Genomic DNA, 141,782 nt, shown 5'->3' on the forward strand with positions numbered 1-141,782 from the left:
AAGTTAGATGCTGTTTTGCATGCAAGGGGGAGAATTCTGTGGGTGTGTGTGTTTGTGTGTACAAGCCTATCTGTATGAACACATGATGAGTCCTACTCATTCCTTTAGCAAGCATGTAGAATTGTTTGTTTCCCTGAATTTCCAGAATTTAATCTTCAAGGCTCAACTCTCAGGCGGCTCTCATCAGGTTTGAATCCTGATGTGAATATGAATGCAGCTTCACTCTGCCACAGCAGTGTTCGCACATCGGCCTCCATCGCAATCTGAAACAAGATTATATTCTGCAGCTAGTGTAATCACAGGGTACACGAGTCAAGTAAACCAAAGTAATTGACAAATTCAAAACAGATGAAACGGCCTCTCCTGAAGACTTTACAGACTTTAATGACAAAACTTTCAATATTTAAGTAATTAAAGTCACAAGTACAGACTTTTCACTCAATATGAGTTTTCCACATCAGCATCACATCGTAGCAAATGTTGACTATGCAATATTTGAACGAAGAAACTACTTTTAATCAGTGAAATTAGCAGCATTGATTAGATCCATTTAGGAAAGATTTACATTGATTGCCAAAGCATCACCCTGTTGGTACTAGTTTGAAAAGGTGTAATGGGTAAACGGGGTGTGTTTTCTGAACTCCCCCACTTTCTTTGGTGACCTTTCCATCACACATGTGCACCTCATTGTGTCTCATTTGGCAATTATTTGCTAATTGTCCTGACTGGTTTTCCATTTTTCTCAAACCCAATGGACACTGCTTTGAATAATAGCAGATAATTATAATTGAAGAGTACAGACCCTGCTACATCTCATATTCTAATACTGTACCCCATCCCCTGCTGTGTGGTGACACACAAGTATGGTCTCTAGAGTTTAAGTAATTTTTTCAGAACTTTGATCAACTATCTCTTTACTGGGACAACTGGGAGTGCAGGGACAGAGTTTTTGAAAAGGCTGCAAAGGAATTATCCCACTTGGGGGCAGAGACACAAGTAAAGAGAAGACCATTAATTTCCTTTCTCCCTCTCTATTCTCCTCTCTTCCTTCATAGAAACAGGGGAGAGGGAGGAGGTAGAGAATATAGTCTAACCTTATGCAAGTGAGCTCAAGCCCCAACTTCTCCCTTTTCACTTTCACTGGCATTTCTTTAAAGATACTTTCTCAATTATCTCTTTTTTCTTCTGCTCTTCACTTGTGAAAATTAGGGAGAAAGGGGAGGTAGAGCATACAGTGCAACCCAGCAGGGGGGAGCCCCAGCCTAAATGGGCTTCTACTTCTCCCCTGCCCCCCTTCTAAGATCTCTCTACAGGCCGCTTCTCTGTTCTCTCTCTTTTCCTCTGCTTCCCCATGTCAAAATAGAGTAGGGAGAGGCAGAGCATACAGCCACATCTGCCGAAGGTGAACTCCAACCCTAACAGGCATATGACCATGGCTACTTCTTCCCTGACCCCCTGCTAAGCACTCTCTGCAGGACTTTTCTCTGTCCTATCACTTTTACTCTACTCCCCATGTCAAAATGGGGGATCAGGGGGAGGTAGAGCATACAGCCTAACCTGGCAGGAGGAGCTCTAGCCAAAACAGGTCTCTCACCCCACCTCTTCCTTCCCTATCCTCTGCCTTACATCCCTTTGTCCGTCTTCCAATACTCTTCAGTCATAAAAATAGGGGAGTATAGGGGGGAGGTAGAGGATACATCCAAATCAGCCAGAGTTGAGCTCAAGCCCAAGCAGGCTCCTCCTCCCCTGTCCTCTTTCTTTCATCCCTTTGTCTTTCCTCCCATACTCTCTTCCATTGTAAAAAATGGGGGTAGAGCATACGACCTAACCTTGCAGGTAGAGCTCTGGCCCAAACAGGCCTCTCACTCCAGCTCTTCCTTCCCTGTCCTCTTTCTTACATCCCTTTGTCTGTCTTGCCAAACTCTCTGCAGTGATACAAATGGGGGAACAGGGGGAGGTAGAGCATCCAGCCAAATCTGCTGAAGCTTACCTAGAGCCCAAACAGGCTCCTCACTCTTGCTCTGATTTCCCTGTCCTGCTTTCTTGTTCTTTGTTGAGTGTGGGTATGAGAAGGGATGTGAGCTAGTTGGTCCGGACACCAGACACAACTGCTGAGTCTTTCCAAAGGTGTCCTTGGCCTGACTTGACAAAACAGTGGTGAAGGGGTTGCCCACTTGAAAACTCCAGTGATTTACTGGCTTTTGCTGCCAATGTAGCCCCATCAATCTCCCTGTCTGGGTTGTGGTAGGCTATGTAACTTATCAGTAGAACGTAAATTGTGGTATGAGGGTGTATGTAAGTGGGATTCTTCTCTGAGTGCTTATACTTTTCATTAGAGCTCAAGCTACAAATCATAACAACACACCAAAGACCACACCAAAAAAATCATGTCTGGTCTATGACTGGATTTAAAATGTACTTAAATTAAGTCAAGGCGCCAATCAACTTCTTGGTTGGGCTACAGCCTTACCAAGTATTTTATTAACCCCACCTACGCACAACCACCATGAACATGACTGAACAGAATTAGCCAAGTTGTGCCATTTCGTTCACTTTTCCCTGACCTGGTCCAACAGCCCTCCACATACTCAAAGCATGAAGCAGTGACATGCAGTAATGCAGTGTCCACCATACACTGATCTGAGTTCAACAGCAGCTCTGTGCAGTAACCACATTGGTATTTATGGCATTGGTTTGTCCATCACTGTCCAGAGAACAGCTTCACTCTGTGTTAAAAGTTAGTACCTAACTGGTGTGAGCATGCCTTTTCAGCTTGCTAACAGCTACGGTTACTTTAACAGATAGCCGTAGTAGTAGTGAGTCGTTAGCCTTATAGTGTGGTAAATTGTAACTGTTGTGTTTGCGCCCATGGTTGGCCAACCACAACAACCAGTGGATTGTGCTCCTTTACATTCAAATGCTAATAGTGATTTAAACCTCACCAAAGATTGGATTAGTCCCATCATGGTTAAAAAAAAAAAAAAAGTACCCTGCCTCCACAACTAATTCCCCCCAAATTCTCACTTCCTCCCAGCTGCAAATGATTTGATGTATAATTATGTTACGTTTCATCACGCTCTATTAAAATGTCATCAGGTTTTAGTTTTGCATACATCAAAAGGCTCCTTTCACAGCCTGAGGACACAAAGCATGACTGTGTCCACAGGCTGAACACCGCACCTCATTACAAATAAACTGCAGAATTGATAGAATGCCACTTTAAATGACAACCTACACAATCGCCTCTCTCATTTAGAATCACTCATTAGGAGGTAGAATTTTCTCTGAAGGTTCATATTGTTATTCACATGAATTTAATAATGACTGTGTAATAGAAGGGGCAGTCTTTGTTTTGGGTGAGCCGTCATGACTTTGCAATGGCATGCTACAGGGGAACTCAAGAATGTTTTTTTGTTTGAAAGACCTGTCGTTTCTTACATGTTAAATATCATCCATGCACCTAAAAAAAAACTATGCATAATGAGAAAAGTCAGGTTTCATTTTTGCATAACAAGCTTCAAATAACTTATACAATGTGTTATTTTTGCATAATAACAGCATTATGTGGCTGTTTTTAATTAATGTGGGAAAAAAAGAGTAAAGTCCCTCACAGGGAGAGACTAAATCCTGATTACTTTGTTTAGTCTGTTTATTCATTAATAAACAATATTGGATTTCTATTCATTAACACAGGCTAATGAGAGCTCCCTGCTGTGTGTGTGCACTCATTTCTCTTTGTTTGTGTATGTGAGTAGGCAGGTGTGTGGTCCCAACATATGTGTGTTAGTTCATAGGCACAGGTGTTAGATGGAGTGTGTCTTACAGAACATATAAATACCCATGGGTTTGGATTCCCATATGACAGGCTGTTATGTAGGTGGTTTTATTTGTGTCTCCTTTCTTTAATTTGCTGTAAACACTCTCCTTAGAGATACTGCCCGAGCCTCGGATGCATTATTCATCCCAATCATAATTAAAGTCTAACTGATAAGGGACAGTGGAAATGTATATAGGAGTAAAAGCACATCCACTTGATGTTCCTCTCAGGTCGTGTTAACGTAAAATTAATTCAAATAAAGAACTACGGTGAATGTGTGGAGTAATTTTCCCTGCATCAAACAGTAATTAGTCCAAACAGCTGTGAGCACATCAACACACAAATTGAGCCGCCATTACTGATGACTCATTAGTTATTAATAATACACATTTTTGACACGTAAAGTGCCACGTACATAAATAAAGCTGGCCTGTGTGATTGTGGGGTGACTGGTTGACTGTTCCATCAGCAGAATTACAGTGTTGTCAGCTTTTTAATGTGTACGCCACATTTGAAATGACAGGCCCTTGCTAGCATGAGTGACATTGAGCCTGACAGGAGGCTGTTTTGCAGCGCTGAAATATGAGTCAGTTTTGTAACTTATGAGAGATGCAAAGAGTTGCTTTAAGTTCACCTTGTCTTATCTTACCATAGTTTAAATTACTTTATGAAAAATGCTCATGGAGGTAAACTTAATCTGTGTGCTTGGAGAGGAAGTTCACTGAACTATTATTTTTTCAACATTTTAGTCTTTGCTTCCTCGTCTGGTGCAACTTTTTGTCATTAAAACAGCTGCAGCACTTTTCTCCCCAACTGTTTTCACTTCTTTCACTTATCCCTCTTTTCCTCCTGACTCAGGAGTTTTACCTCTGGGCCCACACAGAGTAACTATTTGCGACGGACCGTATTTGTTTTTGGATGAGCTTGAATTGGATACTTTATAGGGCTGAGAGGTCCACGAGGTGTGCCTTGTGTATTAGCTTATAGTTCCCGTGTCATTTGTTTCCGCTGACAGGACCCAATGTCAGTGAATTACAGTTAATACACCCAAGCTGTGCTCTTATTTAAATAGCAGCTGCTAAGAAGGTTTTCAGTCTATTAAGCAAATTGTTCTTTTGACACTTGATACCTTCTGGCTGCAAAATTATTCAGCGTGGAGATAAAATAATGTCAAACGCAAAACCCAGGAGGGACCATTGCCACGGTGTGAAGACTCTTATAGACACAGAAGCTGTTCACAGAAGACTCTGCATTGGAACAGATTCCTTTTGATGATAATGAAGTGTACTCCTAAGTTCATGAGTTAAATATGACAAAGAGAGGACATTATATACACAAGGACTTTTATTTTGTTGTAGCTGATGTGGTTGACAGTTTATTAAAGTTTCACAGTTAAAATTATTGTGAGACAGAAAGTGCTGAACTTAATTAGAAACACTTCATTCAGGTTTCAGGTAGTTTCCTGATCTTTCTACCAAAGAGTATGGTGCCAGTCTGGTATCTTACAGCTGGTCCAGTTTGGTAATCATGGCAAATATTATTACAATCATACAAAAGCTTAGACTACTAACCAAGAGCCAGCTTGCTGTAATTCTTCGTACCTTCGTATAACCTAAGAAACTGTCCCCTAACAGGTCGCTGGTTCGACTCCTGGCCTCAAGCTTTTGCTGCATGTACTGCTTGTACAAACTAGGTCTACACTAGGGGTAGGAATAACCAGGGGGCTCTCCATATGATACACAAAACATGGCCCACAATGTTGATGTTGTCATAACACAGCAATACTGCAATAATCAATATATTGCACAATGATTAAGTGACGATACGTCATATCATACCTCCTTGATGGCAACTGATGTGTTGTGCCTTTCCTTGTCTGTTCTAAAAAAACATTACAGAAGCTCTCATTTGTCAACAGAGCTGTCAATCATCACATTCCATCCCAACTTTTCAACATCTGGTAACTCATTAAAACTGAATTTCTCCATAAAATGAACACTTGCACTTTTTTCGTTTGGTTTTTACTTTATTTTGAGATCATTCTTGGAGTTTTAGGCCTTTAACTGTAGAGACAGAACTGTGAATAGAGTGGGAAACTAGGGAGAGAGTGGGGAATGATATGAAGTCTGCAGGTCGGAGTACTAAAACCTTATGGAGCACATAATTTAACCTCTGAGCCAACCCCGAAGCCTAGCCAGAAAGCATGACGAAAATGTATTTGACGTATATTTTAACTTTCGAGTTTGACCCATGTTCCATCTGCTATAATTGAGGAGGCGGGCCCTATTCTGCAGACGGTCACTGGGGGAGCTCTAAAAGTTTTGACCTCACTCGGGGTAGCCGTTGTTCTATCCACAATTTTGTACAGCTTCTGTGGTGTGGACTCAAATCAACCATACACTATTTTGGACTCTTTACCATTATTGAAAAAAAGAATATCCCACATTAATATCACTTCAGACAAAGAATTAAATAAGTTTAAAAGATTTACTTAACATCAAAGCCGACTGAATCAACCACGAAATGCTATATGCCAACTAATTTAATTTACTATAAGGAATCATCTCATTAAATTCAAATATAAAAGCTAATGGAATCAGTGACTCTGTGATAACCACAAACTCTCCCTCTGCATAAGTTAAAGGCTCTCCATTCTCTCTGTACTATAAAGTGATTCACTCAGATCCCAAATGTTATACATTTTAGACTGGGCTTTTGCTTTTCTTTAATTATGCAACAATGTGGGGAGCTTCAATTATTCTATTTTATATAATCACAACACACAAGAGGACATGCATGTGTCCCTCAATTACAATATTTACTCCCCACAGATAAATAAATGTGGGCAATACAACTAATTACATGATCAAATACAGCACAGTATGCATTCCTCTAGCAGGGCTTCCTAATCTCCTGAATAATCTACAGTGAACATGATGTGTGACCGGTCAGTTTGTTTGTGCGCTCGAAGGGATGTGGACTGTGAGTGTGTTTATCCCTAAGGGAGGCAATGCGATGAGTCCCAAGAGAGGGAAAAAGGGGGAGCAGGCTGAAAAGAGAGAATGGATGTCAATGGAGGGAGAGAGAATAAGAAAAAACACTGACCCAGGAGAGAGGAAAAATTATAAAGGAAGCAAATAGAGAGAGGAAAAAATATGTACATCTGTCAAACCTGCCATACTTACAACTTACCCTATAGATACCGCACAATGTACATGCACACATCAATGACAATACCTGTTACCTTGATTCACCTCATCATGATGGAACGTCCTTAATCTCCTCTGGGAGGAAATGAAATTCAGACAATCTGACAGAGGAAAAAAGGAATTACTGCATGATTTGGCACAAAAGTGAATATATGACAGGTAGAGTAAGGAGATGATACAAGAGTCATTCCCAGAGGAAGTTCCTGGATGCATTTCACTGCTGATGGCTTGTCACTCCAAACCCTCCATCTGTTACCTACGAACCACTCAGGTGTTAAATACCAGTCTGGAATGAGTTAGATTTTGTTTGGATTGAGCGAGATTGACTTGTTTACCGCCTCTTATTAACCAACCTGCTGCCAGTTCTTCATTATGACTCAGACAGTGCTTTTCAAAAACTCTTCCAACCCTTCAAAAAAGGGCCCTCCTTTCAGTACCTGTGTCTGGGTGCTGTCCTCTATCATATTGTTTCGATTTGCAGTTTGAGTCGGGAGACTTTGGGTGCTTTCACACCTTGGTCATTCAGATCCTTTGCTCCAAAACAGAGTGTGCTTCCCTCATTGACCTTGACCCTGGTCATTTGGACTTACGTGAAGACAGAAATTGAACTCTGATGTGGCACTAAACAAGCAAGTCGGGGTTGCCTAGAAGAAGTGGTCTCCGCTCACCTCCAATTGAACCCTGGAGTGGTTCCATTGCAGATGGAATGCAATCAACCAAGTAACTGGAACAAATAGCTGCATGAGTCATCACACTCCAGGAGTAGGTGAAGTAGTTTAGCATAGAATTAGCAACATGCTCACTGTCTCCATCCAATTTAGCTTAAGCAGGACAGCTTGTGATATCACAGGACTCAACATCGACTGGTTCAACGATTGGTTTAGTTCAGAGGTTTTTGTCTGGCTAAAACTAGGGAATTTGTCCTTCTCATCAATGACACCTCCACTTGTATCAAGTCGGTTGTATACCTTCACATACTGCAGTAGGAGTTTCTTGGCCTTTGCGCAATACTGCCTAGCAGAGCACATACAGCCCCTCTCATTCATGTCCTGACTCAAGTTTGTAAACTTCTCTGAAACCTTTTTGAAATATTGCACATAAAGCTGTAAGCAAAAATGCAGCAGCATCATTTTATCATCTGAATAGGAACAAAGCACAGGTGTGAATGCACCCTCAGAATGAGGAGTGCTAAAGCCCACTTAGGGAGGTGTTTAATGATGATTGATGGAACAGATGAGCACAGGACCAAAGCCAATTGTCAATACAAAGTCCACCTCTTTTGAGCTTATGTAAGTTGCAAACATCCATGCTAGTTACTTGACATATGACAATAAAATACTAATGTTAACAAAGTAATCGACTGACTTCAGTTATGAATCTTACAAAGTGAGACTTAGCCAACAACTTTATTATGAAACTCAAACCATTATCTTTTTTTTTGTACCTTACAGAATAGTGTAGTGCCTAAACCTCACCAATCACTGAACATCTAAAAAATTAATCAAGTGACTAAAAAGAAGAAGAAGAAGAAGAAAGAAACGTACTTTGTTATGCCCAATGGGGGAAATTAAATTTTTTCACTCATGTTATTCTTTTTGGTCATGCTACACACACAGTTTTTTGGTATATACATATAATCATGCACACACATGCAGTGGACATGCACTTAGGGAGAGATGTCAGAGAGAGGATGCTGCCATCAACCAGCGCACCCCAAGCTGTTGGGGGTTTGGTGCCTTGCTCAAGGGCACTTTGGCAGTGCCCAGGCAAGTGAACCAGCACCTCTCCAGCCACCAGTCCACTTGCCAAATTTCGTCCAGAACCGGTGACCCTTCGGTTCCCAAGCCAAGTCCCTATGGACTGAGCTACTGCCGCCCCCCTAACACTGCTAAATGTCCAAAAGTTGTAAAAATGTCTAATATATCTAATTGTAACTTTGAGTTATTTTTCAAAGTCTAACTGTATGTTAGAAATTAATTGTTGCTGGAGTTCTGCACATTCAAAACTGGTAGCAAGAGCGTACATACAACACCAAATTTTAAAACCCCTGGCTTCTGAACAAGATACAACATTTGGTGAATTGGGAATAAGAAGGTGTTTGAATAGTAAAGTAAGCTTAAATGTATTCCTCTTTCTCATCCCAAAAATGACCAAAAAAACATTGTGCAATACTCTTTGGCTGTGTGAGATGTTATTTAAGATTCATATTGGCTGGCAGCATCTGGATAAGCACTTTGACCTTTGCTGTGGCCTCCAAAATCATCTGTCAGTAAAGGCATCTGCATCAGCGGTGCAATCCTGATGTAGAGAAAGCACTTTGGATCTGCCGGGGTTCACGTGTGAGCTAGTAAACTCCCTTTAAGGTATTTTTCATTGACAAGGTCCCTCCAATGTAGGGATAAATTGGATGGCAAACCCATCTGATCTCAATTTACCCATCTCTGGTAGCTGTCACATAAATCTGTGACATATTCATGGCGTGCAAAGGTTATGAGGCTTTGAAGACTGATTTTCTAGACTGGGGCGGGAACAATAGAACTCAGTTCATCCTAATAATGCTGCAGTTTTATATCACTGAAGGAATGTAAAATCATAAAACAAACAAATCACATGGAAAGAAAAAGGAACCCATTTTTAAATCATAGCATGGTGTAGAAATGTTGTCCCTGTGATGTATTATCAGTGAATATATTAGTGTCCTCCCAAATGTATGCTCTTGCATCATCCTGTGGTGTAAAAGGCCACAACAGACAAATATGGATGTTAAGTGCTTGCTCTGGATGAAAGAAAATGTTGAAAGAGATGTTTTTCCTTTGAATTTTTTGTGGGTGTTTAAAGCATTCAAACGCCCCCTTGTTGGCAGTTTACCTCCTGAGGCCATGGAGAAGCCTTTCTCATAACAGCTACAGCTGAATGGTGCACTGGGACCTTTCATCCAAATTTAAATACAGGTTATAGCAAATTGAACTGTGGTAATATGGTTCGAGTGAGTGAATGAGATTAATTTAGAGAGTCAATTGTCATATGAAAGTCAATCACCAGGTCCCAGACAGAACCCACGGTCCCCGCTGAATTCTTTCTTCACTCTCTCGTTTCTCTATAACAGGAGCACAGACTGACTGGAAGAATGAACAACAGGCAGAGAGCTAAAACTCCCCGAGGACCTGAGATGTCAGCCAGATAGAACCAAGATGGAGTAAGCCATTGTTCCTCACAACAGGCTCTACTTCATCAAGTCTTGATGCTCTTATTGCCCTCCGGGCCATTAGGCAGTTGAAAACAAAACGAGGTAGGACAAAGAGGAAGCCCTCACCTTGAGTTAATTTACCCTACACATCCAGTTAACAGGGGCAGGGTTCAGTTTCATGCTTTTATTTCTAGTAACAATCGCCCCCAAGGTCAGAACCATTTTTAAAGTAAAGGAGATCAAAGTATATCTTTTTGATACACCAAGCTGTATGTTTGAAAGATGTTCAGCATGACCTAGTGGTTGATGAAAGAAAAGCCCAATACATAAAATGCTCTATAATTTATACATTTCCTTGCAAAGCTTAGACAACCAATAGATAACCTGGTTGTAGCACAAGTGACTTGCAGCTACCAGAAGGTGCATAACAATCCATTGTGTTCAACATGGTTAAAGTTGTACAACTTCAACGTTTGCTTAGATTTAGGCACTGAAAAATACTTGCATGTTTTTTTTAGAGAAAGGATTTTAGTTTTAGTTAATCAGAATCAGAATCAGAAAGAACTTTAATCACAATGTATCTCAAGAATACAAAGAATTTGACTCTGGTATTTTTGTGTACTCCCTGTACAAACATAAATAGACAGAGGGTAAAAATCAAGTACTAATAAAAAATATATATATATATATATATATATATATATATATATATATATATATATATATATATATATATATATATATATATAAGTACAAAAGGCATGAGTGCAATAAAAGAAACAATAGACAAACATGATAACGTGCAGTAGTGCAAGGATGAAGGTGGCTCTGTCCATGGGGTAGTTGGTTTATGACACAAGTGTTAAGTGTTCATCAGTGTGACAGCCTGGGGGAAGAAACTGTTCCTATGTCTGGATGTTTTTGCGTACAGAGCTCTGTAAAGCCGACCGGAGGGGAGGAGTTTGAAAAGTGTGTGTCCAGGGTGTGAGGGGTCTGCAGAGATGTTACTGGATGGAGGGCAGGCTGACTCCAATGATCTTCTCTGCGGACCTGAATGTGCGCTGCAGTCTGTGCCTGTCACATTTGGAGGCAGAGGGAAACCAAACAGCGATGGAATTAAAATACCATGGCTTCTTCAGGAAAACTATGAGGAAGCGAAATCAATTCATGCAAGTTAAAATATAAATAAATCCCAAGGCTGTTATTTATTGGATTGAAAGTGGGTTTCATGTGTGGTCTCTTTAGCCTAGCTTAACAGAGCAACATGAACTGTTCGGGCTAAAGTGGAATCAACTTAATCTTGTGTCAACTTTTAACAAAATGAAAGAACACTTGTATGAAGAAAACTCGCCCTTGAAGCTAAAAATAGTATATGAGCCTTCAAACCTTTCCTATAGAAACTGATTCTCAAGTAATAGCTCTGTGCTTTTGTCACGCAGTGTTAGTCTACGATAATTTTCAATTAAAGATGTACTTTACATTCATGATGTGGTGACCTTTAATAAATCAATCCTAAACAACACAGAAAAGGAAACTACAATAACCACAATGATCACGGTTATGACTGACCTTGAGACTAACCGCACTGAACAGCTCTCTTCTTTATGTATCTGACCTACAAGAGGTGTTAAACATAGTGATGCACAACACTCACTGGATCTCACCTTGATCAGCTTCCATGTGTTATTCACCTCAGGCCACGTCCCTTAAAATACTGAGGAACACTGCGTGCTGTTGATCATAATTTATTTTAGCCAACTTGTATTCTCACTGACAACTAATCTGATATTATCTGAATTGTCCTCACTGTATCTTGAAAACAGGAAATAAACCCTGAGAGAAAGATAAGAGAGCGTGTGGGAGGCACAAACAGTGGAGCTGTTTCCACTGACGAATCCTTTGTACATGTTGATGGTGACCGTCTTTAATCATCTCAAGTCAAAGGAAATCCACAGGAAAAAACACATACATGGAAAGATGTAGCCTCAGGGAACATTTCACGGGTTTTTTAAAGTGGAAAAACACTGAGATGTTATTGATTGATGTCTGCTGTGCAATTACAAACTGAGAAAGTCATGGAGAAAGTCTTTCATTGAATTCCTCTGTTGTTGACATTCAGAATATTAAAATCCCCCATGTTACAGATTGGAGTAAAAGATGATCTGAAGGGAGATTAATTGGTTGCTGCCATTTTAAGAAAAAGTTGTCAAGAGGAGCTTCTGCGATATTAATTGGTGCAGTTGTGGTCCATTACATTTTCAGTTTCACATTGTCAGTCATTGTGTAAACTTGTGTTCCCATCACTGGGAATAACACTCCACTGATGGCATTTTCTACTATCCCCTTTATTGTGCTTACTGCAAGTGTGGTAAAAGTTGGATCACTCAATAAATCTGCGAACCTATTGAACTCTGTCAGACAGCTTGATTAACTTGATTAATAAGGCTTTCGTTTACTCTGATGATGAACAGTGACTCACTGCTAAAGCCTGTAGTTGTCACACAACCATTTAATGTGTGCAGAGATGCCTTTGTATAAGTGTTTTGACTGCTTTGCTTTAACAGTTCCAGGATAGGGGAGAAAATTGTGAAAAAAAAAGGGTTTATATTGTTTTAAAAAGTCATACCCTTTGACAGCGTACAAGCTAGACCAGAGCAAAGACTCTACAGCAGCTCTTGGGACGCCGTGCGAACAGAACTGCATTTTACACAAGGATCATTACACTTTTTTAATTCCATCCATCCATCCACCTTCTTCCGCTTATCTGGGTCCGGGTCGCAGGGGCAGCAGTCTCAGCAGGGCGGCCCAGACACTCCTCTCCCTGGCCACTTCCACCAGCTCCTCTGGGAGGATACCGAGGGAAATGGTGCCAACATATTCAAACATTTTCAACTCGCTAAAAGTTCCTCTGCTGCTTCATCACTCTGTCTGGTGTCTCCTTTGTCCACGCTGTCACTTCTATGTAATGTTTATGCAGCTTGGAAAAAGTAGCATTTGTAGCATTTTTTACAGCCAGATCAAAATTTTCAGCAAAACATGCACATGTTTTTGTACTTGCATGTAATAATATTGACTAATATCAATTGTACAACCTTTTACTAATCCCCCAAAAGCACTGTATCAGCTGGAAAACATCATGTGATTGATAGCAACTGGCATGTGCCCATAAACTGACCCGCTGTAAGGTCTCTCTATGAAGCAAAGAAACAGAACTGTTATTTGACACGTTTGTTATTACCTGGCTGTTCAGTACTTGATTCTGATTGGTCAAAACCACATAGCTATGGGGTTAATTCTCATCTGCAAAGTGATGCCAGGGACAACCTCATCCCACGTTTCAAGTCAAAGCAGTACAAAGACAGGAGTGTAGCACATTTCACCTCTGCCTGTTCACACTGTGGCAAAAATGTTTGTGTATGATAGCTGTTAGTTAGGGTCTTGTCTGGCCTTATGGGAATTTAAGTATAAGCTGCTCACTGTACATGTATTACCAAAATGTTTTGCCTCTTTTAGCCAGATGTTTTCGTAGGATTTCCAGCCTGTTGACACTGTGGCAAAAATCATTGGTTTCCATTAGTCTGAGTCTTGTCTCATCCTGTTCAGATTCAAGTTGACTTGATTTTAGTGGATTCTCAGTCATTGAAGAAGGTAAAAATAATCAACACAAACAGTAATTCTTCATCTACTATACTGACCAAGAAAACTTTGGCTCAGGGACCTGTACTATCAGTAGCTATTACATCTCAACCTCACTTAACATTTTGATATTTAAGTTTGCATATTTGCCATTTCTTTTGTAGTTTCATATCTAGTTAGCAATATTAAGCAAAAGTAGGACTACAAATGGAAGTTGAAATAGCTTGAAGCTCTTAAGATTAACCAACACATCAGATGGCGATGCTATTAGCAATAAAAGCAACTGTAACGGGTGTGAGGGTGAACCCAAAAGCAGCACACTGGAGCCCGGAGGAAACAGCAGGTAACAGTCTTTACTAACCAGGTCACACAATGTCTGTTGAGAAGCTGGTTTCGCTGTGTGGAGGATCAGGCTGGAAACAGAAGAGGAGCAGGCAAATCTCTTGGTCGGGGACAGAAGGCTGAGGTAGTTACCAGGGCAGAAACGAGGAAGGAAGGTCGGGGACAGGCAGGGTCGAAACCGGGAGATCAGTCCGAGGAAAAGTGCTGGAGAGTCTTGCATTTGCAGAGAGAACAATCTGGCACTGAGTGAGCGGAAACCGGAACTTAAATACTGGCAGAAGGTAATGAGAAACAGGTGATTTGTGATGGCTTAATGAGGAGAGTGTGGTTCAGGTAAACGAAAGGGAGTGGAAATGTAGTGGGCTGAGCAGGTGTGGCAGGTGATAACTGTGACAGCAATAGATTTTGCAGCTACAGAGAACTGCGTTCTTCAACTAGAGAGTGTTGGAAACAACTGCAATAGTTCTTTACCCTTTGTAGATTACTAGCACAGGAGGGGATATGATGGACATTTTGATGGCAAAAACATGGGTTTATCAGCTGTGGTAAAATGAGATATTAGGGGCATTGATATATACTTTTCACTTGACCTAGCCTAGTGAACTGCCTATTCCCTTTTTTGTCTTATGCCAAGTTACTCTAATCACCTCAGGTCTTAACTTTATATTTAACATACAAAATGAGAGAGTAATCTATTTTGTTGACAATAAATACAAAAATCCTAAAATGTTTACCTAGTCCTTGAAGACAAGATCACAAACATTATGATGATTGATCTGCCAATGATTCTGTTTTTAATCTCTTCTTTTATATTATTTTATCAGAACCCGTTTCATCTTTACAAGCCAACACTAAGTTAAAATATATGCACAGTTGCAATTGTAGTAGACACTTCTCTGAAGGGCACCCACTGCATTGCAAACTTAAATTATATCCCTTTTCTCTTGAATGTAAGTAATCAATTCGATAGGAATCTACTTGACCTTGGTTCAAACACAATGAGCTTTCTTCCCTTAGAAACAAAAAGGAGAAGAAAATGAGGCAGAGCGGAAGAGAAGAGGAGTAAGATCCCCTCTTCTTTCTAACAATAACCTTCAGGCTATGCTGAATGTATAATGTGTTGTAAGTTAATATATTCTGAAAAGAATTGTTCTTGGATAACTGCCTTTGCTCAAGTGAAAAGTGTGAGAAAAACGGAGTGTCGGGTGCCATGAGAATTAGCTTTTTTTTTTTACATGTTATCCACTGAAAATCTAAATTTAATTAAAGTGAACACATTTTTAAAAAAGAATAGTGGTACCACTCATTAACACTTTAGAGATAAATGTGATATTTCTACTTAATGAAATCTTAAGATATGATGTGTTCACACGCATTTATTTGGATCTGCCAACTTTACTTACAGACATCAGTGTATTAATATTCCTATCTGCTTCAAAGCGCCCCATTGGTAACTAAGGCCCACCTGTTTCAGGGATGAGGTTAGAGGAGACACTCACTCAGGATGGGAGTATTTATTTTGGCAGGGATGTGCAACAGAACAGACTGTGTTAATACTACATGTCAAAAATCATTCAAACGGTCATTCATCACTCTGTCCCTCACACCAGTGATTGGAAAGGACCTTTCAGTCTTATAAAGATTATACATGTGACAGATTTTATTGTTTGTCCATAGACAGTCTCGTTGAAAAAGTAAGATAGAATGATTCAATTAAAATGTTAAGTGCTTTTGTATTCTTTTATTTCCCTAACTCAGGAAGCAAATCTAACAGGAATATGGATGCGTAATGATTCAGGCTGGCCACACACTAGATGGTTTTAGGGCAGACTTAGGGCGGGCTTTGCCAACCCCCAATTATTGGTGGCTGGGGCTTGATTGAGGTTTGTCAAAACTGAATTTTTTTTGGTAGGTATGTGGTGTCAGCACAACTATTTTACTGCCCATGTCTGAGTCTCTAATTAATAGATAAGATAAGATAAGATACTCCTTTATTCGTCTCACAACGGGGAAATTCATGGAGTTACAGCAGCAAACAAGAAGGTGTACAGTACAAGAATATATATATATATATATATTAAAATAAATGTCAATCTGAGACGACAGCTTGGCCATGATTGTCCTGTCAGCCACCACCTCCACAGGGTCCAGGACTGAGCTGGCCTTCTTCACCATTTAGTTCAGTCTTGCTCTCCTTTATCCTCCCGCCCACAGCAGGTGAAATCCTTCCAATGTGGCGTTTGTGTCCAGTGTTAGCTCTGTTAGCATGATGCTACTCTGCCAGTATTCCCTCTGGTGCTGGGTTAGCTCATCCACCTTATCGTAGATAGAATATAAATATAATATAATGTAATATAATAATATATAATTCTAACCCCAACTTAGGGTTATAAATATCAAACATGCTTGAATCCCAGATTGGACTACACCCAATGGAATACTCACATAACCAATGAGAGGAGCAGACTGGGAAGCGCCACCAATCAGATGTTGTTTAGAGAATATTAAAAAAGACGATTAGCTTGTGGAATAATTCACCCATGTTACTTTTCTGATTCTCTGTTTTTTGCTGCAAAACAGAACATATACCCCAGCTGCTATGTCGATCATCCTCCATGTCTTGTCTTCTGAAGTCACGTTTGATCATGCAAGTTCCTATAAGATCTAATGTCTAGGGAATCACTGCTTTGAAATCGTTACCATATCTGTTGAGTCTGTGTTCTAGGGGCTAAAGGAATTGTCTAGTACAAGGGTTCCCAAACTTTTCAGCCCACGACCCCCAAAATATTGGTGCCAAAGTCTTGCGACACCCATTGTCCCTCAAAGTGATTTAATGTGGCTTCATTTAGCTGGTCTACAGAAAAAAATTGCCTACCTATATGATCATGTAGCTGTGTTTCCTGTGCCTTTATTAATTAACCTACTGCTACTGATGCTTTTGATAATTAACTGTTCACTAACTCTAAACTTAGGAGTCATCTGGCAAAAAGAAAGGCAGAAAACTCATTACGTTATCTATTTTTAAGGTTTTATTTCAAGTCTTGCTACTATTTTTGTCATTTTTTTTACTATAATGGGTAACATTCACTAATTTTAGATAATTAAAAAATACATATTCTGAAAGACATCTCACAACCTTCGTTAGTGTCTCGCGACCTGCCAAGGGGTCCCGACCCACACTTTGGGAACCCCTGGTCTAGTATGTCTTCAGAGGATTGTAATGTTAGAAACTGATGAGCACTGTTCTTATGTGTGGGATTCTCCAGGTTTTTAAGTATTGGTTAACATCTAACACTTGTCTGTGGCAAGGCTACTAGTGAAGCCTTTGTATGAGTGTAGGAGTGTTTTTGTAGAAGACTGAATGCAATAATAATAATGAAAAGAATCCAGAAAGTACCCTCCACAATGCAAGGCATCCAAAGAATTTCAATGTGACTTTCCCCTCTAATGAAAAAGCTACCAAGCACTGCACATTGCTTTTAGTCCATTAGAAAATAATAATTTTGTACATTTTTTTAGATTCAACCATAACATACAAAGCATTCCTTTTTATCGACATATTTGTTGTAGTATACCCTCCTTTTCCTCAACATATTGCTAACTAGCGACCACAACTGCCTCTCTAAGAAAACATTAGCCGTCCCCTGAGCACAGTCCCTCTGCCCTTGGCCTCTACAGTGGTGACACAGAAATGCTACACAATTTGCACGTTAATGAAAAGGTTGGCAAGTGTAATGTATGCAGGAAGGAAGTCCGCTACAGTGGCAATTTGTGCAAACATATCAGAGCTAATCAGGAGAAAGGGCCTGCAGAGCTGCAACAAAGAGAAGGAGAGGAGGGAACAGTCAAAGAGAACAAACTGATTTTCACTGATGAATCATTTCAACACGGACAGAAACGATCCATTTTGGTAAATTATAGTTCATATTTAACTCAAAATGATACAGTTAATATTTTCTAGAAGACTTCATCCCCATTTCAAGGTACAGCACTTACAAAACGGTGAAATTGAATTGTGATTTACTCTACAACCAAACAAAGCTAGAAAATTGGAGGGACATAAAACTGCACTGATAAATAAAACACCTTCCTCGCCAACAGCCGAGCCAGTCATTTAAAAAGGTCTGGGATTAATCTACAGTATGATGAGAACAGTCACAGTTCACAAACACACACCCTCATCTTTTGCCTGCCCACCTTGATGCAGTGGCTAAAGAAGTAGATGTCAGTTAACCCAAAGGGGACTCCTCTCTGTTCATTCCCCTCATGCCTGGTTAAACATGATGTATTCACCCTGTCATGTGTACCTGTCCCAAAGGAATCAATGGGCCATGGACTCGTAAATGTACAGTAACCACTGCAGGAGACGTCCCATATTTTATACATGAGTCTTACAAGGTGGCTGTAGGAGTGCCTCTTGTATTACAGTAAAAATGTTATATAAACATGCTTTAATGGCCATCCAAAGGTTTTGTGTAGTCATAAATTACCCGACAAAACTTAAGTGTACAGAGATAAAGGTCTATAAAGGTTCTCAGTCATCCAGGTCATGGTAATCTGAAGTGAAAAGGCAACTGGACTTGGTAGAAATTCATGAAGATGTTTCACTTCTTCTTCTTCTTCTTCTTCTTCTTCTTCTTCTTCTTCTTCTTCTTCTTCTTCTTCTTCTTCTTCTTCTTCTTCTTCTTCTTCTTCAAAGACTGGTGGACTGAGCCAGAAAACCTGAGCCTCTATGAGTCATTGGTGTGCTAATGGTAGTCGCATTATATTTTCTAGCTCCATCAACCAGTCTGTTTGGGGCTGAGGAAAGCCTTTTAAAGGAGAGGTGAAACGGCCAGTTGCCTTTTTGGACCAAGCTTCAGAATAGAGATAAATGCAAAGAGCACACCTACTGCTTTTGTTGATGTACTGTATGTTCAGCACTGCAAAGTTCAAAAGGGCTCAGTAAAGTGAAATAATAATAACCAGAGGTTGGGATGCTTGGGAAATGTAACCTCAGCCAGTCACGTTAATGCTTAAATTGCTCTGAAACTATTGTGCCAATCAGAGGGAAGCAAGGCAGCCACAGTGCAAGAAATGGAAATATATCAAATAAATGGAATGGAATGAAATAATTCCAACAAAATGCCAAACATTCTTGTGGTTGGCTGAAACGCAGTTAGTGTGCTTCAAATATCTGTGATTTACAAAAAATATTTCAGGAGAAAATGGTTGAAAAATGTCAAAGTAACAGCGTTTTAAGGAAGAATCCCAAGAACATACCAAAAGACTACTCCATACAGGTTTTAAGATATTTCAACTTTCTTTTTCATGTATGGAAGAAGCCAAGGAGGGATGGACAGTATTAAGTGATGAACATTGTATTACAGTAAGAATTTAAAACTACTTTCATTCCTGGGTATTAGGAATTGTGGCTGTCACTCAATTGGTTTTATGAAGCAAGATGTTACCATATTCTGACAAGTTGGTGGGGCTAGAAAAAGAGCAACAGGTTGGAAAATTCTGAGTTATCACAGGTGAAAGTTTGTATGGTGTATGCCTGGCTGATTTTGAGAACAATGTTTATGACATAATGACATACTATTTCTTTTGGTAGCTTACAAGAGTTGGTTATTCATCCGACACAATAAGCTATGGAATCTTACAACCATTCTGCTATGAACGCCGGTCTCCTTATCTTGAATGCGCGTTGTTTATTCTATGGGAAAAACCCAACAACAGTTGAAGGCTGATGCAAAAGCACAGGGTAACACTGAACAAACTAACAAGCAAGGTACAGTGAGCACAGACACATCTTATCTTTTTTGTGCTAATATTAGAATGAAAGATTACTTGAAATGCAAAAACACAGCACACTCTCCATCAGGTCTGTAAGTGCAGTTAACTGCACCACATGCAAAGCTAGTGGTCAAATATTTGCATTAAAAGCTTGTCCAACAGGTCCAGAAAAGACATGGACAGCAGAGTTGTGCAGGCAGCTTTAGTGGTGGTTGATTTCAGTTAAGTTAAGATAATATGACATACGTTTCTAAACTAGCTAAAACAGCATTTAGCAGACAGCTAGCAGCACCCATCTGCCATGGAGGTCACCGTGCCTCTATAACTGTAACTCCAACTTGATATAACTTAGGTAGGTGAGTGATATCAGCACTTAAGTTGAGGAGTGAGCTGGAGACCAACGTTGGTTTGGTCCCATAACACTTTTATTTCTGCTGTGAAACAGAGCATTTAACACACGGCTCTGTGGGGACCAGCCTTGCTTTTGGAGCCAGTTTTGAGTGGCCATACAAAGAGCCTCACTATTTGGCACTTGAGTGATCGTCTTGTTGTTTGGTTTGACCCAGCACTTCCAATACTTGGCTGTTGATTTACGAACCCATCTGTCCAGCAGCCTGCAGGTGGCTCCAGTGTTTAACTGGTATGATGGGAGTTTTCATTTATGACTAGCTATAGATGCCAGACATTATGAGAATCATATTAATTTACAGGGAAATACAGTGATTCATGACATACCTCAGGGCTTAAAGTATAAGTGTGTATTTTGCTCGGTAGTAATGAATGTACTCCTATAAAAGGCTCTACAAATTGGAAATTAGTGTTGCATTTCAGCCACATTGATTTGCATTGAATATTTCAAAGGTGTTCACTGAAAACACCAAGATAAAAAATATGCCACATTCAAAGTAATTCTGTGTTCAGTGACATGCTTAATATCCTAGAAGAGTGAGTTTGCTCTTTATACTGGTAGTCTAATGTCCCCAGGGAGACACTTACAGTAATTGCTTCATGACAAGAATGTATTATCATGTAGTGTGAGCATACCGTTGGAGTCTGTGTGTACACATGATTGAGTGTGCATATGTTGAATACAGGCTCATGTTTGTGTCACTCTGTAGATTGTGATGGGATCTCCGTGGAGTTCATTCAACCCCATCGCTGTGATTTTCTCTCTCATTCTGTCTCCATATCTGTGATCACCACGAGCCAGTGTTTTGTCTCAGCTCATGTTCCTGATAATGGCTAATGAGGAATCACAGTGACACGGTCTCCCTGCTCAGCCCTTAGAAACAATTCAATATGATAATCACAAAATTTGTCACGAAGCAAGGGGTGTCAGAGAGGAGCAGTGGACCTTACCTAGGATAATAAGAAAGCTTCCCCTGTGTCGATAAACCTGTCTGTTTGTGTTTGTGAAGCATGTGCATCTGGGTGAGCAGTAGCAGCACTGTAAAAAAAAAAAAAAAAACACCTGCATAGAAATGCTTGTCTAAATCAAGCAGCAGCCTCTGGGGTTGAAAAATAAAGCTAATATAGAAGTGCAAAAAAGTGCAGTTCCTTGACTGTCCACTTGAGGATGGCTCCATAAAACCAAAGAATCCCCATTAGGTTCCATGCTAAAATGGCCATTATACATAATTACATCTATCTAGCTCATTCCCTTTTCATACACACACAGGGTGTAAAATTAACTTTTTGACCTCATCTGCCATTGTGACCTCCAAAAATGTACTGGCCCAAAAATATTTATCTCTGGACAAATGAAAAAATCATGCCTTATTTGATTCAAAATAGTAACAGCCTCGTCAATTTTCCAGTTTTCTTTGAATCGTTGTATAGTGACATTACTCCATTTAGCTGTCTGTTACTCTTCTGAAACGTCTTCTGCCTCTTTGTTTATTCAAGCAAAGGGAATGAATAGAACTCCAGTAGCTGACGTCACGCCGTTCCTGACGTATCAAATCACAACACAAGTACAGCGTGCTGCGAGGGTCAAAATAGCCTGACATTCTGCAGAAATTATGGGCAAAAGTATGAAAACAAAACCTCACATGCAATACAAAATTTTCCATCGGCCACTGGCGGGTGTGTTTTTGTTTTACACGCCAAACACATTTTTTAACCCGCCATTGGCGCTTGGCGGGTGTTAATTTTACGCCCTGAATACACATCTGTTAAATTGTCATAAAGCCTAGGAGTTGCATATAGATATGCATAACTAAAGGCACTACTGAGTTGACTGGTGGTGTTCTGTAGTCTCGGCTGCTCTCAGCCATACAGACTCTGACATGAACAGTACAATAAAACGGACTACCTCAAAACTGGCACATTGTACATTTGCACATTCAATTGCACTATGACGTAAATAACTCAACCAGTCCATGCACAATATTTATATTTGTACTTATATTTTTATTATTATTATTATTTTATTATATTATTATTTATTATTCATGTCTTCTTTTAATTGTGTGTTCTTTGTAGCTTTATACGGGACCTGAGAAACAAAATTTCGTCCCATACCATGCGACAGCTTGTGTTGGTATGACAATAAAAAACCTTGAATCCCTTGAATCCTTGACTGACCGAGGGTCACAATGTAGCTGTTTGCAACTAGGCCAAAAGCCCGCCTCAGCTGAAAATTATTCTTTGTTTCTGTGTTCATCAATAGTTAGGTTGAGTCAGCAATTCAAATACAGTGACCTGAGCTTCAAAACCCCCCATCAGAAACCAATGATTGATGTTGCTTAGACTTTCTACCATCAATCATAGATCTCTTAATCTTTGTTTTAGAAGGAAACAGTTTCAAATCACTTTGGAACTACTTTTGAGATGTATGGTTTTCACGTGATAAATGAGGGCGTGAAAACCATGACCAAATATTTATCTGAAGTCTTAAACTAATCTAAAATTGCACACGGTAATAATGACAAACTGATAAAATTTCAGTCAGGACCAGTGAAGTGACAGAAATGTTTATTTACATTTGTCTGTATGGCTCTGTTCTGAGAGCTCCCTGCCCTTCAATGAGCCTACGTGGAATGTCAAAGCCTGAGGAGGGGTGACTAGACCCCCCCCTTTCTTTCATGTGCAGAAATGAAAAGCCAAGGCACGGAGAGCAGCAGCAGTAAACCCCCCCCAGTGCAGCACAGAGCAGGCATCAGTGACAATACATATGACACTGGCAAAATCAGACACAGTATAAAAAAATGAGCTGGGGGGAGCCAGGTTACCGCCTATTTGACATTTGCCAATTGGATGCGTAAAAGGAATAAGGTCGGCTGAGCTGTTAGCTGACAGGGCTGGGGTGAAAATCAGCTGATGACTGAGGGCTGAGCTTGACTCTGTGACCCGCCTGGCCTACTGCTATGCTCAATTAATGCCAAAATACTTAAAACTTGCAGTTGAGTACAGCTCCTGGGTTAATGTACTAAGTTAAACTCCATCACTTATAGGGACCTATTGGCAATCATTTTTTATCATCCTCTGAAAACAATAAGTAATGCACTTCTGGCAATGGACACCAACTTCTTAATAATTCCAGTGTAGCCAGAGGATAGCATTAAATCCAGTCATCTGTTTCTGTTGGTTGTTAGTTTAATAGCAGATATTACATTTCAAAGAGGAATCACTATGTCTTACCTAAGCTGTATGAAACCAAGAAACATATTGTGTTGTTATTTCTCTTTTTTATGCAGTGCTACTTGGACTACACAAACAGAAAGCAGATCACTTCCCATACTAAGAGAACACAGACACTGCGTACAGATTCTACATTTTAATGTTGAACTCATTAATGGAGGTCAATAGAAACCTGTAGTGATAAAGCCACACAGAATGAATTGTCTGTCGCTGTGTGAATGAGGTCCTTGGATTTCCTTTCTTCTCCACAGACTCATCACCTCTGAATAAGCCTTTTATCAGCTCCAACCCAGTCACAACATGTCAAAGCATGACTCAAGAGCTCAAATTAAATGCAACTCATACCTTGACAGAACACCACTTGCGTCTGAACAATCTCATTTTCCCCTCTTTCTCGTTATCAATCAGGTTATCATTCAAATTTGTTGGTAGCGAACACCTGGCCCCTTCATAAACAGCGGTGATTCAGGACCATTTGCTGCAAGGATTCAATTAAGCATGGTTTGCATGCCAGTGTTGGCTAGAGCAGGGCTGAGGCACAAGGGAGTTATGTAAGATCAAGTTTGACTGTGTCCAGATTGTGTCTGCCATTATCTGCCCAGAAATAAGACAAATACACAAGGGAGAAGGCTTTACTAAGTCCTTGGCAGTAGATATTGTGTGGTTCTCTGCAGAGGACAGTTTTGACATTTTGTTGAATATTCGACTTTGCTTTTTTTTTGCAGAGTTTATAGAGGAGACCAAAACCACTCTTAAACCTGCCGACAAGTTTTTTATTTGAGCTTAGCATAAAGATTAGAACCAGGAGATACTCGCCTGCATGACTCAGCTAGAAATTAAAAATCCACCTTCCAGAACTTTTAATCCAAAGTAAATTAAAACACTGTATCTCATACATTTAATCCATACCACAAGTGTAAAATTCATCACTCTGAGTTAGACAGGCAGTCAGCCGAGACTACGGGAGGCCAATGTGCCAAGAAACAGCCCATTTCATATTCTCTAAGAAAGTCCAAACTTGATATTATTACATTTAGAATTCTTAAAGATTATTTTAAATTGCCATTGAGTACGTGTTGGAGAAAGGGTGGCAGCTTCCCCTGGCTTAGAGTCTTTTTCTTAGCCAAGCAAGCTGGCACCCTGCAGGAAAACACAAAAAACATGTTTCTCAATCTGTCAAATTGTTCCTTCACATTTTGTTTGTGATAATTTCTCCTTAATTTGAAACTTCAGTGTTAACACAAGATGCTAATAGAATCTGTGAAGAATCTCGCCCCGGAATAGCATGGCTGCATGGTTTGCCTTAGCTCGATGACTCACTGATATCTCTTTGAAACTGAGCTTGCAGTGAACACAGGCAAGCTCCCACAGGTTTGGCAGATTGGTCCAAGCTGAAAGATCAGATAGCCATATGGTGGCCCTGATGCTATTTTGCTCTTTCTCTGTGTCTGTCCTCCGACACAGAGCAAACTGTTGGACGATGAATCAGGCTTCTCTGAGCAGTCAGTCACACTGACTATTCTCTTGATGAAAACACGCTGCTGACCAAAAGAAACCAGTTAGCATGGCTTAGACTGCAAAAGTCTCTGCAATGTGGAGTCATGGGGTTTACCATGGTTTATTGCTAAGCCTTATTTATACTGTTGAGATTTGAACTGCTCCTGCAAAAGCAAAAACAGTCCTACAGCTGATGAAAGAGGTGGAAAGTGAACAAAGTGTTCATTTTAACAACTTATCACTAAACCTAAATTCAACAAAGATTATTATGGAGGTAATAATGAAATTATCATGATAAATATCTAGTTATGACAGAAATATATTGTGTTCAGACTACATCATCAAACTAATTACCAAACACTTCTCCTTTTTGGCCATTATTTCATGTTGTATTTTATATTTGCTGCCTAACTGATCTATTTCTATTCCTGCATTCATTTTTGAAAACTGCAACTATGGACCACAAAGTAAGGAAGATAAATTACTACTTCTACGTCTTCAATTCCAATAAGTGCCTTGAATATTCACTCAGTTTATTCAAGCTCATATTGGTTGGAGCACTTTACTTTGGGAACTGTTGAGTGGGCTGTTTCAGTTCATCAGAACGTTGCTCATAAGCCTCACCACACTATGTTTAATAGTACAAGTTGGCCTCTGAACTGCAGGATCAGCTAAGAACATGACTGCTGATACATTCCCATCTTTAAACTGCTGACAAAGCTGGAAGGATCGACTTGTGCAACTTATACTACATTTTTTTGATGAGTGTAGATGAGAAAGTATCGGTTGGCATGACTAAACCGAAAGGTGTTTAGGTGTGATAGCAGGCATTGCAGAAGGTATGAGGGGTTGTATTGGGCTTAATTAACATATAGAATGCTACCGGTCTTGACTTGTACAAATCTTATTTACACTTTACAATGTAATCAAAACGTGACTTATACTTTTGTTGTGTCTACCATCGTTCCTTTCTCAAATGTTAAAAATATTGGTAAAACCCAAAGTTTTTAACCCTTAACTAGATCTTAAAAAGGGGTTTCTTTATTGAACCCCAGCTATTTAAACTTCTAAACCAGGGGTGTCAAGCATGCGGCCCATGGGCCAAAGCCGGCTCGCCAGAGGTTCCAATCCGGCCCACAGAATGACTTTGCAAAGTGAAAAAATTACAGAGAAGTCACAAACTGCAATTTTCCAATAAAAGTAACTACTATTTCAAATTTGTCCTCTGGGGGTCACATAAAATCATAGCGCTGACGGAGCGCACCTGAACAACACTTTTTTTCCAGGACTTTTTTTCTCAAAGTGAGAAAATAGATGACTTGCTGTTTGCATAATCCTATTGAAATTCATAAAGACCTTTTAGAGCACTATAGGATGATCCACTAACTCCTAACATTAGCACTACACCCCTGCATACAACACTGTCCAGCAAGCAAACTGTTCATGCTGGAGCTGGGGGGTCCAAAATAATCAGCTTGACCTCATTCATTATTATAACCTCTGTTCTTTTTCCTTTTTTTTAAGATATATTTTTGGACTTTTTGCCTTTATACCATAGGACAGCTGAAGAGAGACAGGGAATGTGGGGAGAGAGCGGGGGAAGACATGCAGGAAATGGTCGCGGCCAGGAATCGAACTGGCGACCCCTGTAGCCTCTATACCTGGGGCGCTTAGACCACTAGGCCGCTAGGTCACCAGTGCCCCTTTCTCTGTTCTTTTGCAGTAAGCATTTCACTCTGTGTCAGGTGAATGGGTAACCTGTGTTTGGTGTGTTCGCAGCAGGTTTGAGGGCTTAAAGAGTAAAATATTCAGCCCCACTATGAGACTCATCGTGGCAAAAAATATAAGAGCTGTTTTTGTAGAAAGAGAATTCATTAAATGTGAACATTTTCAGAATGTACTTGTACTTTTTTTGTGCTAAAACAAAGGGAAACCATTTTGAGTTTCCATTATTTATTGGTTATTATGTTGTGATTTTACAGTACCAGTCCATTCAGATCAACTTGGGCTGCATGTGGCCCCTGAACTGAAATGAGTTTGACACCCCTGTTCTAAACAATAGTTTTATGTCTTTTACGCATTGACTTCAAACATAAGCTTTATGGTTCATTCTTGAGCTCACAAACTGATGACAAAACAAGTTCAGCTAATGTTTCACATCCTCCACCTTATTCACAAGTGTGATATAAAGAAGTGCTCCTTCTTTGGCCTTTTTCTATTAGACATCACCTTTAAGACACAAATACACTGGAAGCCATAGACTGTATAAAACATGGGCCTAGTCTCAGTGACATAACCCATTAGTTTCTCATACTGAGTTCTGACACCCATCCATGGCGATTGCCATATTGGGGATGCTGACTCAAGCAAGAGGCAAAGTTGAGGCAGGTCTTTATTAGCTAAAAGCTAATACTGGCTAATAATGTGCTGCCTGACAGTCAGCTCAGCTACCCTTCTAATTATGCCTAATTATGCAAAACTTCTCACTTGCTAAAAGCTCAGGATACTTGAGAATTTGTCCATGTACCATGACCTTGACCTGTACAGCAACTATCAGTCCAGAAACATCCATCACTGTTTTCCCTCTCCCTCATGTTTTCTGCCCCATTAGACATCATTGTAATGATGATGGCATTTTCCCAGACCTCGCCATTACTTTAGTTTTAACACTGTTGTCATGAGCGACGGAAACAATGGACGATAGTACAAAACCCCAAAGCTGTAATGAACCATAATTATTCTTTCGCCCCCTTTCCTGCAATCAACAGCATAGTGTCAGCATTGGTCATCACTGAATACACCACTGGGGATTATTACATTGGGCTCTGCTATTGTAAATGACAAATGAAAGAGTGAGTCAATGTTGGAAGCCCCACATGTACCCAGATGGCCTTTTTGTAACTGTGTGCTTTTTCAGTGGCTGCAACTATAAACAATTTTATACCATCTGCTAAGTGATGGATTTGAGTCCATCTGTCTATTCATTCCTCTCTTGAAACTTTGGTCTGGTTTTGCATGAAGAGATAGAGTTGATAGTGGAGTCCGTGTTTATCTGGATTTAAATATGTACTGTATATAATTTGAATGTGGATGCAAATGTTAGCCTAGCTAGAACCCACATCCACTCCTTTATGTGGATATTTCACTCAGCTGTGGTAGGCCACGCTGTTCTCATTTATTATTTACACGATGCAGGAGTGGGGATATTCTCATATTGTACAATGTGCTGTAAACTCTTTGACTCTCTGCACTCATATGAGAACCGGGGGAAGGTTTATTTGAAGATGATCCTTGATGCATTCAGAAAAATACAAACATCCAAGCCTTGTAATTGCTCTGCCTTTTCCTATTTTAGCATTATAAATAATTTCCATAACTCCATGTGAGTCCAGATAGGCATTACAACATGTATTAATTGGATTTAACCAAGAAAGCCTCATTGATGTATAAAATGTGTCTTGCAAGTTCACACAAAGGTTTTCAGTCAAAAACATCATCAACCTGATGCATATTCCTCCAACTCCTTCAATCTGCTTTTAAACACATTTAAAGAGACCAACTCCTTCACACCCAAATTTTCATGCAACAAACTCTCAGCTCTATGAGCCGTGTACCTAAAACTCTAAAAACCCATTACAAGACCCACTCCAGGGACAGAAAGCAAAAAGTAAGTCTTGTGACTGGGCCACAGAACGAAGACTGTAACTTTGAGCATTTCTCATATTGATACAATTTCATAAATAAGAGTAAAGCAAGTAAAGAAATGCCTTATAAAAAGGGACGCACCAGTGTTTTAGTCTACTTGTGGGCAACGCAGACCATACAACTTGAGCATACAGTGAGTTTGGGCCTTGAGATTTTTAAGGTTCTAGTGTCATGTGTTTCTCTTGTTTGGTTTTGAATCCTTTGTGTGTTATTCAGTTGTAATCTCTCGTGTTGTATTGTCATTCTTTATTGTTGGGTTCTTGCACTCCTTGTTGTATTTTCCCCCAGTGTGTCAAGTCTACTATTACTTCCTAAGTTTTTCCCGCTTCTGTGATTGTGTGCCCCACCCTGATTAGTTTCACCTGCTGTGTCTCATATCACACCTGTGTTTGATTACCCTCTGTGTATTTAGTCTCTGTGTTTCCTCCCTACTGTGTCAGTTCGTTGAGTTGTTCTTGAGTGTTCCCAGAGCTTACTCTGGTGTCTTTTCCCAGTGTGCCTAGTGTGGATTCTCTTTTTGCCGTGTGTTGTTTTTCTCAGTTGGACTTCCTGGATTTTTTCATTGAGTTTTCAAGTATTGCCTTTTCAATCTTGTTTAATGAATGTATTCATTTTGTTTGCAATGCTGGTTCTCTACTTTTGTTTAAGTACAATCCGTGACATTTAAGTGTGTATTCAGAACATGCACTCTGTCAAAATGCAGATTTTGGCATATGACATCACATGGTTGTAAACCAAACAAAAATGGTCTTATTAAATGCAGCTAATCTGACTTTTCGCAGAGGTAATGGACATTCAAAAATGTTAATAAACATTGTGGCCATCCCGTTGTTGATTACTTAGTTTGCTTGTGTGGGTCATGTGGAGACAATCCATTAAAAATATTTGAATATTTTAAAAAAGCAGCTCAAAGTCATATTTTCTACAGGCATGAAGCTAAATAGGTAAAAACGTTTTGTTACTTGTGACATTATTATGGCTTTCGGATCTGGTAAAATGAGCCATAACTGAATCCTTATATGTAAATGTGGCATACAATTTTACAGCCTTTCCATACCTGAGCTTCACTGAAAAAAACAACATTGTACTTAGCTATTGATCCTTTATCGATCTGATATAGCACATCATAAATAAACTGCTCTACTCTTTCTGTCAGGCAGTTTGCGCTCTCAAGTGTATGGGCATGCAGTGCCAGGTACAGAAGTGCAGTCGCTGCTTGCATGGTTCAGTTTCACAGGACGATGGGGAGGATGGATCATGCATAACTGGCTGCTATAAATATTGTTCAGTTAAGCACTTGAAGCTTTGTGTATTTGCAACTCTGACATGTAATTTGAGGTTTAGCCTAGAAGGCTGTAGTCTAAGATGTTACCCTTTACCACCTGAAACTGAAAATCCTCAGTGTGCATCTTGACTCGCCTGTTCCACAAACCATCCAAGCAGTCCATTCACAGCACATGTCATGCAACCTTGCACTCACACATACATGTTACGGACTGGAGAACCAGAGAGATACGTGCAGTACATGTACACACAGACACTCATGCACAGGTGGCTGGCTAACAAGACAGTTTGACATGTGCGAGCAGGTTTTGCTGACCAGTAGGGGTTTATAACTGACGTTAGAAGAAATCCCACAGTCATTTAACTCCTGGCCCTGCTGTTTCCACACCAGCTCTCTGTAGACTGCTTAACAGAGGCTTGGCTGTCAGGTGGGAGAGAAAGAAACAGATAGAACAAGGGAGTGTCTGAGCAAAACTCTGCATATATCTGCAGAGGGTCAATGTGCATGTCCAGCGGTCAGCATTTACCAATGTACACTTGTATATATGTGAACAGTGCAGCATGTTGATTATCTTAGTATGGAGAAGGAGTGTGCGTCTAATGGGCTCAGTGGCTGAGTGTAAGAAAGAGCCTCAAGCATTTTAAATTCCTCATGAGACCCTCTTACATGTGTTTTTCCCATCTGTGTGTGTGTGTGTGTGTGTGTGTGTGTGTGTGTGTGTGTGTGTGTGTGTGTGTGTGCGCGTGTATTGGTGATCCTAGGCATGGGAAATTATGAGAAATTATGTCCAAAACTGAAAAAAATAAGAAACAAAATTGCCAAAATGTTAAGCAAATGGTTGTGCAGTGTGCAAATAGACTTCATCCATTTCTATTGATGTAATTGTTTTTTGAAAGTGTATATTAATGACACCAAAGTACAAATACCAGATATAAACATGCTGTAGTTCAAAATAATACTAATATATATTCATAGTCCCTAGGCAGGCAGGTAATAGAGCAGCCTCCTGAGGCTTATTTTCCTGTCTCTTCCCGACCTTGTTACATGAACATTGCATTTTAAAGTTACATTTTTGGGGCTTTTTGCCTTTATTCCATATAACAGCTGAAGAGAGACAGGAAATATGGGGAATAGAGAGCGGGGGAAGACATGCAGGAAATGGTCAACCAGTCGGGAATCGAACTGGCGACACCTGCGATGAGGACTGTAACCTCTGTATGGGGGGGCTTAGACCGCTAGGCCACCAGCACCCCGAACATTGCGTTTTAAAGTTACATTTTTGGGGCTTTTTGCCTTTATTACATAGAACAGCTGAAGAGAGACAGGAAATATGGGGAATAGAGAGTGGGGGAAGACGTGCAGGAAATGGTCGACCAGTCAGGAATCGAACTGGCGACACCTCTCTCTACAAGGACTGTAGCCTCTGTATGGGGGGGCTTAGACCGCTAGGCCACCAGCACGCCGAACATTGTGTTTTAAAGTCCCTTCAACTGGGGTTGTGGTTACTGTGTTCATGAGGAGAGCCCATTTTGGCCACTGTTATCAGAAATGGAGGAGCACATGTAATCCAGTTTTTATTAGATTTAGCCATTTTTTTATGTAGTTTAGAAATACTGTATATTGGGTGTTATTTGTTGGCTGGAAATGCTTCAGGTTGTAAAAGCTGTATGACAACAACCCTCCTTTGGTCATGCAGATGTAATGTTAACCTTGTATTTCCAGAAGTCTCATCTTTCTTATGGTAGCTTAAATTCGCTAAGTCATCTGTTCATGTGAATAGATAATAGTAAATGGTGTTTCCATTCGGTTACCACTTGAATGCCAAGCATGTCTTCACGACTCGACAAGTTCCATTTGAAGTCAGCAATCATAGCAGAGTTTACTTTGTATAAAGGAATGGCTGTTTGTAACTGGGTATTGGAACAACCAATCATTTGCAGTTTCTGTAGAACATGTAAAAGAGGAACTTCATCATTATTTTTAAATTTTATTCACCTATTTTTACATGTCTGCCAGCAAAATGTTTCAAAAAGTGATAAAAAAAAAACTCAACTGGAAAAGTTGTGTGATGCTAAAAAAAAATTAGTAAGACATATAATTCAAAATTGTATTGAACTAAAAAGCTTTATTTAACACATCCATGGAAACAGATTCCTACAGGCCTCCTTGTCAGATGAACATTAAACTGAACATCTCTACAGGTGGTAACATTTAGTGTTATAAATGACCTTGCAGCTTACTGAAAAGACTGCACTGGCTATTAGTCCAGCAATTTAATTTCAACAAAAATGTGCAAATAATCTGGAGATTTTATCAGCAACAGTACATTATATCATTAAAAGATTAGAAAGAGTATCTGAGGAAATCTCTGTAAGATAGGGACAAGGCCAGAAACCAATATTGGATAGCTGTGATCTTCATGCCGTATAAAAGACTGTACTGTGATGTAAGTTGCTGCATGGACTCAGGGACACTTTTAAAAACCACTGTTTGTTAAAACAGTTAATCACTGCAGTTAATATGTTAATAAACTGTGTAAAAACTGGATCCAGAAACACTGCCACCTTCTCAAGACCTGAGCTTATTTTAGATGGACAGAGGTGAAGTGGAAAACTGTCCTTCGGTCTGACGAGTCAAATTCTAAAACCCTGTTCAGACATAATGGATGCTGGGTCCTCCAGGCTGAAGAGGAGAGGGACCATCTGGCTTGTTATCAGCACACAGTTAAAAAGCCAGGATGCCTGATGGTATGGGGGTGCATTAGTGCACATGGCATGTGTAACCTGGACAGTTATGAAGGCGCAATCAGTGCTGACCAATTTAAACAGGTTCTGGAGGAACATACAGTAGTATTGAGTTTGTGGTACTTTAAATTAAATATGGGGTTTCATTCTTTTGCAATCATCACTTTGTGTTTCTATCTACATTTTACACATTGTCCCCACTTTTACAGTTAGGACCTGAGGTGTTAGTCAGCCCAAGGTTTCCCAGAGTAGGCCTTCCATCTAAAAGTGACATAAATCTAAGCTGAGAAACCCCAGTTGACTCGCACTTCATCAGCTGAACATCTTTTGTTCCTAGTCCGCAGAAACAGCACTGCAGACGGTAAACTTCAACGATTCCCCCATCAGTGTTCAACTTTTATAAGGTTTTCATCCTGAGCTAAAAGATACAGACAGGTCTCCTCCCCTTCCAAACAAACTGAACCAGGGAATAAATACAGAAACAAACAAAAGAAAGCAGAGTGGATGAAGCCATTTGTCACTGAAAATAAGTGTTTTCCTGACAGTAACTGGGGCTTTGGGGGAATGCAAGCGAAGGTCAAAGTTTTCATCCAGTCAATAAAGTCGAAATATGATCGTGAGAAAAGACAGTAGGTGTGTTGGAAATGTTTATATGTCAGGTCTGTGGGGAACTCTGTTAAACGTTCGTCCTGAAGTGAAAACATAATGAAGTTTTGTGTTGTGCTGACAGAAAAATCAAATCAAAAAGAAACTTCAAATTTGATTTGACTATAAAGTCCAGCGTTAAGTATTTGCTTTTTACCATGTTTCAGTGTTATCGTGTTGATTTTGTTGATGTCTCTTGTATGTTCATTAATCAAATAACCAGCGCTTAAAGCCACGTACCAGTCCTGCCCCATTGTTGAACTCTGAGTTGCATACATCTCATGTGTGCTTCTGCATCTGCTCGTCTTTTACGCCAGCTGCTTGAAGATTTTCCCGCCTACGTTTGTGTGACTGAGTCAAACGTCCTGTTGATAAAACCTGGCTGACTTGATTGCTCAGGCCATGCGCCAGTGTGTCTGGGTATGTTACACGGCACTTACACAGTTTTGTGCAGAAATAGCTAAAGGGACATGACTAAGTCTGACTGTGAGCGCGTGTGTTTGTGTTTCTGTGTGTGTGTGTGTAAATGGTCACAGAAAGATCACTTGGGGGTTGACAGGTTTTCCAGAAAAGAGCCAACCTCAGCTGTCTGAAAAGTCTAATTGATGCAACGCCAAGAAATCCACTGCACCATGCCAACTAAGTTATTCAGAGAAAAGTGGAAGGTGAAGGATGTGATGTGTTAGAATCATTGGCATTTAAGGTGGCGTTATTGCACATGAGGAAAGACATGAGGACAAAAAGAGAAATAGAAATGTAAGATGGAGAAATATAGGGGGATACAGCTCTATAGTGTACTAAGAGAAAAACAGAAACAGCTAAATTGATACAAGACAGAAAGCGCGAGAACAACAAACAATGAGAGACAAGGCGAAAAAGTAAACCAGACAAAGAGAAATGGAGACACAGAAAGAGACGATGTACTGAGAGAAACCACAAAAATGAAATCTTTCAGCAACCTCTCAGAGCAAACCACAGGAGGAGCAGCAGTGTTACAACCAGCAACTGGATACTTTAAAATTGGGTTTCATAGAAACACAACACCACAGATAAGGACAGATTAGCTTGAGAAATGCATGTCTTGCTCTTAATAAGATTTTGATATGCTTGTCTGCCTGTTGCTGTGAGGGCTTAGCAACGCTCCAAACATACATCTGCTATTGTCAGCCAGCTCTGTTGTACACTTCTCCTCACCTGTCTTTGTTATGCTGTAATGAGAAGCTTCATATCGCTTTGGCTCACACCGCAGCCTCAGTCGCTGTCATGGGATGTCTGTTTTGTCGTTTTTTCCGATGGGAAATTAAGGCGAACTGTGCTGGGATGGCGTGAAGGAATGTGTCTATATAAAAAAAGGGAATAAGGACTAAGACTAATGAGCATTGGAGAGGGGATGAAAACAATAAGAATGTTCTAGAGAGTGAAAGAGTACACTAAAAGGGGATAAACTGTGAGGAAAAGGAGGGAAATAAAAGCAACAGATTTTGTATACTGGCAAACCTGCTTTCTGTTTATCTTGAGTAAAAAAAATGAATTCATGTTTTAAACATTCTATAGATTTGCCAATCTGCTCAACCCTTTCTTCATATCCCTTTTTTCAGTTTGGTTTTGTATACATTCAATAATAATCTAAACTACCAACCACTACTCTTTGCATGGTTTCCAGCTTTCTATGTGTTATAGGGGATTAGTTGCACAAGTTTTTACATTGCATCTGTGCCATTGGCTACCATAATAATCTCTCTTTAAAACAAATAACTTTGGGGCGCTGTTGGCCTAGCAGTCCAAGCGCCCCACATACAGAAGCTACAGTCCTCGTCGCAGAGGTCTCCGGTTCAATTCCCGGCCGCGACCATTTCCTGCATGTCTTCCCCCGCTCTCTCCCCACATTTCCTGTCTCTCTTCAGCTGTCCTAAATAAATAAATAAAGCCCAAAAAATATAACTTAAAAAAAATAAGTTGTTTTTTTATAACTTCAATCTTTACAAGGATGTAGACTTCACTTTAAGAGGAAATTCTTGGACAAAAGTTATGCCTTTCTTAGAGTTTTCAGACTTGGAGCAACTTTTTGAACTAAATAGCCTTATGATTATGAATATGGCCGACAGAGTGGTCAAAGGTAAAAGACCAGTCATGAATAGCACGTATCATTCAACAAGCTTACATCTGATGCTGTCCTGGGGCAAAAATAATCCAAGGGGTAAATTGAGCTGGATTTCAACAAAATGGGATTTTATGTTACAAACAGGATCGGTTTGTAATCTTTATGGACAGGATCTCAAGGTGCAGCCGGAGGGAAGGAGGGTCTCCAGTTCGTAGAGCTTGGAATCTCATCTCTGCTTTTTGCAGACGATGTGGTTCTGTTGGCTTCCTCGAGCGGGGACCTCCAGCGGGCATTGGGGCGGTTTGCAGCTGAGTGCGAAGCGGCCGGGATGAGAGTTAGCACCTCCAAGTCTGAGGCCATGGTTCTCTGTCGGAAAACGGTGGATTGCTCTCTCTCGGTGGGGAGTGAGACTTTGCTCCAAGTGGGGGAGTTTAAGTATCTCGGGGTCTCGTTCGCGAGTGGGGGTAAAATGGAGCGTGAGATCCACAGGCGGATTGGTGCGGCGTCAGCAGTGATGCGGACGTTGTATCGGACCATTGTGGTGAAGAGGGAGCTGAGCCGGAAGGTAAAGCTTTCGATTTACCAGTCGGTCTACGTTCCAACCCTCACCTATGGTCATGAGCTGTGGGTCATGACCGAAAGGATAAGATCTCGGATACAAGCGGCTGAAATGAGTTTCCTGCGAAGGGTGTCTGGGCTCGGCCTTAGAGATAGGGTCAGGAGCTTGGACATCCGGAGGGAGCTCGGAGTAGAGCCGCTGCTCCTCCGCGTCGAAAGGAGTCAGCTGAGGTGGTTCGGGCATCTGATAAGGATGCCTCCCGGACGCCTCCCTTTAGAGGTGTTCCGGGAACGTCCAACTGGGAGAAGGCCCCAGGGTAGACCCAGAACGCGGTGGAGGGATTATATCTCCCGCCTGGTCTGGGAACGCCTCGGGATTCCCCAGGAGGAGCTGGAAAGCTTCGCCGGGGAGAGGGTTGTCTGGGTCAATTTGCTTGGACTGCTACCCCCGCGACCCGACCCCGGATAAGCGGAAGAAAATGGATGGATGGATGGATGGGATTTTATGTTTCCAGCCACATTCAATATTTTTTTCTTGTTTACTTATATAACAGTGATGATGCAGCCCTCTCCTTTTAGCCAAAGTAGTCAATTCAATCCAGACCATGAACGTTCTCCTTATAGGAGCAACTATGGAATAAAATTACACTGCAATCTCAACCTGTTTTTAAGTTAAATTGGAGGCTATATGAACTTTTTTTCTTTGAACTGTTGGATAGTTTAATCTTTATCAATACCAATGTAATGGTGAAGTAACAAATTAATTCAGCTGTAGGACTAAAAATGCGAAATTCTATTCAAATAGTTTTATGGAGAAAGCATAACATGTATGTATACCTCAATACAGCATTTGAATCAATGTACAACTTAAAACCTGTTAACATTTAAAAACAAATTTTGACCATGTTTTCTAGTGAGAAAAACAAGGAAACATAAACATGAACTCCCAAAACTTTCAAGAAGAGAGGTACCTCAAAGACTAAGAGGCTATGGAGCCTGATGCTGAGAAGGCCTTGGGGCATAAACACATTTTAGCACCATAAAAACAGCAAGAAATGAAATTTGTGTTAAAGCTGCAGGACTGTGTTTAATATTCTGACTTCTTACCTTCTGCAAAACATCATGTTAGAAAAAGAAAAATAAGCCCCTCTTAAGACATTGGCAGGTTTCGAATGCAGTTCATTTGACATTATTACACTAATCCAGATTGAGTTGGAGGGATTTGGTTTATAAGATTCAATCAATATATCCACCATTAACTACAGTTGAAGTTCACATTTTGTTGTAGTTTTTACAATAAAACTATGTATTGTCAGTTAGAGCAACTTATTTTTTAAGTTGTAATAAGCTTGCCACTAAATTTCTACTCTTTGGGAAACCTTTTTCTTAGTGTTTGCAGAAAAAGATGTCATGACACTGTGATGTATTATGGTTTGAAATGTGCCAAGTTAAAGACAAAAGACGCATGAATGATAGCCTACAATATCTGCGGCTGCTGTTGATAAATGTAAACTGAAATTGCCCAGAGTAAAAGAAAATAAGCCAATATAAGTAACCCCAAAGATCCAGTCATCCCACAGCAGAGATAAACAACTCATCCAAATTTGAGAGCACTCCAATTGGAATCTGCAATCCACACATACAAAAACACCAATGCTTGTAAGCGGCCCAATCAACTGCAGACTGTGGAAACAATCCTGAGTAGCATTATTTGTCTCTTGACTCAGCATTTCTTCACTTACAGAAAGGCAGGGAGATGAATGCTCTCAACAAAAGCCTGTTATTGATCCCATGCCTGCTGAATCTAATGCATAGAGTGGGCTGAGAAAGCCAATTTGCAGAACAAACAAAGATTTTCCAGTTAGGCTGTCGGAAAATATTACAATCACTGACTTGGAGAAAACAATCCAATATAACCACATTTCTTCTAGCAAATACTGATTCTGCTGTTTGAATCTGGAAAGTGTATGTACTCATGCACCTCAGAGCTAATCTTAGGTAATATGAGTTAACCTCAGTGTTATGGTGATCAATGTATAAACTGCTGAATAGCTTCACTCAATAGATCAATTCAGAGCTTGTAAAATAAAGCAACATTTTATCAGGACCCAGCCACATCAGGAAGTGACATGGCAGCTGAATTGCTAATGACAGAGATGTAATCAGGCTCAAAGAATTTTTTTCAAGGGCAAGATGAAAAGATCAATATTTTACTTATATCATACCATACAATTTAAGGCTAAGGTTTTGAGACTGTTAACGCTAGAGACCAGCTATTTGAGCTTTGTTCAAGTAAGGGCCTGTGTCCACCAGCAGCATGAAACAACCATATTTCCAGAATGCTTGTTCACTGCCCCTTACTCAGTGACTCTGTTTTAAAATGCTTCATGTATCATTCATACCTAGCAATTGTCCATTCAGTGTAAAGAAATTTTACAAAAAACAACCTAAAAACAATTGGTAGAGAGAATGTCGTAGTATTACCAGCAGCTCTAGACCATAGATTGTATGGACCAAGTATCCATGACGTCACCCATCTGTTCCTGAGAGCTGTTTTGAAGCCAGTCGGCGGCAGGAGCCATATTGGAAATGCTGAACGCCATCTACCTTCTGTCGAGCTAGTGGGACGTAAAGAGGCGGGCTTTGAGCCTCCTAGCCAACAGCTACAGTGTTCCCGCCTGTCAGTCAAGTCAGTCATGTCCTTAAATGGGCAAAACTCCTAATCTTAATATCTTCTGAACTGTCGCATTATAAAAAAAATTCAGCTGCCGCACAGAGTGTGCCAATAGAGAAATCCGCTATTCAGACCTAAGCCGTTTTTTGAACCAGGCTGTAAACATGTTTATTAATGCTGCAAAGATCATCTTTTTTGAATTGGTCTGTATGTGGTTTCCAGTGTTTCTGCAGCCAGCCTCAAGCGGACGCTCAATGAACTGCAGTTTATAACACTTCCATATGGGCTTCATATTTTGAGACTGGAGGTTGCCGCTTGCTCTAGACCTTAAAACTGTACCCCTAAAAACGAGTTTAGTTAGTTCCTCCACCATGTTTGTTGACAAAGGTGATAACCAAAGTCCTACCCTCTCTTGTTTTGATTGGTTGGTGATGGAAAAGTGACACTGATAATGAGCGTTGAAAATCCTGAAAACGTTGACAAGCTGATGACACCAAAAAAGTTGAAACACATTTGCGCTGGCCCTTGGATTCCAGAGCTAACTGTTCCTCCCCAAGGCATTGCAGGCCTAACTTAATGAAAACCCTGTGAAGGTACGTGCCCATTTGGAAACCCCAGTGGTGTACCGGCTGCTGCCAATCTATCCTTATCTATCTCAGGTTTTAGGGGATCCATGCGATAGGCTTCTTAGCCTATCAGTAGAGAATAGTTGTATGAGGACATGATGGGATGGGTTATTTCACTGAGTGCTTTTTTAAAAAATGTTATTAAGGCACAAGTACCTTTTGTTTATTTCAAATTAAAATATATGGGAAATAGGCGCTGCCAGTGCAACAAACAGCGCTTGGGGACACAGGCCCTAAATCTTCCTTTGAAGCTTACTATTTAACCTTTTCTTGTTTGTTTAGGTGTTTCCGGTCTATATGAGTATAAATAATATATGAAGATATGATAAACTTGAAGGCAGTAGATGCAGTTTTGGGGTAGCATTGGTTATCTCATATCAACCACCAAAGAAAACTTTCCCAAAATGTCTAACTTTTAATTTCACGGCACTGCGTGGTCATCTAGCCATTACCTAATTACAGATAAGCATTGGGAATTATCTGAGCCATCAAGTTAGATGGGAAAACAGCCATTCGGTCACTCAACAAGATGGAAAAAAAATCAAGACAGCCGAGTGAACATTCTGGTAGCCATCCAGTTTGCCAGTCAAATATTCATTTATTCAGTCAAATAGACAATGAGCCAGTCACACAGGCAGCCGCTCAATCACCCAGCCGCACAGTCTGTCAGCCATAAAGCCTCCTACATCAATTCTGGGGTCGTCCAGGCTCCACGTCAATCACCCAGCAAAAAATTCCCAGTCAGCCAGTCAGAAAAGTCACCCAAATAATTGGCAGACGTCTGTCAGCCAACCAAATCAGCTCTCCCGCCAACACTGCAACTTGTTGCCAAAGAAGCAACGCTAGTTCGGACACGAGGTTAGCAAGAGAAGAGGTGAGAAAACAGGGACACAATTAAGATAAACAGAGAGAGGAAGCTTGGAAGCATTCAGTTAGCAGATGATTCAGTTTCATTGCATTCATTGAATAAAGACTTTATTATGGGGAAATTACATGTGAATGAGTGGTTATGTGAAGGGGTGGAAGTGCAATTGGTGCACAAATGAAAAATCGCTATTACTATAAATGTCTCTTTAATACAAAACGAATAAGAAAAACAAGAGGTGGTCACTTGGAAACAAGAAAGCTAATAGAGTCATAAACACAATAGCTACATTTCATTTTAACAATGGGCTTGAATTAGCTGAAACGAGAGGCTATAATGGAGAGGGGCAGCATTAGATGACGCAAGAGAGCCTTTTTGTGTTTCATGACGCACAATACCTCATGATTATCCCACACCATGTCTGTGAACACATGCCAACACACACATCTGCACATGAACAACACAGCATACTGATCGTTACAATAAGATAAACTCACACACAACTGCACGCAAAACATTCTTCTAACAGCATACAACCTATGTAATATTAATCTGCTGCTCTGTGATGAGAGATGAGGCCTTTAAAATGGTTAGTTGAAAGCCTATTGTAATAGCAGTACCACCAGGGTAAGGCCTTTTGTCTTATGATTAAGTACACCATAACTGTGTTCTCTGTGTGTGTATGTTTGTGTGTAATGATGCAATTATGAAACTGAATGACTCATGAAAACGATTCAGCATTACAGTTTGATACGGCAGCCAGGGGACCGAGTATGGAGTTGAAATGGTATAGATTCAAAATTTGGACGAAATAACTACACACACAAAAAACCAGGCGATCATTTAACAACCCTCTGGGAGAAACACCAACGCACCTTTAACTAATTTGAAGAAAAAAATAAAGCCTACCTCACTTCCCTTTTTTGCATCACTTTCTTCCCTGGAGACATTTTTATGCAAGTATTCTGCATTATTGATTCAGAGCAGTCGTTCTGTGCCAGTTTTAGGGGCAGTGTGACAAAGACACAGTACAGCACAGCAAAAACAAGAGCAGAGGATTTAACAACAGAAGCCTGGGGATGCATCTTATTGCACACCAGAAATCAGTGTTTACACATGTTTTATTAAACCATGAACACCCTTTCACCTTTAACAAAGTAGCTTGAGCTGTCGAGCTTTAACCACTCTGGCCTTTACTTTTATTTACAGAAGGGAATGTTGAAAACAGAAAACATAGTGAATTATAGTGTTCCTCTGCTTGCAGTGCACTGCCCGCTGGTTACAGCAAGTAGTTGTTAGTTTGTTGGCAAAAGTTCAAAGTTAACACACCTGCACCACCAGGTAACTTGGGATATCATTGCTCTCCAGCTAGCATAGGAATTTTGGTCCATTGAGTCTCATTCTCCATCAGTAATCTCCAGTTCCCAAAGGTTTCCACAGTAAACAGCATGTCATTCACACTGTCATGATCACTCATTATTTAGTTTGATTGTATTTTCCTTTCTTTGAAGCCTGCAGACCCAAATAGCTGATCAGTGCGCTACAGGCGCACATCTGTAAATAGTGCAAAAACCAATGGGCACTCTGATGTCACAATAAAGTGCTGAAAAATTCCTCAGTAGAGTGTTCACTTACACTGAAATGAGTGCTTGGGTAGGAGTCTCTCTGAATTTGCTAAATTATGTGACAGACTTGGTCCCATCTACAGAAAACTGTAGCCTAGCTTGAGTGCTGGTTCTCCCTGCAGTTTCTCATTAAAGGGGTTGAGCTGACCAGCATCCATTGTGGCTAGTACACTTACTCCTGACATGTTACTCATACAACCCCACTTAAAAAAAAACTACAAATATCCCTTTAAGTTAGAAACAGTTTGTTCAATATATGTGTTCCTCATTTCATTGGCTTTTAGAACTCATAAAAATGCATCAATATTAATTTCCGTCTATTCCACATGCCACAGGGAAGATAATACATTGAACTGTACAGTTGCTTTATCTTTTTGAAACATAAAGTGTTTCTTGAGATCTGACACTGAAAACTATTCTTTTGCAACAAGATACTGCTGAGCTGAATACTTGAAGCTGATTCTACTAAGTGAATCAGAATGCTTAGAAAGACGTCTTGCTTCCAGCTGCTGTGCAGCTCTGCCAGCACAAACCTGGCAATCTTTGTGCGCAACACTGCTGACCTGCCTGACCTGCACCAATCTCAGCTTCAGGAGCCAAAGTCTTGTCAAAAACACAGCAAGGCATCCTGACCGTCAACTGACTTTTCCATCCTTTTTGATGCGTGAATGCATTTGTATGTGCTGGCTGAGTCTTTACTTTCCTGTGACGGGAGTTTTGAGGCAAACAGCCAGCTAAGTTTATTGTGCTGGCTTTAGGACACAAAGAATATTTGGTTCAAAAATACTGACAATTTCATCACTTCTATTATGTTAGTAATACAAAGCCTTGGCCATATTTTTTTACAGTCACCAACTCTCTGCAGAAAATTTTTCTAATCTTGATTCCTATTTTGAGAAACCAGCAGGCGTATTGATAAGAAAGCAAAGCTTTATTCGGGTCAAAAACAAAACCTTTTTTGCCCCCTGAAGAAACTCATTATTAGGAGTGTATTTTTTTCACTGCTTCACCTTAGTATAAGACAGCTCTGTCTTTTGACTCAATGTGTCTTGGTAAGGCAGCAGGTGCCACACAAAAAGTAAGGAGCTGTGGAAGGTTCAAGAGAGTTACTGCCAAACCTAAACCTCTGTATCCAATTTACATCAACTTCCTCTCTTTCAGTTCTACCCATGATTGAATCAAAGCATTGCTTTCAGAACATAAAGTCAACATAAAGTCAACATAAACATTTAATAAGTGCCCCATGATGGGGCTGATATAGTTTTGGCTTACATTAGAGGGGAAGCCATGATGAATTTGCACCAAGCCTCATATCTAGTGCGGTTGGGCATGGCCTTGAGGAACAGTTGCCGGAGGGAATTAAGAGAACAGGTTGGTTTAATTAGTGGCTGCAGGCTGCAACCCTAGAAGCATAGGAACCCCAGGCAGAGGAAGGTTGAGTGTGGAGGGAGAAAAAAATCATAGAATCTGGTTAAAAAAAAGAAGTAGGATACAGCTTAAGATGTCAATTGTGGAAGTGCACATGTTGCAACACTATGGCCGTAGATGGCTAAAAAAGACATGGGGTTGTTGGTGAGAGGCTGAGGACAGAAATAGCAATGGCCTTTTTTAATTTCACACCACTCAAATGGTGTAGAAAATGCTGCATCGTTGTTTTCATCGTTGCTATAGAAAAATCTGGTATCTATTTTGGGGACATGCTTGTTTATGTTTTTGAAATAGTAACATGGCATTACAAACATATTTCCAGTCATTTGTTCATTCATTATTCACTCAGAGAGCAATGTGTTTCAAGCACCACATATCCACTACAATAGTGCAGTTGCTAATGCTATTCCTTTTGGCTTATAATTAAGCTAACAACCTAACAACTATGTTCACACTGCAAGCTAAAGTGACCCAAATCCAATTTTCTTGGTCACGTGGCTTAGATCTAATTTTTTTATGACAGTTTTCATAGCCCAAGTCACATGGAATCTGATCTTTAGAAATCAGATTAGGGTCACCTTCATATGTGGTCCTAAATCAGATACAGGTTGGATCTTTTTACAATGTGACCTCAGGGAAAGCCCCCCCCCCCCCTCTTGTGCAATATTGGGCAGAGCTCATTTCAGGGCTGAGTCAAATGTTTGATTCTAGTCATGTAGTAACCAGCTGTCACACCAGAGCAGATGACTAAAGTCAGCTTGGAGAGGGTTCCCCTGGTGTCAGACTGTATGATCCTGATACCTCAGATGTATTGAAAATAGAAATAACAATAATGATTTAATTCCCTTTTTATAACAGAGTTGACAGAAACGCCAAATTCTTTTAAGCATAAAACAATAATGAAAAATGAACCTTGATGCCAATTCTGAAAGCATTTTCATTACATTGATATATAATATTGAGGGAAGGCTGACTATAAAGGCAGAACTGACACATGACGGGCGAATGATTCAACAGCAGTGGGTGGTGGACTAACGAGCAGGAGGTTGTAGAATCAAGTCCTGCACTGTGCTGAGGCGTTTTGTTTTGAGACTGACATGCATTGTTCACATATGGTAGTCACTTCATTTATGAAATATGACTTGGAAAAAAGCCATTAATATACATGTCAATGTGTGATTAACACAGGATTTCCAGATAAATCCTGTCAAAACATGAACGTTCAATCATTGTGTCCAAATGTATGGTTCACATGGTCAATGAAACTTTTTTTTTTTACATAGGTAATATGTTTTGTTCAAAGGCTTCTATGTTTAAAGCTGGATACTCAAATGCAGTATTAGCGGTTGTGAATGTGTTCCAGCCTCTGTCACTGGGGTGTGACAAAGCTTGAGTTGGGGCTTACTGTGAGCGAGGTCAAGCATTTGACTCAACCTATCATCATCATCTATTCATAGATTTCCTGGCTTCCACTGCACATCAAATTCACCATGAAACCAGGAACTGTTTTGACTTTGGTGGACACCTCATGCAGATTCTATGTCAAGAGCAGGACATAGTCTGGTGGCCCTTTTGACTTGCCGTGAGCAGACAGAGTGAACATTAAGAATAAGTCAATAGGCCTCTCGGCTGCTGTCTGCACAATATGACGCCATGGTTACCCTATGACAAAAGACAGCATTATACCAAGTGAGATGGAAAGGAAGGAAAGGAAAGGTGCAGCAGAAATAAATAATTATAAAGTGGGAGACCCTCCCACAAACGCAGTGAAACGCAACAAAACAAGTGACCTATTTAAGGGGTCAGTTTAATCTACACATACCTAGCATTGCTAGCTAAGTAGCTGTGCTAATAACAATAGCTGTTTTTGAAACTGCCTGCTAAATGCTACCTATGAATGTAGTGTGTAGTAGGACTGTTCTGTTGGATCTGTTTTGTTGTATGCTGAGTCAGACGTCCCCAGATTTCTAGTTTTGGAAAGCTGAAGTAAACAATGGTCAAGCTGATAGCGAAACTGCTTCTTTAGCATCCACTTAAGATTTACAAATTAAGTGGTTTATATGGAATTTAATAATTTTAACAGCACCTAAAAAAGAAGGAAAAAGAAGAAGTGGAACGTCAGTGCTGTACACAAGGGAAACTGGTTCGCTGCATACTCAGTTTTCCCAAATCAGAACAACATCTGGGTAGTTTTGGCATACTGCAGATTTTGCTCTTGTTCACATACTACATATTACACTACATACTGAATTTTGGCCAAATGAGTACGTACTACTAGTACAGTAGGCGGCTTCGAAGTGGCCTGTAGGCTAGAGTGAGCACGTCTCTGTGGAGGAATTAAATCATAGCAATAATGAGTGCAACAAGGTAATCATATAACACAGTGTGAAGGCAGTGTGTTTCAACCTATCAAAAATAGCAAAAGCTAATGAAACATAAAGACTATTTTAACTGAAGGTGAACTGTAGAAGTAAGAACACAGTTAGCTAACACAACCCACATAGCAAAGTTGGTCTGGCCCTATTCTGGCCCACCATACACTTAGACTCAGCCAACATACCACAAAGAATGACGACCCTTAAGTGGCCCAGATATAGTTTGCCAGAGACAGCCCACACATGGGCCAGCTTAACCACAAGCTCAACCTTAATTGTCCTAGATGCAACATGGACAGATCTGGGCCACATAAACCAAGCCACAATTGGGCCAGATGTGGCATGTCATCATATATACAATGCCATCATTGCCAGACCTGGCCCACATCCGGTTGACATACCACTTGCCATGCCAGCAGTCAGCCAGCAGTTCCGGCTTGACGCCAGATCTGGCCCAGACCTATCTGCTATGTGGGAATAAGTGGTTCATGTGGACATGGTGGCCTTGGATGGAGTCAAACTCCCAGCCTGAAATATTACCCTGTCCGCCCCTGGTGGCCGCTACTCTTACTTTCATAACCACTGGGCTGTGTGTGATGCCATGAATGTTTTTTTGTCCAGTTGAGGACTGTCACCAGTTCACATGGGAATCTGGTAGTGGATTAAGGATTGCATTTTGAAAGTAGTTTAAGAAGCTAACTGCAACATTCAAATACATCCCTCAACCTAAATACGTACACAATCCATTTTTGTATTCCTTTAATCAAATCACTGGATTTTTTCCAGATGCCAATGCAACACATACAAACGGGATTTAACAATTTTGTATTAAAACTCCCACTCTAAAGTGGTGGTTACTGGTTTAAAGGATTAAGAACCTTGTCAAAATATTCTGTTGTTAAGAGGTTAATCCTGTTGTTTTTTTTGCTCATATGATAAGTGTATATAACAGAGGAAAGAAGTCTTATTTAAAAACCCATAGTTTGCTATTAGAGTATAATCCAGAATCTCCTATAAAGCCTCTTTGCCAGGTTCTGGTGAATGTAAATCTGACAGAGAAAGAGATTCAGAGTGTCAGGGATGGGTATTGTACAAGAGCTAAAGTCATAAGTATGTGGGAGTGTGAAGAAGAGTAAAAAAAAGACAGAGAATTACCAGAAGCAACTCAGATAATGATATTAAGCTTTTCTTTCCTTCATCCTCAAGTTATTTCATTTCTACAGTCCTGATGTGTTGTTAGGGTCTCTGGCTCCTTGATAGCTGTGTCTACTTCACCCACAGGTCTAATTCTAACAGGCTTTCATTGAGCAATAACAGCATGTTCTTATCTGGACAGTGCAGACACTCACGTGGACATTATTGACACATACAAAAACAGACATTTCCCCATATTGCTTTCACATGTTCACAAACACATCAACAGCATAAATACATGAAGCTCCCACATGTTGACACACGTAAAGATAAGGCTCATGACACTCAAACATACACAACGACAGGATTAATCTGGATGTCCTATATTATTAAACAGTGTCATAATAAACTGCTCAACATTAGGAAAGTGTCACCAAGAGAGATAACTCTCAGCACTCAGAGTTGTCACTCATATTGCATTGTGGTGTGTTTACATAATTAAGTGAAGGACAGATACGGGGTGTGACCCTGCGTGGGTATTCATTAGCATAATTAATAAAAGATACCATTGATGCAAATTGCAGGCTTTGTTTAGCATCAGGCACAAAGTAAACAGAACTCACGGTGAGAAAGTGAAAGACATATTTGCCAAGAAGTCTAATTATTTATTTCACAGCTGTTTTCAGAGCTGAAGTTTGTCAGGTGTGTATATTTCACTCCATTATAACTTTATTTGTCAAGCCAAGAGTTACACAATCGCTTTCCAGGCAATTAAGATTGGCACAACAAATTAAAAACCTCTCTCCTTTACATAAAATAAATGAAATCTCCATTTTCTTTCTTGAAATGAATCAATTAAATGTATCCTGAACAAAATAGGATGTAGTTATAAGGTAAGAGGAAGTAGAATTATTATAAATGAATGATTCATGCAGCTTTAAAAATGTTTCAACAATTTTGCTGTTGCTTGAAATTTTACAAAGTGGGTGCACAACATCAATGTGACTCTGGACAATGCCACAGCGTTGAACGCAATGATGCCAATTTTTGAATTCATACTAATTATTCATGTGTTTTTGTTCATCCAAAATATTTCCTGCTGCTTTCTCTCATAGGATGACCCTGACTTCACGTTGTAGTTTCACAAGGCGGCTGGCAGGAAAAAGTATGCATAAAATCCGGGTAAAAATATCGGTTGGTTGCCTTCCAATGTTGTAGTACTCAAGTTCACTTAAGTCCTATTTTCAGGACTTGTGACTCAATTTGGACTCAAGCACTAATAACTCAGACTGGGACTGGGACTCAAGCATTGACTACATTGAGTTTTTAAAGAACCTCCAAATTGACAGACATTAATTATATGTATGAGCTCATGGTTGGATTACACTACTCCCTGTGTCCACCATTTGTGTTTTCTCATTTTAATGTGACTTTGTAAGTCAGTATTTCCACCATGGGTGAAATGGAAATGGACATTTGGACACGAGTCTAAAACCCAGCATGTTCATTGCCTGGTACTGCTTTTCAAAGGAAGCTGTAACTCTCCAGGAGCTCTTTGGAATACGCTGACTCCCTCTTCAGCATGACAGCTAACCTACCTGATGTTGCACAGCAGGTCCTGTCAGTGTGAGCCCAGTATAAGCTGGGCAACAGCTGCAGACTCAGATTGACTGACACATGTTCAGGCAAATCAGTACTGAACTTTGACCCACTGTGCATTGGGGACGTTTTTCTATTGGTTAGAACAGTAGCAGCCTTTGACAGTGACATTGACTTAGATACACACAGACAAATCAGTGCTGCAAGCACATTGTTTTGGTATTTCAGATGGTTAACACTGAGACAGAGATTGTTCATAACCAGGATGTATTAGTGTTTTATAGATATTTGTTGGGACTTAGGACATGGTGCTTGAGAAAGGGACAGTCAAACAGCCATGAAGCCTAAAGAGACCTTATGAATTGTGTGCTTTGTTTCATGAAAATCCAAGCAAGAGCATTGCAACATTTAGAATATAAAAAAAGCATTGAGGAGAAGATTGGAACAATCCCAAGATCTGTCCTGGTTCCACACAGACTAGTATGTGAGATGCTAAAGTTAGCCTCTTTAGATGATTGATAATGTTACCATTAGCTAGCTAACAGCAATGTTAGCTTCTAACATGACTCAACAGATAGGTCCAAGATATCTGGTTAGTTCATACAAACTGATTAATAGTGAATGGGTTGCAGGTATTTTTGAGTGTCACCTGCATTGATCCCAAACCAGTAGACCCGATGATTGCGACTCCCTATTAATAAAGCCATGGTGCACATTTACACACAAGGCATAGAGCTGTAACTTCATTGATAATTGGGATCTTTAAAAACACTGACAGAATGAGTCAGAATCTAATGTTAATAAATAAACTGACACAGTCATCCCAGGCTTATACAGTGATTAGTTTGCAGTGAGTCATACTTTGAAATCCTCATGTACTCGGGACTCGACTCAGACTTCACTTGGACTTCAACTCTCAGGACATGAAACCCGACTTGGACTCCAGGTTTGGTGACTCGACTACAGCTCTGTTGCATTCACCCTGAAAGTTTCACAAAGATTTCAGGTGCGTCAAGTTTTCAATTCACCACCTTACTATATTTAGTTGAAAAGTTACTGTACTACAGTCAGTCTCACTGGTAGCAAATGGGTGAAAGAATTACTTAAATTACTACAAGGGCCAAAAAAAGCACTTGTATTTTAAGTTTGGCAAGCATTTGAGTTAATGCGCTGTATGAGCTTGATGAGCACTCTCAATACACAAGCATATATCAGCTAATGAAACAGGCTGGCCGAGTGCTTTTAAATGTTGAGCAGAAGCTAGTTGAACGTGAGTATTTCATAGTAGCATCATTATTACCCACTTGACCTCAGGGTCGAGAGAGATACGTTTGTTTGAGTGTGAATGTGTGTGTGCATTTGTGTTTTTTTATGTGTGTATGACCTAATGAGAATGAGGCAGCTTTTTTTTTAATTGGACCTGAGGTTGTCAAGCATTGTCGAGGAACATTAGTATTTAGAAGGGGTTTACTGAGTTTTACACCATTGAATGGATTGATATGTCATTATGTATTGGACTTGTAGGATGCAAGGTATCATGAGTATTTTATGTGGATTGCAAACATTTTAAAAGCTTAAACTCTGAGCATGTGTGTGCTTACTATTTTCCCCTGTGTGCATGTTATTGAGAGTGCTGTACAAACTGTAGATAGATATGTGTGACTCTGTGTGTGTGTGTATGTGTGTAATTTGCCGCTTCCATGCTGTTTTCCGCTCCCCTCCGGTGGTCTCTTCTCAGCAGTGGGCTAGCCCCACTAGCGCAGAAGTGTCAATCAAAATCCAAGGCGCACACTAATGCTTCCAAACACACAGACACACACACACACACAGACACACACACACACACACACACACACACACACACACACACACACACACACACACACACACACACAAACACACGCACAGAAACTCATACACAGCACAAAAAGGCAGCAAATACAGCCAAGCTCATACATTGACACCCACTGACTTGGCCAAAAAGCAAAGGGGCAAACACACGCTGGCTTGTTCACACACCCTGACACATATCCAAATTTACCAAAGTGAGGAGATTTGAGTGAATTTCTGTCTGCTGCTGTGGTCGTGAAATGGGAGATAAACCTCAGTGAAATCATCCATTCAGCAGCAGCTTGACTTGGAAACATATTAAGGCTGTCAGCTAAACATGCTGGAGGTGTAAGCCGTAGGACATAAGCTCCTCTGACTTTATAGTTTGTTGACTGGAGGCAAGAAAGACTAGATTTACTTTTTAAAAAAAAGGCATTGGAATGTGCACTTGGGTTTAAATGTGGCATATCTGCACCTGAAACACTCATGAGGCTTACATCTGACCTGTTATGTTTTAACTGGTCTAGTCAATCCAGATATGATTGTTTTTTGCAGATAAGCTCTTATTTAATAAAATTAGAAAAGGCTTTCATTCACTTCAGTATCTTTCCTAAGCCGTCATGGGTTAAGTACATTCACAGTATCTGCTACAACCACAGCTAAACATTCAGTCTATCATCTGCATATCTATATTTACAACTACAATAGGGATCTGAATCAACATTCCCATTCAGAGTAACCCACTCACAGTGGCATACAATCCTTACATCCAACCAAGTGTGAGAGCCAAGCTGTGGGAGAGAATAACAGCATTATTACACTTCTCCATTTTGTGCTCAAATTTCTATGAAAATAATAGAGATGGAGAAAAGCAGCAGAGCTGTGCACACAAAGGGTGACATAATGTCACGCAGGAGGTTCAAACCATTTGATTTAACGAGAAACCTGTGGAGTTGAATCACATGTTAAAATGTGTTCCTATGGGGTGAAGGCTTAACGGAAGTGTCAATGGACTGTTGTGAATGATGACATCATCAAGGCTGAGGCTCCAGCTTGTGAGTGCTAGCTAAGTGGCAATTCTTCAAGGGAAACTCAAACAGAACACAACTACACAGGTTGTTAGAACCACCTGAATATTCTCACTGTGGCCGGTCAAAATGTTTGTGGTGAAAAAGACCTTTGAGTGACAGATTGACAGGCCAATATCTAATAACTGCATTATTGCACAAACACTTGACCACTACATGTCACACATGTTGGAAACACAGATTTATATGTAATAGAAGCAAGTTCCTTAATAGCAATGCAAATATAATAACAATAATAATAAAAATAATGATAGTAATAATATTATATAATATCATTAAGAAGAAAATTGATAATGCAAACATTTCATATAATAATAATAATACTGATACAGATCTAATAATGATTATAATAATAATAATAATAATAATAATAATAATAATAATAATAATAATAATAATAATAATAATATACCTTTCTTTATATAGCGCTTTTTATAACAAGTTACAAAGCACTTTACAAACAATTAAAAAGGCAGTAGGAAGCAATTAATAACCCATAATTACCCAACAAAAGTATTCAAACAATAAACCATAAAATCAATAAAAAGCAGGTCTAAAATAGAAAGTTTTCTAAAGTGACTCGAAAGACTACAGCGTGTTTGCTTTCCTGATCTCCTCCAGCAGGTCATTCCACAACTTAAGGTCCAGAACATGAAAGGTTCAATCACCTTTAGTTTTACAGTTTGAAAGAGGAATAGTTAGTAATGACACACTGGAGGAACTAAGGTTACATGAAGGCTCGTAGGGGTCAGGAGGTCAGTACTGTATTCTGGAGCTTTAAGAGTTAACAACATTTTAAAATTAATTCTAAAATGGGGAGCCAATGAAGTGATTTTCTATATAATTTTACCCCTGAACCACATGCGTTTCGACCGGTGGAACTAGGGTCTAAATTTAGTTCAGGGGTAGATAATCTCCCCACTTAAAAAAGCCCCTGCTAGGGGGAAGTACTTTTCAAAAAGCCCCGGGGCTGTTGGGGGGCAGGGCCTGCAATGCTGAACGTGTCTGATTAGTAGATTAACCGCAGTGTGTTTATTCGGCCTGCCGTCCGCAATAACATCACACACGTGTGATTCACTTGATTTCTCTTTCTTTATATTTGTTCTATCTTTATTGTATGTGTGTGTACTTTTCAAAAGAAGAAGCTGTGATTCACTTGATTTAGCAGCTTGTAACAGTAGTCTTCTCTCAGCCCACCGCGAATGTGTCTCTCCCAGTGTTATGGTTTTAAAAGTGACCCTGTAAACTGGAGACCTTCAGCTGAATGTAACAGTGTTTGTGGAGTTTACACAGTTGTTGAAACACAGAGGGAGATTTAAGATTCAATATTTTCATTAGATAGTATTTAATGATCGTCTAAAGACGTTTATGAGGGATTTATCCGGCTGAAAGCCGGCAGTTAACAGGGTCGCTGTTTAAACCAAAACACCGGCGATCTCTGCCACGGCTTTTTGAGTTAAAAAATGAGCCGTGTTGAAACATCTTTGCTACTCGTGCTTATCTCCTCTCAAGTGTTGATTCAGTGAATCCATCTGTGATGGAATATAGCACCATCTAAAACAGAGCAAGCTGAGTCTCTTCCATGCTAACAGGCTAACTGTTGTGATACCTGCCTGTCCGTCTTCTTCTGTGGTGTCATCTGTGATGAATGGCATTCGTCTTTGACTTACTGCCCTCTACTGGTCTGGTGGTGTAGTGCATCTACTTTTTATTTCCTCCATACGTTACTGGCCTGATTTGCACAATCTACCCGGAGCTTCAGCCCGCGGTCGAAAAGCAGACAACAATGGGGGGCACAGAACCTTTTAGTTCAGGATAAAGTAGTTTTGGGGTCTTTCAGCCCCCAGAACTCTTGGTCGAAATGTACCTTTTGAGTGTAAAAGTACCTCAAAGATCACCATCAACATATTGCTTTAAACTCATCCAACCGATGTAATCCTGGCGTCCTTTAACGCTTTCCTTGACAACAGATTTTGTTTATTAAGCAGTGGTTGTTTCCCACTCTTCCCCTTAAGTTCATAATGCTCAGAGAATACACTATTTGCTGCTCCTAGTACTCATAAAATGAATTTAAAAAAAAAATGTGAATACTAATGGAAACCAGCTAATTCGCTTTTTTATTAATACTGAAATTCATACAGTCCTGTTTTTTTAATCCCATTTTCCAATTCCCATCTTCAGACCATTTCATCTAACTGCTCTTTATCCCTGGTGAAAGACAATATAATTTCTGCTTTACATCGGAAACTGCCAGCATTAGTCCACTGATAAAATTCTTCCATGCCTCCAGAATTCAGCTGATTAAGCAGTGCCTTCTATAATTGCCACAGCTGAGAGAAAGATATGGGGGGATTCTTGAATTACAGCAATTTAAAAGCTCTCCATCGTTGAAAACTTAATTGAAGGAAATCCTGAAATCAGAGAGAAAAAATTGAGGTGCCTAGCAGAGCAGCTAAAGAACACTTTTGTACTATTGAAGTCACAGGTTCAAACACTGTAGCTAACAGCCTTGATTGCTTTAACTTCTCCACGTGTCTTTCTCACTTTTCACACTTCTAATCCCAAGTTTGAACTATTTATTAAGACGTCTTCTTTTATTTTTCACAACACTGGATTTACATGTCAGCATAGAAAAATGTCAGCAACAGATCACTGATAACGGCTTATTTTGAAGAGAGAAATGCGCAGTCATACTTTCAAGTTTGAAGTTTCTGAAGACTGTAAACATCAAACACATCACTTTGCCTATTACTCCAGGAAGATTCTTGTTTTTATGTTTTCTGCAGTGATGCTTTGCATATCTAACCTTCTCCCCCACTCGCTCTCACTTCTCTTTCTCGCTGTATCGTGTCAAATCAAATCAGACCCGGAACACCAAAACAAGTCCGCATTCCATTTACTTAATGAGTGATGCTGGTGGCCCAATTCCATATTAATAAAAATCATATGCTAATTACTGTTTTGAGTCAGCTAATTAAAAATAACTCTTCTAACAAGTGTTTACTTAGACAGTCTGAGTCCAAACAGGAGGCTCCAGAACATGTGCAGGTCAAAAATAGTCTATCCTCATTAGACAAAGATCTATCAAACTCTAATGGAGTGACTCTGGGATGTCAAAACACACACACACAGGGTGATGCTGCTTTATGTTCTGTGTTTGAAACTGTAATTTAGTTTATGTGTTTTTTTAATGTATTAATTAGCACACAAAGCTATCTTGGTTTTCATTATGTCTCTTTGTGGATTAGTGTCATTTTATCAACCACAAACACTTTAAGTTTGGCTAAATTACTTCAATCATCATTGTTCTTGTGGGTTTCCCAATAAAGCTTAAAAGCCTATCTTTTCTTTTCAGTATTTTGGTAAGTGCATGTGTGCCTATAAAGTCTACAAAATAACATTCATGGATAAAGTTTGTTTTCCTCATCCTTCAATGCCAACCTTTTTAAAATTAGCATTAATTAAAGACACTACAAACGCTTGGTTGAAGGTATAGTCAGGTGCACACCCATCAGCCATGACCTTATGACTACTGACAGGTGAAGTGAATGAAACTGATGATCTGTTTTACAATGGCACCTAACTGTCCCTCTGTCCACATGCCAAAGTGTCCTTGGGCAAGACACTAAACCCTGAACTGCCAAGGTGGCTGTGCCATCAGTGTGTGAATGGGATTAGTTAATGCTGATGGTCTCTTCACATAGCAGCCTCTTCTATTATGTGTGAATGTGATGTGAACAGGTGAATGTGACATGTAATGTAAAAGTACTTTGAGTGGAGAAAAGGCGCAAAGTTGGGCAGGTGGTCATAATATTATGGACGATCAGTGCATATTATGTAACTTTCCATTTGGGAGGAGGGAATATTACACCAACTGGATTGGGTCATGAGCTGCTTTGTTTAGTTTTGTATTTTCTTAGTGTTTCAGTGGCTACGTTTACAGGAGACTTTTAATTCAGAATAAAAATTAAATCCTATTAAAAAAGATTAAAAATGACCATGTAAACACCTATTCTGTTTTCTTCCGGTAGACATTAATACGTCCCTGTCCAATCAGAACCCTTCCCAACCCCCAGACCTTAAGCAGAATTGAATAAAGATGATTGGACGTGTTTTGCATGTAAACCTCAATTCTGAATTACTATTTCCATGTAAACACGAAGGAGAAAACTTTAATTCCAAATTATTTAATCATGAATAATTCACTCCGAATTTAAAAACATCATGTAACTGTGGCCAATCTTTCCCGTCTGTATTAGTAATTTGAGGTAACAAAAGGGGGCCGGGGGTTCTCCAAGGTGTGGAGAATAACACTTAATTCCTGCATCATGATGAATAATTGTGGGGGAAATTGAATTATGAAAAAATGAAAAACACAAAACTATTTATTTATTTATTATTGATTATACTACATAAATAACATAACATACCGTAATTAACTACAAGGACATCCAGAAGGCACTTTTTTGCATTTTATATATTTGAGGGGCATCCAGAAGGCACTTTTTTGCATTTTATATAATATGAGGGGGATCCCGAGGGCACATTTTTGCATTTTATATATTTGAGGGGCATCCAGAAGGCACTTTTTTGCATTTTATATATTTGAGGGGGATCCCGAGGGCACATTTTTGCATTTTATATATTTGAGGGGCATCCATAAGGCACTTTTTTGCATTTTATATATTTGAGGGGCATCCAGAGGGCACATTTTTGCATTTTATATATTTGAGGGGCATCCAGAGGGAACTTTTTTGGATTTTATATATTTGAGGGGCATCCATAAGGCACTTTTTTGCATTTTATATATTTGAGGGGCATCCAGAAGGCACTTTTTTGCATTTTATATATTTGAGGGGGATCCCGAGGGCACATTTTTGCATTTTATATATTTGAGGGGCATCCAGAAGGCACTTTTTTGCATTTTATATATTTGAGGGGCATCAAGAGGGCACATTTTTGCATTTTATATATTTGAGGGGGATCCAGAAGGCACTTTTTTGGATTTTATATATTTGAGGGGCATCAAGAGGGCACATTTTTGCATTTTATATATTTGAGGGGCATTCAGGGGGCACTTTTTTGGATTTTATATATTTGAGGGGCATCCAGATGGCACTTTTTTGCATTTTATATATTTGAGGGGCATCCAGAGGGCACATTTTTGCATTTTATAGATTTGAGGGGCATCCAGGGGGCACTTTTTTGGATTTTATATATTTGAGGGGCATCCAGAAGGCACTTTTTTTAATTTTATATATTTGAGGGGCATCCAGAGGGCACATTTTTGCATTTTTTAAATTTGAGGGGCATCAAGAGGGCACATTTTTTTAATTTTATATATTTGAAGGGCATCCAGAGGGCACTTTTTCATGCATTTTTCACTGAAAGAGCACCTAAGAAAGCAATTTTTGATGTTTTATCTACTACAGGGGCAGTGGTGAGTACACCACTGATGTCTAGTGTTGTATTTCTTGTGTGTATTTCCACTCATGTTTCTTGGCCTAGTCCATGGTGTTTCCTGTTTTCTTTTGTAGTTCTCTCTGTGTGTCTGGTTTAGTCTTACTTCCTGCCTTTGATTGCACCTCATTAGTTTCACCTGTGTCCTGTGTTCACACCTGTTGCTCGTTACCCAGAGTGTATTTAGTCTCTGTGTTTCCTCCCTTGTATAAGATCATTGTGTCATCTCCTGTTTGTGTTGTCTCTAGTGTTCTTGTGCTCTTTTTTTTTTTGTCTGTTGGACCTTTTAGGATTGCGTTTTCTTGGACAATTTAAGTGAGTTTTTGTTTGACCTTTTGACTTTGATCTTTTGATCATTAAATATTCAACTGTCTGCACGTGGGTCCCCTTCCCTTGTTTAATTACACACGAGTCAGATTGTGCAGAAGGATTGTTCATGTAGTAGAGTGCAGAATAGCCTGACATCAAAGTTATTCAATGAAATACTAGATCAGTATAAATACATATGACTTCACTCTATGTACTTTCTTTCTGTTTCGCTGCAATTACAGCCTCCTATATTTGTCTTTGAAAAAACATGAGAGTTTAAAGCTATATGAAGCTCATAGGAACGCAACTAGCCCTTTTGTAGGACTTTCCTGACCTTGCACTCACAAAAACACATCGCTCACTTTACAGGCCGGAAAAGGTTTAACAATGTTAACTGTGCACCAAATTCACAAATGAGAAATACTGAGGCCATTGTACTTTCATACATGCTAATGGTAATCTTCATTGTTTCCTTTAATTGCGGCATGAAGGCCAAAGTACACACAATAAACTGCATGTAATTATAGATGTGATTATGGAAATGAACACAGAATTACAATCATGCTCCGACTGTTTGCTGCATGCTTTGATCTGCCCTGAATATGTAGCTGTAACACTCGTATGTAAACCTACCTATTGTCCATTGTGTGTTTTTTCTCTTTTATGCAGAGTTTTGGAGGCATGCTTTTGTGTTTAGCTGAACCTTCAACCTTCAAACCCATTGTGAGTATGCATCCATCTGTTTGAATGTGCAGAAAGAGAGAGCGCTGCAGTTATATTTGCGGAACAAACATGATTTCCATAAAACTTGTGTGTGCTCGTGTTTAGTTTGTGCATAGATATGTGTTTTTTGTATGCTTGTGTGTGTGTGTATCAGTTGCTACTGCTGCTTACCGTGATATTAATAGCTTTACTGAGCCCCCCAAAAAAGCAAAGGCCACATAGGGAGAAATAAAAGCCTTCAGAGAACAATCATTATGAATCCAGTGATGAAAACACCACTGTGTGCCAATCCTTAGTTCACTTCTTTGCATTATTCATACACTGACAGCAAAACAAATATTAACATATCAAATATTAATATCAATTCCCGTGAGACATTCACACCACTCCAGAACTTAAAAGGGCAATTTAACGCCACATTTGAAACTCAAGTTGAAGGAATGTATTTATGTCAGTTCAGGAATGGTTTCATCTGGAAACAAACGAGTCATGATTTAACATAACATTACTTGGTGGTTTTGCCAATAGAGCATAAATTCACCTTGAACTTTTTGCTTTAAGAGTAACATATGGATTTTCGGATATTTTTCTAAAGCTTTGTCAGTCAACAATAATATCAAAGGTAGAAAATTAGCCATTATTCAAAGTGACATTTCCTGAGGCAGAAAATAAGTTTGATTTATTTCAAGCATACTTTGGGGATATTCTGGCATCTGCTGATTTATAGAAAGTGTTGTCGTCTGCATTAAATAATGTTTTCAGGAAGATAAGACTGCATAATTCTACATAAAACATCTATCCTGAGGAGTAAAGTCTGTTTAAGGATCAAATTTCACGATAAAATGGAACCCATACATCTCTTCTCTGCAATTTCCAAACACTGACTCATCAACTGACTGAGGCACAGGTCAGGTCTATTAACTCTCATTATATTCTGGTAAATCTGTAATTAGGCAACACACAATATATAAAACAAGCTATTCTGTAGCCAAAGGCAATCAGTGATGGCTGTTATGAAAGGCGTGCTGTCTTTTCTTCCATTGTATTTTTCTGGCTCCACAGTGATTATATTCTTGGTGTGCCAGTCTTTTGTTTCCTCAATGATCATCAGGAGAAATGAGGACAAAAAGAGGAGATGACCTTTTACACCATATTATTTGAAAAAGACAAAGGTTCCTACCACACTCTGAAGCATCTTTTTGTCTCTTGTTTCTACCTTTTTTCGTCTAATTTTTCACGAGTCTTACAAGTAAAAATCATCGGTATTGATCCATAGCTGCACTGACTTGCACCTGGCTGCAATCAAGGTATGACACATCTTACATTTTTACGCATTGGTGGTAGATGGCTTGATTGATTTTATCATTGTTTGGGTTGATGCGTCTTCCACAGTCAATTATGGTCCATTATGGAACCTAGAAGATAAGTACCAGTATATTCATATTCCTCAGAAGATCAATCTTATCCACTTGGGGACTTACTCGTGTACCACTTGTTAAACCATTCATTTAAAGAGACTCAAGGGTCATTATTTTCGATGTTTTCATGACCTGCCAAAATATTGACTGTCCTATTAGCCATAGCTGGACTTTGAGCTTGTGGCTAATTTCAGAAGTGACATCATGCAAACAAACTTAATGAAGATGACAAACATAATAAGTAATGTATATGTTGGGCATCATGTTTGAATTATTACTGAGACCATGTTAAGTCAATGTAAGATTACAGTGAGTGTCCCCACACCAATCCATCAGCTTTCCTCTGCTTATCTGGGATTGGGACGGGGATTCTGAGGTATACCTGGGCCAGATAGGATATAAAATCCCTCCAATGACCCCTCAGTCTACCATGGGGTCTCCTCCTAGTTGGACATACCCAGAAAACCTCTAAAGGGGGCATCTTAATCAAATGCCCAAACTTTCTTTCTGGCTTATTTTAATGTGAAGGAGTAGTGACTCTACTCTGAGCTAGGGCTGGGCGATAACTCGATAACGATAAGTATCATGATATATTTTTTCTCAATACCAATGTGACAAATGTATTTAAACCTGTCACTACACCCGCCAACTGGAAAAGGATGAGGCGCTAATGTGCCTTAGACACCTAGTTGCCACCTAATGTTAGACAGAAGAAGACACCATTGAACAGCCAATCATGTCGCAGGGTGAGAGTTAGGCGGGCCCAAAGATGTTTGGAGCGGAATGTAAACACAGCTGAAACTAGCAACAGAGACACTGCAGAAAGCGCAAAACCTACCAGCTCAACGCAGAGTTGTTAGTCTGACACATATCAGTTGAATGTCAGTGGAGCTCCTCCCTGATGTCTAAGCTCCTGACCTATCTCTAGCCATCTTTCAGAGGAAAGTCATACCGACTGCTTGTATCTGTGATCCCTTTCTCTGACTCTTAAAAAATGCATGACCAGCATATCCAAGCAAGGCAAAATGCTCCATGTCAGTTTGGGAAAAACTGTAATTACAAAGAGCATGTTACATAAAGTGACACTTGTGTTTGATCGTAGAACTCTGTGCAGTGCTAACAACATGAGTGAATATAATCCAGTTATATCACCTCTGGATGTGCAATACATTTTGTAGTGCTGCCAGGTGTAGAGAAAACCTGTTGAGTCTGCCTGTCAATCTGTCTCCTCTTCTTCTTTCCCAATCATCTGTTACTGTGTCTCTTCTCTGAGTCTATCACCCCACTCTTCTAAGTCCCTCGTTTCCTTGTCCCACTTGGTGCCTCAGCTACAGGGATCAAATCCTCGGGTTTAATTGTCTCCTACCCTTTGGACATTTCCGTGCTCCCAAACTGGCGGGGCGTCTCAGGGATTTTAGAAATCCTTTACCCTTATAAAACATTCATTCATAGGAGCGATGTTTAAGCTACTCTGTGACATCCTGTGGACATTTGCAATACAGCTCAGCTTAATACATTATTTAATCCCTTGGTTATGATAAGGATAGCATAGAGACGACTGACACAGAGTGGCAGAGGAGCAAAAAGGAACATGGAAGAAGTGGAAGGGCTCGACCAAACATGGTACTGGCCCGACCTTCGTTGATAGCATCGGTATAATGTTTGATCCTTGAGAGAAAGAAAGAGGGCAATATGGGTTGAGGATGGAGGTCAAGTGAGAGTGGGGGGAACTAGCGTTTGACATGAGTTTGGCCCCTCTTAGAGAGTAATTGGCTCAAGCATTTGCTGATATAAAGACATACAAGTAGGAGGGATGTGATGTCATTGAGAAAAACTGAATCATACTGAGCTGTAACTATTGAATGATAGGCAAAGTCTACAAATTGATATATAATAATTATAAAATATCTTATTGTCACATCATGACAAAAGGAACTACATTAAACCAACCTTTTCATTAATTTTAGGTCGATGTTGTCTCACTAAAAACCATGACTTTGTTGACACATTTACTGACGGGTAAATCATGGACATTTTGTGATCTGTCTTCCCGTGTTGCAGAATTGTGCAAATAAGAATTATTCTTTAACTTTACCTAACCTCTCATTAAATAGTGATGAACATATCAACACAGGTTGAAAATCCAGGCATTTTGTGCAAGACATTGTTTTAAACCTAATTCCCCTAAAGTTGGGATGCTGTGTAATGCGTTGATAAAAAGAGATTTTTATGGTTTGCACACATGAAGACCCTTTGTTTAATTGCAATTGATCAAAGACAACATAACTAATGTTAAAAATACCCTCATTAATAAATTAATAAATTAAACAAACAAACAAAGCCTGGAGCAACATCTCCCAACCAATTAGGTTAATTTACACCAGGTTACTTGAAGGTGTATAAAAAAGGCTTTCCAGAGAGGCTTAAGGCTGATTTATACTTCTGCGTCGCCCCTACGCAGCAGGGGCTGACGCGGACATGAGCCCCACATACTTCTGCGTCGATGTGTCTGTGTCGCGCAGCAATTCTCCTCCGAAACGCTTGAGGGCAGTGTGGTCTCTCTGATAGCTGGTCACCTGCTTCCGGTCCCGCTACGATCTCTGTTTACTTTTCCACATCGATTCAGAGCGTGTTAAGTTAATCTACAGCTGATACATGTTGCTGTTTATCATACAGACATGATTACATGAAGAATAGAGAGGAGGAGATGAAATACACGGCCGATGTGTGGCCGATGTCCGGGATCCCGGAAGTGCTGTGAATGCGGGAAAGACAAAGCCGTCGAGCGGACCAATCACAGAGCTTGCGGTCTGCGTCGGCTCTACGCGTAGTTACATTTTGGAGGAGGTGCACGTCAGCTACGTGCGTAGGCCTCGGCGTAGGTACGGGAGCTACGCGGACCTACGGCGTAGGCTACGCCGTCGATTCGACGCAGAAGTATAAATCAGCCTTTAGTCTCTCAGAAGTAAAGATGGGAAGAGGTTCACCATCCTGTGAGAGACTGTGTGAGCAAATAGTTCAGAATAATGTTCCTCAGTGTGACATTGTGATAAATTTGTGGATTTCATCATCTACAGTATGACTCGGTGTAAAGGGAGCCTGCTAAGTTGGATAGTGGTTTGGCACTTCATGAAAAACTGTGCAATCAATTCGTACAACAATTTAAGAATAATGTTTCTCATTGGAAAAATTGTAGAGAATTTTAAGATTTTGTACATTATGTCATTAGAAGATTCAGAGAATCGAGAAATGTTTGTGAAAAAAAAGGGACAAGTCCAGAAACCAATACTGGATGGCTGTGATCTTCAAGCTCTTAGGCGGCACTAAATTAAAAACAGACATGACTCTGTAGTGGAAATGACAACATGTTCTAAAAACCACTTCCTGAAACTACCACTGTCAGTAAACACACTTTGTCCCTGCATTCGCAAATGCAGGTTAAAACTGTACAGTGCAAAGAGGGAACCACAGATTGAGGTGAAATAGAAGACTGTCCTGTGCTTTGGTGAATCAAATTCTGACATTCTTTGTGGAAATCCTGGACGTTGTGTCCTTTGTTCTGAGGTGGAGAGGGACCACATCCAATGCCAATATCCATGAGGATATGGGGATGCATAAGTGCTACCTGTCTGTCATGTCTGAGAAGGCACCATAAATGCTTAACATTATATCTAGAATTGGAGCAACATATGCTTCCATCCAGACATTGCCTTTTTCAGGGAAGACCTTTTCTCATATTTCAGCAAGAAAATGCCAAACCACACTCTGTAGTATCACAACAGTATGGCTCTGTAGTAGAAGAGTCTGGATGCTGGAATGGCCTGGCAGCAGTCCAGACTTGTCACCCATTGAAAACACTTGGGGCATCATGAAACTAAATATATGACAAAAGAGACGCCCAGCTTTTTTGAAACATGTTACTGGCATTTTTTTTTTAATTACTTTTTTCATATATAGGGTTTACATGATTTGCAAACCATCAATTTCTGTTTTAATCAACAGTTCTATGCAGTGTCCTAACTTGGGGTTGTACTGTTATTCTAACAACTTCTAACAAAGACCTTCTTATAAATATGTGTGGCCCAGGCACAACAAACTGCATACATCTTGCATACATCTCTTTCTTTGTATTTGGGACAGGTACAAGTGATCACTACAGCATATCATTCATAACTAACAGGTCTTCATTAGCTGGAAAGATGCCATAATCAGCTGACCTATTTAGTCAATTAATGTAGTTTAATGATTGGCGATGTACTTTTAACTCTCACTGTAGCACAATCCCTTACTAAAAACCCAACTCCACCAGAGTTTGTCCCTATTTTTAAAAGTACAAATCAATGCCTGAGAGAGGGGTAGAGAGAAGGGTCAAACTCCGGTTTGTAAAGAAGGACAGAGAAAATGAAAGACATGGAGGATAGAGGAGAGCGGGCAGAAGGCACAGCGGCTAGAAAGCAGAGGGCAAAATAAAGCAGAGCGAGAAACTAAAGAGAGCTACATTCAGAGGGTAAAAATACAGAGAGAATAAGAAAGAAAGAAGTCCTGCGGTCCAAAGGAAACTTAATTGGATGTTTGGGCACAGCTAATAGGCTTCCACTTTTCTGGACTCTTCTTTTCTCTCTGTTCCCGGAAAAGTCACCACTACCAAGATGGTTTGTAATTTAGTTATGGAGGTCGGTGAAGTTGAGTTTCATGTCATAACAAGATGGCAAATTAACTTGGTCCCCAAGTCCTCTGATGGTACAGAGACCATTAATTTTGATTTATCTTCAGCTGGATATTTGCTATTATAAGTGTAGTTAAGATTGATCCTTAGTGTTAAAAAGCCAATACATTGCAACCCAGCTCTATTTGCAGTTATGCAAGCGTCGACTCAGCTACATCACTTGATATTTCACTGTGTCACCTCCTCAAGTGGGAATATCCACTGCTGTAGAGCTGGCTCATGATTTTGCAGCTCCTACAATGCTGGCTGGTGCATGAGTGCACACTGTAATACTCTTAATGAGGGCAACCAGACAATTGAAGAGACATTGGAAGAGAAACAAGTAGAGTGAGGGTGCAAGAAACTGGAGGGCAAAGAGAGATGAGGCGCAGAGAGGAACAAAGACGGCTGGGCGAGAGAGGGAGAAAGGCGAGGGGGCATGCGAGACAAAGCAAAGAATGAGGAAATGAGACAGCAAGGTGGCAAGAAGAATGACAAAGACTGAGGGAGAGAAACACGGCGGCAGACGAATGAACAAATGAGCAAGGACTGAGGAGGAGTGATGAGAGGAGAAGAGTTCTCCTCCAATACATACTGAAAAGAGGGAAACAAGGGATGCAAGGAGAAGATAAGAGGAAGTTGATTAGAGAGCCCCCTGCCAAAGAAAGCAGGGCCTGTATTTAGCATTCTCCTGGCACTGTGGAGGCTTATTTTCATGTCCTAGTTTGTCAGAATGAGAAGGAGCCAGAGGGTAACGGCAGAGGAGCACACACAGATAGTGGTGTTGTGTGATTGAGATGGAGGGAGCGAATAAATGCAAAACAGACTGAAGGGAAGAGGAGGAGAGAATAAGAGAGAGAGCTCTTCATCTAATTATCAAACCCTTAACATCGTTTCTCTGCCACACTCCGCACTTCAAGGGACAAAGTGTAAAATCACATTGTTCCACGCTGATGTTGACAATTACAAAAGAAGAGACACTTAAATAAGAGATATGGTTCTTATTTTTGCCTCAGTGGTATCTTATTTGTGATTACCACACTGAGAATGTTGAACCAGCGATAGAGAGAGGGGAATCACAGTGCACTGTGTGTGGTCATTAACCATGTTTTGATTACACTTGAAGACAGAGAGAGGGTTTTCAGCCTGAGGTTTACATTACCCACAAAGCAGACTTATTCCTCAGAACTACTAAGTGCTGTACTTTTTGGGGCCATTATCTGTTATTATCAGACATAAGTTCATGTTATTTGCTAACCCTTGATCTGCAACACTGTTAATTACTTCCATTGGTCAATGCCAGGGATGGGGACTCAAGTTTGAGACTTGCAGCCTTTTGCACCAGCTGTGTGTAAGTTCAAATGTAGCCTAGTTTGAACTCAATTTCTCATTTAGGATGGCGTTTACACTCTACTAACATTTTGTGGGTTGAACCTGCAGCTGAGATAGTTCCAACATGAGCCTAAGTTACAACTTAATTCTTACACTTAGCTCCTACGTGTAAAGTCCTCCGTAGAGTATATCGGCTGCCATGGAGCGTCATTTTGAAAGGTGGGATGATTTGGAGCTTCTCCCACCTATATTACGTCTGCAACGCGATATCTGCGAGAGATTACATCCTTTGCAAAATATGATGACCAAGATTTGCCCTCCTGAGTATTAACATATGTTGTGGTTGATAATTTGACCACTCTATTTCACTGTTATTATACACACTGTACATTAAGGCTTTAGGCTGTAGTTATCACCTTACTTTAGTTTGTTGGTCAGTTCCAAGAAGATTAGGCACAAAAGATAACACTGCATCAAAATTAGTGCTTTCCTCTGATTGGCTGCTGGAAGTGTAAACATTCATATCTGCGACAATGATGTGGTTAGTTTGGACGTTACGGTCTACTAGTTGAGATGAACCTTACGTCTATGTGGTGAAACCAAACAATGACACAACTTAAGTTACAAACTAACTAGTTTCAATGTGTGGTTTAGTGAGGACTTTACACCCTAACTTAGGACACAACTTACACACAGCTGGTGCAACAGGTTGTTGGACTCCAGTTGGACTTAAGTTGCACACTAATGTGACTTAAGACTCGACCTGTGTGGTCACTCAATTATATTCACCGACAATTTTTAATCTGTATTGCCATCTGCGATAAAGAAGTGACCATGTATGTTGCAAATAGCGCCTGCCTTGTAGGTGATCGGAGTACTCGCTTAGTATATATCCCTCCATCTAATGCAATGATTGAGGTCAATGTCTCATCTAAATGCAAACGTTCTCATTCTTCGCTCCTGCTGTTTTAGCAGTCTTGTGCAGCAGGTTGCTGAAGTTTTGGCTTGCTGTTAACAAGCCTTGTCCACCCATCTCCTGTTGTGTTAACGGAACAGTTAAAACCAGAGTTGTGGTATATGACTGTCCTGCTGAAGAGTATTTTCAAACCATCACACAATGACCGGCAGGAGATGGGTGACATGCTGCTACTACTACTGCTGCTGCTGTGTGCAGTAAAGGAGAGATTCAGGTGTCAGGGGCAAATTCAGGAGATAGCTGACATGCTGCTACTGCTGCTGCTGTGTGGCAAAAGAGGAGAGCTTCAGGTGTCAGGTGAAAATTCAGGAGATAGCTAGGGGTGCACCCCGCCCCAAAATTTGACCAGACACCCCAGAATCCTGAACTATGATTATGCTTATTAGACGTATCATTGGTGAGACTTGTGTTATAATCAACTATCTTGGTTATTGGCTGTTTCAAATTGTAGCTTTCTTTATAATTCAGTCTAGAACATTTTCTGATAGTTCCTTGAATCATGACTTCAAACAAACATCTTCATTTTGAGTCCATAAAGATCTCAGCTTAAAAAAAATCTAACTTGTATGAGTTTTTTTCTTAAGTTACTTTTGAAACTAAAAAGTTTACACACAGGAATTTAACATACTGTATGTATGTAACTATAATGTTGGTGGTTAACATACAAATCATTGGTAGAGAGAGAAATGAAAAATAAATGCTGGTCATTTGTGTCTGCACACACACTTCATGCCTATGCTGCAAAAGTCAGTACCCTGGTTTGTGTATGGAGAGTAGAACAACATAACAGAGTTAGAGCATGAACTGAACTAAAATTAATATGTGAAATAATTTAAAATAAAAGTGTTAATATATGTTTAAGAGATGCAGCTGTTGTTATTTATTGAAACCATTGGAGAGCTCTGGAAGTTGTTGCTGCCTTCAAAGACTTGAGACATGACTTGGACTTGCAAAAGTGACTTGTGCCCACTTCTTATTGTCCAAACCAATAACTGCCCATGGATAACAAACCAATAACTGCCCATGGATAACAGTTACACCATGAAGCTTCCTAATGTCACAGAGAAGTTTCAGATAGACATATATATAGCTCAATATGATGCCTACAGTATGGGGATAGTTGAAAAGACTCATAGTCACTTGAAAAAAGTGTAAGATAAGAAAGAAAGGTACTTTATTGATCCCCAGGGGGGAAATTCAATTTGTTCCACTCATGCTATTTTGGACATGCTACACATACAGTTTTTTTTTTTGGTATATACATAAAAATGCACACACATGCAGTGAACATGCTTAGGGAGAGATGTCAGAGTGAGGATACTGTCGTCAACCGGCGTACCCCGAGCAGTTGGGAGTTCAGTGCCTTGCTCAAGGGCACCTCGGCAGTGCCCAGGCAAGCAAACCAGCACCTCTCCAGCCACCAGTCCACTTGCCAAATTTCGTCCATACTGGGACTCGACCCGGCGACCCTTCGGTTCCCAAGCCAAGTCCCTATGGACTGAGCTACTGCCGCCCTCCAAGATTGACTTCATCAAGACGTGTGACGGATATTGTGGAAACAAATCTTGGAACTCACTGGCTGATAACTGGACGGCAATAAAGCCCTCGTGAGTGATGCCCGACTTTTACAGCCTTTTATCATTTTTCAGCAAAGATGGACACAATCATAACCAAGCAGGATAAATCTTGCAGTGTTTCTCTGCCTTCAATTCTAGTTCCGTTAGATCTCAGATGTTTCAACACTTGGCTATCAAGGGCATAGTCTTCTTCTGTGTCAAGGTCCTGAGATCTGCAGCCAAATAATCCACCCTGAGTATCTAGGTGGTACAAATCCTGAGAGAAACACGCCTGTTAATCCAGGCAGCAAATTACTATTCCTCCCAAATGTATTCAGTGAAGCAAATTAGTAAACACACTGTAGTGTGTGGGAGGATTTCCTTCTGTCCTCACTTCTATTGTTTTCTCTCCTCGCCTTCAAACCTCTCTCGCTCCCACCTCTCACTTCATTCTAAAAATTATTCCCCTCCTCCTGGTGCAGTGGCTCTCCTCTCCTCCCTCGCTCTCTTCTCCTCCCTCTCCTCCTCCCCTGTGCGCAGCCTGTAGGTGGCACAGAGGCATGTAAATTGGCACAGAGTGCAGGAGAGTGATCTGAAAACCCATTTCTCTTCCAAAGCCGTCATGAAAGACTCCGCTGTCATATACCCTCCGTTCCACCACACTCCTCTTTGGCTTTCACTCTTGTTGCTTTCCATCACCACTGTTCGTCCTGTCCTGTCCTCACTCCAATTATCTTTTTTCACTTTCTTCCCTCTTTCTTTCTCTTTTCACCCTCCCTTTTTCCTCCTTACATGCACACTTTATCATTCCCTGTCCAAAACTTCCCCCCTTTTTTATCTGACATTCATATTTTTGTGTGGACTTTCTTCCTCTCATTGCTGCTGCCCTCTCTCTTTTGTCTTGAGATTATTCCATCATCTCCCTGGCAGTGTGCATTAACAACAGTGTGCCATTTGTGCACAAGGGAAGAAGGAAAACAACTGTACAAATGGAGGAAAAGGGAAGAAAAAAAGACAGGAGAGATAAGACGGACACAAAACACCACTGACATTTTTTTTGCCAGTTGTCCTGTACATTTTCTGATGTTTAAACCTTTTATCAAACCGCAAAATCTCCTCAAAACTGGCCCCCAATTTATTTTTGCCCCCACTTTTTGAACATGACAAACACCACCTTCTTTTGTTCAAGGGTCAGCGGTTTACTTTACTTTGTATCAGACATAACTCAAATGGCAGCCAATCGGTTGTATTTATTTGAGACTATTTCCAGCTGTAGAGTGATTGAATGGTGTCTACCCTGAACAGTGGCAAAAGCTGATAAAGGAGCTGATCAAAATTGCCTAGACTGAGCAATGATGGGAAGATGGTATATGAAATCATCTACAGCTGATGAAGCTGTGAAATAGAGGAAGGGTCACACATAATGACAGAATGAATGACCTGAAGGAAGAAAGAACCATATTTGGAATGACATCAGCAAAATGATAGGTCAACAATGAGGGTGTGTTGCAACGGTATTGGATAGATATGACTCGGTGATGAAAACAGCTGATGATTACAGCAATTTAAAAGTGACGGCCAACGTCTATAATAAAGAGGACCATGTCACACAGACTGATGGTGTGACTCATCAGTGTGTTTTCACAGTTTTCAGGCAAAAGTGGAGCTCTCTGGAACCAAATAAGCAACTGTTAGTTTGCCACTGTGCAAAAGTTTGCAGTGACAAATAGTAGCCCTCACAAATACTGTGTTTAGTGTTGTAATAAGTGCTGTACGAAACAGTGGATGGTGCCACTTATCTATGAAGTGAATATACCCCTTATCACTGAAGCTAGTGTTCACTCACAAATACGGTGTCAGGGGGATGAAAGATGGAGAGACACAGTGATAGTCCAGAACAGTTTTTCACACAGGCTGAGTTATTCATTACCTGAGGTGAAATTTTGAGCAGCAGAGTTACTGAACAACTGTCATTGAGCTGTAATAAAGTGTCACAGAGTGTAATATCCAGAAAACACCGGCTGAAAAATACTATCAGAAAAATATTTTTTATCGTTGTCTGCAAATCATTGTCAGCAGTGTGTGAGAACTTTATTGAAAAATGGAGTCAAAGGCATGCTCATCACACAAGGCCGTCAACCAGCTGAAAGCCTTGGAGATCGCCTTTTAAGCTACATGTGGTTGTTTTTCAAATGAGCTGGATGACATACATTTTTTTTTAATAGCAACTCTTTAAAATATTTTGATAACAATTTGATTTAAAGTTCTGTTAGACTTTTAACGTAACATTAAGAACGTTAATGTTAACTTCTGTTACTTTCAAACAGAAGTAACAGATAACAGTTATCAAAGTTTATATGTTGACAGATTAACGGTTAACCAAGTTACTTTTTTTGATTACCTCTGCTAAAAAATACATAGATCTTGTTTTATTCAATGTTTTTTTCTGTTGTCATGATATAAAAACAAATAAGAGTTCTATATGATATATGTTCCATGATTTGGTTTTCAGAGAGTATTTTCCAAACAATGTATTTTGAACAGGAGGGGTCATCTTATGGCCAGGGTCATCTTATATTCAGAGCAATTTGGTAATTTAAGATAAGATAAGATATACTTTATTTGTCCTCCGTTAGGGGAAATTTATTTTGTTACAGCAGCTTACAACACAGGACAGGGGAATACAGCAATGTACTAACATAGTTAAAAAATATAATAACAGTAATAATAGCAATGACAAGGGTAAAATAAAATAAAATAAAAATAAGATAAAATAAAATAGAATAAAATAAAGTAAAAATAAAATAAAATATGGCAACTATTACAGATATATACACACTATGTACACTTCTATCTGATAAATAGATAAGGTAAGTTATTGCACGATAAAAATTGCACCAGGTTATTTAAGAACAAACATACACAGTATGAAGAACAGTGCGATTCAGATGGATACAGTAGTTATTTGTGATTGTGCCAAGTCACACAGTTACTTCCATGTAGTGGAATGAAAGATGAGAACAGCTGATTAACGGGACACAGCAGTGCTGGTGTTAAACAGTCTGATTGCAGATGAGATGAAGGACCTGCGGTAGCGCTCCGTCCTGCAGGGTGGGAGTCTCAGTCTGCTGCTGAAGGAGCTGCTCAGGGACCCCACAGTCTCATGCAGGGGGTGAGAGGGATTGTCCATGATGGATGTCAGCTTGGCTAACATCCTCCTCTAACCCACCTCCTCTATGGAGTCCAGAGGACAGCCCAGGACAGAAGTCAGAAGTCTTGTCATTTAAAGCGTACTGAGTGCCCATGGTTAGTTTGGCATCCATGCCCCCCTGTTTCCATTAGTACAAACCATAGACTGTATAAAATATGGACGTAGTATCCGTGACGTCACCCATCTGTTCCTGAGTGCTGTTTTGAAGCCACTCGACAGCGGCAGGCATATTGGAAATGTTGAAATCAACCGGGCAGAGTGTGACGTAAAGAGGCAGAGTTTGAGCCTCTTAGCCAGCAGCTATGTGTTCCTGACCATCAGTCAAGTCAGTCATGTCCTTATTTAGGTAAAAGCTCATAATCTTAATATCTTCTGAACCATCGCATTAGAAAAAAATTCACCCGTACAGTGTGTGCCGATAGAGAGATTAGCTTCGTAGAGCCAAGCCGTTTTTTGAACCAGGCTGTAAACATGTTCATTAATGCTGCAAAGATCGTCTTTTTTGAATTGGTGTCTATGTAGTTTCTGGTGTTTCTGCAGCCGGCCTCAAACGGATTCTCAATGCATTGCAGTTTATAAAACTTCTGCATGGGCTTCATAGTTTTAGACCGGAGGTGGCTGCTTGGTACAAACAGAGTGAGGTTATAAGACGTTTCTCCGAACAGGTACTAATTCAAGTCTTTTCCTCTCATTTTTCTCCTGAATAAATAAGATAAGAGTTGCCCAAAATGACTACAAAACAAATACACAACAACAACAAAAACTTTTAATGGAAAAATTCTGTAGAGTTGAGTTTTATTCTTCTAAGCTCTACAGCACTTGTAAAGGATGAAAAGTGAAAAGACTTGTGCTGTACTGAGGGCATTAGTGCTGTAGAAATTCATTGTATAATGCATTTAGAAGGAAAAAAGGCAAACATGGACTCAGGAAGACAAGAAATAAGAAATAAAACGACAAAAAAAGACCTTGTCACTTGACAGTGAGGTTAATAAAGGAGGATACACTGCAGCTATAAAAGGCTACACTGAGGAAAGCTGAATGATGGGATTTGGCCTTTTCAATATACTTGTTTCTCACACTCAAAAACACAAAATCCCAACAGACTTTCTCTGAAGAAGATAATAACATAAAGGATTCAGAACATACAGTATGGTTCTATTTTTGACGTGTGAGTTTATCATTCATGAAGCTAACAGAATGGAAACTGAAGGCAGAGCGTGGGACGACATGCACTTAATAAAGTTACCAAGACTTTCTCTTTCCTCCCTTTTCCTCTACCTCCTTCCTTCCCTTCTCTCCTTCCCTAGCACTACACCTCCATGTTTGCTTTCCTCCACCTTCCCTCCTCACAAGATTTAATTTTTCATCTCCACCCCACTCCCTCCTGTGTGCTCCCTCCTCTCCTCTGCCCGCACGCCGCTTGCCCATTCACTCGTTCATTCTCCTGCCACCTAATGGGGTGCTGTTGCTATGGTAACGCAGGGTGAACATGCTTGCATTCCAGCATGTGATAGACTATAGCTTGTTAAGTGTCTCTCTCGCTCTCCTTTTCTCACTCTGTCAGCTTCTCTTTTGCGTGTCCTCTTTTTCAAACATGCTTTTTACGCGAATGGAAGGTTATACAAGGCCAATGCTAGAAAAAGAAACACATGAAACGGTACATATATAAACTCAATAGTGAATAACCTGATTATATAACATTAACTTATACATTATACACACTCTATATCGAGTTAGAGGATTGGACAGCAGTTTGTCTAAGGACAAGTATTTTTAAAGGAGACATAAACAGTGCTGAACGTACACTGTTGTTACTCCTTTTGGATGAAGCAAAAATGAGCTTTCAGTGAGTTTTTCCAGAAGAAGCTAATTTTCTTGGGTTTTGTGGCTCTGGGAAGTCAAGATGGATTTAGGGGGTGTTTGTTCTGCCAGCTTCTCTTTTTGAGTGTGGACCGTTCAGGGAAAACTGGGTAATTCCTCCCATCTCTGTCTCTAAAAGACAGTCTACACACTCTTTTGGTTCTATGTTTACACAGCTTAGATATTACACACATTCAACATCCATAAATCAGAACAGGCTTAGTTATAAAGATGAGACTTTGAACCCATTTCCTAGATACATACACATCTTGAAATCAGAGAAATGAGGCCAGACTATTTCCAAGGTTTATTCATGAACCATTTCTTTCAGCTTTTGTTTTATGATACAGTTTTGTCACACCCATTGCCCTAAAAGCTCAAAAATATTTGATAAGAAATCAGCTTGTCAAATAAAAAGTCAGAACCCATAATATTTAGCAACATGCTTTGCGACACTAACTTGATAAATTGTTGTAAAATATCTATCCCAATCTGTTCTAAATGGAACCTAGTAGTAAATTTATTCAAATGTTTTTTTCCACTTTGATTTGTAATTGTTACAAAATGTCTGTAAAGTTAAAAGGACAAGTTCTTTTTTTGTTCTCTTGTGGACGTGACGTTGCTAAGTCACTATATTTTGATTTAGACTAAGTGGGCTGACTGCCTATTTCAGGTGTTAAATTTTGCTTTGTTATTTTTGTGTTACGCCCACTACAACTGTAAAGCAGAAGCTCAGTTAGCTAGGAGAGCTCACATAGTTAATGAACTCTGAAAATTGTGGTTAACCTAAAACCTAAGTTACCAGAACCCTGAAGTAATTGTGTCATCTCTGGCATCAAATTACGCAGGCTTCAAAAATTCATGTCGCCAAATATTAACACTTTGTGTTGGCTTTCAGGTTCTCATAGGAGCCCAGAGGGAACTCTTGAGGGGTGCACCAGACTTTTTTTGACAGATTACAATCCATCCCATGTGCAGCAATGCGAGACACTCAGAACAACGGCCAAAGAAGACGCGGTAGGAACACCAAAGCATTTACTTTGGGTGGTCTACAGATGTGCTGAACAATACAGAGCATTCACCAATGAGACCGGGATTTCAGTCCAGTGTAAAGATAGCTCCAATCAAGCTACTGCAGTGTCAATACCAAACAGCAAACACTGGTCGCGATCATTTAAGCCAATGTGGAAGTGTTAAAAACTGCTTTCCAATGTCTGCCTGAGGCTGGTTCTAGAAGTACAGGAAACCACATACACATCCATTCAAAAAAGTTGCTCTTTAATAAACATGTTTACAGCCTGGTACAAAAAACAAGTGTAATCTGGAAAGATCATTTCTCAATCGGCACACACTGTACGGGGGCTACATTTCTTTATAACGCAGCAATTTGGGAGATATTAAGATTATGAATTTTCCAGTATGAGAGGCACAGCTGACTTGATTGACAGGCGTGAATCTTGTAGCTGTTGGCGAGGAGGCTCAAAGCCCGCCTCTTCACCTCCCACTAGCTCGACAGCTGTTAGGTTGTGTTCAGCATTTCCAATATGGCTCCCGCCGACGATTGGCTTCAAAACAGCGCTTCAGAAACAGATGGATGATGTCACGGATACTACGTCCATTATTTATACAGTCTATGATTAATACCCTGCATTACAACATCAATGGTTACATACAGCCATGTGTTTCAATCTTTGCTTCTTGAACTTCATTTTGCTTTACTGCAGGTTTTCAGTGCCATCATTTGCTAATGGAATCAAGTTAAAGGTTGTTCCAGGACTTTCAGCTTTGAAATATTTGTGAAAAACCATTGCTTACATATTTGATCACATCTTAAAACATCTTGCAGTCTTTCCCTCATGTGCTTTCTCCTCATCTTTCAGAAAAGTAACAGTAGTTGGACAAGATTCATGGAAAGGAAATCCCTTTCCTTTCTACGGCAGTCGAGCACAAACTCATGGATTTTTTTGCAACACTGAGATCAATCAAGCCACCGTTCATTTTATCAGTCCCAGTAATCTGAGAATAATAGCTTGTTCCTGGAAAGATTCTGATGAAGGGACATTTTTTATGGAAATGATCCTGTTGTTTGGTGCTCTGGATGGCAGCCATGTTGAACTGATGTACTTGTTTGTAATTTAGAGGAAAAAATAATTAAGTTGATAAATTCATTTAGTGAAAGCTAATTTAAGACTTCATCAGGAACACGTTTTTAAATATTACTTCAGTAACAGCTGAAAGGGTATATTTCTTTCTCTTTCACTTTGCTGTGAAACAAGGAGATTCGTGCGCGCGGGGGGATAGCTTGAATAAATGACAGAGAAATACATTTTCTGTCACCTTTCTGTCTGACACTTCTGCCACATGCTGATGGAATCCTGCTTCTCCCTGAGGCTTTCTCACCACAAAATGGATGGGCCTCAACCCTCTAATACCAACATATTTTACTTAGGAGCAGCTGGAAACCACCAGTGCATGTTGCCCTTGTCCCATTTATTGCAGGGAACTTGTACAGTTGAGTACAGGTGTGTTATTAACTCTACCATGCCAACATATTACCATACACTTCAATAAGATACAATGCAATAAAATGCAATATGGTGCTATATGTTAGAATACTAGGGGTGCAACAATACGTGTATCTGTATTGAACCGTTCGATACAGTGGTCACGGTTCGGTACGCCCTATGAACTGAACAATACGCAATTTTATATTTATTTTATCAACTTCTGACGAGGCGCTCTGTGCTGAAAGTTCGGTGGATCTGCTCTCGACTCCTCCAGGCTGCATTGTCGAGCGCAGGTCCACTGAACTGCGCGCTCCTCCTACATTCATTCAGTCCAAGCTGGTCACATTTGTTTTAACTGTGCTTCATCTGGAAATATATATTTTGCCATACAACGGTCAGCTGGGTTCATATGTTCACGTATGTCCTCTTTGGTTGCAGAGCAGAGTTGTTCCATGGTCCTGTACTGATGCTAGACTGGGTGATGTGTTTTCAAAGTGCATATATGCATTACTTGTGGTCTTATACTGCATGCTGTGTAAGACTTCAGCCTGATACTGGACAGTGTTTCCCCGACTGTTATATCGGGGGTGCACCCGCCGGGTCCCGCCCCCCCTTGGAAGTCAAAGCAGAAGTGATTTAAGGTTCCCTCTCTCAAAGATCAGGTCTGTACTTTGTTCTTTTATTTAACAGACTAAATAGCCTTGTGTTATTTATGTGTCATGTCAATACAACAGGTAACAGGTTACAATACAATAGTATATGTTACAATACATAATGATATGATACATTGTAATATAATTCAGTTGGATATGATAAAATGCTATATCTTATAGTACGTATAGTTATGATGCAATGCGCTACAATGGGATTCACCTCAATAGTGATATGATACGTTACGATACAATATGGTATGTAATGATACAATAGGTTATGCTTCAATGCAATGGGATACGATATCATGGGATACACAATGATACAATCAGATGCAATGCTATAAAATGCGATGCAGTGTCATAAGTTATGTTATACGACTCAGTGCAGTATGATATGACACAATGATGATACAATATGGTACATAACGATACAGTACGACAGTGTTTTGAGCCAAGGCACATTTCTTACATTAAAAAAATCCTGAGTCACACCAACAACCAAAAGTGTTCCAAAATGACACATTTAGTCTTTCAATTTATGAATCTATTTATCTGAGAGAGGGACGTTGGCTACTTCTTTATCTGAGTCAGGGCAAAGCATCTCATTTACAATGGCTTTCGCAGGTAGTATTATTGTCTCTGTCACAATGTGTGGCTTTTTTTTAATTTGGCTACGAATTCAGCTAGTTGCTAGCTTTGAGAGCTCTCGCAGACACCGTTGTAGTTTTATCATAAAAGTTGCCTTTTCCACCACCCATATTACGCTCTTCATCCAGGTTAGAATTCATCCAGTGCCCAGTTTGGAGTTTTCAGTTTACCTTCTTGAATATTTATCCATCGCTGTTGTACGCCTACTTCTTGTCAGAAACACCTCTCGCGCCATACATTAATTCCATTGTCTCAAATTAACAAGGTCATTAGTGCGCCACCCAGTGGGTGGGTAGCGCAGGTCAGTATGACAGGTATTGAATTACTCTGCCAGTCACTACACTTCAGGAACAGACGCACTACATGCCAAATTGTTTGCAGTATATGGATTTTCCCATGGCACACCCGACGATCTGTCGCGGCTTGCTAGTGTGCCACGGCAGAGTGGTTGAAAATCACTGCAGTGCGATATGATCCCATGCAATGCGATACAATATCAATACATTACAGTGTTATGTGATTTGTTATGATATGATACTTAATGGAACACTATGCTATGAAATGATGAACTCAATTTGTCTGGGGCCCAATTCCTACACACATTTAGAAAGTGTCAACTTTATGATGTATAGAGAATCTATTGTGCCGGATTTATGTCTACGTTAAAAACTTAATTCAGCATGATTTTTTCTAACACGTCGACAAATGGGTTCAGTTTAAAGCCAAACTGAACCTCAAGGTTGACAATATCATTGAGGAGAAGGCTGTCATAAATGCCTCCATTGAATGAGACTCTGATTGCTGTTTAATCTTCAAGCGATGGGGAAAACAGGTATTCAGGTCTTTGAATGTATTAAATCTTTAAAAACCTCTATCTGTCCATTATACATAATAAAACAGTCTCCCTCTGAAAGCAGTGAATCAAAAGTGACATTAAATACATCATAGCTGATTAAATGTACCCTATTACTTTCTACCACTTATAAAAGAGCAGCACTGTGACTGACTGAGAGGTAACAGCATGTTGTATCACTAAAACGTCCTTACATACTCAATTTCATCCAACATTTTTGCACCTGGAATGAAGCGGCTGTATCAGCATAATGTGATGGGAGGAATGTTTGGCCATGGGCTATCACTGGTCTTTATGGTTGCACTGGTAAAAGAGATCCCTAACTGTTACTGATGGTTGCTGCAATGCAGAGACATAATGATGGTGTGATAGGATGAAATGGGATCAGATCAAACAAGAGATGGAAAACCAGCAGAATGGTGAATAATGCAGGGATGTTGAAAACTGAAAGGGTTTAAAGCAGTAAAAACACCAAGTTATATGTGAAAAACTGATGCATGAGTGGAGACCTCAATAATGGCTTTTGCTCCGGTCTCACAGCATTCAATGCAAGGATGCCTTGGGGCCATTATCATGCACTGCTATGACAATGCAGGGTCCAAACACAACGGAACAAATCACTGTAAAAACAAATTCCATTATCATTGCTCGTATGCATTCCCAGTTCAATTTAAGATAACAGAGGTTTGTGGTGATTGATTTTTGAATGAATGACTTCCTGGAGACAGATGCGTATTTGTGATTGGGTGCTCTCTTGCTGCTCAATGTATTTGCAGAATGCTTTCTCTTTCTGGTGTGAACACAAACAAGCATTTGTGAGCAGGGCCTAAAAGAAATGCGTGCAAATGGAGGAAATGCCTCTGCCCTTTTCTCCTGAGTTGTTTTTTTCAATTATTTGTTTATATTTATGACTTGCTAACTCAGGAGTAGAAGTGACAACAACACTCACAAACACACCTGCAATGATGCTTTTGGAATTGGGTTTAAATGTGGGACCTCGTCTGACTGCCTTTACTGCAAATGAAACCAAACACAAGGTGATAAGCAGGAATCACACAATACAAAAGTGCCAAAAACTGCAGTACCTTGAGTGTCCACTTGGAGTAGGCATCAGAAGTGAGCCAATCCGCATTAGACCCCATATTAAATCTTAAACTTTACCGCATAAACATGTCTACAACGTGGAGAAAAAAAGAGTTTTGGTCTCTTTATTTCAGCTGTATGAGGAGTTTAATTTTCACGCTACTCCAACCACCAAAGATTTGAGTGACAGGTTTGTGCTTTAGACATTCTGCTAGGTGCCGTCGCAGCTTACACCTGCCACTGAACTTAACCTCTGAGCTGTGGTGCGTCCTGAGATCATTCTAAAACCAGCGCATCCAACTAATGCTTACGTTTTCTTGGGAGAGTAAAATTCTATTGTTATTTAAAGTATATGTCTGCACTAACGAGCAAGTGCTGGTTCTTTGTCTCACTGTAAACGGCTTGTTAGAAGTGTTTTCTCATACAATGATTATTTGTGGAGGCCAGTGATTCACAGTTAGGATTGTTGTTAGCCTTTAACAGGATGAACCAAGGTGATGAAACACCCAATTATTTTACCAATTATTTGATGTGCCTATTTTACTCTGCATTCTAATTAGCGTTTTGTATCTGAGCCTATTTGCTATATTTTTGGGTGGACTTCAGAAAGAATAGTTTTTGCCACATCTAATGGAGATTTGAATAAATTAAATGGAATTTTAAGTAACCCAGTTTGTTCCATTCACTTGTAGTTAGCTTTTATATGCAACAACTGGGCAAGCGAGCAGCATGTCATACATGGATGAATAGAATCTCAATATTTGATTTATGTGATAGCTGAATCCGTTATTTGCCAGCTAACAAATTAGCCAAGGGCTAAGACTGTATAGTTTTGTGGGAAGGAAAAGGGGACATTTTTTTTGTCACTGTCTTTGACAATGTGATCGAATACAAAGGTTTTGGGATGCTGTGAGGAGATGTATCCAAGACATATTGAAGGCACAAATTCCTATGGATGCTAAACTTTTTTTACTCTGTTTATATCCAGTTAATTATAACATTGGAAAGAGACAACAGATCTTTCTGGAACTCGCTATAGCATCAGCCAAAATAATATTGCTCTATTATTTATTTTATTATGTGTGGATGTAAGATGTGCTTAGTCCTCTATGTCCTTTCTTAATGCACTTGGGATTTTTGTGTGTGTGTTCTGTATTGTATTTATGCACATGTATGTGAAGATATGTGTAGGAATGTTTATAAATGTATGTCTAAAGTTGTTGAAAATCAATAAAAAACAATGTAGGGGGAAAAAAACACTATAGTTTTGGTTAAATTCTCCCTTTCAGCATCTTCCACCAATGATCACTTCTGTCTTCAAAAAAACAGCATGCCAAACTCTGGGCTCCAAAAAGGCAGGACAAATTTGGATTTACCTACATGATCCCCCCACCCCTAAGCATTCACAGTATTTGATAGAGACGACCTTCTTTAGGTTAAACAACACAAAAACATTATCTCCATTCGGGCACTCAAACATATCTCTGACACGAAAAAGACAACAGTAAGTTCAGCTCACTCTATCATAATAACAGACAAACACACACCTTCACTTTACCATACACACTCTCACACAGAGGAGTAACAGACAGATCAGGGGCCATTGTATTACTCCATTAGCTAAAAGGTCAGTTTCTCTCCATTAGCTTCGCACCAACTGTCAGCACAAATAAACTTTAACTTATAAACAATCCATTAAATCATGAACGTAACAACAAAGGGAAAGGCACGGCATAGCAATGAAGCAGGAAATCAATTTTAAAGAACATTTGGAATCACTTGCATTAAAGGTACGGGGTTCAAACATTTATACATGCTCATGGGAGAGCATGTTTATTTGTTTAGTGTGACACAGATCAGAGAGGTGCATTGAGTTTATAGATATTCACAGTCCATCAGTGACGTAAGAAATAAACCCCACGAGTGTTCCTCCTATCTTTTTTTTGTCTCCTGCTAGGTGACATTTAATGTTTGCACCTGAGTGGAATGCTAACACAGCCCTGCAGCCATTCGGGCAATGGAGGAAAGAGAGACAGTGTTGGAGTAGCTTAGTTTTTTTTTTTAGTTTTTCTGAAGTGTTAAATCGAGCAAGTAGAAGAGGAGAACTGCAAGAAGAGCCACTAAACCTAACCTTTGAGAAAGGGGAATAACTGGGAGAGACACTCTGGGCAGAATAGCAGAGAAAAGTTAAAGGTCGAAAGAGACCCGCCAAGAGAATGGACAGGGGGAGAAATGAAACTAGGTGAGATTGTGAGGTAAAATAGGCCACACATGTAAGAGGTGAGAAAGGGGAGTGGATGAAAATGGCACACGGTATAAACACGACAGGTAGGAAAATATGAAATCAAACTTATCCTGCAACATAGTAAAGAATACCAACCCAATTTGGACTAGCTTGGCTTTTTTCTACCTTCTTACATTATTCATGACATATTAGATCCAGCTGCAGTTTCAACTTACATTAATGTGGTAAAGGATGATGGATGGATAACCTGCCAGCCTTTTACCACTCTCCTCTTGTGCAATGTGGCAGTTTAATAGTTGAACTACTAGCTAACTCACATAAGTACTCATGTAGACTGTAGCGTTGTAATACTCAAGATCAGTCCTCAGGCCACTTCTTCAAGGACTCTTTCTCATCTCAGAATCAAGATTATTTTTACTTTGTCTTGTCTCAATCTCAGAATGGGCCACCATTGATAGGCTATTTGTTCATTACTGTGATTGCAGGAGAGAAGCCCCTTTCTAAAGCACCCATTAACTTCAAATGATTAATATTTTGATATTTTTCCTATTGGTTACAGCTGCAACCTTCCCAAAGTTACAGTCTAAGTAGAAAACACCCCCTAGACATAACATAGAAAATATGATCATATCACCCATCTTTTGTTCCCCGTTCAATACAGAATCCATTTCAAAGTCCTATTATTAGTCCATAAAGCACTCAATGGTTCAGCTCCCCAGTACATCTCTGACTTGCTCACATTGTATAACCCGACCAGGATCCTTAGGTCAGCAGGTGGAAGTCTTTTAAATGTACCTAGAGTCAAATCAAAGTCCAGTGAAGGAAGGGGCCTTTAGTTACAGTGGTCCATCTTTTTTGGAACAAACTGCCTGCTGACCTCAGGTCCATAACAACTGTCTCCACTTTTAAAAAAAGACTCAAAACATCAAGCGTATGGATGATATAATGGCTGTTGTGACTGGATGCATGTGCAGCAACAATTGCTGTTTGTTTGATTGCTGTGTCTGATGTATGCTGTGTGTATCTACTGTTTTTCTGTTTTTATTTATTCCATTTGGAAAATTGTTTTTAATTCTCCATGTAAAGCACATTGAACTTACGTGTAATGAAATGTGCTTTATAAATAAAATTGCTATTGCTAACAGGGAGTGGTCGGGGACAACAGGAGGACAGGCTGTGTGTATGCCTGTGACCGTAAATTTCCACAAACTTGTCTTTGGTTAAGCTTGGTTAACACTCAGCAATGTACAGACTGATACAGTACGTTGCTTTTATTTTGTTTCATTGTGTTGCTTGTGACAAAGAATGATGAAACGGGCTATATTTCTTTCCCACACTGTGTATGTGCACAAGACACCTGCAAAAACTCAAATCTTAGCGAGTGCATTCACCTCATTTCTAGGGCCGCTGCTGTCGGCAGTGTGAGTAAAGTTGTGATTGCAAGTCATGAGATTTATGTTACTCCTTTGTTTTAAGGTAAGAAAAGATTACATAAGGAAAAATATACATGTGGAAACATGGTCCTGGTTTAGGGTCATATTGAGGGAGTTACTGGGTTTAAAGCACCAAACTAAACCATTCATCCACATCCATGCAACATTAGTGCATCTCCTTTTTGATTGAGCATACACAGTTAATATTGATGTGGTAGGAAAAGAAAGAAGAGAATTGATGACAAGTAGAAGAAAGAGAAAAACAGAACACAGACAAAATATGACATTTTTATTTGCTTCAGTGTTATGAGGGGTGGAAAAAAACCCCACAAGTAATATCAGAATAAAGAGGCTTCCCTGGTTCAACCTGCAGAAACAGTACGCTCTGTTACAGTTTGTCATTATCTATGTGCCTGACACTTTATGTCAGTGTTTGAAAAAAAAAAATTACATTCGCATACCATGTCTGGAGGTTGAAAAACCTTTCCTGGTTCAGTTGGTTAGAAGAACGTGCAAAGGCTTTTGGTCTCCACCACCCTGTTATCATGCAGCAGGATACAACTTTGTCATTTTTTTGCACAAATGTTATGAAAATGTTGGAAACTGTGATGCTTTTTGATGCCATGTACTTAAAAATTATGCATATCTGTAATTTTTTAATTTGATAGAATTGAATAGCACAAAAGCTTCTTAAAAGAAATTCACAACTCATATTTTTAACCCAATGGAGCCACGGGCAAAAGAGAGAGAGAGCAATGGAAGTCAAGCTAAATAGAGACAAAGTGAGTATAGAGCGAGCACAACTAATGAAACATACTGTAGCTGTGAAACACAAAATTTAACATGATTTTCTGAGTGTGTCACAGTAGTTATTAAGCTTTTCTTCCTGGTCAACACTGTTACACAAACCTCCAGGAAGGTGCTGGAATTTGATAGCTGATGTAGTTGTGGCTGCTGTGTCTCTCTGCTCTGCCCTTCTCAACAGCTTCTACTGCTTACGGTTCTCATCTACAGCTTTGACCTGTCCTTTTGGTCTGCATTCAGTGACTCTTTGTTGTAGCATTGTTTACAAGGTTGTAATAAAAAAGGAGGCTTGTCCAATTTTGGGTGCTTTAAGGTTCATTTTATTGCTGGGGTATCACGGCATCATTTGATATTATATTGCTTGATTCATACTTTTATGAAGACACCAGAATGTTGAATTTAGATACGTCTATGAAGCACTTTTATTTTAGTCTACATCCTTTTTGAAAGAAAGTTTAATTGAGATATATTCATTTTGGTTAGAATGGGATTCTGCAAAATGTTTTGAAATTGAGCTGACATCCATTATCATCAGAAACTTGAAAATAAAAAGGAAACTTCATAATCATTTTCCATGGTTACCCCAACAATGATTGAAAGTAGTCAGTAGATTTGAGGACCATGGTGCATTTTAACCATCTCTTTGGCTCTTAAAAGGTCCTGAAGGAAAGACTCTTAAAAAACAAAAAAATCAGGAGCTAGATTGAATGATTGAGGCAATTTTGGAAATAAATTAGAGAGTAGCCCAAAAAAGACAACATGAGTCAACAGGGAGTTCTGAGATTTCTGCATTTGGCAACAAGTTGATTAAATGTGCAGAATACTCACCAATCACACACAAACACACACATACTTCAAAACAGCATCCGTCCTCACACATAAATACAACCACATCATCAGCATGGACTCACACATTAAAGCCAACCCCTGCAAGCAAGTCAAGGTTTATATATATATACATATGACAAACAATGGCGGATGAATAGCCTCATGCCTTTCACATCTGCGTGAAACAACCAGGAAGAAAGAAGTTTCATAAAACAACAACATACATTATATATACCATGCATAAAACATCATCCACAGCATGAAGAAAATGGAGTTAGCGAGCAGGCTGCCAGGAAGGCTGTGTAGTGTTTTGATACTGAAGCCCTGAAGTTCATGCTGGTGAAATACTTGTCATGAGTGGCATTGAGTGCCCAAGCTGGGTTGTTGTCATGCTTTCATCCCTCTGTGCATAAACGTATATATATACACTTACATACTGTGTGGGAAAGAAGTTTATGTCTGAGTCTTGTTTATCATTTCTCCTGGCTCAAAATGCATGTCACTGTTTTATTCCTGCAACTTTTGTTTTGCTTGCATCTTCATGAGTCTTTCTATCACATTAGCTGAGCGCCGGGTGGTGTACTTAACATCCCAGTGTGCAGCAGTGCACCTGTATGAGTCTCCCTCTGTGTGGGAAATGATTCCTATTTCAAACAATGTATTTCACAAGTTGATTCAAAGACTTCAATCGACATGTTTGGTTGTTTTTCTTTACCAGCTGTGTCATACTTTTACTTTTTACTGCAGTGTTTTACACTTTGTGTTGTGAAGGAACTCCCAATAGCTGCCTGATTCATTATGATGTTTTTCAATCGATCAATCAATCTTTATTTGTATAGCGCTAAATAACAAAAAACGTTACCTCAAGATGCTTTTACAAACATAGCAGGTGTAGACCATACTCTACTGTAGACCCAACACCAAGACAGGGTAAGACTCAGTGTTATCACATCTTAATCCATCATGAGCACTGCACCTTGCTGTATTTAGCTAGTTACAGTGGCGAGATTAAAACTTCCTTTTAACAGGCAGAAACCTCAGGCAGAACCAGAGAAGTGTTAGACAGCCATCTGCCTTGACTGAGTTGGGCAAGGCAAGGCAAGGCAGCTTTATTTGTATAGCACATTTCATACACGAGGGCAACTCAATGTGCTTTACATTAAAACATTAAAAGCATTGGAGACATTCAGACAGGCATAAAATAACACAATTAAAATGACAAATATGATCAAACAGAAAAGAAAAGGAAAATTAGAAATATATTAAAAATTACATTAAAATTTTAATTTAAAGTGGGTTAAAATAATCTAAGATAGGAAGGCAGTGGCAAATAAAAAAGTCTTAGTCTTTGATTTAAAAGAGGTGAGAGTTGGAGCAGACCTACAGCTTTCAGGGAGTGTGTTCCAGATATGTGGTACATAATGACTAAACGCTGCTTCACCATGTTTCGTTCTGACTCTAGGGACTGAAAGCAGACCAGTACCTGATGACCTCAGAGGTCGAGGTGGTTCATAAAGTAGTAGCAGATCAGCAATGTATTTTGGGCCTAAACCATTCAGTGCTTTATAAACCATCAGCAGGATTTTAAAGTCTATTCTCTGACAGACAGGAAGCCAGTGTAGAGATCTAAGAACTGGAGTAATGTGGTCTACTTTTTTGGTCCTTGTTAGGACTCGAGCAGCAGCATTCTGTATGAGCTGCAGTCGTCTGATGGACTTTTTAGGGAGTCCTGTAAAGACCCCGTTACAGTAGTCTAGTCTGCTAAAGATAAATGCATGGACGAGTTTTTCTGCATCCTGCTGAGACATAAGTCCTTTAACCCTCGATATATTCTTAAGGTGATAATAGGCTGACTTTGTAATTGTCTTGGGGGTTGGAAAGCGGGATAGAGGAGAATAAGAGAGAAAGAGGTAGAGACGATAGTGATGATGAGATGATTAGTAGTAGTAGCTGTTGCTGTTGGTCCAGTCTGTCTGTATCAGCGGGAGTCTGGAACGTCCACAGCAGGAGGATGTCTACGGCAGCTCAGAGGAAACTTTGAGACAAGGGAGGTCAGGGACTCCAGAAAGGTATATGGTTAGTAACTTTCAATGGGACGGGGATAGTTAAAGTAAGTGATGGGGGGGGTTCGGGGGGAGGGGTTGAGATAGGATCCCAGTGTGTCAGTGCGCCAGTTCCCCCGGCAGTCTACACCTATAGCAGCATAACTAAGAGCTGGTCCAAGCCTGAACCAGAATAGAAAGCAATAGTGTGAGCAGTGGGAATGGCTTTGCTTGGTGTGCTCTTAAAACAAAGAGGGAGACAACTTGAGTATATTTCTTCCAATCAGGTGTCAGTATTATCAGCAATCTCCAGTGACATCGGCAGATAACAAATAGGCAGCCATTTGCTACACTTTTGGTATCAAAAACAACATGAATAGCCTTTGCTGCCTCAATTTAAAGTCACATTTTAGGGAGATAAGGAAGGGTTATTTTTATGTCAGTAACTAATAGAAGAAATGCTGCTTTTAAGAGAGAGGAAAAAAGCAAGGCCACTTCACTTTTCGAGGAAAACAGAAGGAGGGATAAAGAAAGTTGAAGCAGCTGGAGACCATGAGAGAGAAACTTCTGTTGTAAGAAAAAATAAAGGGATGAAAAGAGGGGGAAAGAGCAGTGAGGGAGGTGCAAGGGGTCTTGGGAACAGCAGCAGGAAAGGTGGAACTCTCTTTAAAGTGCAAATTGATTAGAAGGGCTGGCAGCTGTGAGTGTGTGTGCATCGCTGCACAATGGGGTCTGTACTGTTGGTGCATAAAAGTGTGTGTTTGGTGCAAGTGTCCGTACAACAGCCTGTACAAGTATGCACAGAATGCTGTATTAGTGAATGCATCTTACTCTAGGTTTGTGACTGCTTCAGCACACAAACATATGCATCAGTGTATGGATTAATTTGGAGGGATGTGTGTCTGTGGGCGTGCATGCATCTGTGTGTGAGTGTGTTTTGCAGACAGGGGAGACAGCATCTGGATAACAGGGAGACAGAGGGCCCTAGTCTAGCGGTCCGTTCGTTTTCTGGCGCTCTGCCTGGCATACAGAAGGAGGGAGTGTGATTGTGTGACACAGACAGAGGAGCAGGAGAGGAGAGAAACCTGAGATGAGCAGTTTTCGATGCGAGACAAGTGGACAGAGAGGGGAGAAGGGTGGGGAGACAGCGTAAATCGAGAACATAAGGCGGAGAGGAAGGTAAGGGCAGGATCGAGAAGAGCTATCACATTCTTTCTCTGGAGGGAGGCTGAAGGAGAACTGGATTAAAAATGGAGAGGAAAGACAATGGGAAGTTGGTGTCTGTAACATGTGATCCTAAACCAACCATCACTCATTCTTTCACCATGTATTATACAGCAGATTCTTTCTCCCCAAGCATAGAAGGAAGTAGTTTTCCCTATTGTACACGAGAGCTGACGACAAAGAAAAAGAACAATAAAAGAAGGGGGAAGTTTGTTTTCTGGGCATCATTTCTCACACTTTCACAAAACATCAACCAGGGTGGAAAGACGTTATCGATTTGCAGGGACTTTAAAGGGTAGAATTCTCACCATATTTCCTCTGCTATGCTTTCTATATAGAAAAAAACATGCTTCTATATCTCTCAAATGTTGACTCTTAAAAAATGCCACTTTTGTTAAAGAACACACAAACAAACCAAAGCACAGTCACACCTAGATTTTTACATCGTTAAACCGACGCTCCCTAAGCAAATGTATCTACATTCACAGATCTATTATAGTAATTACGGTCAGGCAGTGCAAAGGGCAGCAGTATCATCCCCATGTGAGAGGGTCTACCTCCCTGAGTTGTGATGTCATTCACCCCCCGACCTCAGATGTCCCCTGACAGCAGTGTGGAGATAGCTGTCAGGTATAAGCACTGGCACACTCTTTTAAACACACACTTAAATATGCAAAGAACATTGAGGCGCATTAACACAATGAGCACATAAGTTATAAGCATGCATCTTCATCCAAATGAAGGGAATAGGAGCTGAGCACTGCCATAGGGAGTTAAAGGTGATGGATAATTAGCATCATCTCTTTGCTTATGCTTGCTGGCTCTCACACTATCTCGTCCCCTCCATCTTTGTGCTCTCTCCTCGTCTAACTCCAACACCTAGTTCTCTTTTTCCTGCGATGAACCTACAGATGGAGGAACAGAGAGAGATAAAAGAACAGAGGGAGGAAGGAAAGAAAGGGTGGGGGGGTAGAGATGCGATCACTCCTCAGGGTGCAAGACCCGGAGAGAATCAGAGAGACAGATACAGTATAGAGGCGCTTTCATATTCAGAGAGGATTACCTGGTATCCACAGTACCAAATCATTCAACACAGATCCAAAACCTGACAGCTATGAAGACAGAAATATTGCTTTTTACTTCTAATCCCTCTGTAAAATAGAACAGGAGGAGCGTGTCAGGATGTTTCACCTTCCTTAACTCTATTTTAACTTCCTTCACTGAGATGCAGACTGAGGGAGAGAGTCAGAGTGATGGAGAACAACGAGCAGGGAACTCTGAATGGTGTCATTTCTGTATTTAACTCTGACAGACATCGCACCATCTCGGCTTACTTCTCAGGCCAGAACCTTCTGATGTGAAAACTGACACTGAGAGAGTGTCGGGAGGAGACAATTAGTGTTTTTCTTATAAAAAGTGATAATGTCAGTTCTTGAAACACAAATCAAAATGGAATATTTTAGTTGAAATGTAAACTCTTCTTTTGAAAATACCTACTTTAAAACTTAAGTGGAGAAAAGGTATCTAATTCAAGAGAATGGTGCTATATTCAATTTATAAACCAGTGGGAATAGGCGTCATAGTTGGGGGGCAAAGTGATTACTCTTAAAGAACAGGTTGAGGTTTCAAATGAGGATTCAATGTGCAAGTTCTTTGGATGTGCATTCTTTTAGATGGCCAGCAGGGGGCCAACCCACCTATGTGCTTTCAAATTGGAGACAGAGGCCATTGATTGGCTTAAAATGAAAACATTCCTTTTGTTTACATGTTTGTCTAAAATGGTTAACTGACATAATATCAGTAAAATTAGTTGAATTTATGACCTCAACTCTTTGTCTATAAAAAGAAAAGAAAAAAAGTGAGGTCACTCTCTGAGGCCCCTCCCACCCCTACCAAACCAGCAAAATGGTTCAGTCTGACCAAAGTCAAGACAGACTGATGATGCAGCCCCATGTCGTCTTTAGGAGAACAAAATCAGGCTAGGTCACTTTATTTGGATCCTTAGGTAGATTTCTTCATTTCAGCAAGATGATGTCATCCGGTTTGACAACAAGTCAACTATAATATGACAACTGTGAAGGAATTCAGCAACAAACTGGACACAGAAGACTCAGGAGACTCTGACGGCTTACGTTGAAATAGTTTATGTAGAACTTGATCAAGGAAAAATAACATAACAGTACACAGACAGGAGGGTGCAGTGCAATGCCAAGTCAGTTCTGTCAGACAAATCCTCAGGCATGTACCTTTATTCTCTCAAAGACGACACTAAAGTTAGATAACCATATTTGGACTATAGGAAACAAAACAAATCAGAAGAAGACCTGTGCTCCAGTTCTGGAGACAGTAAGTTGTTCACAACACACAGATAAAGACAGGAACAGGGGGAGAGACCTTGAATACTACACTGACCCTGTCTCGCCTTTCACCCAGTAGCCACAACTGACATAGGAGAAGTTACTCTGCCCCTGACACTTAGACTGGAAGAATACAAGAGTTAAACATTCTTACATACATATATATAAGACTATGAAAATTCCACGACAGCAACTACTCAAAACAATAAGAATACAAATCTATTAAAACCATAATAAAACGTAAAAAAGTACTCCTGCTCCACCAATCAGAACATAAGTGAGAGAGAAGAATATCAATCAATAAATGAGGTACATCAGAAAAATCACTCCTAGATAACCTCTGGAATAAAACCCTATAAAATAAGCAGTGTAAAAAAGCAAAATAAACAGTGCTATTAAATAATGCTTCTGCATTATGTTAGAATTAGTGTTATGCATGAATACTCTACAATGAACATGCCCTTATTTTGGTGAATGGTGAACCGAACGGCTCAGTTTACAACTCATAAACAGGGATGTGAAGGTAGTTCATTCTGGAGACAGTGAATGTGAGTTGACATTCCTGGAGGATCCTGGAGGTATTGGAAGTTGTCAAGAGTTTTAGAGTGATGTGGGGTCCAAATTCTTGGTGATGCCCCTGCCAGTGCGACCTTTATTCCAGTTTTTACGGTATATTGCAAGCATCACATTTTCTAAATGAATGGATTGATTAGTTTTAACATTATCTATTGTTTGAATCTTGATTTTTGCATGTCAGCATCACTTTATTCAATTTTCTTTGTTAACTTTTTATTGTGTCTGACTTTACATAATGTATGTACAATACTTTAAATGATCTTTGATCCACTGATGTAGGGTTTCATTTTAATTGTTGATTAATTAAAAAACATTGTCTTCAGTAAAAGTCATCTTAGAAATGTGTTCTTTTAGTGTTGATATTTCAGTCCTCCAGTATATTTAGCCCTTTAAATATGTACAAATACACAGATCCAAGCTTATAAGATACATGCATCTTCAATAAGTTTCATCCTGTTAATCTGGAAGAACTTCTATATTAAGTTAACAACTTCTATTTGAAGTAGCGCCAGAAAAAGTGTCTTCGTTTGTGCATATGTTTAAGTGAAAGCAGGCACACTCTAACACAGTTAGCAGATTTCACTGCAGCTTCTCGGCCTGAGGGGCAGCACAGTAAGAGGGCGGTCACAGTGATCTTCATCACATTTCAGACCCAGACACACTCTGACTGAGAGACACACACTCACGCATCCTCCTCTTAGATGCATAATGTATGCAGCTCTACACAAAACATTGTGCAGCAGTGCTTATGCTTAGTCAGTGTTCAGCCTTAAATGCCCTCATCCCCCCACCAATGACCAATCATATCACTGTTATCACAGCCAGAGAGCTGTCTTCAACACTTTTACACACACACGCCTCTCATCCCTCACTAGTAAAGCCTGAGGTTATGTACCTTTGAAGAGGAACTCCACATTACGTCTTTTATCAAGGTGAAACAAAGTTCAAATCCGAGTGTGAAGTTCAACACAGTTTGTTGCAAATTCAATGCACTTCAGACCTCGTTGCTGTGTTGTTGCAAGTCTCCACAAACCTGACAACCAGACTATTAAAAAAACATACAAAGAAAGACGCTTACAGCAGCTTTTCAATTCTTCAGAAGTATTTCTGGAAAGTTATGTAGCTGCTGTATTATATAAAGCTACCTTGAAGAACTTTCATTTTGTGTTGATTTTGGCGACCCCAGTGGACGAAGCGCTGCCTTGATGTCCATGCTAAATCCGTCCTGAACTTGTGTAAGTAGTGTTGCTGACTTACCTTGACTCTTCAAGAATAAAAATAGAGGCTGTTTCATCAGCTGTAAATCAACTCGAGCTTAACTTGCAGCGTGAACAGGCAAAAAAATAACTGTATAGAAATAAACTACTTAGTCAAAATAGTTAATGTGGATTCCAGTTTGTTTCCTAACTTTAAAAAATGTCTCTTAGTGTTTTTGTTTATCAGTTTTTTGTGGGAAATTTTAGAAATGTGTGTCCAAGTAAAAGATCAAAATGATCTCCTCCTCAAAAGGAAGGTATGTCAGTGCGCCGGTGGCCTAGCAGTCTAAGCACCCCACATACAGAGGCTACAGTCCTCGTCGCAGGGGTCGCTGGTTCGATTCCCATCCGGTCGACCATTTCCTGCATGTCTTACACCGCTCTCTACTCCCCACATTTCCTGTCTCTCTTCAGCTGTCCTATCAAATAAAGGCAAAAAGGCCAAAAATATAACTTTAAAAAATGAAAAAAAGGAAGGTATGTATGTAATTACATCTCTGTGACTGTATGCGTCCACTCACAAACTGAGTCAGGTGTTTGATTTATAGAAGAGCCCCTCCAAACTGTCCCATGAGATTGGATCACGGGTAGAGGAGCAAATGAGCCAGATGTTTCTTAAATGGAAAGCGTGAAGCATGGCTGAGTTAGTCTTGTATCGTCATGCATGATTTGCAAGTTGCTTTGGAGAGATGAAAAACACGTGTGATGTTTTCAGGCAAGCAGGGGGTGTTCGTTCTGCAGGGTGTGAGATCATTTTTTCAGTTTATCGTTAATGTCCTATTCAGAGGGATTCATTGAAGTGAAGCAGTACGTTGAAAGTAAAGTTTAAAATCAAAAGAGGACATTTTGTGTGAAGATTTTGTGTTTTTAAAGTGTGCTTTTTTCACATTATATTCTCATTTTAATGCTACTTTCACCAATTTGCTTTTAATTCTGGATGGCATTTGATCCACTTACTTCTTCCACCAGAAAATACCGTGAGATTTATGTCAAATGTGGTTGAACCTACTATTAGAAATGATTTCTGGATGCAATATTGCCTTTTATAAAACCGTAATTTGAAGGTGAAACGCTTCCAGAGCCTGCGAGCACACAAGAACGCCTGATAATGCATTGAGGAGCATCAAAAATGCATTGGTCTCAGTGGGAAAGTCCAACCTGATCCCACTGCCACTGAAGCACAGACTTTCTCTCTCTGCAGAACTCCAGTAATGCATTACCTTTGAAGAGCAATAAATGCACGCTGTATAGCAAATCTCACGGATCCCATAGTCTGCGTGTTACTTAGTTATTTATGCCTCATGGAGAAATCACCCTCCAATTCTTTAGAGCAGCACTTATTAGTGTCACATATGGAAGATTTCTCCCCTCAGGTTGTCATGCCAATGTGGAAGTGCAGTGTGAGCTATTAAATATGTTTGACTGGGAGGGACAGGAAATGTGTGTGAGGATTTGATAATTTTTTTGCGTGTTCCTGTGGAGTGTATTGGTGCATGCATATTGCTGCTTAATGCATTATAATAGGAGTCATGCATCTGTGATTAACTTATGCAGCCATGGGAGATGAATCAAGTGTGTCCTTGCGTCTGGAAGGAAATGCGTGGGTTTGTGTGGTGCATGTAGCTTGATGCAGCTCAAGTGTGACGCCGGTGTGTGTCCACGTTCCTTCAAGTTGCTGGGAATCTGTGCAAACAGAGAGAGAAAAACGAGGGGTTAGCGGGAGACGATGCCCAGACATGAAAGCCTGCAGTAATGGAGATAATAGGCTCTGGATCGACGAGTGGAGGCCAGTAAATTAATGGCTCCTCCTTGACACAAAGTCCATTTGTTAGTTTTGAAGCGTTGTGACAGTTAATTACTGAGGGCTGGCTTCAGTGGACCAATCCACTTAGGAGGACGCTGAGAAGAAAAACATTTCCGGGTGTGTTTGGAGACGGAGAGGACGGCTTCAGTGCTGTGGTGTAAGTGTGGTGTGTGTGTGTGGGTGGATGTGTGTAGGTTGCATGCTTATTATGCCTGCGTGTTCAATCTATAGTTGTATCCTGGCAACAAACAGCTCCCTATTATTATAAGTGTAACATCTTTATTCTGCAGGTATGGGCATACAGAGGACAAGGTTTCAACAGGACTGTGCAATATGCACCCCGTGTCTCTCCTATTCTTCTGTTCTGACATTGAAAACACCTGATGGCACTGGGGTCTGCTTAACCCACTCTGAAAGAACAAGCGTTTCTTCTGGTCCTCCATGTCAGCTACAGTTAAACCCTTTAACAGCTGCATCATCATATGATCACAATACTTCTCTGTAACCATCTTCTAGTACTCAGAATTTGAAATCCGTTTTAATAGAAATGGATAAAGTATGACCCAGATCAGCCTCAGGGTGTGATTCACGAGGCTTTTGAGTCTCCTGAACTTGAACAAATGACCCCAGAAGACATTGTGTAATTCACAAAGCAAGCACACAGGGCTGAATGCACCATAAACTGCCCTGCCGAGCAAATAGTGTCTATGCATCAATGTTGTTTGCATACATTTAGATGAGCCATTATGCATGAGTTAGTAACAAAATATCCCCCCTTTCTAAAGCAAACATGCCTCAATGCAAAAAACACCTGATTCATTAACACTGGTGCTAACAGCACCGCACAGTTAGAGTGAAATTTTTACAGTGTCCTCAGAGTTGATCGGGGAGAACGGGGTTGGTTGTCACACTTTTTACTGTTTTGATGATTGCTCATCATCAAAACATCTTTCAATAGTCATTCCTACATTAAATTGAAGCTTAAGGTGTTGGCTTGAAATGTGTATCCCTCTCATTTTCCAACTAATTTTAACAAAGAGGCAATTAACTAGCAAAGACACTCTGACACATTGTGACAACCAACCCCATGGCAAATGTATGGTCTGCGCACTCCAACTCATTTCACCATGCATGATTTTGCCAACATAGGGGTTGGTTGTTACATGTGACAACCAACCCCAAAGAGAATGTGACGACCAACCCTACCTGGATTTTTTTGCTAGCATCAAGGCTAGCAACCATCTAACAACGATTTAGCTAGCTAATACAACTCTAAACCATAGCTTTCCCCTCACACTTTGTAAGGGTAACACTTGTTTTGTTAAGAGCCTAGAAGAAAAATACTGAGGAGCTGAATATTTTCAATTTGAAAAACACAAAAAGTCCTCTCACCTCAAGTTCAGCTGTCTTACTCAAGAGAAGACTACGTAGGTGAGCTCTGATCCTAATTCTGGAAATGTCCATACCCCAATTTGAGAGAAAGTGCCCTCTGGTGGCGAGATATAACGAGTGTGCCAACCAACCCGTGTGACAACCAACCCCGTTCTCCCCTACTTGAGTTCTCATAAGTGTTGTGATGCTAAAACTCTTCAGTAATCAAGACAACAATTCCCATGTCCCAGAATGAACGTATCTGTACATACAGTCTATTAATATCACTTTGACTATAACTATTTTTGTAATAATCAGGGGTTAGCTCAGTCTAGTTCAACATACAAGCTGTGCCCTTACACACAGCTGAGTGTTTTTATTTATGCTTCTTTTTTATCTGAAGGAGATGCTTTTCCCTAGCTTGCTCCAGGAAGTAAGCTGGTTGGATAGAAACAGTTGAATTTGTGTCATATCTGCCACTCTACAATACATTGGAAAGGATTTACCTTCTCCATCCAGCTCAACATATAAGTGGATAGAATTTAGCGACGTCAGGGTAAGAGCGCACAGCACAGCTCTGTGCAGCAGAATGGAGATCCTGGCAGCTCAATTCCTTCACAATAAAACACAAAACAAGAGGACACTGTACAGAGTTGCAGGTCTTTTTTCCTCTTGATTGTCATTAATGTGAAATGATTTGGGACAAGGCCTTGAAACTGGGCAGATAGCAAGAGATGCGCAATTCTTCGACCAATTAGCAACCGCAATCCATTCTTTGTGACATTTGTTGGACCTGAACATTAACATGAATTTGAAAGTGTTTTAATACAGTGCATTTTCGATCACTTCAAGAAAAGTCATCACACTGTAGGCTACAACAGTGACAGTTTTGATGTTTTCGCTTCTGTCAAATGTCAAAACAGGTCAGATTTGACCCAAAAAGTATCTTAAAGTTAAGCATTGAAATATTAGAGAGACTGTGATAATATCTGTCACACTCATATTTTGATTCATTTTTTTGTTTTTTGGTGTCTTTGCTGCATAATGTTAAGTTTTAGTATTACATAAACAGTGGTAGATGATAAATGTGAGCATAATGTCAGAACCATTGTCTCATCTTTTAGTCTTTATTGTTAATTCACAAACTCAAATTTGATACCACATTAATTATTCATGGAACTGTCAGTAGCCCAGGTGTTGTAGTAAAATAAAACACCTGTGTGCTTGCTTGGAGCACATTTAGTCCAATAAGTCTTTAAAATTGGTATTCGTATCCATGGCAACATCACAGTTTTCTTTAAAAATAATCACAAAGTAGTCATTTGTATTCCTGTTGAGTAGTAGTTTCCAAATAATGCTAATTAGTAGTAGTATTTGTTTTCATTGTGACTAAAGGCACTGAGGAAGGTTATCTCTGCCTCAGCATACAGACCTGGTTTGTATGTAAAGAGGATTGTGCTTGTGATTGGAATATTTACTGTGCGACTTCATGAATTCTAACTCCATTTCTTTGGATTTTTTTGTTCTGCGTCTTTATAAAACAAAAGAAAAGAAATACGTTTTTAGTTTGGTCAAATAGATTCAGATAAAATGCAGATGAAGAGCTTGGAGGGAACGATTGGTTCTGTTTGCAGTACATTTTGTTTCTTTGGAGGGATTGGATAGACTGTAAAAGTTTGCCAGACATTGTTTTGGTTGAAACCTTAGTCTGAAAACTATTTCCCTCACAATCCTTTAAGATCTCAACAGCCTTTGTCTTGATGACAAAAACAAAATAAATAAACTGATCAGAAAGGCAGGCTCAGTGATTGGCATTAACCCCGACTCTCTTGAGGTTACCTTGGAGAAGAGAACAAGGACTAAACTAAAGACAGTTCTGGTCTTCAAAGGCAACCCTCTGCACAGCGTTTTTAATGGACTGAGAAGCTCCTTCAGTGAGCGACTGGTGATGCCTCAGTGCTCCACAGAACGTCTTAGAAGGTCCTTTGTTCATGCAGCAGTCAGATATTTTAATGAACACTTGTAGTCATGGATCTGACTCGTGGCTGTAAATTAAGCCTCAAATAGTGTGACTGTTATTTATTCACATTTTGTGTTTTGTGACTGTATTGTTCTTATTGTTTGTTGAGTTTATGAACAGACCCTTGTGGCAGATGAGTTTCCCCCACAGGGGATTAATACAGTTCTCTAATCTAATCATTGTGTAGGCCTGCATCTACTCAGCCCTGACTTAGAGATATGGACTTTACTAGACCCCTGAAGGTGTGCTGTAGTATCTTGTACCAAGCTTTAGCAGCTTTAAGTGCTATAAGTTGTGAGGTGGGGCCTCAATGAATGGAACTTGGTTGTCCAGCAAACCCCACAGATACTCGTTTGGTAAGGTAAACCTTTATCTCTCCTGTGTTCTCACAGCAAACTGTACTTCCCTCTGGCTCTTCACACAGGGAATTGGCTGCATGACATGTTAACAGATCAAACCCTTGACTCTGCCAGTGTAAGCAGAGTCGCATGTGTGTCTTAAATAAATCTAGAGAATAGAAGGTGTTTTTTTTTAAGGAGCCAAAACACAGCAAATTATATATAGTGGTCTGTACTGGCTTTGTGTCTAATTTTGTGTGCTAATTTTATGTGAAAAGCATTAAAAATATGGATGAATGCTTTCCAAAGCAAAAGCCTGACCTTTTTTTAGTGGAGAGAATCCCCTTGTTGTCATGCTAGGCTTTTATTTGAAGTTGTGTCCAGGACAATTCTTTGATAAGAATACAAATAAAAAAGAACCAGAAATGCTTTATTCAATCCTTTGGTGAACTTTTGTTGGAAGAAAAGTTGCCATAAAATATGTTGGCTAAAGGTATGCTATCTTAATTATTAAATAACATCAAGGTACAAGATTTTTTTTTTGTCTTGTGCAATCTCCCTTTTTACATTCATCTCCATACCACTCTCTCTGCTCAGCTGGTGTCTGTGTTAAGCTCCTGTTATTTAACAAGATACATTTCTGTTAACACCAATCCCCAACACCTAACACCTGAAAGTACTCCTTAATATAAACAATAAATTATTCTTATTTCATTGAAGAACAATTAACATCAGGTTAAGAGAGATACAATCCTTCCCCCTCCTCTCTCTCAATCTACAATTACTGCTGCAAAAAATTAGGGTTGGATAGGTATGCTTGGTACCCTAACAGAAGGGTGCAATAGAAGTAGGATGGTATGGATTAGTTATTTTTGTACCTTCCCCAACTTTTTTATAGTTGAAATACTTACAATTGTATACCATATATATACCAAACTGAACTGGACTGCTTGCTGGAAACACAGCTGATGAGATTGACTTATTATGTAGAGAAGTTTATAGTCTTATTTAGCAAACTGAACTTATGGAGTTACACAATCAAGCACTTGAAGGCATGACAGTTTAAAACAGAACAACAATGGAAATGCCACTTTAATGTTTTAGACATTTTAATTATTTGAAAAACTGTAGATTAATACCAAAGACATCAAAACTATGAAAGAACACATATGGAATTATTTAATGAACAAAAAAGTGTTAAACAAAGCAGAATATGTTTTATATTTTAGATTCTGTAAAGTAACCCCCTTTTTCCTTCATGACAGCGTTGCACACTCTTGGTATTCTCTCAGTCTGCTTCATGAAGTGGTCTCCTGGAATGGTTTCTAATTAACATGAGCCTTGTCAAGAGTTCATTTGTAGAATGACTTTCCTTCTTCATGTGTTTGACACCATCAGTTGTGTTGTTCAGAGGTAGGGTTAGTATACAATGGATAGCTCTATTTGACTACTGTTGTAATCCAGATTGTGTCAAAACCATGTTATTTCATAGTGTTGATGTCTTCAGATTTAAGCTACAATGTCAAAGATAATTAAAATAAATAAAACCATTGAATGAGAAGGTGTCCAAACTTTTGACTGGTAGTGTACTGTACAATAGACAAATTTATTAAACTATATAAACTGACACCCTTTATTAAAATTCTCAACAGAAGGATGAAGTCTCAAACTTCATTTTTTCCCTTTCAACCCTCTTTCTCTAGAAGTCAAACAAAATGAATAAAACCAATATAAGCAATATACTCAGATGATGCCCCTGTGAGGGGCTAATGGGAGCACTTGAGAGAAACACATCGGTATCTGTAGACAAATTGGCGGATATCCAACTAAATTATGTTTATGTTCTATTTACTGTCTGAAACACAGACCATCGCCTATGTTACGCTCCAGGCTACGTATGCATATGACGGCGATAGATCTACACTGAGACTTAGAGTGAGAAATAAGGGATAGACGGAATAAAAGAGCAATCAAAATCTGATGAAAGATATTTCTCTAACCATACCCAGTTTGAGGGAGTGCTTGAGAAATTCTGGGGAAGTGAATCTGAAGAAGGGTAGAAGTGAAAGTGAAAGTGATAAAGAGAGAGAGGGAGAGTTGCTGACCGAATTAAACAGGGAAACTCCTCTCATTATTCAGCAGGCCCTTCAGATCTCAAACACTGTCAAGCTTCTTCTGTGTTCAAAAAGATAAAACAGGATGAAATATATTTGGGAATAAGATCATCCTTGAATTCATTGGAAAACCAGTCTGACCCCCTGCCAATCAATAAAAAGGAACTGACTGAAAAAGCTCTGAAATTTGACCCAGCAGTGGAAAAATGTAATAACTGAAGTGCATGGGGCAATGTTGCCTAATACTATTCTATGAAATGTGTAAGTGCATAAAAGCTGCTTAAGGACGCTTACCCTTGTGTTGTTCTTTGTTGAATTTGCTTCTGCTTCCATACTGAGGCGACATAAGTACATTGATCTATTGGTTCAGTGATGTCGTCAAAACCTGACTTTAAGACACTCTAATATAGACTACAGGGTGTTCAAGTAATGAAGATAGTGGTTTCACCTGACAAGAGTAGACATGAATGAAGTTTCAAAACACGGTTGTGTTAAATTCTTGATTCTGATTGGTTGGTTGATTGGTAGGCACTGTGTTTAATTATTACCACATATTTTTCAGCATTTTTGCCCTTATTGATAGGACAGTTAAAGAGAGACATTTAATGTTAAGAGTAGAGAGACGGGGGTGACATTCAGCAAAGGGTCAAAACAGCCAAAATTGAAATCAAACACTAAATGTTTAAAGACCCTGTGAGGATACTTTAACTGGTAATGAAATGCTCTGGTTTGCTTTTGTAGGTCATAAAGAGGCTTCATTGTTAATTACAGTCTATTAACAAAAAGACTGATAATTTGAGTATTGTAGATTTAAATTCCTGTAACCACTGTGTTGAAGTCATATCCACCATGAAGGGATTCTACTACTTCTGCTTTTACTTAACTTTAACCACCCACTAACAAAACATTACCTATACATCAACCCTTCTTATTACCCAGCTGCCAATTTAAGAAACACAATGGCTCCAAAATATTACTTAAAATAAAACTGTCTTGATTTAATATGATTTATGTGTACGGCTTTTAAAAAATAGACACCCTTGTTCCTCGATAGTTAGCGTTCCATAGCAGTGCATTCATATCTGCCTGTTGTGGCCGGTTTAACATTCAACTGAACACTTTAATTCACAGTCAAATCACTGTCTAACATTAGCCAGTTTGTTGGTTGTTATTCACATTACACTGAACATTTCCATTGACAGTTAAGTCAGACAAGGTGAACGCGTCTTCTGCAAGATTAGAAATGTACATGTTGTCCTCATTCAGCTCTCCTTCTTGGTTACATCTGCAAATAGTATAGTGCAAATAAAAGGGTTTACTAGTCGCAAAGCAAAGTGGTGAAAAAATTATCAGTAGAGTGTGCACTTAAACTGAGATAAGTATTTTGGTCTAAGTCTCTCAAACTTAGCTAAATTACGTGGCTGAATCAGCCCTGTCTGAAGAATATATAGCCTAGCCTGCGTGCTGTTTTTCCCGACAGGTTCTCATTGAGGGGGCCGAGCTGAGCGGCATCCTTTTTGGCTGGTACAAATGCTGCTAAAAAGTGACATACAACTTATACAACCCCACTTAAAAAAACAGAAGTATCCCTTTAATAAGATGTACTAATGCCTTCATGTTTTGTCCCTGTCAAATAAATAGATAAATACAAATAAGCTGGCTGTTATAGCAGATTTGTACCCGGTAGCACACCAGTGCAGAGCATCCTTCAGAGCCAGGTCCAATGAGACACGATGAGCTGTACATGGAGCTACATGGTCCACTGTTGTGACCCATTCAAAATATTTTGATTGAAAATAACATGAGATTCTGTATTTGACTAGGAACAGATTGTCTAGCAAAGTAAGCAAACTCTTTTTGTCTTTAACTCCCAAATCGTATACGCTTGAAACTGTTGTATCCTCTTCCTGTGTTTCCTCAGATGACTTCAGAATCTGGTTTTACAAGACTTTTAGGTAAAAAAACAAGACTCCATCGACATGCTTGTGCAGCGGCGTGTGAGTTAAATGTTAGTTTGAAGAACAATGTTTTAAACACCAGGGAAAGCCTCGAGTCTAAACTACAAGAGGGCTGTGGAGCAGGAACTCTCCAAAGACTGTAGAGCAGTGAGTGATTTTACAAGGAGCAGCAGTGTGTGCAGCAGCAGCAGCAGCACCATGGAGAGCTCCTCTCCTCAGAGTGAAACACTTGCCAGCAACACACAAGATGCTTAGTTGGAAACAGAAGCAGTCCGGCAGTCGGCATTTCAGTGTTAAATGTTAAACTATTTTCTAGGAATGTATCAGCCATTTTCAGCAAAGCAAAGCCATGTATAACACATTTATGCTGTGCACTGACACTGGAAGTTTCTTGTTCAAGAGGGAGTCTAATAGCAGCAGAGTTGAAGAGGGAGCTCATTTATTTTGCTCACAGTTTTACCAAAATGACACCAGAGGTTCAAATCAACGACCCCATGTGCATAAACTTGGTTTTACCTCTAGGCTATTGTAACCCTTCGACTGAGGTAAGATTTAGAAGGCACTGGAGAAATACAACCTAGAAATGAGAATCATTCAATAATGACCCTTTGTGCTGTGCAACAGAAACTCTGAAAGAGTGTGTACAAATTAGAGTCATTGTTCATTTCTTAAAAGGAAAGAGCAGAGAATGCACTGCAGACGCCACACTCCCAGTAAAATCATGTACTACTCCTCACCCTACACGTCCTCCCATCTTTCAAATCGACAACCAGTGTTTTACAGGGAACTTTACACCCACTCAGAGCTAGGTGTTAAGATTCAATAAGTAATTTAGACCACTTAAATGTAAGTAGTGCGTCAACTCCATCTAAAATTAGTAATTACATTTGTACCACGCTGCTTTTGAAATTACATATAGCGGATGCAACCTAGTGCTGATGTTTTTTTTCTCCAAGATTTGACGTTCAGGGGGAACCTGTACACTGGAAAAAAATGCCCTGCCAAAACCAAGAAGTAAAAACTTATTTCAAGGTACTTTTACCAAGTGAAATTTTTCTTGGCAAGATTTCTTAAAATAAGACGTAATATTTAGAAAACTGTGTTCGTAAAATTAGCAGGGAAAACTTATTTTAAGCAATATTTAAGTATTTTAAAGCTTAGTGTCTCAGAATAAGCTAGGAATGCTAACAATTAGTATTTTTTCACTCTAAAAAAGATTTTTGCACTAATAAATTTCATGTCTTCATTTGAGATATATTCACCTTAATTTGAGTTGTATTATAGCGGCACTTCTCTCAGTTTAAGAACATCTTGTACTTGAAATAAGATTACAAAGTTTAATTTGAGCATTTTGAGATATAATATCTTCTCATAGTGAGCTGGATATACTAATATTCAGTCATGTTGTTTTTTAGGATAAGCCAGCTATGCTCAAAAGTAGGTGTTTCATTGTGTGCATGTAGTTTGAGGATGTATATATTGATCTGATTCAGAAGAAACAGTGCCTGAAAACTGTAACCCACCCTTTAAAAAAAACAAACTTTTCTCTCTTTCTTTTATCAATGGAGCTGTTTTCTGTTAGGTTCTCCAATAAAATGCATTTACTTAAATCAAGTAAAGTGTTTGTCTTAAATCAAGATTATCCGTCTTCTACAAATAAGATCTCAGCTTGAAAAATGCATGAAATGTAAAATAAACCTTGTTTCTTCTACATTAAAACTCAAAACAAAATCATTTCAGGATTGCTTGACTTAACAAGATTTTTAAGATGCATTGTCTTAAAACAAGTCCCTCTGTCTTGCTCAAATGTTACTTGTTAAGTAAATGTATCTTAAATCAAGTGGGAGGAGACATTTAGACTAAAAATGAGACCGTTTCACTTGGTAGGATTTTGAGTTTTTGCAGTGTAGACTCAATCCATTTTCATTGTTATGTTTTTTCTTGCACTAATTAAATTGTCTTCCAACCTCTGTCTACATTCACTTTATCAATTAAAGGTTAACAAACCCAAAGATATGCTGGATTCACCAGATACTGTTAACATGTATTGGAAAAAAAATGCTCAGTCTCTAAGGAAGTGACATGATAACAGTTATTAGAGGAATAATGTCAGCTCTATTGTGACTCTTTTCACAGCTACATCAGCAATTAAGGAGTCCTCAGGGATTTCTTTGTGGACTTGGCAGTGACCTTAATAGAGTTCAAACATAGTTGAGGTCAAACTTACAAAGAGACATCTAATTTTTCAAACAAAAGAACAAGTTAGCATTGATTGGAGCCTCAGTGCGAATGAAGCCCAGTCTTAATTGGTAATTTCCCAGACAGGGAGGGTCCTCCATCTCTTACTCTTTGACTTAACTTTTATCAGCAGAGAGATGTTTTCTTCTCCACAGTAATTTCCCTCTTCAACAAAGCACTAGTATAAATCAAGTTAGGCATAATTTAAATTTAAGATCCTTAGAATTTTAAATCTATATACGCTCACTGCATGCCATCAGCCAGAATCTGAGTCTGAATCAGAGGAATTTGTCTTGTCACCAAGGAATTTAGGTTTGACTGACAGAGAAAGCCAATCCATAACTCAACAAGGCTTATGTATTGCTGTGCCTATGATCTGTATACCTCAGTGTAGGCTTGTTTTTCTATTTCCTAAATCATCACACATACATTTAAGCGCACATATTCATCTACACACAGACGCACACACAATCTCCGCCATTTGTTAAAGTGATTCATGAACAGGAGTATGGGAAACTGATGACTCGTAGCAGCCCGGTGTCATCCAAGGTTCCTCTTTCTCCTTATTCACAGCTCTACACACACACACACATATGCACACATCAGCCATTCATATCCACCCCCATGTTATCCATTTTCATTTGCAGAATTTATACCCTGCACCGGGGCTCCTGGCCTCCTGCTTTAAATCCATAAGTTGATTCACAGCTGACGCAAGCTAGTATTGCTGTTGTTTCCTTACTGTGATTGGTGGTTTACGGCTTTATTACGGGGCTTTGACACATCTTTCTTCGGGTCAATGGGCTTATTACTGGATGAACCATAAATCCTTGCTATGATTGACAGAGGATTATGACCAAAGCTACAATAGTCAACCCTCAGATGTTGGTACAAACTAACAAAAACAGGTGACATGTAAATACAAGGCTGTAGTGGTTTGAAGACTATACCATTTAGATGTTGTATTTGAAAGCAAAACAATGGTTATACTGCCTTTTTACTGTGGCACAGAAAAATAGATGTTAATATTCATCTTTTATTTGTGTTCTGGAGCCAGGAGGGTGGATCTTTAAATCTGAACAAGGTGGCACCCTGAGACAAAAGGTTGTTGTATGGAAACTGACACTCTTAATATGTTGATGACAAAATAATGTTGCCTGAAAATTCAAAGCTTGATCCAGAAAGGCAACTGGACTTGATAGAAATTGCCTTTTCCGAACCAGTTGCCTTTCCAGACCAAGCTTTGAATTACCATGACCTGGGCCCGTATGCACGTCCAGCAATTAGCGATGAAAACGGGCCGTTTGTACTAATGGTGAAAAAAAAAAAGATTAGCGGTATGCATGAGCCAGGTTAATGCCCCAACAAAGCATCAAATTTAATGGAGGTAGACCCCACCATTACAGCTGCTTACGGCAGGATTACAGCACCTGCTAGGCTGTTTAAAGGATGGCGGACATCTTGCTTATGTGTTACCGTTTAAGACGAAATATGCAAAGACAACAGATATTTAGGGATGGAACGGATCCTTTGGAAAAGTATGACGATGTTGAAATATACAGCAAATTTAGATTTAGGAGACGCAGCATAATTCTCAGGTAACCAACCAGCAATATCTTGAAGTGAATCCTTCTAAAACAACTCTGTTAACAAGTCCTCATCCTTCAATGGGGGGGACAGGTGGTCGTCCATCTGTACCACGTTGGTGGCGGTGCCTGTTGCACAAAGCCGCTTTCATGTTGCTTATTTTATTTTGTAGGTCTTCTACTGTTCGCTCAAAAACACCACACGCATGTACCTGGTTCAAGATCTTGATCTTGCCAAACTTTCCCTTTCTCCTTGTTTGTTCTCTCTGATGATTGACTTTCTGATAATAGCTGTTTGTTCATTCTATATTCTTGCAATAAAATGTAAATTTCTTCCGCTGAGAAGTTGTTTTTTCTTGATCTTCTCTCAGTCATACCGGTACTGCTCGCCATGTTTATTGATGTTTATGGATAGTAGGCATGTGCACTTTGAATTTGTTGGATAGGGGTTTTCCAGGAGGTTCCCTGGACATTTGACGCTTTGCGCCACCCTCGCTTTCATGGCACAATTAGTTAATTTGCCAATTATTTGCAGTCGTGCATGCAGCTAACGCTACAGCCAAATGGGCCGTTCCATAACTGTATGTTAAGACTAATGGTCCCGGATGTGCATACGGGCCCAGGATGACAGAGAACCTTTACAGACATGTTGCTTGAAGACTTACTGTAATGACAAAACTCAAACACCTAAGCTGAACCTACCCTCCTGGTTTTTGCTCCATAGTTTGTGCCAAACTTCAAGTGTAGCAATTGATCTTTCAATCCCCCCAGGAAAAGGATTAAGGGCCTGTGTCCACTTACAGTGGTTTTCGCAGAGCTTTCTGCCACGCTTTCAGAGGGCTTCTCACTGGCACTTACTGTCACTTACCTTTTTTAGATTATTTTAAACTTGGGATACTGAGCACCGAGCAGTTTCCAGCATACAAATTATGCTTCTACTGGACATAGGACCTAAGAGTATTTCCAAATGTTAAAGCAATTTTTTCAAGATGAACTCTCAAAAATAACAGCATACATAGCATAATACTGGTGGGCCATCCCTTAGGGCTGTGATCTTTGCATGCATTTGCCAACAGTGATGTGTTAGGTTGAGATATTGTTTGGAGAACAGGAGATTGACTGCTAGATGGATTCAGACTATTCTGCGACAGAGTTCTCTGAGCATGAATGCGAAGTAACCTGTTGACCTAAGTTTCATTTCATCCCTCGCTTCAGTCATGAGCCTTGTGTTGGGAGCTGCCACTTCCCTTTGGGTGTATTAAGGGCATGTTCAAGTGAGAACAGACTCCTTGGTAATCCAGAGTGTGCTGGAGGGATTACACATTCAATGTGGACTGGGACTGCCTGAGGATCTCAAGGATACTTTATCCGTAGCCAAGAAATGTAATAACATGGTCTCAAGCCATTGAACAAGCCCTACTGTGACAAGCATTGACATTCTGCTTGGACTTGTAGTTGTTTGATGCATTTCAGCAACTAAAATCCACATTTAGGTTAAAACGTGATATACTGGAATGAGCTCTGATATAGGGAAGGCAACCCACAAAAGGAAGTTATGTGAAGAGTTAAGTTAGTGAATCAAGCAGCCCTGAGCTTTAAAGGGGGTTATAGGGGTTGTGGGGACACATAAAGTTGGAGATTGATGGACTTTTTTAATGCGTCTTGAGTCATCCTGTTGAGAGGCCCTATTTTTCCTACCAGCGCCTGTGGGACACCAGTACCCTCAAATCATAAACATCAGGTTTACGATGTTGGAAGAAGGGTCAAAAAAGGACATTGGGGCCATGTTGACTTTGTAGAAGAGGCATAATTCTGCAGCTGTTCCAATAAGAGATTTAATTAAAAGCATATTTTAACACAACTTGTAGTGTAGCTCACAAGAATAAAATCAATTGCTTATTTTATTGGAAGCCTGATAACCATATCTAAAATCTGCAGATGCAGCCTTTCTACTTTTTTAAAAACTCATTAGACATTGACATTATAATAGAATATAATCCACAGAGTGTTAGACTGGGGTCAAAAGGGAACTTGTCCCTAAACACAGAGTAAAGAACACAACAGGTGACGAACCAACACTTATCTCAAACAACCTACGGCAATCTATTTGCATTTGTGAAACAGTATTTTACTCTGAATGCACGTTTGCATTCTGTCATACCACATACTCACTCTAAAATGTCACTGGTAATGGTCTTTTTTTTTTACATCTTTGGGTGTGACATTTAAAAATCTTTGGAATGGCAAGGCCAGCTTGCCCCAAGGTGGCACAGCCAACAGCGAGTGCAGCCACGCTATTGTTTGCAATTTTGATTGCTAATTTATAGCGAGGGACAAGATTAGATTTGGGTTTTAATTTTTCAAAGGAATGGGAAAGCTGTTGGTGCTTGAGCTCTCCAAGAAGGAATTCAAATCTAGTGTTCATTGTGGGGGGTATTCTGATCTGCATTGACTGCAGTGCAACAATAAATGAGTCAGCAGAACAGGGAGGATCCTGGGAGGGAAGAGAAGGGATGAGATCTGCTCTCATTCCATTCGCTCATCTATTTCCCACCATTTGGATCGACGTGAGTTAGAAAGGGCAAACACGATACTGAGGAAGAGAACAAGACAGCAAGAAGAAACCGGAATAAAGTTTTAAATCTTCAACATTTTCACAGAAATTCAGAAGGCAGCACAGACGTTTTCCAGTAGACTCTGGTTTCCTTTGTTTTGCCTCAAAAGATGTAAGGACCCTGTGTCTCTATCACTGTGAGTCAGCAAAGCCAGCTTAAGTCCAACCATTCACCAACTAAACTGGACTGCAGGGGAAAGATGAAAATGGTCGAACAAAATGGTGTCCAACACAGCAAGATACCTCTGTTTTTTGTCTGCTCGTGAACAGAGCAGTCTTTCTAATAATGAGTGTAAGAAACGGGAAAATGGCCATCCAAAATTAGAGGACAAGACATGTACTTTGAAAACAAGAAAAATATGTTGAAGCTTTTTAATGTTTCAGCCTTACCTTAAGTGACCTGTTTTTGGAATATTTCAAAGCCAGCTCCGGATATAAACCGTGAGCTGAGACCACACAACATGATCAGAGAGTGATTACTTGATAATGAAATTGCTTTAATCAGGAGGGTTTCATAACACATCGTAATGAGAGAGCTGTTTCAAAATCTCATCTCAAATATGAAATCTGAATGTTCCAGCTGGAAAGACCCAACATGAATATTTTACCACTATCTGGGATCCTTTGAAGTAATCTAATTTTGCGAGGAGCAGAATTGGCAGGCAGATTAACATCTTAAACTTGTTATATTTGGTTGCCTGATAAGCACCCACGTTGCATGAAATATGAATATGTAAAGCTAACAGCGAGCATGATGGATAAACAGTGTGGATATTATTTCACCAATGTGTGCATAGTAGTTCATTACTCCTGAATTAGTCTTTACTGTTGCTTGACTCAGGAATTCTTGAGAGCATTGGAAGTTTATGTGTCTTCTGTGAGTCTCATACATCAGCATGGTTAATTCTAATCAGAGACACCATGTTTTCATTGTGATAAGTATGTTATTTTATATGGAGCTTAAACAAGGAGGATGCTGTCAGAATTGACCAACAAGTGTCTATTTTTGTCTGTATGTTTTATTACTTAGGGCAGCAGTGATCAATTTCTGTATATTCATATTGGACTATCCATCCATCCATCCATCCATCCATTAATCAATCATCCATCCATCCAGAAATAAACAAATTTAGTCATCAATTAAAAGTTTTCCAATCTCTATATCCATCCATCAATTTCTTTATCCATGTATCAATCATCTGTTTATTTATCTAATTACCCATCCATCCGATTATCCATCCAATTATTTATTCATTCACCCATCCATCCATACTTTGATTCATTCATATATTCATACTTCACAGCCATCATTCATTAATATCCATCCATCCAGAAATACAACCATGTACTCGTTCATTTTTCAATTTATCCATCAGTCCATCTATCTATTTGATCTTCTTTTTTATCTATTCACCCATCTATCTGTTTATTTACCAATTTATCTATCTGTCTATTAGTTTTTCAATGTGTTAATTCATTTACCCATTCATTCAACCATACTTTTATTCATCCATTAATGAATACTTCATATCCATCAATCCTTCCAGCCATCTGTTTATTTGCCTATTTATCTATTTATCTTTATCTAATATTTTTTCCATCCATCCATCCATCCATCCATCCATCCATCCATCCATCCATCCATCCATCCATCCATCCATCCATCCATCCATCCATCCATCCATCCATCCATCCATCCATCCATCCATCCATCCATCCATCCATCCATCCATCCATCCACCCACATTTAATTCTCATCCATCTTCACCCATTTAGAAATCAATCAGTTCATCTATCCATTAATCTACTGATCCGCCTTTTTTTCTACATTTATCTCTTTATTTATCCATCTATTTATCCTTACACCCATTTGTCACTATTCATAATCTATTTATCCATCTATTCATGTATTTAACCTTTTTCATCCACCAACCCATTTATCCATCCATCCATCAATTTATTTATCCACCTAGCCCACCATCCATCAATGCATTCATCCATGCATCCTCACTGTTAACCTGCAAAGGCGAATGTGGTGGTATTAGAGCCAACCCCAGTTTTCCTTGGGGGGGCTGACAGGGCACTGGTCAATTACAGGTCAGACATACAACCATTGGTGCTTATAGAAACATTCAGGTATTTTGGAGTAACCAATCAACCTAACTTGCATATCTTTGTGTTGTGGCAGGAAACTGGGAAGAGTCTGTGGAGACCTGAGAGGGGAACATTTGAATGCCATACTTAAAAGCTTTGGCTAGCCAAAAGACCCAAACCAAGAGCCTTATTGTGGCGAGACAACAGAGCTTAACATTGCACCACTGTGTCAGTACTACATGGTCAAGTCCAGGTGAAAAGAGTTGAACATCACTTTACACATAATAAGTGCAAAGAATGCTCATTCCAACCCTGCTGTTGCTGGTGACCAGGGGAGAGCTAAAAAACAACAACATGCCTTTCCCTGCTAGAAATGAACCTGGGACATTTCCCATACATGCTGTCCATTGTGGTACGAGGGCATCCTAATCTAAATGTTACGGTTCTATTGTTTGTAGCATTTTGTTCACATTTTTTTTAAATCTTCACAAAAAGACTACCAATTTATGCAGACAAAATTAGCATCAGCCATCTGAAAACAAAACAAGTCAAATATTTGCTTGATTTGCTCTGTTTAGGTTAGAAACTCTGGGAAAATAATTGACTCTGTTGACTCTGCTGCAGTATGCTCCAATGTGTTGACCAAGAAGACTACCTGTGCAGGGCAGGTAGGAAGTGAAGGGTTTGAAGAAAACGGTTTTCCTTGAATGCAGTTCAATACTTTGGCAGGGAAAACAACTAAAGGAGGCATTGAGACTGAGCTCAAATAATGGACAACTTAGCATGAAGTTGGTAATTAATGCACTTTTTAAAGTCTGTGTATGAAGGGATAATTCATTTGACTTGACTGATTATGAGCCAAACACTACTGTATGTTCATTGTTAATTGTGACACAATTAAAGCCTACAGTAACATATTGTCTCTCTCTCACAGACTAAAACAAGGAGGAAAGAAAGTGCCTTAAGAAAAATAGGGGGCAAAAATACACTATTAAGGCTGATTTATACTTCCGCGGATGATGTGTCCGTTTCCGTGTCGCTCAGCAATTCTCCACTACGATCTCTGTTTACTTTTCCACTGAGATTCAGAGCGTGTTATGTTAATCTACAGCTGATACATGTTGCTGTTTATCATACAGATATGATAACAGGGAAGAATAGAGAGGAGGAGATGAAATACACAGTCGATGTGCGGCTGATGTCCGGGATCCCGGAAGTCCTGTAAATGCAGGAAACACAATGCCTCTGAGCGGACCAATCACAGAGCTAGCGGCCTGCGTTGATTCTACGCCTAGTTACATTTTGGAGGAGGTGCATGTCAGCTACGTGCGTAGGTACGGGAGCTCCGCGGACCCACCGGCGTAGGCTACACCGTCGATTCGACGCAGAAGAATAAATCAGCCTTTAGAGATAACCTTAGCTTGACCCTTGACCCTTTGGGCAATATTGGGAGTAAAGCAAAAGAAAAACAGTCAGACACAGGGGTATAACAAAGCTGGATGTGAGTCAAAGGATGACTAAGATTCAAAAAAGCCTTGGAGACTGTCATTACGCAAATTTTGCCGGGTCTGGTGCAGATCTGGCCCAGTCAGCTGTGCAGAAAGAAACAGCTCAGACTGGCAGAAAAGACCCGTGCTAGTGCTCAACATCCGGAACAACAATGACTGTGAAGCATTTTACCTGGATCACTGGTGCTTTGTGAATAGCCAGGCGTGTAAGCTGAACCTGAATAATTATAATCAGTGAGGGGGAGATAGTGAGAAGACATAGAAGATAGTGGAGACATAGTAAGAGAGTAGAGGACAATAATATAAAGAGTGTTCAGGTCTGGGAGTTCTTTTTAATAGAAGACGACCTGTAAAATGTTAATCCAGACCGTAGGTGAAAATATTGCTTTGACTGGAAAATAATAATCCAGGACTAAACATAGACAGGGTACACGTAAGACTCAAACTTGATCTTTACTAACCTTGGCTCGAAAACCAGACATATAGACCAATAGAGCAATAGAGGTTAAGTGAAACTAAAAGAGCAGATTTGAGAGAGAAAAAGTCAACATAGCTTGGTTTGCTGGCAGACAGAAAGAGCAGAAGTGTAACTGAATAACACAAAGAAAAGAAAAAACATCATCCATTTAGTGCTGATGCAAACACTTACTCCAATAAGTCCTCCGCTATTGATTTCACAGCCGGGGAGAATTTGTGTTCGATACGCAAGTTATTCAGCAAGACTATTCACCGTGACCATCTCAGCAAGGGAAAATCAATTAAAGCTAAAAATCAAATCTCATTTAATTTTTGCCCGACCAACCCCCCAGCAGGAATAAAAAGAAAGTAAAAGGTTGGAAAGATGGAAAAGGGAAGGGGGAATCAACAAAGAAATTGAGGCAGTATGAAAGAGAGAGGGGATATGCTAAAAATAGAGAGCGATGGACCTGAAATAAATAAGTGCATTAAGAATCTGCTGTTTTCAGCCAGAGTGGGTCAAAGCTGAGCGGTATATTGGAAATTACACAACTGACTGGCTGCTTTTGTCCTGGCTTGTCAGTCATGAACAAGCTGTTTTTTCCTTCAACAATGACAACAATGAATAAACTTCTCGTGAACCAAACTCTACTCATTACTGGAGCACACAAAGCATCTTTCTGTGGGGGGGATAGAGGCTTCAAGAGAACATTTTTTAACCACCATGAATCCCTTTTTTTTTCTCTCCTACAATATCTGGAAATTTGCTGCCAATTATTTCTGTTTCCAATTATTGGACTGTGCATGCAGTACTTCTCAGTTGTTTTCAGGTGCAAGCGTGTGATTTACGTCCCACAAATGTCAGTGACGAGCAGAGTTCTGTTCAGATTATGTTTTTCAAAAGGTGTGCCACTCATGCTGCGTTCTAAGTCTTGAAATATCACAGTAATATTGGAGCTATTTCATAAATAAGAATCACAAGATCATCCTATTTTTATGACACCTTCTAAGACTTTAAAGAGCACACGTACATTGGACTTGTGTGTCTAAGGAATCACAGAAATTTAGAAAGTTATAGCCATGCTAACATACTTAGCAATGCTAACCTGGATGGGACCAGGTTACCTTTAGCTTTAAATAGACTGTTAATCTGGGTGTTCACCTGAACAATAAACTGGACTGGTCAGACAACTGCAATGCACTCAAGAAGGGACAAAGCAGACTCTTTCTGCTCAGGTCTTTTGGTGTGGAGGGGGCTCTTCTGAAGTCCTTATTTGACTCTGTGGTGGCATCAGCCATCTTCTTTGGAGAGGTCTGCTGGGGAGGCAGCATCTCTGCTGCTGACAGGAAGAAGCTGAACAGACTGGTGAAGAAGGCCAGCTCGGTCCTGGGCTGCCCACTGTGTATCGCTTAAATTTCCCCATTGTGGGACAAGTAAAAGATATCTTATCTTATCTTAATCAACGTCCTTTTGTAATTAGGACATACTTAATTTGAATTATTGCATTAGGCTGGTGTGGGGGTCGGCTTTATTAGCTATTGGGCTAGTTTTTGTCTAGTTTTGATTGGTGATGGTACTGGTTTTGTCACACAGACCTGCACAGATGCTTTGCAGGTAACTGGTAAACTCTTAATCCATTAATCTAAACTAATGTAATTTCCATATTAATTAAAAACAAAACAAGAAATATCCTCCATGTTGTTGACCTACTTAGACATCTAACTATAGTAAAGGTTTTGCCACAGTGTCAACAGGCTGAGGTGAAATTTGCCAGACTCTTCTCCACAGACTGGTATGATTTGAGATGTGGGATCATGTTGTCTCTGGCAACTATTTGCTGTCAAGAAATAACACACTGTTGCTATGGTGTACTGTCCAATCAGCATGAAGAATTGACCACAACAAGGTCATAAAACCACAGGATGGAGAGAAATGTACAGAGTGCATTTCTGTATTTAAAAAAACATCCAATGTTTTTATTTTAAACTTCCCTCTTCCACTGCAGTTGTCAGCAGCATAGACATACGAGTTTGGATGGTAATGCATGGCGAGGATTGTACTTTCATATCTTCTCCTGTATTTCCATATTGTTTACATGATTCATAACTACTAAGTAATATACATCAAGAAGGTCTTGTTAGTTCATACCACAACTATGGTTGAAAACGAGTCTATTTTTTTGGGTACACAAATAACCTTTTTGATGTGATTAGATAATTTTTGATAAATCCAATCACTGCACAGCACCCACTGAGCTCTACTTGCAGAATTTGCCTGGAGGGCAGTCAGGAGCTGATTGCATAATGAGCCGCTGCCTTGTTAAATCAGCCAATTTACAAATTAACTGATTAACAAATTTCAGTATACTTCTAAAGGGATAGAAGGAAAAGTGCTTCCATGGTAATTAAAGGGATATTTTGGTATTTTTGAAGTGGGGTTGTTTGAGTAACATGTCACTACTCAGTGTACTAGCCACAATAGATGGCGGTCAACTCAGCCCCCCCCTTTTTTTTTTTCTTTTTTTTTTGTTTGTATTCACATCCATTAATGACAAGCAGGTATTAAGGTTAAATTTTTTTTTACAACACAGAAACATAAAATAAAACAGAGCTGAAAGTAAAACAAGACTAGAAACCCCCCAACCCCAACCTTGAACACAGGGTACCACTCCTCTGTCGTTGATTTTCTCTTCTATGTAATATCCAGTAAAGTTTGAAGTTTACCTAAATACATCAAAACTGGATCCCAGATGCTGTGAAATTTGTTCCTAGAGCCTCTCAGTGAATATTTTATTTTTTTTAATTGTATGAAGTGTAATAAGTCACTCAGACACAGGGGCGCTTTGAGTGGGCTTGATGACTTCCAATGCAGAAGTATTCTTCTGCGTGCAAGCAGTGTTATAAAACCAATAACGTCTTTATGTCTTCAACTCAGCCCCTTTAATGAAAAACTGCTGGGAGAGCCAGCACTCAAGCTAGGCTACAGTTTTCTACAGATGGGGCCAAGTCTGCCACATAATTTAGCTAATTTTGAGAGACTCAAACCCAGGCACTCATCTCGGTGTAAGTGTACATTCAACTGAGGAATGTTTCAGCACTTTATTCTGGTTTCTGAAAGCCCATTGGTTTTTCCACTATTTAAAGACGCAACACAGACATGCTCTTCTTCCTGCAGCGCACTGATCAGCTGTTTCGGGTCTGCAGGCTTCAAGAAGAGAGAATAAAGAAAAACAAAGTAGGGAGGAAAACACAGATGAGGGGAAGAGGTAAGACAAGGTCATATGTGCCGTACTGGAGAGAAAAAAAATGACTCATGAAAGATGAAAAGATAGAAAGACATACTCTGAATACTTAAGAATGAACTTGGACTGAAGGAAAAGTAAGGAGACGAGAGAACAAAAATTCAGGAGTGACAGGGAAAGAAAGAGACAGAGGAATTTTTATATAGAAAAAAAAGCAGAAATGTAATGACGATTTTCAAAGAGGGTTAAGGAAAGAAAAGGATAAAGGAGTGTGATGAGACACTGCAGGCTCCAGGTTGGACACAAGCCATTTTAATCCGTCAGTTGGTGTTGTAGTGATGAAACTGATGGATGACACCCATGGGTGCGCTAGCTGGAATAACTACAGCACTAGAGAGAAACTCAGACACGCACTTTAGAGGCAGATCTGTCCTGACCACATGAATCAGGAGCTGCAGCTTCTAGACCTCCAAATGACCCATAAGCAGTGTAAAATGAACTTACTGTACAGAACATCCACACAGAAAATACTCAAGTACTTTTTCTGTAATGTGTCGAAAAATCAGTTAAAGCAAACATCCAAATTCTCTTGAGCTACAAATAGGCAAGATGCAAGAAGCGTAGATTAGTCCTGAAAGTGAAGAAACTAAAAAACATATTTTGGTCTTGGTGTTTCATTGTTATGGGTCGTACTTAACTTTACATCATCATTACAAGGAGAGGCCACAAAATTATTATTCTTGCAGAAAAAGAAAAGAAAGAAAACATTTTTCTTCTGTGCTTGTGACTGTGTGCATGCGACCATCACCATCCCTCTTAGAACTCTGGCCTATCTTTTATTGACAGCTAATATCATGTTCTGTAAAAGAGGGCGTGAACACCTCGGTGGACCAAAAAGAAAAAAAAAGAAAAGAAAAAAAAAATATATATATATATGTATATATAAAAGGACAGGGAAAGAGAAGGAAAGAGAGACACTTAGATGGAGAGGGACCATCTCACCATGACGCCGAAAACACCGTGCAGTGATACTAATGATTAAGCAACCCTTAGTGTCCACAATCATTACTGAAGCTTGGGTCACAGAGGGTTGCCGCCGTGCTGTGTTCTATTTGTGTAACAAGACCACCACTGGTGCATATGATACCATTTGAGTCAGATCAGCCAAGTGGTTCAGCCCGGCACTCAGGCTGCGAGAGCAGTCAGGCCAAAGAACCCAACGCGCTGCAGGAGACCCAGGCCAGGGGACCAGCCAAGGACCCAGACCGGAAGCAAACAGGTACCGCCAGGGCACCCTGGGCGACCCCCAGGTCACCCGGCAGGAGGAAAGGGGGGCGAGGAGGGAGAGATCCCACAGCTACATAATCAGATTTTTTTTTTTTAAATCAAGGGCTGCAGTTTAGCGGTTACTATTAGGAGATTCAATATTATTGGGAGGTTTGGTATCCGATCTGTATAAGGCCATAAGCTGGGGCAGTCAGGCATGGTAAAACTGTTACCATTGTGTAACTGTATGAGGTTATGAGAGTTAGAAATGTTAAAACTTCCCAGAAGTTCTTAAGTAGTGCTGGGTCACTCTGACCTGGAATAACATGTGTTGAGGGTAGATACACATCTTTTTTGGCTAGCAACAATAACATACGGGAAACGTGTGTGTGTGTGTGTGTGTGTGTGTGTGTGTGTGTGTGTGTGTGTGTGTGTGTGTGTGTGTGTGTGTGTGTGTGTGTGTGTGTGTGTGTGTGTGTGTGTGTGTGTGTGTGTGTGTGTGTGTGTGTGTGTGTGTGTGTGTGTGTGTGTGTGTGTGTAAAAAACTGAGAAGGGGGCCACAGGATGCTCTTGATGAATATCAATCAGTGTTGTCAATGGACCAGGACATTGCCTAATATGGACCAGGATGTTGCAAAATATTGACCTGGTGTTCACGTAGCCAAGACTGTGTGACGCTGTTGTGAAGTGTATAAAAGCTGAGTGTGATCTATCATTGATCATTAGGCCAGACTCTCTCATTTTGTTCGAGAATATGCTACAACATTACCCCCCTTAAAAATGTACAAAAAAAAGCTAACTTCAAATCCACAAAAAATCCACACTTTAGTCATGTAGCTGAGATATCATCAAACACTCTTCTGCTTTTGGATTTACAGTGCTTGTGTGTGGAGCCAAAGAACCCTAGTGACAATCAACTACAAGTTATTCCATCTCTCACTCCCTGGTTTAATATTTATGTCTGTTTTCAACAACCTGGTAGCATTTTGGTGACTTGTAAAACTGAAGCTTTGAGTCTCTCTTTTTTCGACTCACACAACTGAGTGCAGAAATCTTACATGAGAGGAGTGAGTTAAGGGTTGCTCTGCATTAGTCATACCGTGTGTGCTGTTTGGCGCTTTGACAGCGGGAGCCAATTACTGAATGAAGTGCAGACGGGTTTGATTGGAGAGTTGTAGGATCAGAAGTTGTAGAGTTAAAAAAAAAAAATATGCTCAGAAATCAAAACTTGTCAGTCACTCAATTTCAGACTGCTGGTGAAGAAAGACAAGACCCAAAGATTTGCTTCTTCATTTAACATTTTAAATGATTCAGCCTCCATAAAAGATAACCATGCTGTAATAAATTCCTTAAATTGACTCATGGGGTGCTATATTTTAGCAACAGTAATTATTTTGACAGTAGGAGCTCACTCTTTTAATTTGTGTATCCAGAAGGCTCAAAATATTAGGCAGATGTTGGCTCTACTGTTCCGAAAAATAGTTTTATCCTCAGGATGTCAACAGTTAGTCGAGTATCGATTAATTGATTGTTAAGAACTGACTCGAACATGTTTTTTTGTTTCAATTTTCTATCATGTGGAACAAACATCATGTGGTCTCTTATTTTCGTTCAGCTATCAGGAAGGTGTTTTGAGTTTAAAGCATTTTTCAATGTGAATCAGCTGATTTAAGGCGTTGTGCACAGGGGAGATGCTTAGCTGGGAGCTGCGGCTAAGTGACGGGTCTCCAAAGTACTTTTTTTCTCTGTCACCAAACTGATTGACTCGGTTGCACTCCCGGCTGATACATGACAGGATTCATATGCTTAATTTTCTCAATAAGCACGAGTAGACTGACTGCCAAGCTGAGAGGGCTAATCAGGACCTCGAGAAGACTCTCCGCTGCCATGTATCGGCCAACCCAGGCTCCTGGTCCTCCCAACTTCCTTGGGTCAAGTTTTCCCATAACACCCTGCCATCCTCTGCTACAGGTATGTCACCATTCCAATGCCTCAATGGTTATCAACCACCCCTTTTCCCAGCTCAGGGGAAGGACATCCTGATCCCATCGGTCCATGCCCACATCCGTCGTTGCCAGAAGACCTGGCATCAAGCTCGCTCTGCCCTGTTGAGATCCTCCGATAGATACCAAAGACAAGCTAATCGCCGGCACACCCCAGCTCCTAATTACACCCCTGGAGACAGGGTATGGCTCTCAACTAAGGTTCTGCCAATAAAAACTGATGCTAAGAATCTGTCCCCCAGATTCATTGGACCATTTACTGCAGAAAGGTTCCAATGAATCCAATGGTTGTCTAGCTGAAACTCCCCCGTACCATGCGAATCCACCCTTCATTTCATATGTCCCGTTTGAAGCCTGTCTCCTCTAGCCCTCTCCTTCCCCAGGCCCCTCCCCCTCCACGATTATAGACCATCATCCTGCCTATACTGTACAAAGCATCCTGAACTCTCGCCGTCGTGGGGTGCAGTCCTTGGTTGACTGGGAGGGTTACGGCCAAGAGAAGAGGAGCTGGATTCCCCATCTGCTGATCCTGGACCCTTCCCTTGTCCGGACGTTTCCCGACCGGCACCCGGACAAACCTGGGAGGTCGCCCAGAGGTGCCCGTTAGTGGGGGGATACTGTCACAGTTCCTCCTCTGTGTGTTTTTGTTTTCCCCTCTCCCTCCTGCATGGTCTCCTGCACTGTCTGCTCACCTGCACTGGATCTGCAAACACACTCCTGCCAGCCATCATCCAATCACCACTGCCAATAAGAACCCTGCACTGACACCCAATCCCTGCCGGATCGCATGCCTACATGGTTTGTTTGCCTAGTATCCAAGTCCAGCTCTTAAAGAGAACCTTTATGAATAGCTTTTTGCCAGTGTTTGTCCATTAACCTTCGACCTATCTGCCACCTGTTTTTCCCGTCTCCAGGATCCATCAGCACCCAGCTCTGCCACCTTCCTCACTCACCTGCCTGTTCATCACCTTCTGGATCCCTCCCTCAGCAACCCAGGACCCCCACCAGCTATCCCTTCACCCTGCACTTTTACAATAAAACATTGGGAAACAAGACCTACCTGTCTGTAGTCTGTTTTTCTGGGTTCAGCCATTATACGTGACAGGAAGTCCCGTTTAAGAAGTTTGGACTGTTGTTTGGGGATGTCGTTGGTTCCTGTGTAGATAATGACTTTTTCAGCAGTCGGCTGGGATTTCATTATTTCTTTTACATGACTATATGTCTGCAGATTCTATTTTTATGTGCCTGCTCCCTATGTTGACCTTCAGCAGGTTAACATTTTGTACAACTATATATGAATTTGGAGATGACACGGCTGTGGTTGGACTGATCTCCAACAACAACAAGTCTTTGTACAGGCAGGAGGTGAAAGATCTTGAGGACTGGTGCAAATTTAACAATCTCTACATCAATGTGGGGAAGACTAAGGAGATGATGGTGGATTTTAGGAAGAGAGACCGCATCCCTCATCACCTTCTCTACATCGGAGGTGCAGCTGTGGAGATGCTGTCCACCTTCAAATACCTGGGCCTGCACATCTCCAATGACCTCACGCAGTCCACCAACACAACCAGCACCATAAAGAAGGCTCACCAACGCTTGTACTTTCCAAGGTAGCTGAAGCGGGCTGGCCTCTGCCCTGCTGTCCTGACATCTTTTTACCAGTGTGTTGGTGGAGAGCACACTGACAGCATACATCACTGTCTGGTATGGGAACTGCTCTGTGGCTGACAGGAAGGCGCCTCCCTTCCCTGGAGGACATATATGTCAGCAGGTGCAGAGGAAGGGCGTCGCACATCATGGAGGACCCTACCCATCCAGCACACGGACTGTTCACCCCCCTCCCCTCAGGCAGAAGGCTGCGCAGCCTAAAAGCCAGAACAACAAGGCTAAGGTGTAGCTTCTTTCCAGAAGCTGTGAGACTTGTGAACTCTTTGACCTAGGTCTGCTCTCTGCACTTTACCGCTGTGACGGCATGCACACATTACTGCGCTTTCTCGCTGGTTTTAAACTAAGTTTTTATATTTACTTACTGTAGGCTTGAGGTAATGTATTTATTTATTTGTAGAGTCTGCTTTTAACTTGTTATCTATTCTGTATGCTGCTGGACCGGAGTAATGTGTTTCATTCCTTCATATTTTTAAATGTGACTGAATGACAATAAAATTAACCTTGAACTTTGAACCTCAATCCATAGCTATTACCATCAGTTATATACATTGTGTTGATGTAGAAATGTAGAATATTTCAAATGTGCATCCCTTATTTGGTCTATTTTTTTGAAGATTTTGGCAGCAGAGAATACACCTATTTTTCCGGAGGTATCTTATTTGATTTGTAAAGTAGTATGACCTTGTTTTCCTTGTTATATTTATCAAAACACAGACCTGTTTCAAACCCTCAGTACTGTCACCATGTTGTTAATCAAGTTGAAGATAGTTCAGTATTCAAATGGCAGCACCTGGAGCGGAGTTGGCAGACACATACTGTAGACATCTATGAATAGTCCTGTGTATCATGAGAGGATATGCAAATTCACTCAAAACATTCTTCAGTCAATGTTTATCTTTAATGTTCTCACATTTGCATGCTGGGTGTTTTCAATGGTCACAGTGAAGTCAGTTCCCCTTTTTGACATCTCTGAATTTATTTTTTAGATGCTGTTTCATGTCATTGGTTTTATTGAACATAACTGCTTCTTCCCTCTGTTCAGGTTACTGATAAACTAGCTTCATGTTGTAAAAGCAGTGCCGTATTTGTGTGCTGCATATTATCATTTACTTAAAACTACAGATACACCTGCAGTGTATACCTATAATCATCCCAAATTACAACCTCAGTTCCAACAAAGTTACAACACTGAGTAAAATGTTCATCAAAACAGATGGCTTGGAAATAATTCTCACCCTATATTATATTGTAAACCGTGCAAAGACAACATATCAAACCTTGAGACTGTAAAACGTTCGTGTTAATTTTGAGTTTGATGCCAGCAACACGTTTAAAGACGTTACAGTGTCCAAGCTTTTCTGTAGTTGGGCTTGTACTTTATTTTTATATTTGCTTTTCCCCTGACAAAACAAATAGCTAATCCCAGTTCAGTATTTTGGGAAGGCACCAAGTGGCCAGATTTAAGAGGGGCCCATGCCACCCCTGGCCAACACTCTGGACACACCCCTGATTCTCACACAGTTTCCCCCTTGCACTGGTCTATATGCTTCGTCCAACTGTAATTCTGGCCTTGTACTCGCTCATTCCCACTTTCTTACTCCTGGCCCTGGTCCCTTATATCTCTCGCACTTGTTGACTTCTCTTCGATAAACCTCCTTGGGGAAAGCCCACTGCAAACTGAAGTGCCTTTTTATTAGTTTGAAAACTCTGGGGGACTTTGGCGTTATTGAGCCATTAAGGGCTGAGAGAATGAGTCAACAACTAGGTCTTATGCCAAGAAATGCATGGTCATATTTGATCATTGTATCAGCACATTGTACCATCAAATATTATGAATATGTTATTTTAATTGAAACAAATGATGAATAGAAGAACTGAGTAACATCATAAAACTTTTGCTGTTTGTTTTCATTCTTTTTTAATTTGAACTTGCTTGAAGGTTTGGACATATTTGCAAAATTACATAAGTTTAACTTCCTTCATGAAATTACAGTTCCATAAATGAACATTCATAGCAGCAAACCTCTGTTCTTTATTATGTCCCATGATAAGGTTACTGAATGTGTTCTTCAAAAAGGATGCAGGGAATTATAAGGCATGTTTTTCAGGAAAAATAGGAAATGCATTGCCGACCCACCCCTTTCCTCAAAATGATATAGTTTTAGTCTAAAGCATGAATAGACTGCAAGCCATCTCCACTCCTCCTCCTCACTGCTTTGCTGCACTCCTCAACACTTTGCTTTGTGGTAAAAGAAACAAACCAAAAAACGCACCGTTTCCATAGAGACAGAGTTTCTGCCCAACAACTTGTGGTCAAAGAAGTGCATGGAATCTTTTTTACAGATATGTGATGAAAAAATGCACAGTATGATACTTGGAGAAGAGAAAGAGAAAATGAGAGATGGCCCTCTAGTTCATTAATGGTTGCAATCCCTGTGTTAATGAAAACAAAATAAAATTCTTAAACGGTGAGTGAACAGACTTTGAGCGCCCAGCTATCATTGATGTGTAGGTAATACTGGCAAATCAAAGTCCTTATCTGCTGGTGCCATGTCTCTTCGCCTTCGTCTATGCAAAGGCAGATGCATTCTATGCTGTTTGCAAAGGGTAGCCCGATTCATTTTTCATCTCACTGATCTGAAGCATCTCTTATGTGTACCAGTTTTTAATTGTCTTGCAAGGCAATGTTACACCTGATTGCAGACTATAAGAAATCCCCACCCCACAGTGACTTCATCTGGTTAAAGCTGGGGTTGGTAATCAGATTTAGATACACTTTTTGTTATACTGGTTAAAATTATCTTTATGTCCTGATGGCAATCAATACATAATGTGTTCTTAAAAAAGAGTGAAGAAAAGCTGCTATCTACAGCCGGAGTAAACCTGGGAAAACAACAACCAATCAGCCTTTTTTGGGTGCCAAAATTTTAAACCATTCAAATCCCGTCTTGCCGCTCTGCCCGCCTCCTGCGCGTACATTTCCCCGGCATGCACTCTGAGTCCCCGTCTCCTGCCGCTGCTTCCCCTGACTCTACTGGCTGCCCCTCTCGCTCGACCTCGGGCCTGTCCCCTCTGACCCGATGAGGTGCTTTGCTCAGGACTGTAGTCCGGATCAGAGTCTAAAAAGCTCTCACCACGGGGCTCTGACAAGCAGAAGAATTAATGACATTTAGTAAGTCCTACAGAAAATGTATATGTATTGTAGCGTCCGTCCAGACGCTGTAGTGATGACGATCCGATTCGTGAACACATTTAGTTTTAATAACCGGTCACTGTCGGCCGTGAGCACGCCAACCAACAAAACAACAATCAATGTTTGAATGAATGAAGAACTTCTCTTGTCTCTCCTCTCTCCAGCTCACACACTCTACACCTCTCCTGATGCCTTCACTGACTGTCAACACTGTAATTAAGAGCATCTACACTGAACACGTTCAACAAACAGTAGAGCTGTTACAGTTTTTGGAGGAGCTCTGAGGGAGGTGGGGAGGGGTTAGACGGAGTCCTGAGGAATTGCTACATTCAAATTCATGCTAGTTTTCCGAGACTGCCAACCCCAGCTTTAATGATCCGTCCTTTCGAAGCTTGGCTTTTTGAACGTTGACTGTAGGATGGTATGGAGGCTAATTTTCTCATCTTGATTCATATAATCCAACTTCTCTTGAAAAAATGTAGTCACCCCCAAATGGTCATTAGAAAGATTGCAGGTCTGGGGCACTTCCACATCTGCCTCCCATTAAAAACAAGATGCTGCACCCATATCTCATATGGTCTGTAATATTTACAAAGTCTTTCACTTCTGTAGACCAAAACTGAAACAACATGATGAACTTACTTATTGGCATTTCCTCACACACATGTTTCTAGACACAACTGTACTCAATAATCAAAGTAGAGTAATTATTGAGAATGAATAGGGGAGGCTAGTCCTTTGAAGAGGATTTACTGCAGACTACAGAGCTGACAGTAAACTGATGTGACTTCAGGTAACGTGCCCTTTTCATCATGACACCACCATGCTTGTCAGCCACACAAAGTCCTTGTCCATGGGTAGCACTGACTCCTTAGAGTCAACAAGCAACACTAAGGGGATTAAAGACAGATTCACTGTTGCGGGTCACAGGACAGAGAGAATAAATTCAGAAAAAGGCTAACAGACATGTATTGGGTGGTTAACTTAATTTACTGTCTCATACCATCAGCAGTTACAATTTTGTGTAATAATTGAGATTAAATTGTAAGTACCAAGATGAAAATTGTATTTTATGTTCTAACCTCTTGGCCTCTCTGACCATCAGTCACCCTTTGCAAGCATCTCAAACACACACACACACACACACACACACACACACACACACACACACACACACACACACACACACACACACACACACAATGATTCCTTTCATAAAATAGATTCTGCAAAACCTATTTGCATGTCCGCAGTGGTACTATTTGAATGTTCATCAAGTGCTGATGAACAAGAACAACTCAATTTTTTACCTCTGCTGGAATTCCAGTGTGAGTCTCCCAAAAGTATAGATGGGAAGAAATTCACCGCTCTGTGAGAGACCATGTCAGCACATATTTCAACAATTAAGAATGATGGTTCTCAGTGTAAAATAGTGAATAATTTGGGGTTTTCATAACTGTAGTAAATAATATCTACATGTTCTGTAGCAACAGGATCAGGGGTGACCTAGCATATTTCAGCACGTCACATTCTGCACATTATACAACAGAATGGCTCTAGCGTATTTTGAAACATGTAGCTGGCATTACATTTAAAAGTAGCATTTTTTTCTCAATTCAATATAGGATTTTATTGGTTTGCAAACCATCAAATTATTTTTTTTACCAATATTTCACACAGCATCCAAACAGTTTTGGATTTGGGGTTCTAACTAGGGTGACTACAGGTACACACTGGAGGTGATAAATGCCCTGACATTCAGAATTCATAGATCTCAAAAAGAGGAACCAAATTTATTGTGAGCTTTGAAGTCACCAAGTAAGCAAATGTGAAAACATTAAAGATAAATATTGACTGAAGAATGATTAGTGTGAATTTGCATATCCTCTCATGATACACAGGACTATTCATAGATGTCTACAGTATGTGTCTATTGGCTCATCTCCAGGTGCTGTCATTTGAATACTGAACTATATTCACTTTGATTAACAACATGGTGACATTTTTACAACACTTATGAGGGTTTGAAAAGCTGGTCTATATTTTAAAACATATAGCAAGACAACCTTTGTTTGACCATTTTACAAATCAAACAAGAAAGCACCTGAAAAATACATTCTCAGCTGCCAAAACCCTAAAAAAAAAATACAGACCAAATTCAGCACTTAATACTAGGTGCTGGTCCAAAAAGTTGCTGATGCAACATTCTGTGAAGTATGCTCACGTTGAGCTGTAGGGCACCTGTTTGAAAGTTGTTTTTACTATGCAGATGAACATATTTTACTTATGTATCTGGTGTGCTTACATCATCCTCCCACCAGAGATAAAAACGATGATACACTGAAAGTCACCAAACTGACAGCACTCTGACACAAACCAGCACTCTGACACAAACCAGCACCCTGAGACAAACTTCAGCAGGTAAGAGAACTTTTTAAATTTACTTTGGTTAAGTATATAATACAGCTTAAATGTACACTACCAGTCAAAAGTTTGGACACACCTTCTCATTCAATAGGTTTCATTTATTTTAATATTTTTGGTCATTGTAGATTAATACTGAAGACATCAAAACTATGAAATAATCTGTTTTTGCCACAATCTGGATTACAACAGTAGTCAGATAGGGCTCTCCATTGTGTACTAGCCCTACCTCTGAACAACACAACTGATGGTCTCAAACACATTAAGAAGGCAAGTCATTCTACAAATGAACTCTTGACAAGGCTCATGTTAATTAGAAACCATTTCAGGAGACCACTTCATGAAGCAGACTGAGAGAATACCAAGAGTGTGCAAAGCTATCATGAAGGTAAAAGGGTGCTACTTTACAGAATCTAAAATATAAAACATATTCTGCTTTGTTTAACACTTTTTTGTTCATTAAATAATTACATATATGTTTTTTCATAGTGTTGATGCCTTCAGTATTAATGTACAGTGTTTCAAATAATTAAAATAAATACAAACCCTTAAATGAGAAGGTGTTTCCAAACTTTTGACTTGTAGTGTATGAGTTACACAGGTAAGCACTGAGTTGAACTCATCTTCATTCCCACTAAGTTTTTTGTTTGAACTACATTTGAATCTTTTTAAATTTGTTAAGGATTGCTTACTATATTTTATTAAGTAATTATTTATTTTTGTTTCTGTTCTTGTTTCTGTGTATTTAGCCTTGTTACAGTATGAACACCATTACAACCCTAAAGATGGCCCTTGTGTTGCTCATGCTGTGTTCGGGTGAGGATCTCTCTCTTGGGGTTGATACCTGTCTGATGTGATGTTGGTGTTTTGTGCGTTTATTGGGTTGTAATAGTGCACTTAAACTTTGATTTGATTCATTACAAGGCTTGGAAGTTTCAGTTTGTTACATTTTTGATACAATACGGGTGAAAAGCAATATATTCAATTAATTTTCTATTTTTTGGGAACCTATAGAACTTTTCAACACTGTCTTAAGTGCAATATCAATAGTTCAAGCTTGAAGGCCTTCCAAATTTCTTTTTTTTTTTTTACATTTTAATGAAACAATGAAATTTAAAAAACATACTACTTTAACACTAAAAAAAAACAATAAAATAGATTCAAATATGATCATAAACCCCCTTTAAGCGCCAAATACCTGCAGATTTACTGTTAGGTGAGTACATTTCAGATCTATATTCGCCATTTAATGGGTAAATATTTCTACCGAAATCATCAAGTTATTAAATAAATAAATAACTATGCAGATAAAAAATTTTACCACCATTCTAGTGTAGTTTTAGCTTTTCTCTCCTGCTGCTCTGCTGTCTGCAGGAGCTTTGTGAGGTTGGGCAGACACTCCCACATATGCACTCAAACTCAAACACAGGAACGCCATGCGCCACTGTTTACGGCAAGTCAACCTACTCTGCTGAATCTGGGTTTATGGGATCAAGGCAGTGCGATGAGCTGAAGGTCCATTCAAGTTTTGTTTTCTATGAACCTGCAAGAGGCTTGATATGCACTGACTGCACCCTCCACTATGTACAGCCCCTCCTGCTCCTCACTGACACACACATATGATCACAGGTAACCACTGTTTGAGTTCACAACACAGAACTGCTCACAGTAAAAAAAAAAAAGATTTTGAAACTCAGTATGTTTTGAGGTGAATTGTTGGGAAAGTCTCTGTACTGGAAGCAATGTTTTAGAGGCCTATATGACGGGCTACACATAATGTGTGTCTGTTACACTCCTGTTTTTGTTCTGTTTGGGGACTTTAAACTACCTTTAGTTCTGGGGTGAACCATTCTGATATACAACGAACTGAAAGTACTGTACCAGAATGGTTTTGTCATGAATACTGTAACGTTTAATGATTTTTTTGTGTCTATTGCTGTCTATCTGTGATTTTGTATGAGACTTCTACATTTTTCATCATGCTGCCCCTTTGATTTCTGCTTTGATAATATCCAATAACTATGCTCAAATTACTTTCAAAGACATTGAAGAGTTGGAAACATGTTAACAAGTTTATCATTTTGTAGTCAGTGTGTGTCAAATGTATTTTAACAACTAGCAGCTTAGTTTTTAATGATATAACACTGTATAATGTTGCCTGTTGTTTTTAGTGGTACTAATGTAAAGGTAGTGACATATACAATTTTATTTTCTCTGTGTTAATGCAGGATTGATTGACGTAACATTTGCAACTCAGCGTCTCCGATTCTTTGGTGAACTTCAAAACAAGACCACATGGGAAGAAGCGTCTGCATGTAAAGACAGAAACGCATCACTTGTAACTCTGTATGATGAAGAGGACGCCAAATTCATGTACAAATTCACAGAAAATGCTGAAACCCAGGGTGACACAAGAACAGTGTGGCTTGGCTTGCGTTATGTTGGAAATTACACTTGGTCAAACGGTGAAGCTGTCACATTCACAGAAATATCAGAAGAGTTAAATGAAGAGGAACAACAGTGTGTAGCCATTCATGACGACAAATGGAAAAGTTTTAACTGCTCAGAAAATAAACACTTCATGTGCTCCAAGGGTAAGTTCATGCAAATCTGATCTCTTCTACTATGACATGAGCTACATGCTATTATGATAATGTTAACATGCTCACAATGACTAGGCTGACACTGTTGTTCAGGAGCGTAAGTACAAAGTGTTTCCATGTTTATCTTTAAACTTGACAGTTAGCTTTGTTGGTATCAAGGCTGTGTTTTAGCTTCATGGTTTACATGCTTTACCAGTGTTAAGAGGACAACCTGAGCTATTGTCACATGCAAATGGACTGTACAGTGACACATGTTTTTAAAATTTTGACCTCAGAGTTTAACTTCTAACTTTAGTTTCTCACAAGCTGCATTGAGAAAGGTCTAGTTACCGTGCATTAAATCAGTTTCATACACAAAACCCAACTCTTATGATAGGGGGGGAATATATGCAATGCAATAGCTTACAAGCTTACATTGTCTCAGCAGTATTGATTGATGCTTTACAAACATGGGAAAAAAACACATCTTAAAAAACCTCAAAAGTATTCAGAGTACTCACTTTTTACTTTGTTTGTTAAAAAGAGGTAAACTTGCCAAACATGATTTGTCTTTGTTTGTTTTTATGTTTTGTAGGTAATAATTACACACTTGTTAATTCAGCTAAAACGTGGTGTCAGGCTCTTCAACATTGCAGAGACCACCACACTGAATTGGTCAGCATCAATAGCACGGCACAGAACGAGGAAGTAATCAATGAGGGGAACGGTGAAAGCTTTTGGATTGGACTCCGGCATGATGAATGGAAGTGGGACGACGATGGCTGCTCTTCATTCAGGGAATGGAAGCCGAATGCGGGAAATATTATAAAGGGGAATTGCACACAGATAGGTTTGAATTCAGCATCACAAAGCGTACAGCTGTATCGTCAAACATGTTCCACTCCCCGAGAGTACCTCTGCGCTAAAGGTGAGCAAAAACAAGTAGAGCAAAACTTAATTCCACAATGCATATGATAGGAAAACTCACAGCACTATGGATTACATTGTGATATGTTTACAGGTTAATAATTGGGTCACTGACTAACATACTAAGTACAGAAAGTACACAGACACTATGACATTAGAAATGGTAATAACACTTATCCTTGGCTTCATGACAGGTCATGTAAGAATCAAAGTCATTGAACAGAAACTTACATGGGAAGAAGCCTACAAATACTGTAAGGTAAACTACTCCCGCCTGCTGTGGATCGAAGACGGGAACGATCAGGAGGCTGTTGAACAATGGCTCAATCACACCAATGTAGATGGTCCATTCTGGATTTGTCTGAGACAAAGCCGTGTCTTTGGATTCTGGATTTGGAGTGATTCACTAGTGGGGTATTCCAAGTGGAAGGGTGATGAGCCTCAGCCACCCCTGTCTCAGCAATGTGGTGTCATCGACAAAGAGGACAAAATGTGGCGAGATGAAAACTGCCAGCATAAGCTACCTTTTCTGTGTGAGGAGGACATTATATACATGAGTGACATGGACTCCAATGGTACTTAATGGATACATTGATTTAGTTGATTAGGTTACCACACATTGATCTGACTTCTTGAAAAGTTTCCATTTTGGGATCGACATATTTTGATTATTAGATGATGTATGTCCTCTAAGTTAGATTTTTCATTGTCTTTGTTGTTGTAGTTGTTTTCTTGTTCCTCTTTGCTGTGATGGTTTTATTATGATACACTTTTATCTTATAGAAACTTCATTTGCTGGTTTAATTGTAATGACTTTAGATTAGTGGCACAATGTGATAGACATGAGTAGAAAACAATGTGTCATAATATTCAATTTTTGACATTAAGGTTTGTAATGTGTAACTATTTCCTCGGTTGATTTTTGGAAGTTACTCACTCTGTTCAAGTGTGAGGGAGTGTTTCAAACTCAAATATTTTGTGTACCAATGAGAATTTGCTGTGTAAGTCTTCTGGTTTAAAATAAAGTATGATTCCATGTAGGGTGGTAAAATGAAAATGTGCCCTAACCTTTCTTTATACATCCATACATTCTTAACAATAAACTGTTTAAGCTGGCTGATTTTCTTTTGTAATTACAGTGATACTTAATCAAGTGGCAGCTTCTATAGTTTTTCATAACGAACAATTTAAAACACTTAAAGCTTTTATTTGTATGTAGACAAAATCTGTTTTTTCTTTCTCTGAGATGAAGACTGCACTTCACCTGAGCACCTTCACCCCCCCTGATGTAAAGATGAGGCATCTGCCAAAGCATGCATTTGTTGTAGAGGCGATGGAATGAAACAGATATTTTTTAACTCTGCTTTTCTTTATTCAACATAACATTTAACAGGATGCAGAGTGATGAGGTAATGTATGGATTTGTGACGATGAAAAAGTATTAACTAACGAAAAAAAAAAACATTGTAAACTCTGATTTGTTCTATTAGTTAGCTACCTGAAAGGTGAGCAGATGTAGCAGTTAAACGTTACTAGTCACTGCCCCCGTGTCATGATGTGTGCTCTGGTGTCTGAATAAAAATGTCTGATCAATGTAAATATGCACACAATTCAACTTTTTGGTCCTCAAAGAGCAGTGAAGCATTCACACGCCAACATAAACAAACATTCAATCCTTTTCGGTCACATTATTTCCTGTTCTGACTATAGATATGCTTTTATTTTGACAGGACACTAACTACAGTGGCCATTAAGGGCAGACTATCTGCAGCAGCCTGAAAGATCTTAATCGGGAGAAATGTGCTGCACATGTAGCAACGTTGATATTTTTAAACTCAGGTAGAAGTGCAATGGCATCATATTTAAAATGAGCATATATTTTTTTTAAATATATAATCAGATTTTTCAGTTTCAACATTGTGTATGTTTGTCTTTGCACTATTATCAATTAAATATCACAATCAGAAAGGACCCATGACACTCAAATAGTTTAGTTTATTTATTATTCATCGTGTCGTGCACCTTAAGGTGCCCAGCCCATATGGACTGACAAGACACTACAAAAACAAAACAAAATAGGAGCAACAACATCAGAAGAAAAAGAAAAATAGAAGAAAGAAGAGCAGTTACAATACTACACATGTCCAACAATGACCTAAAGTAATTCAAAAGCACAGTGGTACACTTCAGTTATTTGGCAGTGACAACAACTAATTCAGACATAGAGTGTGCTCCTACGTTGCTGAACAGCATTTAACACAAACTGAGCAAACTGAAACACTTTGTGAGTAAACAGGAACTGAAGTCGATCTTCATCAGACATGGAAAACAAATCCGGACAGTTTTTTGATATTTTGTTGAAAAGGAGGCACCTGAGATCATGATATGAAAGACAGTAGAATAAAAAGTGCATTTCATTTTCAGCTTCTTCCAGATCACACAAGGAACACTTTCTCTCCTCCTCTGGAACAGCGTGGAAGCGACCTGTTTCTAATGCCAGAGGAAGGAGACCACATCTCAGCTGAGCACAGACAGACATCTCAGCTCTGGTTAGGTGAAGAGTGACATAAAGCTCTGGGTGATACATTTTTTTGAACAGACAATATGTTCTTAGTTTGGGCTTACACCGGACTTCTTCTAACCATTTGTGTTTGTAAGTGTCAAATAGTTTTGTTTTAATCTGACTCACACTACAGGTTAACATGTGTATGTCACAAGGTTCCCATCCCATGTCACCATACAATGCAAGTTTGGGGGCATTTTTATGCACACCCAGAAAATAACGCATAGCTCTGTTCTGAACTGCTTCACACTTAGATTGCTTAAAATAAAATAAACAAACGCAACATAATGAAAATCATTTAAATGTGTTTGCTCGGGTGAAAATCACCCAGTGCTAGTATTCTAAGGTTAAAATCAACACGAGAAGCAACAGGCAGCCACTCTAAAGATTTTAAAATAGGTGTAATGTGTGCTCTTCTTCTGGTCTTCTTTAAAGACTGCATCTAAAAATGAATTCATCATGTTAAAAAGAGGAACTGGCTTTACTGTAAGCTATGAAGTCACCAAGCAAGCCAATATGTACACATCAAGGTAAATATTAACTGAAGAATGATTTGTATGAATTTGCATATCCTCTCCTGACTATTCATAGATGTCTTCAGTATGTGTCTGCTGGCTCCTCTCCGGGTGCTGTCATTTGAATACTGAACTATATTCAGCTTGATTAACAACATGGTGACATTTTTACAACACTACTGTCCATTTTGCAAATCAAACAAGATAGCAGCCAGGAAAAAATGTTACAGTTATTCTCAGCTGCTAAAACCCTCCAAAAAATACAGACCAAATTCAGCACTTAATACTAGGTGCTGGTCCAAAAAGTTGCTCATGCAGCAGTGTTCTGTGAAATAAACTCACGTTGAGCAGAAGGGCACCTGTTTGACAGTTCTTTTTTTGCCATTTGAGTCTATTTCTGCTCTCTGCTTACTGCTTAAGTCAATTTAAATTTCCAACCAAGCAAAATTAGATGTCCCTTCATTCCACTTTTAACACACAGACATACATAACAGCCAAATTATGGACTGCAATCAGACACTTCAACTCCCCCACACAGAATCACACTGGTTGTAGTATACAGCCATACAAAGCAGAGAACAAATGGATTGAAGAAACAGTGGAAAGACATTTATTTTTATTCCATTCACCATAATTCAAAGCTGCTCCTCTTTAAAAGTAAATTCAAACTTATATTTAGAGCTACGTTAACTTGGTTCAAAGCTGTTGTGTTGTCCCTTTAAATACTTAACCTCTCCATTAGGATTATTTGTTTGTTACTTTGTTTATTCTGGAGCTAATCTCACTGAATTCCTTCTTTGTTGTAATTTAATATAATTCATATAGGTAAATATCTTTGTTGTTAAACTTTCAACTAGTCCTAGGCCTCTGCTTGGGACTTGTGTTATCCTCCTCTGAAACAAGGAAAAACATCAACACAGGCAATGTTATTTATACTCTCTCAGTAGCATGTTGAGGCTGTGATGGCTCCTCTTCTCTGTATGTAATCACAGATTGCATACTACTAACTAATGTGGAGGCTTGTTGATGAGTAAATTAAAGCGACTCGTATTGGTTGTTTTTATCGTTAAATAATGTATAATCAGAACAATAAAGAGTGTACCCCTGATTTGGCTGATATCCTATTTGCCCGATATACATTATGCATCCCTATCAACGATTCAAGAGTATGGACGCTGTGTTTGTTGAAGTTCCTGCCTGTGAACTGTTGGCTGGGGGCTCCACACACCACTACACACATCCAAACAGGTCCCAAACACAGCATGAATCTTTACAGTATCATTTGGGGAGGAATCCCTCTCATTGTGCTAACAGTATGAAGCTTGATATGTTCTCAATAACTTTTTCTCGCAAGAAATGTGCCTGATTGGTAATTATAAAACAAGAAAATTAACCTTTTTGTTACTTTGATATCAAAAGAGCTAATAATATTGTTTGACTATCAACAGCATTATGCCAAAGTTAAAAATCTGGTATTGTGAAGTCCCTAGTATAACATCCTCAATATAAAGGCAGAAATTAAAAAACACCGTGCTTTGTTCATGCCAACCCTTCCAGTCACATTTGACTACTCTAGTTAATCATTAATTTTTTACCATCACTGTTTGTGGCGTGTCTGACGTGCTTACATCATCCTCCTAACAGAGATAAAAACAGTGACACACTGAAACAAAGTCACCAAACTGACAGCACTCCGACCCAAACCAGCGCTCCGACCCAAACCAGCACTCCGACCCAAACCAGCACTCTGACCCAAACCAGCACTCCGACCCAAACCAGCACTCCGACCCAAACCAGCACTCTGACCCAAACCTCAGCAGGTAAGAGAACTTTTTAAACTTACTTTGGTCAAGTATAAAATACAGCTTCAATGTATGAGTTACACAGGTAAGCACTGAGTTGAACTCATCTTCATTCCCACTAAGTTTTTTGTTTGAACTACATTTGAATCTTTTTAAATTTGTTAAGGATTGCTTACTATATTTTATTAAGTAATTATTTATTTTTGTTTCTGTTCTTGTTTCTGCGTATTTAGCCTTGTTACAGTATGAACACCATTACAACCCTAAAGATGGCCCTTGTGTTGCTCATGCTGTGTTCAGGTGAGGATCTCTCTCTTGGGGCTGACATCTGTATGATGTGATGTCGGTGTTTTGTGCGTTTATTGGGTTGTACTAGTGCACTTAAACTTTGATTTGGTTCATTACAAGGCTTGGAAGTTTGAGTTTGTTGCATTTTTGGTACAATACGGGTAAAAAGCAATATATTCAATTAATTTTCTATTTTTTGGGAACCTATAGAACTTTTCAATACTGTCTTAAGTGCAATATCAATAGTTCAAGCTTGAAGGCCTTCCAAATGTTTTTTTTTTTTTTACATTTTAATGAAACAATGAAATTCAAAAAATCAATATTAAAAAATAATATATTAGATTCAAATATGGAATCATAAACCCCCTTTAAGCTCCAAATACCTACAGATTTACCGTTAGGTGAGTAAATTCCAGATCTATATTCCCCATATAATGAGTATATATTTCTACCGAAATTGTGAAGTTATTAAATAAATTAATTAATAAAGAAAGAAAGAAATAAAAATAAAAGGTTTAAAAAATAAAGAAATAAAGAAATAAATAACAATGTAGATTACTATTTTTAATGCTATTTTGGGGCAGATTTAGCTTCTCTATCCTGCTGCTCTGCTGTCTGCAGGAGCTTTGTGAGGTTGGGCTGACACAAAAACATATGCACACTAACTCACATGCATGAACATCACACGCCACCGTTTACTGCAAGTCAACCTACTCTGCTGAAACTGGGTTTTTGGGATCAAGATAGTGCAACGAGCTGAAGGTCCATTCAAGTTTTGTTTTCTTTGAACCTGCAAGAGGCTTGATATGCACTGAGTGCACCCTCCACTCTGTACAGCCCCTCCTGCTCCTCACTGACACACACATATGATCACAGGTAACCACTGTTTGAGTTCACAACACAGAACTGGTCACAGTAAAAATAACATTTGAAGCTCAGTATGTTTTGAGGTGATTCGTTTAGTTCTGTGTTGAGCCATTTTGGTAAGCATCTGCACCGAACCAAAAGTGCCTTACCGAACACGTGAACCTTTACACCACAAGCACTTAAGTGATTGCATGCCAGAGTAATAACAAGTGTCATTTACATCTGTAATGTAAAGGTAGTGACAAATACAATTTTATTTTCTCTGTGTTAATGCAGGATTGATTGACGTAACATTTGCAACTCAGCGTCTCCGATTCTTTGGTGAACTTCAAAACCAGACCACATGGGAAGGAGCGTCTGAGGCATGTAAAGAGACAAACGCATCACTTGTAACTCTGAATGATGAAGAGGACGCCAAATTCATGTACAAATTCACAGCAAATGCTAAAAACCTGTCTGACACAAGAACAGTGTGGCTTGGCTTGCGTCATGTTGGAAACTACGCTTGGTCAAACGGTGAAGCTGTCACATTCACAGAAATATCAGAAGAGTTAAATGAAGAGGAACAACAGTGTGTAGCCATTCATGATGACAAATGGAAAAGTTTTAACTGCTCAGAAAAGAAATACTTCATGTGCTCCAAGGGTAAGTTCATGCAAATCTGATCTCTTCTACTATGACATGAGCTACATGCTATTATGATAATGTTAACATGCTCACAATGACTAGGCTGACACTGTTGTTCAGGAGCGTAAGTACAAAGTGTTTCCATGTTTATCTTTAAACTTGACAGTTAGCTTTGTTGGTATCAAGGCTGTGTTTTAGCTTCATGGTTTACATGCTTTACCAGTGTTAAGAGGACAACCTGAGCAATTGTCACATGCAAATGGACTGTACAGTGACACATGTTTTTAAAATTTTGACCTCAGAGTTTAACTTCTAACTTTAGTTTCTCACAAGCTGCATTGAGAAAGGTCTAGTTACCGTGCATTAAATCAGTTTCATACACAAAACCCAACTCTTATGATAGGGGGGGAATATATGCAATGCAATAGCTTACAAGCTTACATTGTCTCAGCAGTATTGATTGATGCTTTACAAACATGGGAAAAAAACACATCTTAAAAAACCTCAAAAGTATTCAGAGTACTCACTTTTTACTTTGTTTGTTAAAAAGAGGTAAACTTGCCAAACATGATTTGTCTTTGTTTGTTTTTATGTTTTGTAGGTAATAATTACACACTTGTTAATTCATCTAAAACGTGGTGTCAGGCTCTTCAACATTGCAGAGACCACCACACTGAATTGGTCAGCATCAATTGCACGGCACAGAACGAGGAAGTAATCAATGAGGGGAACGGTGAAAGCTTTTGGATTGGACTCCGGCATGATGAATGGAAGTGGGACGACGATGGCTGCTCTTCATTCAGGGAATGGAAGCCGAATGCGGGAAATATTATAAAGGGGAATTGCACACAGATAGGTTTGAATTTAGAATCACAAAGTGTACAGCTGTATCGTCAAACATGTTCCACTCCCCGAGAGTACCTCTGCGCTAAAGGTGAGCAAAAACAAGTAGAGCAAAACTTAATTCCACAATGCATATGATAGGAAAACTCACAGCACTATGGATTACATTGTGATATGTTTACAGGTTAATAATTGGGTCACTGACTAACATACTAAGTACAGAAAGTACACAGACACTATGACATTAGAAATGGTAATAACACTTATCCTTGGCTTCATGACAGGTCATGTAAGAATCAAAGTCATTGAACAGAATCTTACATGGGAAGAAGCCTACACATACTGTAAGGTAAAGTACTCCCGCCTGCTGTGGATCGAAGACGGGAACGATCAGGTGGCTGTTGAACAATGGCTCAATCACACCAATGTAGATGGTCCATTCTGGATTTGTCTGAGACAAAGCCGTGTCTTTGGATTCTGGATTTGGAGTGATTCACTAGTGGGGTATTCCAAGTGGAAGGGTGATGAGCCTCAGCCACCCCTGTCCCAGCAATGTGGTGTCATCGACAAAGAGGACAAAATGTGGCGAGATGAAAACTGCCAGCGTAAGCTACCTTTTCTGTGTGAGGAGGACATTATATACATGAGTGACATGGACTCCAATGGTACTTAATGGATACATTGATTTAGTTGATTAGGTTACCACACATTGATCTGACTTCTTGAAAAGTTTCCATTTTGGGATCGACATATTTTGATTATTAGATGATGTATTTCCTTTTAAGTTTGAGTTTTCATTGTCTTTGTTGTTGTTGTTGTTTTCTTGTTCCTCTTTGCTGTGATGGTTTTATTATGATACACTTTTATCTTATAGAAACTTCATTTGCTGGTTTAATTGTAATGACTTTAGATTAGTGGCACAATGTGATAGACACGAGGAGAGTGTTAGCCCTGTGATAGGTTGGCGACCTGTCCATGGTGTACCCTGCCTTCCGCCCGTGGCCAGCTGGGATGGGCTCCAGCCCCCCGTGACCCCTAATGGGATAAGCGGTCAAGATAATGGATGGATGTTGTGTGTTTGTTATATGTCTGTTAGCATGTTGTTGTTGTTGTTGTATCTTGTCTGTTGCCACTTTATTTGTAGGAAATTGGGCCCCTTATTAAAAGCTTTAAATAGATTTCTTGGGGTCACCCCTTTCCACACATCCAACCATTGTGAAATGTTTACTGAGTATATCATATTATTTCAGCCTGCATATTAGTCATGCCTATTTGCTGTTCTTTTGTATTTATAGCTGATGTTATTGTTATTATTTTTTATTTTATTTTCATTTGTATGCCTTATTCGTATGCCTTGTACAAAGAGAGCACAGTTTACCTAAGTCAAATTCCTTGTGTGTTCAAGCATACCTGGCCTATAAAGCTGATTCTGATTCTGATTCTGATATAGATGTACATTTGTGATAATGTGTGTGAATAAACTAAACAAACAACAAAGAAAACTATTGTGTTGGAGGCAGTCCGGCCTGGAATCGTAAACATTAAACATGTTTGATATTAATGATCCTAGGTCAGGAAGGCTCTGAAGCGCACAAACTTAGGTTTTATTTGGACAAATAACCAGTTACGATGAGCCCAAAAACGGGTCATGTAGCAATCACATGGGGTGGCAAATCAGGCCTTAAATCTGGCTAAAAATCATCTAGTAGAGGGCAACAATCCTCAACAGAAAGCAGAAGTTATCTAACCAGAAGAAAAAAAACTACAACTCCTGCTCTTGCTCTTGCTCAAAATGTAATTTAAATAGGTAGGACATGAAGAAGTCACTGTGAGGACATTTAAGTGGCTTTAAATCAGGATTTTAGGACAAGTTAGGAGAAGACAGTTCAGTGAGCCCAAAGCTACAGAGAGGCAGGAAACCTGTTGCGGTTGAGAAACCAGACAAATATGTTGTAAAATTATAATATGGCAGTAAAACCAAATACAATGATATGAAGCCAGGAAAGGAGTTGTACAAGATAGATACAAATATATGCAGAACACCCTCAAGTATAAAACAAGGAGATCAAAAACTGAGGTGTGAGAATCAAGAACGGTACAGGGACACTAGAAGAAAAAATAAATAAATAAAGGATGCTTGGACAATTTCCAGGCCGATTTTTCACCCAGTGGACTAACTTGGAAGGAAGGCTCTATCCGTCACACCCTCACTCATCATTCTAACTCATCACATGGCTCACAGTGTGAGAGTGTGTGTATGAGTGTGTTTATGGGCCTCTTGATCATTGCTCATTCCAAGGGAGCAGACTTTCACTTGACTTGTAGCTCAGCTCTCTTCTCTGACCATTATGAGGTGTACGTGAACAAGTGTGTGATCATAGCTCATCGAGAGCAACCAGAGTTTCTCAGGAAACACGCTTCTCCACAGCGTGTAAATCAGCAGCTGCTGAGGATCCTGACTTGCAACTGAACACATTGGTGCAAAAGCAGCAAATTTTCGTTGGCAGAGACTTGGACTGAATAAGAGGCTGAGCTATGGCCCCATTTGGGGGTTGAAAGACGGGCCAAGCCTGTCGTTCTACAGTCATTCCTCGACCAGTTGGCAAAATGTGAAACAGATGTTCTCCATGGCTGAACTTTACACTTGGGGGAAATCACTAAGAATGGATTGCGGCTGCTAAAAGCACCAAGAATTGCTTATCATTTGCCCTTGCTATCTGCTCCACCTGAAGGTCTAATCCACAAAGAATACTGTCCTAATGATTAGTCAACATAATTTTACACCATTATATTGTTTTTAGGTCAGAGAAGTCACTGCTGTCACGATCACTGGAAAGTTTGAGCCTTAAACCCCTTACAAACACTGCAATTTACACTAACTCTCAACAGCGGTAAAAATGTTACTCTACCTATAATAAATAAAGCTCATTTACATCAGATCAAACATAATTTGCCCCAAATGAATGCATGATGGCTCATTTAACTTTTAAAAAACACTGAAAAATGCAGACATGTTCAAAGTGCAGGAAAAAAATAACCCATATACGTTTGGGGTTTTTTGCCCATGTGGATCAGCTCAGAGTTTTTATGCAAGTGACACATCATGGAAACAGCCAAGTTGCAATACATGTGATTTTGACATAATTCTTCAGTCAATGAATCTATAAATCTTTATTTGTATAGCGCCAAATCACAAAAAACATTATCTCAAGACGCTTTTAAAACTTCCTTTTAACAGGCAGAAACCTCGACCGAGTTGGGGTTGGAAAGAAGGATAGAGGAGAATAAGAGAGAGAGCGATGACAGTGATGAGACGAATAGAAGTAGCAGTAGTAGTAGTAGTAGTAGTAGTAGTAGTAGTTGTAGTGTTAGCTGTTGCCGCTGGAGTCCAGCACGTTCGTATCCACTTGAGTCTGGAACGTCCACAGCAGCAGGCCGTCTACGGCAGCTCAGAGGAACCTACGAGACAATGGAGGTCAGAGACTCCAGAAAGGTCTATGGTTAGTATCTTTTAAAGGGACAGGGAGAGTTAAAGTAAGTGATGGGGGGGGGGTTGGATGGAGGGGGGTGAGAATTATTATGCTGGACTTCAACCACATCTGTATACAGTCTATCTCTAGAGTTTGGCTCTGTACTTCCATCAGCACCCATCAGCTGCTTTTTGAAAATGCAGCAGGAAGCAGGAACACTGTAAAGCTGAAATAAAAAACCAAAGACTTCCCACGGTAACTGAACTAATGGTTTTCCCACTCCATGAGCCTCATCTCGTTCATGCTGTTCGTATTGGAAAACCTCTGACTTGTTGACTCAAGGCCTAGCTCTGCTTATTATGATAGTTTGTTGTTGTATTTAAAGCTACTGTGAGGAACTTTTGATTTACATCAATTTTGGCGCCCCTTTGTGGACAAAGTGATACCTCTTATCTCTTTTTCTTTACATGCAAAAGGAGTGTTTTCAACAAAAACTTCACCCTTCTGTCTTTTAACAGACATATTTATCACTCAATGTGGTTATTTGCCATGAAAACAGGCGAAAAAGGGTGTTTTTAAAGCCAAATGTCAATTATGTGGTCTGACACCTAACCCCTCTGAGTGGTTGAAGGCATTAAAAATTACAACAGATAAGGTATCAGTGTTGTTATTTATGGTTTTGTTTGCTTTTGGAGGTCATAAAGAGGCATCAGTGTTGGTTTCAGTCTGTTTCTCTGCTGGTGAAAAACTCCTCATAGTGCTTTTAAGTGAAATACAATCTGGCAATAACGCAGTGGATTATTCTGAAAATCAACCGGATGTTTTATCATTGTTTTGGTGCCTGACTTCCTGTTCCAGGCTCTGGCCTACAGGATCAGAAACGCAGCCAGAATGCAACGGAGCAGAGCCAGTGGAAATTAACACATTGACTAGAATTAGTTGAATTTGGCTGTTAATGATTCTTTAAAAGGCGTAGGAGGGTTGGTTGTTTCTTCTACTGTATGCTAATGGTGTATATTCACAATTAGAAGTCATTTTCTTACAAAGTAAAGCAAAAAAAATGGGCATGACAAGAAAATGTTGCTAAAAGTAACAATACTGTATATGAGTAATTCCAAAGCACAAGTTACAAACGCACGGAGAGGAAATAGAATCATGAAAATTAGGATTATGGGGTGCTGGTGGCCTAGCAGTCTAAGCGCCCCACATACAGAGGCGACAGTCCTTGTCGCAGGGGTCGCTGGTTCGATTCCCGACCGTTCGACCATTTCCTGCATGTCTTCCCCCACTCTCTACTCCCCACATTTCCTGTCTCTCTTCAGCTGTCCTATGGAATAAAGGCAAAAAGCCCCAAAAATATAACTTTAAAAAAAAAGAAAAAAAGAAAAAGAGGATTATATATATTATATATATATGCATAAATATCCAATGTATTTGCCAACATATTCTGCCTTTGACTTGCACTAGACCAAAGAAACGGAAAGACAACCGGAGATTTAGTGACATGAAGTGATAGAAAAAGCCAGAAAGAGTCAGAAAAGATTTTTAAAAAAGAAGGTAAAGCAGGAGAGCAGCATGGCCTGTTAATCTATTAACATCCTGGTGTGAGCCTGGGGCTTCGGGTGACACAAGAAATTGGTGGACATATGCGCCCCTATGTGCATACAGGAACATCAACTTACTGTCCTATTCATTGAATGAAATCAGGTCTGACCCAATAGGCGAAGTGGTTGGTTATGCAAATAAGAATCCTGACAGGGTGAGCAGGACCCCAACCTGAAGCAGAGGGGCTAGCAGCTAGCAAGTGAAGCTTCTGACCTTGAAGTTGATGTGTTGGTAGCGGGAAAAATGGTCAAGCATAAGGAGTCAAATTTAGCCTGGGCATAATTGTGAACACCTCCAAAACTGCAGCTCTTGTGGGGTGTTCCCAGGCAGCAGTGATCAGCACC

At 39.8% G+C, this 141,782-nt stretch overlaps 2 protein-coding genes and 1 long non-coding RNA gene across 4 annotated transcripts; all 3 read left to right on the plus strand.

Moving 5' to 3' along the window:
- Positions 1 to 57,069: 57,069 nt before the first annotated feature.
- Positions 57,070 to 119,116, plus strand: LOC117804690. 2 transcript variants are annotated; one of them, XR_004629219.1, is made up of 5 exons: positions 57,070 to 57,165; positions 57,829 to 57,882; positions 73,839 to 73,957; positions 117,882 to 118,859; positions 118,976 to 119,116. It is a non-coding gene; the product is annotated as an uncharacterized LOC117804690 (long non-coding RNA). The 2 variants fall into 2 exon arrangements; XR_004629220.1 differs by having other exon boundaries at positions 118,030 to 118,859.
- Positions 119,117 to 125,246: 6,130 nt separating this feature from the next.
- Positions 125,247 to 129,973, plus strand: LOC117804689 (macrophage mannose receptor 1-like). Its single transcript, XM_034673008.1, has 5 exons — positions 125,247 to 125,346; positions 126,099 to 126,165; positions 127,578 to 127,943; positions 128,527 to 128,859; positions 129,053 to 129,973. The coding sequence occupies exons 2-5, from the start codon at positions 126,111 to 126,113 to the stop codon at positions 129,439 to 129,441; spliced, it is 1,143 nt and encodes a 380-aa protein (XP_034528899.1). The 5' UTR covers positions 125,247 to 125,346; positions 126,099 to 126,110; the 3' UTR covers positions 129,442 to 129,973.
- Positions 129,974 to 133,653: 3,680 nt separating this feature from the next.
- Positions 133,654 to 137,651, plus strand: LOC117805220 (macrophage mannose receptor 1-like). The gene is made up of 5 exons (XM_034673892.1): positions 133,654 to 133,756; positions 133,972 to 134,038; positions 135,170 to 135,538; positions 136,122 to 136,454; positions 136,648 to 137,651. Exons 2-5 carry the CDS (start codon positions 133,984 to 133,986, stop codon positions 137,034 to 137,036), a joined length of 1,146 nt encoding a protein of 381 aa, XP_034529783.1. The 5' UTR covers positions 133,654 to 133,756; positions 133,972 to 133,983; the 3' UTR covers positions 137,037 to 137,651.
- Positions 137,652 to 141,782: the final 4,131 nt, after the last annotated feature.

The sequence above is a fragment of the Notolabrus celidotus genome, chromosome 21, assembly GCF_009762535.1.
Source record: "Notolabrus celidotus isolate fNotCel1 chromosome 21, fNotCel1.pri, whole genome shotgun sequence".
Classification (NCBI taxonomy): domain Eukaryota; kingdom Metazoa; phylum Chordata; class Actinopteri; order Labriformes; family Labridae; genus Notolabrus; species Notolabrus celidotus.

What these genes read in the sequence shown, in the direction of transcription:
- LOC117804689 (XM_034673008.1), top strand. Translation starts at nt 126,111, where the DNA reads ATGAACACCATTACAACCCTAAAGATGGCCCTTGTGTTGCTCATGCTG. An exon ending in GTTGCTCATGCTGTGTTCGG is followed by an intron (nt 126,166 to 127,577) that starts GTGAGGATCTCT and finishes GTGTTAATGCAG; the next exon opens with GATTGATTGACGTAACATTT. An exon ending in ACACTTCATGTGCTCCAAGG is followed by an intron (nt 127,944 to 128,526) that starts GTAAGTTCATGC and finishes TATGTTTTGTAG; the next exon opens with GTAATAATTACACACTTGTT.
- LOC117805220 (XM_034673892.1), top strand. Translation starts at nt 133,984, where the DNA reads ATGAACACCATTACAACCCTAAAGATGGCCCTTGTGTTGCTCATGCTG. An exon ending in ATACTTCATGTGCTCCAAGG is followed by an intron (nt 135,539 to 136,121) that starts GTAAGTTCATGC and finishes TATGTTTTGTAG; the next exon opens with GTAATAATTACACACTTGTT. An exon ending in AGAGTACCTCTGCGCTAAAG is followed by an intron (nt 136,455 to 136,647) that starts GTGAGCAAAAAC and finishes GCTTCATGACAG; the next exon opens with GTCATGTAAGAATCAAAGTC.